This window comes from Ochotona princeps, chromosome 6, assembly GCF_030435755.1.
Source record: "Ochotona princeps isolate mOchPri1 chromosome 6, mOchPri1.hap1, whole genome shotgun sequence".
Lineage (NCBI taxonomy): Eukaryota > Metazoa > Chordata > Mammalia > Lagomorpha > Ochotonidae > Ochotona > Ochotona princeps.
The window spans coordinates 47241397-47374360 of record NC_080837.1 but is presented as its reverse complement, the minus strand read 5'-3'; the positions used below and the strand labels follow the sequence as shown (position 1 = coordinate 47374360).

The 132964-nt window shown below is 52.9% G+C and overlaps 6 protein-coding genes across 9 annotated transcripts; 3 read left to right on the top strand and 3 right to left on the bottom strand.

The window, feature by feature from the left end:
* Positions 1 to 35306: 35306 nt before the first annotated feature.
* NGDN (neuroguidin) lies at positions 35307 to 42332 on the bottom strand. Its single transcript, XM_058666233.1, has 11 exons — positions 42249 to 42332; positions 41926 to 41985; positions 41274 to 41345; positions 38683 to 38820; positions 38307 to 38391; positions 38172 to 38224; positions 37832 to 37949; positions 37574 to 37742; positions 36052 to 36205; positions 35897 to 35954; positions 35307 to 35485 (listed from the first exon to the last, which is right to left on the bottom strand). The coding sequence occupies exons 1-11, from the start codon at positions 42258 to 42260 to the stop codon at positions 35466 to 35468; spliced, it is 939 nt and encodes a 312-aa protein (XP_058522216.1). The 5' UTR covers positions 42261 to 42332; the 3' UTR covers positions 35307 to 35465.
* Positions 42333 to 59571: 17239 nt separating this feature from the next.
* On the top strand, positions 59572 to 78567 carry LOC101534957 (myosin-7). Its single transcript, XM_058666232.1, has 39 exons — positions 59572 to 59625; positions 60047 to 60249; positions 60555 to 60698; positions 60940 to 61096; positions 61211 to 61238; positions 61791 to 61899; positions 61983 to 62075; positions 62162 to 62225; positions 62560 to 62658; positions 62897 to 63000; positions 63843 to 63981; positions 64094 to 64212; positions 64331 to 64480; positions 64708 to 64878; positions 65398 to 65707; positions 65837 to 65904; positions 66193 to 66280; positions 66859 to 66976; positions 67111 to 67234; positions 67407 to 67543; positions 67719 to 67974; positions 68588 to 68830; positions 68971 to 69147; positions 69965 to 70110; positions 70780 to 70870; positions 71611 to 72000; positions 72199 to 72325; positions 72511 to 72629; positions 73587 to 73783; positions 74229 to 74412; positions 74659 to 74824; positions 74946 to 75070; positions 75485 to 75793; positions 75981 to 76184; positions 76279 to 76404; positions 76500 to 76775; positions 77594 to 77689; positions 77792 to 77926; positions 78412 to 78567. Exons 2-39 carry the CDS (start codon positions 60049 to 60051, stop codon positions 78427 to 78429), a joined length of 5808 nt encoding a protein of 1935 aa, XP_058522215.1. The 5' UTR covers positions 59572 to 59625; positions 60047 to 60048; the 3' UTR covers positions 78430 to 78567.
* A 4483-nt stretch (positions 78568 to 83050) lies between these two features.
* On the top strand, positions 83051 to 105992 carry MYH6 (myosin heavy chain 6). 2 transcript variants are annotated; one of them, XM_058666231.1, is made up of 38 exons: positions 83051 to 83195; positions 83542 to 83754; positions 84849 to 84992; positions 85234 to 85390; positions 85497 to 85524; positions 85714 to 85825; positions 86060 to 86152; positions 86703 to 86766; positions 86988 to 87086; positions 87530 to 87633; positions 87754 to 87892; positions 88482 to 88750; positions 88976 to 89146; positions 90238 to 90547; positions 91033 to 91103; positions 91403 to 91490; positions 91581 to 91698; positions 91833 to 91956; positions 92131 to 92267; positions 93308 to 93563; positions 93728 to 93970; positions 94111 to 94287; positions 94551 to 94696; positions 94915 to 95005; positions 96868 to 97257; positions 97483 to 97609; positions 97715 to 97833; positions 98095 to 98291; positions 98806 to 98989; positions 99235 to 99400; positions 99522 to 99646; positions 101313 to 101621; positions 101962 to 102165; positions 103253 to 103378; positions 103474 to 103749; positions 104802 to 104897; positions 105428 to 105562; positions 105916 to 105992. In XM_058666231.1, exons 1-38 carry the CDS (start codon positions 83130 to 83132, stop codon positions 105937 to 105939), a joined length of 5898 nt encoding a protein of 1965 aa, XP_058522214.1. In that variant the 5' UTR covers positions 83051 to 83129; the 3' UTR covers positions 105940 to 105992. The 2 variants fall into 2 exon arrangements, with proteins under 2 accessions (XP_058522214.1, XP_058522213.1); XM_058666230.1 differs by having other exon boundaries at positions 83063 to 83195; positions 83547 to 83754.
* Positions 105993 to 108887: 2895 nt separating this feature from the next.
* CMTM5 (CKLF like MARVEL transmembrane domain containing 5) lies at positions 108888 to 111306 on the bottom strand. Of its 2 annotated transcripts, XM_004584912.2 has the most exons (5): positions 110994 to 111306; positions 110029 to 110181; positions 109482 to 109574; positions 109234 to 109318; positions 108888 to 109141 (listed from the first exon to the last, which is right to left on the bottom strand). In XM_004584912.2, the coding sequence occupies exons 1-5, from the start codon at positions 111117 to 111119 to the stop codon at positions 109128 to 109130; spliced, it is 471 nt and encodes a 156-aa protein (XP_004584969.1). In that variant the 5' UTR covers positions 111120 to 111306; the 3' UTR covers positions 108888 to 109127. The 2 variants fall into 2 exon arrangements, with proteins under 2 accessions (XP_004584969.1, XP_058522222.1); XM_058666239.1 differs by lacking the exon at positions 110029 to 110181.
* A 1139-nt stretch (positions 111307 to 112445) lies between these two features.
* IL25 (interleukin 25) lies at positions 112446 to 122249 on the bottom strand. Its single transcript, XM_058665402.1, has 5 exons — positions 121811 to 122249; positions 121382 to 121500; positions 116527 to 116562; positions 114147 to 114379; positions 112446 to 112701 (listed from the first exon to the last, which is right to left on the bottom strand). The coding sequence occupies exons 1-5, from the start codon at positions 122247 to 122249 to the stop codon at positions 112446 to 112448; spliced, it is 1083 nt and encodes a 360-aa protein (XP_058521385.1).
* Positions 120754 to 128822, top strand: EFS (embryonal Fyn-associated substrate). 2 transcript variants are annotated; one of them, XM_058665363.1, is made up of 6 exons: positions 120754 to 122449; positions 125451 to 125699; positions 125860 to 126003; positions 126108 to 126830; positions 127042 to 127113; positions 128157 to 128822. In XM_058665363.1, the coding sequence occupies exons 1-6, from the start codon at positions 122432 to 122434 to the stop codon at positions 128592 to 128594; spliced, it is 1644 nt and encodes a 547-aa protein (XP_058521346.1). In that variant the 5' UTR covers positions 120754 to 122431; the 3' UTR covers positions 128595 to 128822. The 2 variants fall into 2 exon arrangements, with proteins under 2 accessions (XP_058521346.1, XP_058521347.1); XM_058665364.1 differs by lacking the exon at positions 127042 to 127113 and having other exon boundaries at positions 120755 to 122449; positions 128160 to 128822.
* Positions 128823 to 132964: the final 4142 nt, after the last annotated feature.

Sequence of the window (132964 nt, the reverse complement as noted above, 5' to 3'; positions counted from 1 at the left end):
AAAGATAAGAAGAAAAAGCCCAAGACAAAGAAGGGGCAAGAAAAACTTTGCCACTGCCCGTCTGCTCAATACCCCTTTGTCTAAAGCGTCACACTGCTCACAGACTTTCCAAATACCCAGCTAACTCCCAGGGCTCTAGCCTCGGGATGGGCAGGGAACCCATGAGACTCAAACCAAACTGGAGGTTGGCTATGGGGGGGGAGACAAGAGGGATAGTACTCCCACTTCATTCTCCCCGGCCCTCTCCTTATAGCCAGAGGGAACCCCTGCAAGCCCGGACTCTGGGGGAAGCCACCGCTGCCAGAAAACCCTCTTCCAGCCCCCACCCTGCACCCTGGGAACTGCAGTAATTTATTCTCAAAGGCTTTAAACACAGAGATCCTCCCAGCAGCCGTGGGCCTGCTCCTGTGCTACCCCTGTCACATGGTGGGGGGTGGGGCCCAGCCTCGGGGCACCAGTGCTGCCCACCAACGGCAAATCCAAAGTTCTTAAGAAAAAAAAAAAAAAAACTGAAACATACATACACAACCAAAAAAAAAAGAGAGAGAGAGAGAGAGTGCATGTGCACGAAGGAGAGATGGAGAGACCAGAGGATTGAACTAAAAAAAGTGAAAATACAGAGGAAAAAAAAAAACTCTCCCACCAAACAAGTGATTCTTCCTGTTTGTGTCACTCACCCCCAGCTCAAGGGTTTCTTTAAAGCCGCCTCGCTTTTGGAAGACCAGTGGTTTTATCCTGGCTGTGGGGCGGGGAGGGGTCTTCACAGGAGTGTAAGCAAGATGCGGGAGGGCACTGGATCCGGGGAGACTTCCCTAGAATGGATGCTTTTCAGGTCAGGAGACATGCTCCGTTCCCAGCCATAAGTTAGTCAAGGCAGCATCCCCAAAAGAATCATGGCAGTCTGATGGAGAGAGGGCTGTGTGGGGCCACTTGGTTTCTCAACCCCAGCTCTGCTTCCCTTCTGCCCACCACCATTCCTTCTCCTCCACTTCTATCACACCTGTCCCTCTGGAGTCTTCTTTGCTTTTGTAAGGTCCTTTGCTCCCCCTCTTGCTTTTCCTCCCCTCTCAGCTTCAGCCCTTCTTCCTTATCCTCCAGCCCAGCCCAGTTCCTATGAGAGGCAGGATGCATCGAAGCTCTCTAGAGGGGCAGGGGTGGATGGACAAGCACAGGGTGAACCACTACTGGATGATGTTATCAAGGGATCCCCACCCAACAGGACTGACCCAAAGGAGGGGCCCCACTGGAAATTTGGCAACCCCAAAGGCCAACAACCATGGCAAAGGATCAAGAAGTGTTTTGTCTTGGCAGAAAGAAGTCTGAACATTTTCCCCATGTCCTGCAGCCCCAGATGTCTCCCCCTTGAAGGCATTCACCTTCCATCCTCTCCCCTGGCGTCCAGGTCATAGCCCCCCCTCCCGTGTGTGTGCGCACAGCCAGCCAGCCCTGGGACACTGGCTTTCTGGTCTTAGTCACTCTGTTCTGTAAACAGGGTGATACTGGAGGAATGAATTAGGTGCAGGAAAGATGAAAACGGAGAGAATTCAGCTCAGCCCATGGTCCCCACATACTCCAAATCTTCTTTCCTGTCCCTGTTCACTCTGAAAATGAAAAACTCCAGCTCTGACATCTTGAGGGTGGGGTGAAATTCGTTGTCTGTATGATACCAAAAAAATGCAGGCAAGAGGAGGGAAACTGGTACCCTGGACATGAGCTTGCTGCCACCTTCTCCCCTGCCTCTTGGTATCTCGTTCCCCTCCATCCCTGTCTCTTTCTCTTTCCTGCTGAAAGTTCTGTGTATAAAACTATTTTCTTAGCAGCATGTGTATGAGGGGAAGAAGCTTTTTCACTCTGTGCTTTCTGGGAATGTGACTTGTGTATAAAAATTAAAGAAAAAAAAGATAAAAAGGAAACGTTTTAAAGAAAACCCTGATGAATCCCTAGTGTGGGATGCTTACAGGGGTGCTGTTGTGCCGTCTAAGGGTTTGCTACCAGGGTAGGTCAGCTTTAGTCTGAGCTGTGTTATTCTTACCAGGAGTGCATATGGTCAGCTGTTGCCCTCTAGAACATTCCTCCACATCCTAACCCGGCAGACTCTGTGCACATTCATGACAGTAGGCAAACGCTGACCCACAGCAGCTATACTTACCGGCAACCCTGCACAGCAGGGAGCTGATTGCTGACTTGAGCTGACCTCACACTTCTAGAAGGCGTGCCACTCTTTGCTCCTGGCATGGCCAGAGGACTTGCTCCAGAGCCACCGCCTCAGCCCAGAGGTCCGGAGCAGCACTCCTGTTCTAGTGGTGGTTCCGCTGGACAGCAGACTACGTCAGCATACCACCACACAGAGTGTTGGAGGTGCCCGCCGAGGCACCAGGATGAAATCACGTTGCCTCTCCTGTGGGGTGACAGGCACAGCTCAAGTGCTTAACTCGGTAACACCTAATTTACAGACCCTCCCTAAAGGGAGCCTGGTTTGTAAGTGTTGTCTCCCATGGCTCGGGCAAAGTCAGAGCTTCTAACCTACGAGATCCTACAGAAGCAACCAAAGTTGGGTTTACCCTCTTACCCCCAGGGTAATGCTAGGAAGTAGGAAGTGGCAATGATGTTGGCTGGTATGTTTGTTCTAAACCAGGGTCTGTGAGGATGGTTTGAGGTGTCCAATCCTTGAGCAGGAATAAATATCAAAGTCTGTTGGAAGGGGCTAAGAAAATATGAAGATGCTTTAGCAGACAGGGTCTGCAACCAGATCACAAACTAAAACCTGTTATACCTTGTCCTCAAGCCCTGTGTTCTATGTAAGAACTAAGAAAGCCAATTATTCTAGGCTTTCAGGGCTTGTAGGCCAACTCACTGATTCCTCAAACCTACATCACCTTGTTTTAAGATACATTCATTCACCCAATCACCCAGCCTTGTGAGATAGTCACAGTAGAAATACAGAGCCTTTTGCATACAACTCCACCAAAGAAACGGCAGGTGTGCTCTCACAAGTGGGAGGCAACAGAGATCCCACATGTGCCAGTGGGATGGGGCTCGGTGAACTTGAAGGTAGGCACGTGAGCCCAGGACCTGCACTCTTGTGAGCACAGGCACTCCCTGATCCATGCTGGGTTTCCTCATCCAATAGGAGGCAGGGAAAACTTATCAACAGAGAAAGTCAGAGGAAGACCGGCACCAGGAAGAGCAGCCCGATGTTCCATATTACCCCCATGGGGCAAGGGAGAGAGAAGTTAGAGGGAAACTGTTAGGAAAGTTCAAATGCCATCACTCTGGGCTGAGGTCCTGTGAGACAAGAGGCTGGTGTCGGGGCAGCAGTGCTCACAGAATCCACTAATCAGGAACTTGTAAGCCTGTTGGTGTCATTTCTAAAACATTGCTGGGGAGAAATGTCCCAATACCAAGAAGGCTCTTGCTACAAGAAAGGCCATGGATGCAGCCCCAAAATTTATGGGATTACAGCTTGGACACCTGGTGATAGAAAACCAGAGAGATGAATTAAAGAAAGGAAAAAGAAAGAAAAACAGAGAGATGGCACTGGTCGCATACCCAGGCTGTGGCCATCCAGGGGAGGGAAAGATGGTGCAAACCCCAGGGGAAGCCATTATTCTTGGGCAGAACATCAACCTGGGTAACTCTCCCAGAAGAGCAGGACTCACACTGAGCCCAGGCAAATGGTCCAGACTTGCTGCTGCTTGCAACCTGCAGTTGCCCAGTCTGACTTACATTCATTCTCAGTACATTCTTAGAGTTACAAACACTGGCTAAAACACCAAATCAAGCAAACAGCAGGGGCCTGCCCCACAGCTTCAGTCCCTCCCAGATATCAACACCTATACCATGTCTTCTCAACTGGACTTGAAGAGTGGCCCACACTGGCTACTCTCCTGCCCCTCCTCCTCTCCTGCAGCATCTGCAGTTGTTCACTGGGCAGTGGACTAGGCCCTGCACCCTGCCGATCCCCTGCTCCCACCAGTGGGGACCCTGGCCTGCCTCCAGGGAGCTGTGTGACTAGGACCCATTCTGTCCGTCATCACAAAATCCATACAGATCTGACTAGATCACCCCGAACAATCTTTTGGCCATGCTCCTAACCTGTGGGTCTCAGTAGTGAGGTATCAGAAACACACAGGCAGCATCAAGATCTAGGGGTGAGGGAAAGAGTGACTCTTCCAAGAAGTTCCCAAAGGGATTCACCTGTGCTAACTACTGCCGAGAAGAGCAACTATCTGCACCTGATTTGGCCTCAAAGTCCCTCCTTTTCCTCTTTCTGCCCCACCCATACCACACACAGGCATGGTCCATGACACCGTCTCCCAGGTATGGCAGCCTACATATATACCTCTTGCTGGCTAAGAAGATGCAAAAATCCAGGAAAATCCAGACTGGACCAACTGTCCTACAAGGTGACTGCCACCTCTGAGAAAGATCTCCAAGTTTTGTCAACAGTCAGCTGAGGTCTGATTGGAAATGCATATTCTTACCCCAGACTAAGTGAACCAGAAACTTCCCCCAGGGATGCTATGCTCACTAGAGTCAGGGAGACACTGCCCTAGAGAGTTCCGCCGCCATGCACACCTGCAACCTGCTGCCCCACTTTCCAGTACCTTGGACCAAAGCCTGCTACACCAGGACTGACCGTACAGGGGCCTCTCATAACCTCATCTGGTATCATGCCCCCACCCTCCCACATGCTAGAAACCTGACAGTGTCTTCTGCCTACATCAGCTGTTTCTGACCAGGAGAAAGGACAAACACCTTGTCCACTCACCCCTTTGGCAGGCTGCCTTTTTTCTCTGTTGCATGCAATCTCTTGCCTCTTCCAAGGCTGCCAGGTGCTTTCCAGAGATGCTGCAGTCAGAACCCCCAGCCCTGAGCTGCTCCACTCAGCATGGGCAAGGAATGGCCTCACTTCCCTCCCAGCAACCTCTATCTGCCAGAACCTCTCCATCTTCCCCCTCTCCATCACCCAGATCAAGATTTCCCAGCAGACAATGTTTCCCAGGCACTGACACACAGCTTCTGGCTGCCAGGAAGAAGCAGAACCTGCTAGAATTTCTTGTAGAGGGGTGCTCCACGTCCAGCTTTGGAGGAGGTAGTCTGTGTTACCACACAAGTTGCTGATTCTCTGGCTAGGGGCCTTCGCCTCCCCCCAGGGCTCAGGGCTAATCCTCAAGCTCCCTTACAGGGGTAGATGTTAAAGCCAGCGAAATGTACCCAACTCCAATTGGGTGCCTCTAGCAAATTGCCAATACAACTTTGTGAACTGTCTTCCACAGGTGCCTGGGTCTGAGCACTAGCCTACTTTTCTGGTCCTCTTTCCGAGACTGTTTGTGAATATGGGCCTTTTCATTAAGGAGAAGGAACCCGTTCATCTCAGCCACAAAGCACACGGAATGAAACAAACAACTACAGATCTGCCCTGCCCCCAATCCGGCAGCAAGGCCAGAGGGCCTCTCCTCCTTGTTCTCCCTGTTAGCCTCTACTCGCACCATCTTGGTGACACCTTGTCCCTTCCTGTAATTTGTTTCTGTCCTCACTGCCCAGAGAGGTGGACAGTCCATTGATCTGGGAGGATGGCCATAGCCCGTGTCTTTATCTCTCTGTGCTACTTACTTTTGCCTAGCTGCTCAAACATGGAATACACCCCAACTAAATCCCTTTCTCAAAGGCAGTCAGGGTAAAAGGGAAGTGGGGTGTCCAATGGGGATAAAGGCAGAGTAGGAGTTGTCCCGAGTGTACCAACTCAGCCCAGCTGTTAGGGGCATCATCATGCCATTTCCCAGCACAGAGCTCCACCCAATGCCTGGCACTTGTATATGTACATGGCCCCTCTCTCTGCCGCCAAGTGGCGTTGTGAGCATGTTTGGCGACTTTAGGTTTGCCGCAGCGCCAGGATAAGAGATACTATTCATATGCCAGTGCAGCACCGCCAAGCGTGGCGGCATGCACTTGGTTGGGTGCCAAGCGGTAGGACCCAGGTGGTGATGGAGAGATGAAAGAGAGGTTAGATGAAGGGAGGAGCAAGAGAGGGAGACAAAGCAGAAACCTCACTTGTTAGAGTGCAGAGTCTGAGTGGGATCCATGGGAATGTGCCCTGCCCATCCTGGAGCCCAGCTCAGCAAGCAACCCTCTCCTCCCCCACACCCACAACAGTGTCACACACAGACCAGGCAAGAGGAGCTGGCCATCTTCCGCAGGGAACTGGCTGGGGGCCAGGCAGGACTGCCAGCCGCTCTCCATCCTTCTTCCTTGGGGTCTTGGCAATGGCGCGCTTCCTCCTTTGTGTCCTCACACCGCTCCCCAGCTGTTTCTCCACTCCCCAAGCCTGAGAGGGATGGGGAGGAGGTCCTAGCAGAAAAAAAAAATCTGTGCTCCCCAACAGCTCCCCCCGCCCTGTCCACTTCTTACCTCCTCCCCTCCTATTGCTGGCACAACCACCCTCTCCACCAGATTGGCAGGACCCACTGATACCCTCCTGTATTCCACACAATGCCAGAGCCTATGCCGGGCTCCATGGGCAGTGCCAGTGCCTTCCACCTCCCGCTCCAGTCCCCCTTGCTGTCTCCTGCGGTGCTTGGGCAAAGGGTCAGACCCTACCCCAAACCAGTCCTTCCTGGGGAGCGAGAGGTGACAGTGGTGGTGGTGGGGTACCACCCTTGACTCTGCAACTCTGGGCACTTCCCTGGCTACTATCTCCACCACATTACTTCCTCGGGCTGGCAGAGAACTCATTACCTCCTTGTCCAACCATCACTCAGAGCCAAGTGTCCAGAGGGACAGTATCATTAACACCCCACTCCTGACCCCTCCTCCCTGCCTCCTGGGTCCTCTACTCCCCAACTGCCCCAGCACTGGGCACCAGCCTGACAGATGTGATGCCAACAGCTCCATGTCTGCACCTTGCTTCCAGAACATGAGGACTCCTGCCGCTGGCACCCTCCATGCGCCTCCCTCCCACCTCTGTAGGCACAAGGGTGGCAGCTGCTATGCCAAAACCTACAAGCAGGCAGCATGAAGCAACTCACGCACCTTCTTCTCCCCTCCCAGGCCCCATACTGCCCCCCTCCATCTTCCACTCCAGCTTCAGTCCTGCTTTTCGGACACTAGATTGGCAACCGCCATGCCAACCCCCACCCATGCCCAAGAGGCTCACATACAGCACATGCTAACTTGTACATGTACATGCGCGCGCGCACACACACACACACACACATACACACTGCCCCATGAGTGCCAGGCAGCGGTGGCAGACACACAGCAATGCACAGGGACTGGTACCCGAGAAGGCAGCCAGATTCGGCACCTGATTCAGCACCCATTTGGGATTGGGCGGGTAGGCGGGCGGGCGGAAGGGTGATGGAGGCAGACGATGGCCCTAGGTTGGCAGCCGATGGAGCCGGGAGAATGGAGGGAACAGATGCTCTTTGCCCAGCCTCCCTCCCTCTCTCTCCCCGAGATCAGTGCCAAGCTGGGGGGATGGGGAGGGGGAGGATGGGGGAAGGGTGGCATTTGGAGAGCTGGCAGGCGGAGGAAGCTGGGTCCGCCCAGGCTGGGCAGTGCCGGCACTGGCTGCCGCCTCTCCACTCTGCCATCTGTCTCGCTTCTCTCCCCACCCCCTTTCTCTCTCTCTCTCTCTCTCTCTCTCTTTCTCTCTCTCTCTCTCTCCTTCATCCACAGCAAAACGAAAAGAGGAAAACAGGGTCCTCATTCCACCCACCCCCCAACATCAGCAGAGCCCCTCTCCTCCCCCCCAGAACTCACCACACCACACCACCACCAAGCCAGCTGCGTTCTCTCCTCCTGGCTCGGTCACCTTCTTTCACTCGCCTTCGCCCTCGAACCAGAACGGGTGCGATTTAAAAATATATGTATATATCTACATGTGTATATATATATATATTTTTTAAAGCAACTTAAAAGAACAACTATTTTCTTTGGAATGCCCCGTCCTTCTGATTCTGGGTGCTCAATGCCAATATTTATGGCCAGCAGAGGGAGGGGACCCTGTCCTCAGCTGGTGCCCATGACTCCCATGCCAGGGAGGAGGGGTGACTGGGGTGGGGTGGAGGTGGGGTGGGGTGTCGGGAGAGCTCTCCTCTCTGCGCCTGTGGTTGTTTCTTTTTCCCCCTCCTCTTCCACTTCCGGAGCAGATTCAAATACATCTAGAGCCTTCCCCACCCCCAGCCCCACAACCCCAGTTCCCAGGGCCCTTGTGCCCTTCTCTCCTGCTTGTGATTTTACTCCTCGATCACCCCTTCCTTTTTGTGTGTGTGTGTACGTGTACGTGTGCGTGCGCGCGAATGTGCTTGCATCTATGGCGGTGGGCACGGTGCCAGCCACCGCACAGCCATCTGCGATGCCTTCTGCAGCCTCCGCTATTTCTCCCTGCCACCTCCAGTCCCCAACCCCCCTACACCCCAGCTCCCACCCACCCCCAGTCCCCAATCATTAATTAGCTACTGAATTAATTAAATCATGAATGCTAATTAACATTCCTACAAGGCAGACTGCCAGGTTGGGGGGTGCAGTTTGCAGAGGGCATGTGAACAGAAGTAGAGATTGGGGTGGGGAGGAGGAAGGAGAGCCTACAGAACTGGGGAGCCCAGGCAACAGAGAGAACCTAAAATGAGCCTGAGGGCAGAGTGAGGAGAATGGGCGTGGAAGATGGGGTACAACCTAGCCTTTCCTGTCCACAGGCTCATTGCCCTCCTGGCCTAGCTTAGCCTACCTAGAGTAGGGGCCCCCAAGAGCCCACAGCTGCCACCTGTCAGTTCAGCCACCTTGACCCTGGGACTAGGTTACTAGGAAAGGCTGCGTCCTTGTGGGGCCCCATGCTGAGCTGCCCTCTCTACCTCTCTGAGATTTGGGGAGGGGGTCCTGTGAGAAACCCTTTGGGAGGGGTGGGTGGTAGAGAGCCAGAGCTGTGAGGGGCACCAGCACAGCATGGCTGGCACTGCCCACAAGGCTGCCTTGAGGAGACCAGCAGGAAATACTGCCAACCCATAGAGCTTCAGAGGAGCAGTGCTGGGCAGACACATCCCCTCAGCCCAACAGTCAGAAACTAGGGGAAAGGGCCATATGTAATGGCTCAATGACTAAACCTTTCTTGCAAGCAACGGGATCCCATATGGGTACTAGTTCAGGTCCCAGCTGCTCCCCTTTCCGTCCAGCTCCCTGCTTGTGGCCTAGGAAAACAATGGAGCATGACGAAGGCCTTAGGGCCATCCTCCACTGCTTTCCCAGGCCACAAGCAGGGAGCTGGATGGGAAGTGGAGCTGCCAGGATTAGAACTGGCGCCCATATGGAATCCCGGTGCATTCAAGGTGAGGACTTTAGCCGCTAGGCCACGCCGCCGGGCCCCACTATAGCATTTTCAAGAGAATGACTTTGAAATAAAATGAAGAGCCCTGCACCTGCATGCCCAGGTGGTGAGGCCCCTTTAAGCTCTAAAGTCTCTGCATGTGCCATCTTCCTTCATCTCCTTCCTTCTCTAATGCCTCCCCCGGAAGCCCCATCCCCCCCTGGCCCTTTGCCAATGGGCTGACAGAGACACTTGAGACGGCAACCCACAGTCCACGTGTTGGAACTCTTCAAGCTGATGAACCAGTTCTACTTCTTTCATCCACTGCATTTATTGCTCTCCAACGCACTGTATAACTCAACTCCTAACACATTGTATTATCCACATAGAGACAGCAAGAGGCAAAGCCTAGATATCCTGAGGCAGCATTTTTTTTAAAAGCCAGCTTTTATCTTCACTCAGCCATTCCCCTCTTAAATGGATAGTGAGAGAGGCCAAAGCCCAGCTTTCCAGGATCTTGGATTCTAAGCTGTTTCCCATTCCTTCCCAGTGCCTGTTTTCTGTCTCCGACACCTAGGGACTCAGCTGTTGTCAGAAGCAGACTCCAGAGCTGTGATATAAATGATGATCATTATATTATCAAATAACATTGCCAAGCCTGGCCAGCTCTCAACAACAGTGGCAGTGGAGGCAAGCTACAAAATTCAATATTGATAAACCGTATATTGTCTTCTGGAACCATCACTCTGCCTGACAGCTACTCTCCAAGCCTCCCACCATTAGCACACTGAATGGGGACAGGCTGATTAGTAATGACCCCTGCAGGGCAGGGAGATGAGGCAGAGGGATAAGAAGTCCTTAGCATCCACCACTTCCACAGCATCCAACGAGAACCTGCCTCCCTGGCCGGTATTTTCCCACCTTGGAGCCTTTGGCTGAATTTTCCCCAGACAACTGCGTGGCCCACTCCCTGTCTCCCTGCTTTTTGTTCAGTGACACCAATCTTACTGAATGTTTCAGTGTATCCTCCACATATCCCCATCACTCTGTTCTGCTGTTCCTTCTTCCCATTGCATTTATTATCATCTGAGATGTTGTGTACTTTACTGATCCACCAACAATTAGTCTTAATTTTCTGACTTCAAAGCTCCACATAGGCCAGTATCTTTGTTCATGGATGTATCCTGAGCTCCAGTAAAATAGTGTCTGACATGGAGCTGGGTCCTGTAGCATGAGGGGATGTCACTTGTGATGCCAGGATCCCCACATCAGAGCGGTGCCTGGTTTGAGTCCCAGCCACTCTGCTTCTGATCCAGCTTCCTGAGAATGTACTTCCTGGGAAGCAGCAGATGATGGCTCTAGCACCTGAGTTCAGGCCATTCATGTGGGAGGCCTGGATGAAGTTCCAGGATCCTAGCTTCGACTGGCCTAGTCCTGGCAGTTACAGGCATTGGGGAATCAGCAGTTCAAAGTCTCTTTCTCTCTCTAGCTCTTTCAAATACATAAACAAATAAACAATAGTGTACTAAAAAAAGAAAGTATTCAATAAGTGTCTGCTAAATGAAGGAAGGAGAGGTTCAGAGAGTATGTTTTGATCAGATCATATGGTTAATGCCATTATTGGGGACTGGGGACAGAGAGGGATGGGTCTCTATTTCAACGACCTCTACTTTGCAGCAAAATGCTGAGGAACGGGCCCAACGTAGTAGCCTAGCAGCTGGAGTCCTCCTCACCTTGCACGCGCTGGGATCCCATAAGGGTATGAGTTCTAATCCTGGTGGCCTCGCTTCCCTTCCAACTCCCTGCCTGTGGCCTGGGAAAGCAGTTGAGGATGATCCAAAGCCTTGGAACCCTGCACCCATGAGGGAGACCTGAAAGAAGCTCCAGGCTCCTGGCTTCAGATTGGCACAGCTCTGGCCATTGCAGCTATTTGGGGAGTGAATCAGTGAACTGAAGATCTTCCTCTCTGTCATTCCTCCTCTCTGTATATCTAACTTGCCAATAAAAAAAGAAAAATGGAATAAATCTTTAAAAAAAAAAAAACGCTGGGGCCCGGCGGCGTGGCCTAGCGGCTAAAGTCCTCGCCTTGAACGCCCCGGGATCCCATATGGGCGCTGGTTCTAATCCCGGCAGCTCCACTTCCCATCCAGCTCCCTGCTTGTGGCCTGGGAAAGCAGTGGAGGATGGCCCAAGGCTTTGGGGCCCTGCACCCACGTGGGAGACCCGGAAGAGGTTCCAGGTTCCTGGCATCGGATCGGCGCGCACCAGCCCATTGTGGTTCAATTGGGGAGTGAATCATCGGATGGAAGATCTTCCTCTCTGTCTCTCCTCTCTGTATATCTGACTTTGTAATAAAATGAATAAATCTTTAAAAAAAATTGCTGAGAATCACCCCACAGGTTCCCCTTCACTAAGAGCATCCCAGTGTCTGAAGCGGGAAGTTTTTACTGAACTCCAAGCACCTTCTCAAGCTGCACGCAGAGAGGCTGTCTAGTTCCAGTGCCCCACTCCAATACAGGCCAAACTGAAGAGCCAACCTCCAGAGTCATAGCTTTCCAGCCTACAGAAGTACAGGAGTTGCAGAAGCAGGTTTGTGGGCAATGCTTATTCCCAGGCCACATTTTGGAGACTGACTCGGGAGGACACATGAAAGCCTGCATTTTTTTTTTTTTTTAAAAAGATTTGTATATTTTTATTGGAAAGGAAAATTTTACAGAAAGAGGACAGAGACAGAAGGTCTTTCATTCACTGGTTTACTCATTAAATGGCTACAACAGCCAGAGCTGAGCTGACCCAAAGCCAGGAGCCACTAGTCTCTTCTAGGTGTGCCACACGAGTGCAGGATCCCAAGGCTTTGGGCCATCCTCCACTGCTTTCCCAGGCCACAGACAGGGAGCTGGATGGAAAGTGGAAGAGCCAGAACACAAACCAGTGCTCATCTGGTATGCCAGCACCAGAGGGCAGAAGCCTAGCCTAAAGAGTCATCGCACTGGCCTCCAAGGACCTGCGTTCTAAAGGAGTGTTCTCTGCCTCCTTGATGTTTGTAATAACAAGTCCTGTTGGAGCCACACCCCGCAGCCTGTGGCTGTAGGTAGCTATCCATGAAGGGAGCCCGCCTGCTCTGAGTATGTCTTTTCTGAATCCACCTGACTCAGCATGTGGCTCTGCCCAGGATCAGGACATGATGTGAGGACATTCCATTTTCTTCGCCATGAGAGATAAAGAAAATTACAAAATTGCTGGAGAAACACAAGAAGAAGCAGAGAGCGTGGAGGAGGGCATTGTCATGGAGTGAAGGTGAAATGTGGGTCAGGCCGTGTCCTGGGGGTGTCCTGACGCCAGACCTTCCTTTGGCAATTAAATGCCACGTTTAAATAGCTTACCTCATAAACCAAGCATATAGGAATGAACGTGTCCGGAATGCCTAGGAAGAGCCTCTGTGCATTCTGTTTGAGGATATCTGGCAGGAAGCAGGGTGGTAGCCCACACCTGGACTGCCCCAGAGGCTCCTCAGGGCTGGCCAGTGGCACAGAGAGCCTTGTCCCAACAGGCCCTCATGGGCAAAGGAGATTCTTTGGCTCCTTCATGCTTTAGTAACTGGCTAGAGCTAAGCGTCATCCTGCCCATTCCTCTGCCTCTGTTAGGGTACACTCATAGCTGTCTGTCACCTGTAGGTGGCCAATGGGTTAGTGTCTTTCAGTGATACTAGCAAGTAACTTTTTCTTTAAAGATTTATTTATTTTTATTGGAAAGTCAGATATACAGAGAGAAGGAGAGACAGAGAGAAAGATCTTCTGTCCACGGGGTTCACTCCCCAAGTTGCTGCAACGGCCGGAGCTGAGCCAATCTGAAGCCAGATGCCAGGAATTTCTTCCAGGTCTCCCATGTGGGTGCAGGGCTTTGGGCCATCCTCAACTGCTTTCCCAGGCCACAAACAGGGAGCTGGAAGGGAAGTGGAGCAGCTGGGATACGAATTGGCATCCATATGGGATCCCAATGCTTACAAGGGGAGGATTAGCTAATTGAGCCATTGGGCCAGGTCCATTTTTTTTTTTTTTAAAGAAACTTAATAGTATTAGAAAACAAAATCCAACTTCATTTTCAGAGAGGCGCACACAAAGATAGGCAGGGGACAGGTCATAAAAGGTCTTCCGTGTGTGCCAAATTCAGAAAACTCAGTGCTGCTGGCGAAGTGAACAACTACAGCACTGCAGGCAGGGGTATGACAGTAGCATTTATGCTTTACACCAATGACTCTGGCAGTTAATTGGAGGCCAGTTTTGAACAGGGTCAAACCAGCAGCAGGGACAACAGGAGGTTATGTCTGGTTAAAGTTTGAGATAATTAGGAACTAAACAAAAACAGTGGTAATAGGCAATAGGAAGTCATAATATCAGTTACCCTTAAGCTGCTGGAATACAGGAGTAAGTGGGAGTGGAGAGATCCAGAATGACTCTCAGTTTCTGTGCTTGGGTCTTCAGGAAGATAACCAAACCACCTGCTGGGAAAATGACCGAGTTGTCTTTATAAATGTTAACCTGAAGTTTGTTTAGATCAGGCAGGTATCAGTATCCACAAAGCAGACCAATATAGGAGTTGGAGTTCAAGAAAGAATTCTGCGCTGATGCTAGCTAGGGCAGATTCGGAAGTTATAGGAAGTTGATGTAGTTGGAACCACAGAGGTGAATGACATGACCCAGCGAGAAAAATGTGGAGTGATATGTGCAGACAAGAGACTCTTACTATACGCAAGGGGTATGTGAACCAAAAAAAAAAAATTCAGACTAAACAGAGAGGGCATGCCACAGAGGCCAAGGGGGAGGAGGTTCCAGAAAGAGGAGAGGTCATAGGTAAGGGGCTGAGATCTGCTGGGTCTGGATAAGGCCCAAGATGTCCTGAGTATCCTCCTTACCCCTGCTCAGGGTTGCTATGTCTGACGATCTGTGCTTTAATGAATTTGCTCAGGTGGATGCTTAGCAACTGGCACTGGGTCCCTGAGATCCTGAGGAAGGAGCTCACACAACACACCTGGGGTCCTGGAAGAGTGAGGACTCTGATGACAAACCTCACTGAACTTCGGTTCCCTCATCAATAACCCAGTCCCGTTGATTGTAAGGATGAAGCAAGCTCCTCCGGAGGAAAACATCTAATGCCATGGCTGACACTTCGCAGTGAGCCTGAACATGCTAATCCCTCCTTAGGCCCTCTCTCCCTATATAAGCTTCAGCTCTTTTTTAAACTTATGGCTTCAGAGAAGTTAAACACTTCATCAAAACCCACACAGAGAGGTTAGTGTCATGGTATAGCACGTTAAACCCCGCCTATGGCGCTGACATTCCAAGTAATGCAACATCATTTCACCAAGGTCATTAGAAATGGCTCACTATCGGGGTCTTCCGTTCCGCAGAAGAATTCACCCGATACTCCAGGCTCTATATCAAGAGGCACTTTATTCTTTCAACCAGTCCGTTTCCCAGCCGGTCGACTTAACTTCTACTACCTCCCGTTTTTCTTCCGTTTCTCTCTTCTTCATTTCCCAGTCTCCTCGTCGCCCCTAGTCTTCTTCTGTCCGTCCATCCGTCCATCCCAGTCGTACCCTGCCCTCTGTCTCAGTCCGTCCATCCGTGTCCGTCTCCGTCTCCCTGTCCTGTCCCGTTCTCCCTCTTCCTGGAACCCCTACCGCTAAATACAATCCTAGTCCAATCAGCTTAAAGGTCACTGATGCACGCGGCATCATAGCTCTAATCAAGCGTAGCACACGCGCTAAGCATGCAGCTACGGGCCAGTCAGAAGGCACTTCCTGAAACCTGTGTACCGCCAAGCTCCAAGAGGAGGAGAGGCCTCAGCGCCATCTTAGGGCACACACGTGCAGTGCTCCCGACTGCTCACCTTTCTTTGACACATCTTAATCAACTAATATTTATTTAGGGCTTTGTTAAGTACCTAGATCCAAGCAGGTACAGTACTCATTTTAAGAGACAGAGTTGTAAGTATCTCAATTCCTGCCAGTAAGGTCCCTAAAAAGCAGTGCTCAGAAAGAACCAGTGGGTGCCTAGCCAGGCTTCCTGCTCTGACACCATGATGTCCAAGTCACCCATGCTCACAGCCAATCCCTCAGAGCCTTTTGTGCTGTAAGTCACCTGAGAAGGGTGCCAGGGCAATCAAAATGCATTAGCAGTGAGTGATTGTCTGTGTCATGTGTTCACTCTCGGTTAACATAAAATACATAGAATGAGGCTCTTTGGGAATAAGAGGAGAAAAAGATGAGATATGATCCAGTAAGTACTCTGGATGCCACAGAGAGGAAGATCTGGAGCCAAAGTGGAGAACGAACACAGCCATCCAGGACAAGAGCTCTGAAAGGAGAATGGTAAGTATGGCCAACTTCGTCCAGTCCATCCCTGAACAGAACTTAGCAATAGGGAGCCCACGGGTCTGAGAGGCATTTGCGGGTGGCCAGACTCTGAGTCTGGACCTTCCGGCTTTCCTTTTTCCTCCCTCTTTTCCTCCACAGACTGTGAGGAAAACACTTAAAGGCCAACTCAGCAGCTCCTGGCCAGGATGAAACAGGAGCTGGCCAGCAGGGCTGCTGGCTCTGATCAGTCTCGCCCGTTTAGAAGTCCCTGCCAACCGTGAGAGCATGTGAGCACAGTGGGAACCTCACTGCTTTCCCATGAACTGCCAGCCTAGCAAGATGTGCTGATAAGCTGGCCAATGACGACTCCCAAGCCGACCGCTTCCCTGCTTCCCTCTGTCATGTACCTCTGTAGGGTCCTGCACCTGTATACCCGCCCTATGCACATGGAAAGACAAGAAGCGTATGTGTGTGTGTGTGTGTGTGTGTGTGTTTATGTTGGAGTCAGAGATAGTGGTGGTACTGGTATGTTTTTCTGTTTCAAATAACACCCTAATAAAAGAAGGACTGCATTGTGGTATAGCAAAAGGAATTCTGGATTGAAAGTTGTGAACTCTAGATCCCAGGCAGCTGGTCATTTGACTTCCCCAAGTCAGCTTCTTCTAGCAAATGAAGGTGCCTGCCCTAGGCTAAGCCCCTGTGCAGAGTAGGGAGGGGCTCTGCTCTTCTCTCCCTTCCTGGTAAAAACTTGGTGATGTAGTCACTATCTTCATTCCGCTGAGGCAGAAACAGGCCCAGGGAAGCTAAGTGACTTGCCAAAAGCTATGCAGCCACAGCCAGGAAGCGGTTAAGTTTCAAGGTCAGTTTTTCATATCCTCAAACCCATTAAGCCACATGCCATTGTAAATGACCTCCAAACTCCCTTTCAGCTCGAATGCTTTGAAATTTCTTGTATGATCTCTCAATGTCAGTTTTTCTTCGCTAATCTGCTCATAGCATCAAGATGGAAAAGCTAAATTGCTCAACTTGCGCTTTTCACAATTACAGAGGCAGGCACTCCCAGTTCATCCAGGGCCTCATATCCTAGGGGCTGGAAGAAGTCTCTTCCCCATCTCCTCCACAGACTCTTCCCTCAGGGGGGAAAGAAACAATGAAGTAAGGAATAGAAGTTTTCTGAATTCACCCAGCTGTTTTAATATTATTATCAGCAGTATTAGTATTAGTATTAGTATTTTCTGTGATAACTGCTAAGGCACTGAACTTCACAGTGCACACAGAGTGTTAATTCCTTACTCATTTCAGTGTGGTATATTTATTCCTGTGTGTATCCCCAAAGTCAGGAGGGCTTGAGTCACCTGCCCGCGACCCCCACCGCTGGACAGGTCCATTCTGGCTCTGTACCTGCTCAGGATGCCTTTGCTGAGCAGAGCAGCACGCTCGTGCCCTCTGATGACTCCGTTGGCAGACTCTCACTCCTGACTCCCACATTCTAAGCAGGTCACACAAGGGGGCAAAGCGACAGTTGGGTAAGAGAAAACAGGCGGTGTGTTGGAACTGAGTATTGTATAAGTCTTCACCTTGCCTCGCCAAGCCTACAGGTAGTTGGGAGAAGTCATTCTGACGCTAAGCAGAATTACACTGGAATCATCTCAGGTGTGTTAGCACCCAGAGGGGGGCAGATGCAGACAGGCACAGGAATTGTGCTGGAAAGAAAAAATAAAGACTCTTAGGCTCATTTAAAAAAAGTCTGTTTCAGGCTTGGCGGCGTGGCCTAGTGGCTGAGGTCCTCGCCTTGATCCCATATGGCCGCTGGTTCTAATCCCGGCAGCTCCACTTCCTCTCTGTCTCTCCTCCTCTCAGTATATCTGACTTTGTAATAAAAATAAAATAAATCTTAAAAAAAAAAAAAAAAAGAGACTGACAACAAAATTTCTAAAAAAAAAAAAAAAGTCTGTTTCTCAGAGAGTACAGAAAAAAAAAAAATACAGAAGAAATAGCAAAATACAATACAATAATAAAAACGACTCCCCCTTAAAAAAAGGGGGGCCCGGCGGCGTGGCCTAGAGGCTAAAGTCCTCGCCTTGAACGCCCCGGGATCCCATATGGGCGCCGGTTCTAATCCCGGCAGCTCCACTTCCCATCCAGCTCCCTGCTTGTGGCCTGGGAAAGCAGCAGAGGACGGCCCAATGCTTTGGGACACTGCAACCCTGGGTTCGGATTGGCGCAGCAGCGGCTGTTGCAGTCACTTGGGGAGTGAATCATCGGACAGAAGATCTTCCTCTCTGTATCTCCTTCTCTCTGTATATCTGACTTTCCAATACAAATAAATAAATCTTAAAAAAAACTGACCGATCATGACTGTATAATTATATGTAATTGGCCTGAAATGTATAAGAACCATGTGCTGTTGAACCTCAGCCCTTTTTCCCCTTTTTTTCCCCCTTTGGGCGTTCTTTTGCCCCTTCTGCTGCAGTTTTTTTTGCTTTGGCCACCTTGGTGGCAGCATGGCCACTGCCAGGGCAGCTGCTAATGCTCCCCCATCCTGCTAGGCTGGGAGCCTAGGTTAGTTTTGAATAATCTGTCTTAATGTGTTTGCATTGACTTCAGACTCCTGATGATTTTCTGGGGATCGCAAAATCCCGGCACAACAAAATCTACTCATGTATAGAGAATTACCACAAATGAGATTGAAAAAGGAACTAAAATTTAAGAGACACCTCTGTATATCAAATGAAAGATGTTCCTACTTAGTTACCAAGTGCCAGGTAAACTAAGACCTCTAGGCCAGGGCAGGGGAAGGGCAGTGTAGGCCTCAGCCTGAACTGAGGGCCCAACTTCAGTTTCTCTCCAGGCCACTTCCTGTGGCCCCAGACCAAGGGCAAACTGCTTCACCTCCCCAGAGCACTGGGCTAATCTAGTGAGGTCTACCTGGCCCACACGTAGGGGATGTGAGGTGAGGTGAGAAGGTATAATACAGTTCATTTTTTAAAAAAAGATTTACTTTATTTTTATTGGAAAGGCAGATATACAAAGAGGAGGAGAGACACAGAAGATCTTCCATCCGATGATTCACTCCCCAGGTGACTGTGATGGCTGGAGCTGAGCCAGTCTGAAGCCAGGATCCAGGTAGTTCTTCCAGGTCTTCCACACGGGTGCAGGGTCCCAAAGCATTGGGCCATCCTTGACTGCTTTCCCAGGCCACAGGCAGGGAGTTGGATGGGAAGTGGAGCTGCCAGGATTAGAACTGGTGCCCATAAGAGATCCCAGTGTGTTCAAGATAAGGATTTTAGCTTCTAGACTATGGCGCTGGGCCCTACAGTTCATTTTTTTTTTTTAAAGATTTATTTATTTTCACTGGAAAGGCAGATTTACAGAAAGATCTCCCATCCACTGGTTCACTCCCCAAATGGCCACAACAGCCAGAACTGAGCCAATCCAAAGCCTATCCAAAGGTTCTTCTAGGTCTCCCAAACAGGTGCATGGGCCCAAAAACTTGGGCCATCCTCCACTGACCACAAGTAGGGAGCTGGATTGGAAGTGGAATAGCTGGTACATGAACTGGTGCCCATATGGGATCCTGGCACTTGGAGGTGGAGGATTAGCCTGCTGAATCATTGCATTGGGCCTGCAGTGTACTTTTTAAAATTAAGTTATTTAATTAATTATTTATTAAACATCAAGTTGTTTACATAGTTGGCAAGGATACACGCCTTGAGGATCACTGATTAGGGTGGGGTATGCACTTCCATAGAGCCCACTGTGGCCAAGCACTCAGTAAATGGTAGTCATTCATTGTATTAATAATACTGAATACATTCAGTATCAAACATTAGATTCCTGAAATCCTTTCAAAGAGAATCTACAACATTTGACTATAATTCAGTTTTTATGGCCATCATGATTCTTTTTTTTTTTAAAGATTTATTTATTTTATTACAAAGCCAGATTTACACAGAGGAGGAGAGGCAGAGAGGAAGATCTTCCGTCCGATGTTTCACTCCCCAAGTGAGCCACAACGGGCCGATGCGCGCCGATCCGAAGCCGGGAACCAGGAACCTCCTCCAGGTCTCCCACGCGGGTGCAGTGTCCCAATGCATTGGGCCGTCCTTGACTGCTTTCCCAGGCCACAAGCAGGGAGCTGGATGGGAAGTGGAACTTCCGGGATTAGAACCGGTGCCCATATGGGATCCCGGGGCTTTCAAGGAGAGGATTTTAGCCGCTAGGCCACGCCGCCGGGTCCCATCATGATTCTTTTTAAAATGACTTATTCTGTGAATTTAAGTCATTTAATTTTAGAGCTGAAAAGGTTTCTAAAAGTTCATCTAACCTAGTGGTTCCCAACCGTGGCCACAGAGAATCAGTTAGAAAGACTGTGGTGAGGAAGGCACCACCTCAGACAGGAATAGAATTTCTGGAAGGTGGGATCACATGACCTCTATTTGCACCCCCACCCCCATTTTCCATTTGCCCAGAACGCCTTGACAGAGGACACACGAAGGTAGCAGGCATAAGGAATTTGTACTGCAGTCCCTTGGATAGAGCTAAAATTTTCTATCTGTTTGAAAAAGAAATCCTTAACAAAAAACCAACCAATCAACCAACCAACCAAAAACCCCTAGTAATAGTAAGATTCTCTGGAGGAATCTAATGCAGCCACCAGAAACTAATTCCACACACCAGAGTGGGGAGCTTTATGCTTTGCCACAGGAGTCCCAAAACAGAAAATTGCCAAATTTTATGCAAAAGGAAGTGTGTGTCCGTCACAGAAGGAAAAAATAAAGCCCCAGGGTCCAGCAATATAGTGTTGCGATTAAGGTCCTTGCCTTGAAAGTGCCAGGATCCCATATGGGTGCCAGTTCTAATTCCAGTGGCCCCACTTACCATCCAGCTCCCTTCCTGTGGCCTGGGAAAGCAGTCAAGGATGGCCCAAAACTTTGGGACCCTACACCCATGTGGGAGACCTGGAAGAGGCTCCAAGCTCCTGGCTTCAGATCAGCTCAGCTCCAGCCATTGTGGCCGCCTGGGGAGTGAATCATCGGATGGAAGATCTTCCTTTGTCTCTCCTCCTCTCTGTATATCTGCCTTTCCAATAAATAAATAAATAAATAAATATTTTAAAAAAAGAAAGAAAAAGAAGCCCCAAACAACAGAGAACGTGGACTCATTTTAAATGTCTAACAAGTAATGCATGATTTGATAAATTATGTTATATAGCATTAATATTAAATACAAAATATTAAGGCTATTTTTTTTTAAAGATTTATTTTATTTTTATTACAAAGTCAGATACAATGAGAGGAGGAGAGATAGAGAGGAAGTAGAGCTGCCGGGATTAGAACCAGAGGCCATATGGGATCAAGGCGAGGACCTTAGCCGCGAGGACCTTAGCCACTAGGCCACGCTGCCGAGCCCAAGGCTATTTTTTAATATGTTTTTTAAGAGCACAAGAAACTGACCCAATGTTAAATAAACAGAACAGGATATAAGTGTGCATATGTGGTCTAATCACAATTTTGGAATAGGAAGATAATGGGAAATGTTTATTAAAAGTGAAAGGGCTGACATTGTGACATAGTGTGTAAAGCTGCCTCGTGCCGGTTCATGTCCCTGCTGCTCTGCTTCCAATCTAGCACTCTGCTAATGGCCTAGGTACCTGAGCTCCTGCTACTCATGTGGGAGACCCAGATGAAGCTCGTGGCTTCAGTCTGGTCCAGCCCTGGCCACTGTGGCCACCTGGGGCTTGAACCAGCAGATGAAAGATCTTTTTGTGTTTCTCAGTCTCTGTAACTCTACATTTCTTTTATTTTCTTTAGTCTCATTTTTTTTCAAACTTTTATTTATTTTAGGCAAAGTTAGAGAGACAGATCATTCCATCCCAAATGGATGGAATCTTCCATTCCATCCCAACTGGCCATAATGGCTGGGGCTGCGTCAGGCCAAGCCAGGAGGCAGGAGCTTCTTCTAGGTCTCCCATGTGGATGCAGAGGCTCAGGAACTTGGGTCATCCCCTGCTGCTTTCTCAAGCAAATCAGCAGGAAGCTGGATCAGAAGTGGAGTAGTCAGGACTTGACATGACACATTCACATGTGATGCCATCATTGTGGACAGCAGTTCAACTCGCTGTGCCACAATGCCACCCCATAATTGCCTTTTAAATATATAAATAAATAAATATATTTTTTAAAAGGTGAAAGGAAATACAGACCACAGTTAGAAGCCTCTCCCTGGGTCTGCCTCTTTTAGGAACTGGCTTCAAATCCCATTTATTAACCTAAGCAATATTATCCTTTTTTTTTTAAGATTTACTTTATTTTTATTGGAAAGTCAGATATACAGAGAGAAGGAGAGACAGAGAGGAAGATCTTCTGTCCGATGATTCATTAATCCAAGTGACTGCAATGGCTAGTGCTGCACAGATCAGAAGGCAGGAGCCAGAACTTCCTCCAGGTCTGCCACATGGGTGCAGGGTCCCAAGGCTTTGGGCCGTCCTCTGCTGCTTTCCCAGGCCACAAGCAGGGAGCTGGATGGGAAGTGGAGCTGCCGGGATTAGAACTGGTGCCATATGGGATCCCGGGGCTTTCAAGGCGAGGACTTTAGCCACTAGACCACGGTGCTGGGCCCATATCCTTTTTCTTTTTTAAAAATTAATTTACCTACCTATCTATCATCTACCCATCTAAAAGAGTGACAGAGACAGATTTCCCATCTACTCTTTCACTCTATATCTGATTTACCACATGATTATAACATACTCATCATTATAGTTTTTGCAACTTTTGAAACGTAAGAGCTCCTTTCAGAGGATGGTGATTTACCACAACTAGGAATGTCACAGACTAAAGCAAGATTCCACCTTGATGTACGGTTGTATGCAAATCAACAAGTTTTCTAAATTGGTTTTACTGTGTAAAGCTCTGGGTTAGTGTTATTTTTTAAAATACTTTTTAATTTCATTTTTTTTTTTTTGGAAAGTCAGATTCACAGAGAGAAGGAGAGACAGAGAGAAAGATCTTCCATCCACTGGTTCACTCCCCAAGCAGCTGTTAATGGCCAGAGCTGAGCTGACCCGAAACCAGGAGCCAGGAGCTTCCTCCCAGCCTCCCACGTGGGTGCAGGGTCCCAAGGTTTTGACCCTCTACTGCTTTCCCAGGTCACAAGCAGGGAGCTAGATGGGAAGTGGAACAGCCAGGACACGAACTGGCCCCTATGGAATCCCGGCGGTTGCAAGGAAAGGACTTTTGCCACTAGGCTACCGTGCTGGACTCCCCACGTTAGTGCTATTTAAAAGCTTCCCAAAGACTTGAGTCTTTGCTTTCAAGGAGCTAGCTAGGGGCGCAGCATGGTAGAGTAGCTATTAAAGTCCTCTCCTTGAGCGCGCCAGGATCCCATATAGGCACCAGTTCTAATCTCGGCTGCTCCACTTCCCATCCAGCTACCTGCTTGTGGCCTAGGAAAGCAGTCGAAGATGGTCCAAAGCTTTGGGACCCTGCACCCGTGTGGGAGACCTGGAAGAGGCTCCTGGCTTCTGATTGGCTCAGCTCCAGCCGTTGTGGCTGCTTGAGGGGTGAATCATCAGACAGAAGATCTTGCTCTCTGTCTCTCCTCCTCTCTGTATATCTGCCTTTCCAATAAAAATAAAAAAAATTTTTTTAAAAGGAGCTAGCTGGCTCCAGGGAGAGATAAGACATATGTATGCATACTATATATATGAAATATATATACACATATGAAAAACATGGATAGACAGATAGATAGATGAAAAGTAATAGTGTAAGACGATAGAAAAGACATACAGGCAGCAAATGCTGCAGAGTTCACAGGTATGTGTGTATATTTACAGAGCGAGTCACTGTATCTCATTGTAGTCATCTTTTTCTCCCTGAGTCAGAATAGAAATCTTTTAGCTGGAACGATTTTACTTCATTCACCTAACCTGTGAGGCAGACAGTAGATACTTAACAAACCCACAGTAGTCTAAATTCCAGAGTGAGGTGCCTCCCACAGCAGGCTAATGGTGGCAAGGGGAGGAACTAAGATGGAACTTGCCCTTCGCATTCATCAGACTGCCAAAGGTTGGCACTGCTGCCAGTAAGAGGCTCTGCTAACCCACAACCCCTCTCCAGGTCCTCAGTTCTTGGGGTGGGGTAACCAGGCAGTGATGGGTTCAGGCTTTTACTGGGAATTTTTTTTTTTTCAGAGGAGAAAAACAATGACAAGCAAGCCATTCCAATGTTTTGTGTTTTTTTTTTCCAGGTTGGGCCACAGTAGTGACAAGTGGAATCCTCCGCACCAGCCATGCCCTGAATCGGTCGATACCCCCATCACCTCTACTTCTGGTCCCCTGCAATACTCCAGCTGTCCTCCTGGCTCTCCATCCCAGTCAAGGTCAGAAGTCACACCAGCCGTGACATAGCCTGGTTCCTGAATCCATGCTAGCAGCCTACGCCCTCATCATCCTGGGTAAGCAAACATCTGATCTACAGGTTCTCCCCTCAAAAGAAGATAGAACAGAGAGTAACAAATGCCAAGTTCACCCTGGATGCAGTAAGGAGCGACAGCCAAGACTGAATCCTAAGTTTTCCAGCCTGGATTTTCTTGGTTCTCTGGGCCACAGTATACACACACGACAGGATTAATATTGGTCTATCTAGAAAAACACTTTGAAGTTCATCACCTCCTTTGACTCTGAGTGAACTGTAACCATTCCAAACAGGTAGAAATGCACCTGCTCAAGCTGGTCTCCCTCAGTAGAACACTGCACTGCTCTGGAAGGAGAGCCTAAAGTATTCGATTGACATTGGAAGGTATTTCTTCAGAAGATGCTCAAGACAGCAAGTGAGCATCCTGCTCTTCAGGCTCTTGGTTCATGCTAATGTTTGAGACACACAGCTCTACCCCAGACAATCTCATTTTTCCAGGGTTAACAATTCTAATTAGTTTCTCTTCCAGTAGGTTCCAAGATTTCCTTTCTTTTCTCTTCATGTCTCACCCAGATTAAGAGTGGAAATCCACTCTTAGATTCCCTTTTGCTCATCATCCCTGTATTTCCCATCTCCCCATCTTCCATCCCTAAATCTCCCCTCCTAAATGGATTGAATTCTTGCTTTGCCTACCCGCCCCCACCCTACCATTTTCTGACCTGGCATTCTTCCCTGTAGGAATGTTAATTAGGATGTAGGATTTAATTAATTCAGCAGCTAATTAGAAATGGGAGAGGAAGAGTGGGAGAGGAGGAGGGCGGGAGAGACAGAGCCTGCTTCAGTGCAGAAGGCACCGCAGATGGCTCTGGGTTGGCTGGCACCATGCCACCGCCCTCCAAACCCCCACCTCATCGCACGTACAGCGAGGGGGGAGGGGCGAAAGTGTGGGGCACAAGCTGGCAGAGTCTCCAGACACACTCATTCAGTCCTGCCGCTGCTTTGTGCTGGGGTGAGACAGAGAAAACCCAGGAAGAGAGGCAACATGAACAGACCCAAACTCAGGAAGATGGGCATCCAACTGAAAACTCTCCACTTCCACACCAGAAGAAGTCAAGAGAGTTTGTTCACCCCAAGAAATGGCCAGCATCTTGGGGTTCCTTGGTTCTTGAGGACCACTGACAACAAGATGGGAAGACACAGCCCCTGAGCCTCGGCTGCAAAGGGGACAGCTTCCCCTGACCATCAGGGAGTCACTCTGCTGCCGTTCACCCCATGCCAGCCGGTTCTCAGAAGGAGCAGGTGAAGAGGAAGATGGCTACCGAAAATGCAGGAGGGTGGGGGATGGGCACTGATGGGCACTGATGGGCACCGGTGAACAAACAGACAAGGAAGAAGCATGAAGGGGGTACACGAAAGGAAGGAAGGGGTGGGAGGAATGCAAGGAAGAAATAAATAACGCAAGAGGAGAATATTGGGGGGCAGAGGCATGTTTGTTTGCCAATATGCACAAAGAGGCAAGGAATGCCTGGGCAGAACACATAGTGCAGCCTAGGCCAGGCGGGGGCTGGGGATGGGAGGGGTGGCGGCCCGGCAGAGAGGGACAGCAGCAGGTCCTTCTAGGGGTCAACTGGGGAACCTGTCCTACGGCATCTCTCTGCATCCCGGATCTCTCTGCCAAACCAGAGATTTATTAAAGACAACGGAGAAAAGCTCCCAGGAGAACAGAAAAAGAGGCTAGAAGGACAGGAGGCTGCAGGATCCGGCTCCAGGAGTTCCAGCAGGGAGGTGGGTGAGGAACGGGGTTAACAGCAATACGCAGCTGTCTTTCTAGGGTGCCACCTGACCCTCAGAGGGAGAACATTGATGTGGAAAATGAGAATGAGAGAAGGGGCTTTGGGTCTCAGAGAGCACCCCTTTAGTGGGGAGTGTTTAGGAAGCTTTGGGCTTAGAAGCTCTGGGAGGGGACTACTTCAGGAGGGCCAGGAGGTAGTCTTCTGTCAGCGACAGATTGCCCAAGACTCAACTAAAGGGAACTGAAAAGGAGTGTGTGAAGGTAGATGAAGGTTTTCTGGTGTGAACTGCCATAAAGCTAAACGCAGTGGCAGGAAAGGGTCACTGGAGCTAAGAGACGGGGTTTTCTTGGCTAGGAATTCCAATTTGATCTCTTTACCACCTAGGGCTTCCTGTAAGAGCCAGAAGGGAGTGAATCAAAACTATGAGAGGGGAATTAGAAACTCTGGGGCTTTCTATTGTCCAGAGCACACCCACGGGGCTAAACCTAAGGCTGGCGCATGAAATGAGATAGTTGTCAGAGCAAGTTGCTGAAAACTCCAAGTGAGAACACATGCGTGCTTTCTAAGCCGATTTTTGAGCCTAGGTTTTAATTAACAATAAAAATGACAAAACCATCTATTAACATGGTCACAGCGATAGGTCTACATCAAAGAGAAAATTCTTTAAAACAGGGTTATCCAGTGCAGGGAGGAGAAGGTGGTCCATGGATCTTTTGTCATTGAAATGGCCCTGAGATGAACAGTTTGCCACAAATGAACAGGTAGGACAGAATTTCCACTACCAAGGGCCGTTGAGCACCAAGGGAACGGGGAAGAAGGCAAAGCACAAAGCGTGTGCTAGTGGACAGTATGGTCAAATTAAACCTGCGAAAGAATTCACTCCCTGCCTGGGCATTTGCCGTCCCTCCACTAGGCTGCACCAAGTAAGGCCTGGGGGATGCCAGTCAACCACCTGGCCTAGCCCAACCCACTCAGCTCTCTCCCTGCTGTCTCCCTCCCTGATCAAGGCTTCCTTAGATATGACACCACACCAGACTTCTGGCTTCATGGCTGCCACAAACTTGGCATGAAATTGTGACTTTACTTTCCAATGGGGAGTAAAAGGCAAAGTCTGATGAGCTGTCAGAGGATATAGGTCCCAAGGCCAGATCTGCTGCTGATTTATCTGTGTCATCTTCGACAAATCACTTCCCCTTACAGGACCTCAGAGTGGCAGAAAACAAAAAATGAGCTCAGTTTAGCTACAGCACTTTAAACCTCCTAAAGAATGCCATTTCCTGCAACACATATATAAATATTTACTGAACTTTGGCTTAAGGGATGGATGTCTGTGTTACATGCGAGCAGAACCTTCAACAAAGTACTCTGAATGGGAGAGAGATCTCTAAAAAGGGAAGCAGGAAAGTCAGTCAAGGAAACAAAAGAGGCCACTGGCCAGTCCACCTGCACAAATACACACATTCTGGCAAGGCAGGAGAGACAGATGTCCACGGGTATGTCCATGGCTCTGACATCAAAGTAAAGCATGTGATGTCCACCGTGGTGCTAACTAGGGATCAGGTTAACTCTGCCTTTTTCCACAGGCCAGGAGTCAGCCTTGGCTCATACCCCACAACCACAGGAGACAGATATTCTAGGACCACCCTGAAAGCTAAGGAGGCCCTGCTTGAGAGGCCATGCCAACCACAGTGTAGGCATTTCCTAGCACATATCCACTTGGGACAACTGGGGAGTTATTGGGATGATTCATTCATGAGAAATAATTCAGTACAAAGAAAAATAAGCCATCCTAGAAACTGGGCATCTTTATAACCAACACTACTGCTGAATGAGCTGGCAGGTCTGAGGTACCAGTCACACAATGAAAGGCCTCTGTATCAACTTAAGAAACAAGGGGAGGGGGCTCGGCAGTGTGGCCTAGTGGCTAAGGTCCTCGCCTTGATCCCATATGGCTGCTGGTTCTAATCCCGGCAGCTCCACTTCCTCTCTATCTCTCCTCCTCTCAGTATATCTGACTTTGTAATAAAAACAAAAAAATAAATCTAAAAAAAAAAAAAAGAAAGAAAGAAACAAGGGGAGGCAAGAGTTGGGATAATGGCTCATGAGCTTGTGTTACATTTTGGAAAGGTTATACAATCCAGGGAGCTATAGGCTGAGTGGGACAAACCACACACATTCATCTAAGACAAAGGACAGACATGAAGTGATGGAAATAGGACCTAGACTAGAGTGAGCTGAGGACCAGCAGCCAGAAATGTGTGCAGCAACTACCAGCCAGCTAGTGTGCCCAGCATGCAGGTATTACAGCTGCCAGGCAAGAGCCTTCGGAGGACTTGAAAGACCAATTACAGCACATCACCTGTAGGGCCGGAACAGGTTTTACAGCATGGTTTTCCCTCAGTTTCCAAAATACAGGATTAAAAAAAAGAAATTGTAGCTATCCCTGGCAACCTAAAGCGAAAGTTCTTGGATGAGGCTGTTAACATTTGGATTCTTGTTCTCCCCTATCTCCCATTCTCTCGGCAGGTGGAACACAGCTCCATAGCCTCAGATAACGTGTGCCAGCTAGACTCTCCATCCAAATCCAGAAGCTGATTTAGACAGCAAAGGGTCCCTTTTGCTTCCCACCCTAGCCACTGCCTTACAGAGCACCTCATTCTGCCAGCCTGGGCTTCAATACTCTGACCCCTTACCTCCCCTCACCACATTCAATTTTAAACCACTCTCATCTGCAGCCCCCTTTTATTAGGAGTCATCTGTAAAATGCCAAGGGTGGAAGAGATAACAAGAAGAGAAAGGGGGTAAGGGCCAGTGTAGATTTTAGATAGGGGAGTGGGATGAAGATCCTGGAAGGGGCGAGGGGTTGGAGGGCAGGCAGGGGACAGGGAGAGAGAGAATAAGAGAGCTGGAGCGGGGGGGGAGGGGAAGAAGATGGCACTGCGGAAAGAAGAGAGCCACAAAATTAATTTGAGGAAGGGAACAGTAGAAGAGACGTTGGTGGAATACCAATCAGGCAGCCCAGGGCTGGGGAAGGGGCGGGCAGGGAGGAGGGCAGTTCTGCAAGCCGCGGCAGCGCCACCTACAGGTACAGGAAGGGTTACAGATGGCAACAAAAGAGGATCCCCCTCCCACCTCCACCTCCTGGGCACAGGAGTGCCGAAACCAGGGTTTCTTGTGTCCTACAAACCGCCCAGTCCCACACCCCCACAGGGTAGAAGAATACGTGGTTAGGTGGCTCTCCTGGGAAGACAGGGACTTAATAAGGTAAGGGAGGAAGAGCCGCCAACTCCTGGCTTTTTCCATTCCAAGGGGGTGGTTTCCACCCTCAGAACTCAAGCCAGCAGAAATGCGTGAGAGGGGAGGCATGCCAGGGTCTCAAAGAAAAGCCAGAGCCGGCTTCTTTCCTTAGCTGCTTTACAAAGGATTTCATCCTTATTTCCCAGTGATTTCCTTCCGCCACTGGAGGTTGGCAACTATGCCCCTCCCCCCTCCCAGGGCGATAGATGCCCCCTCACTCCCAGCCCTGCCTAGAAATTCCCAGCCACCATTAGGAACCCCTAGGGAGCCCCGCTCCTAGAGGAAAGGGGAGAAGAGTCCCCAACCAGTTAAAAAAAAAAAAAAAAAAGAAGAAGCTGGAGTGGCATTAAGAAGGAAAGGATAAGAGAGAACGCCAAAGCCCCACGGAGGGAGGGGAGAGCGAAATGTGACCAGTAGTATTTGTTGTGCTTTCAGGGAGGAAGGATCCGTCACATTTTTAATAATAATAAATATATGAAGACAGATTTGCCAGCACTGCTCCGGCTCCTTGGGAAGGATGGGGGAGGGGAGCTGTTGCAGCTGGCAGACCAGTGTCCCCTCCCCTCCCCCATCAGGCAGACTCCGTGTTGCAGCAGCCACCCCCTCCCCCTCTAACCGCAGTCCTCCTTTCACAGCCCACCCTTCCATGGTCCCTTCACACGGCTCTGCCTCTCGCTCCTCTACCTCTCTCCCCCCTCCCCCCTACCCCACCCCATCCCTACTCTTCCTTTCAGCTCTGGTCCTCATTTACCACAGGCTTACACTCCAGCTCCAAGAAGCCCTAGTACTCACATCTTAGATCTACTCCTGCAAGCTTGAGGCCCTGCTGTTTCTTACCTAAGCCTCTCGCTAGCTAACAATCTCCCTCCACACAAGGGACCCAGCACACTTCAGTATTTCCTGAATTCCACCCAAGGGTCTGCTTTTCTGCCCATTTTTCTCTCATTGTGACCTCCTTTCTCAGCACCTTAAATGCAATGACCATCAAATGTGCTCATGGGGGCGGGGGTGTATGTCAGGGCCTCAGGACTCAGTGACTACTGCCACCTATTGACCCAAATTTGTTCAAGATAGACCTTTAATACACTTCTTACACGGCAACGCTCTGTTATTTCAAAAGCATCAATAGCTTAAACATGCAAAGGCATGGCTCTTGGGGCTTCTCTGAGACCCTCTGAACAATGAGATCAAAGAAATACAAAAGCAAGCCTGGGCAGAGAGCCAGGGCAATGATGCCTTTCTCTAGGCCGAGGCAGAAAAAGAGGCCCAAGGAATAAAAAGGCAACTTTAAGTCTCCTCAAGAGTATATAAGCAAAAAGAGAATCGGGGCAGTGCTTTTCTCAAGTGCTGGTAGAAATCTCACGCATCACAATATGATGTATAAAGCACAAGGTTCGCCTAAATGTCTTCCAAGCTGGAGAAACCCTGGGGTTTACAGAGCTAGCAGATTCCACCAAAGATGGAGGACAGTCAGTCCTTCACCCAATGTACCAATCAGGCCTAGACTGAACAGGCATAGTGGGCTCCAGAAAAGGGCAGGCCCACATTCTACAAGCTCTGCTTATTGGCTTGGCTACCCTTCCTTCCACCAACTCAAGGCCAAGAAATGAGTGTGAACTCTCCATGGTGCTGAAAATGGTAACCTAGTCCTAAGAACAGGTTACTCCTTTCACATGGGGACCCTAATTTTCTTCTTCTTCTTTAAAAGATTTATTTATTTTTATTGCAAAGTCAGATATACAGAAAGAGAGACAGAAAGGAAGATCTTCCGTCCGAGGATTCACTCCCCAAGTGGCCACAATGGCTGGAGCTGAGCCAATCTGAAGCCAGGCACCAAGAGTTTCTTCCAGGTCTCCCATGTGGGTGCAGGAGCCCAAGGCTCTGGGCCATCCTCCACTGCTTTCCCAGGCCTCAAGCAGGGAACTGGATGGGAAGTTTACCTGCTGGGATTAGAACCTGCATCCATATGGGATCCTGGCGTGTTCAAGGCAGGGACTTTAGCCACTAGGCTACCGCGCTGGGCCCGACCCTATTTTTCTGATAAAGGTATCCATGAAGATTGTTGTGAATTCACAACATTTCTGCGAGTCTTTATAAAACCCTCTCAAAACAAAGCTTGTGATATCCTCTAAGGTGAGAAAACTAAGGATAAATGACTTGTTCAGAATAAAGTCAGTTGTTTCTTACTGTAATCACAAGCTGAAATTGAACAGCGTTCATGTGCTCTTAGACTACTTATGAACAGCAGAACTGATGCACTGTCAGCACTACACTGGGGAACTCTGACAGGCACATGGTCAAAGGATGACAGGACTGAATCTGGGAGCAGGAAGAAAGGAAAGAAGAAAAGTGAATGACAACAGATGTAAAGAAACTGACATTTCAATTCTCAGATCCCTCCTAACAGCCTCTCGGGGTTCTCAAACTGGGTTCTGTGGCATCCTATGGGTTCCTTAGAGTTCCTCAGGAATCAGGGAAAAGGGAAATCATGAAAACAAGGAATTCCAAAATCCCGCTCCGCTCCGACCCAAGTAACTTGTTTTGCCTGTTTACAGATTGCAAATCCCTATAAAATCCTGCCAAATATACCCTAAAGCTTGTTTGGTAACTCTAGTAGATATTCTCAGAAAGAGTTCTCTGTCAAGTAATGCTCAAGGGTCGAGGAAAACATGTGAAAACTGAGATGTAAGACTTCACTGCACACAAGGTCCGTGGAAGCGGGAATTTTTGTTTACTGCTCTACCAGCAAGAGGCAAGAATAGTGTCTGATGCCCGTGATTTCTTTGAAGGAAAATACTGGAAAGAAATGGAGCAGTAATAGAAGCTAGCACTGTGGTATAGCCATTATGACCATTTGGAGAGTGAACCAGTGCATGGAAGACATCTCTCTCCCTCTCTCTGTAACCATGCCTTTCAAATAAACAAAATAAATCTCTGTGTGTGGGTGGGCAGGGGAGAATTAAATTAAACCCATCATTTAACAAAACAAAACAAAACAAAAAAAAGGATAGTTGCTGAGAGGCAGTGGGTTACAGGTTAGAATCTACCTACAGTTTTTTTAAGGATTTATTTTTATTGGAAAGTCAGAGAGTCAAAGATCCTTCATCTATTGGTTCACTCCTCAAATGGCCGCAACAGCTGGAGTTGAGTTGATCCAAAGCTGGGATCCAGTAATTTCTTCTGGGTCTCCCACGTGGGTGCAGAATCCCAAGGCTTTGGCTGTCCTTGACTGCTTTCCCAGGCCACAAGCAGGGAGCTGGATGGGAAGTGGAGCCGCTGGGACATGACCAATGCTCATACGGGATGCCAGTACTTAAGTGGAGGATTAGCCAGTTGAGCAAACATACTGGCTCCCCAGCAATTTTTTTTTTTTTTTTTTAAAAAAAAGGTCCTGAAGACTTCGCAGAACTGCAGGACACTTGAGTCCTCCCCCTTCTAAACTCCCTGAGCGCTAGTACTCCAATTTACCAGCCATGTGATGTTGGACAAATTCTTTGAGATTCTCAATTTCCTTGCTAGTAAAATGGAGGCATCATATGTTTCATTCAGCATGAAAATAGGAAACACAATGAAGATCTTAAAAAAAAAAGCACATCCTATAATAATCCAAAAACTGGAAGTGAGCATGGTGGTACTAATCAAAACATTTTTGAGCTAAACTACTTACCCAGGAAGGTTCGCTAAGCCATGGAAAAAAATCCGATTTTGTCCTCATGGTTTTTTGTTTAGAATCAGCTGGGCAGGGCCCGGCGGTGTGGCCTAGCGGCTAAAAGTCCTGGCCCTGAACGCGCCGGGATCCCATATGGGCGCCGGTTCTAATCCCGGCAGCTCCACTTCCCATCCAGTTCCCTGCTTGTGGCCTGGGAAAGCAGTTGAGGATAGCCCAAAGCCTTGGGTTCCTGCACCCGTGTGGGAGACCTGGAGGAGGTTCCAGGTTCCTGGCTTCGGATCGGCGCAGCACCGGCCGTTGTGCTCACTTGGAGAGTGAATCATCGAATGGAAGATCTTCCTCTCTGTCTCTCCTCCTCTATGTATATCCGCCTTTCCAATACAAATAAATAAATCTTAAAAAAGAAAAAAAAGAATCACCTGGGCAAACAGTCTCAGGGTCTGGGGACTGTCAGGATCCCTCAGATCTGCCAGGGGGCTTGAAAGTCAAGAGGCTGTTAAAGTTTAAAGCCCATGGGGCCAGCACTATGGTGTAGCAGGTAAAGTTACTGCCTGCGGTTATGGCATCACAGGGGCGCTGTTTCCAGTTCTGGTTGCTCCACTTCTGATCCAGACCCCTGCTAGTGACCTAGAAAAACAGCAGAGGGTGCCCCAAGTCCTTGAGATGTGGATAAAGCTTAGACTGGCTCAGCTCTGGCCTCTGCCACTGAGTGAGCCAGCGGATGAAGACTCTCCCTTCCACCCCCAACTACTCTGTAATCCTGACTTTCAAAAAAACGAAAGAAAGTAAGCCCACCTTGGTGTCATCCACAAAAGCTCTTGGTTCTTTTACCCAGAGACAATCTGAAAGATATGTTTCTCATCTGAGAACTCAAGGCCAGAGACAGGAAGTGGTTTGGCCAGGATAAGAGTCAGAAGGGAAAAACCAGCCTCAAGTCCAGTGTCAGAACAGCTTTCTGCTAGGCTGCAGCTGGCTGGCTAAGGTCAGTTCCTGCCCCAGTTATGCAGACCAGTATACACCCAAGTTCATGGGATTGAGAATCAGCAAGGTTTTAATGATATTATATTGCAGCGTGACACTGCCCTGGAGAGGCAGACACTGAAATCCATTCTCCCACAGGCTCCACCCACCCAGCTACACAGCCTTCTGCTCACTTTCTGCGTCACGCATGGCCTGTGGGATCGCGCACCAGATTACACTGTCTGGATACAGCGTGCAAGATCAGAATAATGCCCGTCAGTCTCCTGAGTCCTGTGAGATTTTTCAATCTTTTGATTGTCGAGCTAGGAATATTTGCTTGCTGGTATTCTTCTGCAAGTCCTTTAAATAAGGACTGGCCTTCCCGGACTCTGGTAATCCTTAATGGAAGAGGACCAGAGAGGCTGAAATACACAAATCCATACACTTTGCTCTCCTTCCTGTTCTCTAGAAGCTGAATAACTGCCCAAGTCAGCTCCATGTTCAGGCTATTTCAGAAACAAAAGAAAAACAGAGAAGTGGCTACAAGGAGAACCATGCTGATGTGGGAAGCTTCTATCTTGCTTCCTAGTAAGGGAAACACCAAAGGTTTCCCAGACCACTAACGCCACCTGGTGGCCAGGCGAGATACATGACTAGAATTTAAAATCAACCTATTTCAGTTATCTGTACTGAGTTAAAACGAATCTTAACGGAAGTTGGGACAAACTGAATTTAAAGAGTTGTTTGGAGCCCAGCACTGTGGTATAGTGGGTAAAGCTGCCACCTGGGAGGCCAGTAGTCCATTGCGGCGCTGGTTCCTGTCAGGTTGTTCTACTTCTGATCTGGCTCCCCAATGTCTGGGGAAAGCAACAGCAGATAATCCAAGTGCTAGGGCCCCTGCCCCCACATGGGAGAGCCAGAAGCAGCTCCCATCTCCTGGCCTCCCAGCTGTTCTGGAGAATACACCAATGGATGGAAGACCTGTCTCTCCCTGTGCAGCTCTTTCAAGTAAACACGTCAATCTATATTTTTATTGAAAAGGCAGATTTACAGAGCAAGGGGAGAGAAAGAGCTTCCATCTGCTGGTTTACCTCCTCACCACTTCCTCCCCCCCCAAATGGCAGTAATGGCCAGAGCTGAGCTGATCTGAAGCCAGGAGCCAAGTCCCCTCCAGGTCTCCTACATGGGTGCAGGATCCCAAGGCTTCGGGCCGTCCTCTACGGTATTCCCAGGCCACAAACAGGGAGCTGGAAGGGAAGTGGAGCAGCCAGGACACAAGCCATCGCCCACACAGGATATCAGTGCTTGCAGGTGGAGGATTACCCAGTTGAGCCATCATGCTCACCCCATGAATCTTTAAAGAGTTCATTACTGAGGCTGGCACCAGATTTTTCATTAAAAAACAAAAAACAAAACACAATTCCACCTTTCCCTTTTCACCACACTCTCACCAAAAATACCCCCTGACCCAGTGAGTCCAGTCATAAAACACATGTGCAAAAGGGGCTTTAAATTCATAAGAAAAAACAATTTTATTAGGAAAGAACTTCTCACATGGCCAAAGCAATTAATGAATTCCAAGGAGGGGAGGAAACAAACAGCTCCACAGAGTTGAAACCAAAAGTATTCCAGGATGACAATACCACCTAAGTATATACATTCACAATCACCGCCGCCTCCGAAACCCTGGAAAGAAGGGAACAAGAATGAGGCAGAGGCCAGCAGGCAATGCCACAGGAGTCAGAGAGAAGGGTTTCCTGGGAGGGACTCCTGGGCAGAATGTTCCAGATCTTTCCAGGACACAAAACTGCGAGTAGCGGCAAAACTAAAACCAGATACTCGCTCCTTCACCTAACCCTGACTGTCCCATCTCAGGAAGCCTGACCAGAGGCTGTGGAAACTTAAAGAGATGGAGCCCAGGGGTTCCTGACTTCCAAAAGCAAAGAGAACAAAAAGTTCCCCTAGAGATGAACAGACAATATGGAAGACGTGCTTTAGGGGCTGGTGGGACACGGGGCAGCCAATGCTGAGGACGGATGCCCCAGGTCATACTCCTCACTGGCACTTTGTCCCCCCAAATCCTAGCATTCCACTGACCTTTCTTCTTCCGCCCCTTCTTGGGCATCCTCTTCTGCTTCTTAACAGGATTGGGATCCTGGAGACAGAGAGGGGAAGCGAAGGCATGGCGGTGCACTGCCCCAGCCGGTGGGTTGGCCGGACAGGCTCCCACCTCCTCCTGGGGCTCACCTCACCTCATCGAGAGCGGCTCCTCCCGTGAGAGCGCTGATGTCACTGAAGTGCGTGAGGGAATGCAGCTGGGAGCTCATGATGTTCGCTCGCTTTCGCCGTCCCTTCTCGCGCTTACTGACGCTGAGGCGCACCATCATGCTCTCCTCGTAGTTAATCCTGCCCGAGGAGACAGTGGGCGGCAGCTGCAGACCGCGGTGACCACTGCAGCCCAGCCCCAGCCTGCACCTGCACTCCTCTCTGCTCGGCGTGTTTGCCGGAACCCTCACCACAGCTGAACACAGCACTTGCTAAGGACCCACTGAATGGTTCCTACTGCAGCATCTTCCTCAAAGAAATGATCTTTGTTAAAAAAAAAAAAAAAAAAAAAAAAGGGAAGAAAAGAAAGAAAAGGAAGAAAGAAAAGAAAGAAAGAAAAAAAAAAAAAGAAAGAAATGCTCTTTGTGCTCAAACTTTCCTCACCTTTAGAGATAAATCCAGAGCCTACACACTGGACAATTTAAAATGTATGAGAAAATTCCTGCATTTTGGCTTCATAAACAGGATTTCCTGTATAGTATCTTAAAAAAAAAAATCAGATTCATTTTATTCTTGTTGCAAAGCCAGATATACAGAGAGAAGGAGAAACAGAAAGATCTTCCATCTGCTGGTTCACTTCCCTCCCCAAGTAACCACAGTGGCTGGGGCTGAGCTGATCTGAAGCCAGGAGTCAAGAGCTTCTTCTAGGTCTCCCATGTGGATGCAGGGACCCAAGGCTTTGGATTGTCTTTTACTGCTTTCCCAGGCCACAAGCAGGGAGCTGCATGGGAAGCGGAACAGCTGGGACACGAACCGGTGCCCATATGGGATCCCGGCAAGGATTTAGTCACTAAGCTATTGCACCAGGCCCTCCTGTGTAGCATCTTTCACATAAATCCATCAACTACAGAGACTGCACCTAAGTAAATCCACTCTTCTTTAAATAAAGGACTTAACTTTGCTTTCCTGAACTTAGCTGCCACTTCCAACATCAACGTCATCAGAAAACCTTGCTTATATGGGGCCAGCTTCAGTCCCAACTGTGCCACTTCTGCTCCAGCTCCCTGCGGATGAGCCTGGGACAGCAGCAGAGGACGCTTCCAGGGCTTGGTTCCTGCCACAGTGCAAAGACCCGGATGAAGTTCCAGGCTCTTGGCTTCAGCCTGGCCCTGGCCATCACGGCCACTGGAGAGTCCACCACCTGTTTCTCTCCCTCTGTCAGGGATATCTGTCTTTCAAATAAATGAATACAGACAGAAAATCATCTGTCTATATTGCCTTCAGCACAAGAGAGTCCGGAAATACAATGTGAAACTGCGTACACCATACTGCACATAGCAACTGATTTGGCTTAAACAGACAAAATCATTTCTTCTTGTTCTTATCCTGTACTCTCCAAACCTAAGAACTTCCACCCCATTTCATTCCACCCTGCATCACACCGGCTGTCTCGGTCCCAGGTGTGACTGCACCGTGGGGGGGTTGTTTTCTGAGCACCAGGGCCCCCACCTGTGCTGGTCCTCCTGACTCTGGCGAGTCACGTGGGGATGGCGAGCATCACGGATCTCCTCCGGGGCGTCCGAGTACTGCTCCTTCAGTTCCCGGATGACAGAGCTGCTCAGCGCCCGCCTCTTGGCCCGTTCCAGCCGCTTTTTCTCCCGCTCGGCCTCTGTCTCATCTGTGAGTGGCAGCAGCACGGGTTACTGCCGAGCAGAGCCAAGCAGGACGGGGACATAGTGCCTGCGGGGGTGGCAGCAGCCATCCTACCATAGTGCACCGGAACCAAGCGTGGCGGAACATATTTCTTGGATGCTCCTTTCACAGACTTCTTCCCCGATGACTGGCCATCCTCTGCTGCATCTTCCTCTTCATCCTCGGAGCTCAACTGCAAAAGGAACATGCCTGCACACCCGGGAAGCACCAGGCCACAAGGGAGGAGAAAATCCAAGGCCAGAAGATCCCAGTGGGAGAATCTAACCTAAGGACACACGAGGGCATCTCCTGCCAACACTGCCCTAGCCCAGAGTCCAATCACTGAGCACCCCAGGGCATCCAGGGACACACACAGAACCTTCGCGAACACCAGCAGAGCAACGAGATTCCTCACCTTGCTCACCATACTGCTGGGCTGAGGCTTAAAACAAAGTGGGTCATTCTCACCTGAAATACAAAACCCAAGAGTTTTCCCGGGATGTGGGATTGCAGGATAGTCCCCACCAACGGAGGATGGTCCCCTACTTACTGAGGCTCCCAGTCACCGCTGTTTTGACCAGTTTGTCAATCTGATATTTCAGTTTCTGGTCCAAAGGACGAAGCTTTTCCAAAACCTGTAACACAGCAGTTGAACATGACTGCGTTCCCTTCCCGTATTGCGTACACACCAGCATTACACACGATAAACTGCCAAGTAAGGCACATGAAGCACAAAGCAGAGGAAATGAAGATGATAAAAAAAAAAAAAAAAAAAAAAACCCATATACATACACAGCACCAAGTCTGCTTCTAATTTGAGTTCTTTACCTAGATATCAAGATACCTACTTAAAATAAATAAGAGTTACTGCACTGGAGTTCAGGATTTAGGAAACTACAAGTTCAAAGATGCCAACTGCTCCATACCGTGCGAATCTCCACCAGTCTCAAAACCGCAGCGTGTCCCTGAAGAGATGCTCCCGAGGCTTTGTCCAGGATGAGGTGGCTCAGATCCATAAGGTACATGAGCAGGAGCTGGTCTTTCACCTCCAAGAAGCTGAGGCCCTAGGTTGAACCAAATGGGAAGAGATGCAAATTCGGTTTACCCAGGGAATGGGTAGCGCTTTTCCAAGTTCAACTTCTTCCCACCCAGCTGGTAGAGGGCACCTAGAGTTCAGAAGTGCCCTCCTCATGTACAGTCTCACTTTCCAGGGTTTTGGGTGCCTACAGCCAACAACTGCAGTCCAAAAAAGATTACATGGAAAGTTCATTTAATGACTAACCAATAAATCCTGTAAATGGTGCACTGTTCTGAGCAGCGCGAGGCAGGCTTGCACTGCCCTGGTCCATTCTCCTCCACAGCGAGCCATCCCCTGGTCCAGGGGACCCACGCTGTATATGCGCCCCACCTGTCAGTCACTTAACAACATCTCTGTTATGAGACTGCTGGGGTCTTCTTGGAAGGTCCCCGTAACAACACAGCAGGGCAAATAGGAGAAATGGTGGGCAAAGTTGAGTACCCTCTCAGGTTTCAAGCATCCACTGAACATCCTGGGATGTACTCCCCACTCAGCTAAGAGGGGAAACTGCTCTAGAGCAGTTTCAAGAAATAGCTAAACCTGGGCCTGGCACTGCAGCCTAGCAGCTGAATTCCTCACCTTGCATGCATCGGGATCCCATATGGGCGCCAATTCTAATCCTGGCAGCCCCACTTCCCATCCAGCTCCTTTCCCATCCAGCCCCACTTCCCATCCGGCTCCCTTCCATCCAGCTCTCCATGTAGGAGACCCAGAAGAAGTTCCTGGCTCCTGGCTTTGGATGGGCTCAGCTGCTCAGCTCCAGTGGATGCAAGATTTTCCTCTGTGTCTCCTCCTCTCTATATCTGACTTTGCAATAGAACAGAAGGAAGGAAGGAAGCAAGCAAAGAAAGAAATAGCTAAATCTAAGATGAGCAATGGAGAAGTGGATGCTAACAACAAGGACGCAGAGCTCAGAAAATCACTGGGAGACACCAAGACCAGGGGAATCAACAAAGGGTTCTTCCAACAGCCCGCGACAAGATTTGTCAATCATGGGGCTATAGACACGTGGGGCTGGCACACTCTGGCTATGGAGTGTTGTCATAGCAACCAAGGGGTCTGTGGCAGCAATCCACCAAATCCCCCCAAACTGAAACAATCCAAAGTATCTCCACACAAGCCCAGCTCTTCAATTAACTTGGGGTCAGAGTTGTGATACAGTGGATAAAACCGTTGCCTGTCACACCAGCATCCCATATGAATCCTGGTTCAAGTCCTGGCTGCTCCACTTGCGATCCAATTCCCTGTAAATGTGCCTGGGAAATGATGGACAAATGCCCAAATACTCAGGCTGCAGTCACCCACATGGAATGGAGTTTTGGGCTCCTAGCTGTGGACTGGTCCAGTCAGGCCATTGCAGCCACTTAGGGAATGAACCAGCAGATGGAAGATCGGACTCTCTCCTCTCCTCCCAGTTGCTCTCTAACTGTGCCCTTCAAATAATAAATAAATGAATCTCTCTCTCTTTTTTAAAGTATATGATAGAGGCAGGCACAATGGCTCAACAGGTTAACACTCTTCCTGCAAAAGCCAGCATCCCATATAGGCACCAGTTCATGTCCTGGCTGTTCCACTTCCACTTCAGCTCCCTGCTTATGGCCTGGGAAAGCAGTGGAGCACAGCCCAAGTCCTGGGACCCTGTATCCATGTGGTAGACCAGAAGAGGCTCCTGGCTCCTAGTTTTGGCTTAGTTCAGCTCTGGTATGTGGCCACTTGAGGAGTGAACCAGTGAATGAAAATCTTTCTCTGTCTCTCCTTCTTTCTGCAAATAAGCCTTTCCAATAAAAATAAATCTTAAAAAGCATATGATGACAAAGATAAAAACATATTATACATTCTATACGTATATTTTAAAAAGTTATCACATCACAATCCCAGCTCCGAGAAGAGAATATACTAAAGTGCTCCTAGACACTTTTCTAAAGGCACAAATTCTCTATTACTCTCACACTTAAAAACACTTCAGTGATTGTTATTAACCTATCACAACTGACTTTTGTGCTTCTAACCTAGTTCAAGCACAGGTTGGATACATAACGCAGAGACTACAGTTTCCCAGTTTAGACCTGGTTGAGAGCTTCACAGTCATCCTTCCACACTGACCCCACCAAGAGGCTCTTTTCTGAAAGTTGCACTAGCTCAGTGAGATGGACCTGGCTCTCGTGTTTCAGCCTCTCAGCATCGCGCCTTCATAGGCGGCATCTTAACATACAGAATAAGCAGTGGATGCAACCACACAGCTACCCAGCCTGCCTCCTCCAGGGCTAACATCCCTCGTGGTCCTCATCCTGCTGTCACTGGCTTCTACGGGGACTCCAGCAGCTGGATCCAAACTCGTCCTTGGCGCTGTGGCACTCAGCTCAGAAGCATGAGAAACCTGTGCTGACTCAACTCTGGGGAACAGCAGGTTGGGGCCGCTGGCCAGGACATTGTATGTACCTTCTCTGTCGGATAGGTTCCAGCTCGAACTTTCTTCGTCAGTGCTTGCACCTGCGCGGTTACAGCCATCACCTGGAATTAGCCCAAAAAGAAGAGCAAAGTCGACCCCGTCTGTGAACCATGAGGTACGATGTACAATGAGATGCTGGTATCTTCTCAGCTATGGGCAGGACCAAGAGGCACTCCCAACAGTTCTTCAAAATAGAAAAACCAAAATCTCCATTGCTTCTTAAAGCTACAGAGACTCTCTCTACCCAATCAGGGGCAGGCTGGAGCAGCGGTGAAGGGAGTACTGTAATTTCTCCGGGGGGACAGGCTGAACTTAATGCACAGAACCATGTCAAGGCCTATGGGCTGAGCACCCACCAGGCACACCGGGATCCCTGTCCCAGCACCGCCTTCCTTTGCTACAAGTCGAAGAAGTGGACTCTGACAGCCTTTCTCTGGAGCTGGCAGCGTCCCTTCAGGGGCAGGAAACACAAATGACTTTCTGTTCTGGAGTTCATCAAACCTTTCACTCTCCTGGTAGTTGGCAGCAATGACACCCGCCACCCCCTCCCCGTCCCGAGTCACCGACAGACTGGGGTGGAGGCACAAGCAGTCGGGGCCAGCGGTGACCACCTCTGCCCCAGGGACGACGCCGACCACGCACCTGCTCCTGGAGGGTCTTCAGCAGCGTCACGGCACTCGGCAGGTCCGCCTCGAGCACCCCCTGCGGAAGGCAGAGAAGGAAGTCACTGTCCTCGGGACGCCGGCTCCTCGCAGCCCCCAGACCCCAGGGTCTGCTCCCGCTGCCCAGCAGGCCAGTCCCCGGCTCAGCGGGGCTCCCTGTGCCCTGCTATGCCAGGGAGGCCTGCCCCGGAAGCAAGTTTTCAACACCCCTTTCCCTGGGGCCGATAAACTGCCTCGCACTAGGGAAGGGAGTAGGAAACGTCCACAAACGCTACACGAGGAAAACTTGGCATTACAACTCACCGGCGCCGCCATCTTTGCAAGCCCTCACACCCTTTCCGGAACCATACTTCCGGCGCGCCAACATCGTCATGACCGGCTTGTGAGACGGCCACGGCCTGTAAACATAAACCAATTGCATTAGGGACTGTCTCACTTCCGCCCCGAAAAGGATGAACAAGAGGAAGAGCTTGTTCTGGCCAATGGAAAAAAAGATTCACGGAGGATAGAATGACGTAAGATGCTCTCGGAGAGAAGCATGTGATTGGTAGGTTGGGTAGAATGATGGACATTAAACAAATAAAAGCCGAGAAAATGGTTGATTGAAAGGTAAAGGATCCAATGGAAAAAAGGAGAGAGCCGAGCGACCTGAGAGCCTATTGGCTCTGGGATGCCGCAGTACCCGAGTCTTTTTCATGGAGTTTTCCTTGTGGTGCCGACACCGGCCGCTCGGAGGCGCCCTCGGCTTCGCTCTGGAAGCGCCGCGTTGCGGGAGAGCCATGGCTGTCCTGCTTCCCTGTGGCCACCGCGCCTTCCGTTCCCGGCTTCCGATTACTCACTACGTTCGATACGTGACAGTACTTTTGGGGTGACAGTGAACCAATTACGCCGTCTCTAAGTCTTTTTTCATCCGTAAATAAGAGACTTGGACCAAAGAAGCCCACTTTAGAACCCGGTGGTCCTCTGCGCCCCCGCAGCGCAGCGGGGAGGCCCCGGTGTCACCCGGACCCTGCTGCCTCCTCACCGCTTGGGAACACAAGGATGGTTACGGTCTACAGAGAAGGGAGGCGCTGGCTGTTTCCACGACTCGCCCTTGGTCACGACAGGTGCAGAGCCAGACTGTGCGCAGTCCACCTTGTGCTTTCAGGTGGCTCAGCTCCTCCGAAGGCTGGTGGAGTCCGAGGGGAATGAGTCGTTCTTAACGTTTGCATTAGAAAATGAAGTACTGAGAGAGCAAGTGACAGTCTTGCGTGGATCCGATCTCTGGAATTGGGGTTGTCTTCAGGGATGGCTGGGTAGCCAGGGAGGGAAATCCAGGCTTCTAAGAACTGCGGGGCCAGGAGGCAGCAGGTTATCTGGTCCTCACAGCCTCTGCCCCTCAGCCGAGTTGCTGATAGCCTCTGTGCCTGGTTTGCATTCTGAACGGGTTCCTCTTGCAACGTACATTCTCAGACCTGTCCCGTTAGGTCATGAACTCTTCTTTCCCCAGAACTTGAGGTTGAGTATGTTCTGTGCACTATGATATCAATGAGGAAACAAAAGACATAACCTCATTTTGTTTCTGATTATTTAGGTACTTGTCAACCATTCCTCTTATTACAAGAAAATATTGGCAATAACTGCACAATAAATCTTTGTAAGTGTCTTCTATATTCAACCACCAAGCATTAGCAAAGAACACAAGATCATTAAATTTATTGTCTGCTATTTCTCTCAACAGTTGCATAAACTGGCCATCATTCATAATGATTGCAAGTGTATGTTGAGATCATTTATTAAGAGCAGTTTTATTGAGGTTTAATTCAGTACTAAACAATCCAGTGCTTGCTAGTATCTTCACAGAGTTGTTCAGCTACCCTTAGAATCTTTTTGAGGTTCACTTCTTTATCTAAATGGAGAGTTGCACAGAGAGATGAAGAAATCAAGACAGGTGTTCTTTTGTTTTTTAAAGATTAATTTATTTTTATAGGAAAGACAGATGTGCAGAGAGAAGGAGGGACAGAAAGATCTTCCATCCTCTGTTTCAATCCCCAAATGGCCACAATAGATGAAGCTAAGCAGATCCAACACCAGGAGCCAGGAGCTGCTACCAGATTTCCTATGAGGGTACAAAAGCCTAAGAACTTGAATCATCCTCTACTACCTTTCCAGGCCATAAGCAGGAAGCTGGATTGGTAGTATAACAACTGGGAACTGAACCAGTGTCCATACAGGATGCCGGTACTGAAGGTGGAGCTTTAGCTTACTACACCATGACTACAGCTTATTTCTTATATTTTCAAATAAATGTGTTTGAATAATTCATTTGAAAGAATTACAGAGAGCGACAGAAAAAGAAAGAGAGAATCATCTGTCTTCTGGCTCACTCCCCAAAAGGACACTGTGCCCATCTGAAGCTAAGAGCCAGGAGCTTCATCTGTATCTCCCACGTGGGTACAGGGGCCCAAGAACTGCACCCACGTTACTCTGGTTTCCCAGGCACTTTAGCAGGATTGGAAATGGAGTAGCTGGGATTTGAACCACAGGCCATATGGGATGCTGGTGCAACACATAGCAGATTTACTCACTATGCCACAGTGCCAGCTGCTTTGAAGAATGTAGCTCTTACATTCATTATTTGATTGTGAGCTAATTTTTAGGTGTGGTGTGATGTAGAGATCTACTTTCTTTTTTTTATTTTTAAAAGTCTTTGTTTTACATTTAGCATGCTTGAAACATTTATGTTTTTTTAAAAGATTTATTTGTTTTTATTACAAAGTCAGATATACAGAGAGAAGGAGACAGAGAGGAAGATCTTCCCTCCGAAGATTCACTCCCCAAGTGACCACAATGGCTGGTGCTGCGCCAATCCGAAGCTAGGAGCCAGGAACTTCCTCCGGTTCTCCCACATGGGTGCAGGGTCCCAAGGCTTTGGGCCTTCCTCTGCTGCTTTCCCAGGCCACAAGCAGGGAGCTGGATGGGAAATGGAGCTGCCGGAACCAGCGCCCATATGAGATCCTGGCGTATTCAAGGTGAGGACTTTAGCTGCTAGGCCACTGCGCCGGGCCTGTCACTGGTTTTTAATCAGTGTAAATCTGACAGCTTTGTTCTTCTTCAGGATTATTTGGCTCTCCTGAGTCCTTCTTTGCTTTTCCAAACAGAATATGGGATTACCTTATCAATTACCAACAAAAGAGCCCAGCCAAAAAGCTAAAAGCAAGTGGTGGCAATTTGGGAAAAAATTTTTTTTTCAATTTGGGAAAATTTAAATCAATTTATCTTCAACAGTGTTAGATATATCTTGATATCTATGGACAACTGCTTGACAGCTTAAATTTAAGATATTTCTCTTTTAGAGATTTATTTTTATTTAACTGAAAGGCAGAGTTAGAATTATGGAGAAAGTGGGCATATGGATAGAGTGAGAGAGAGAGAAGAAAGAGAATCTTCTACTCCCCAAATGGCTGCAGTGGCCTGGGCTGGACTTGGCTGAAGCCAGGAAGTTCTTCTCATGTGAGTACAGGAGCACAGGTACTTTGGCCATCTTCCACTGCCTTCCCAGGAGCATTAGAAGTGGAATAGTGGGACTTGAACTGGAAACTATATGGGATGCCAGCACAACAGATGGCAACTTAATTTGCTATACTGCAACACCTAGCCAAAGAAGACAATTTGAAGCCAGGAGCCAGGAGCCACAGCCTCCTCTAGGTCTCTCACATGGACGCAGGCTTCCAAGGCCTTGGGCCATCCTTGGCTACTTTCCCAGGTCACAAGCAGGGAGCTGGATGGGAAGCGGGGTGCCGGGATTAGAACCAGTGTCCATATGGGATCCTGGCATGTGCAAGACGAGGACTTTAGCCACTAGGCCATGGCACTGGGCCCGAAGAGACTTCTTAAAAAAAGAAAGATCTAGTGGCTAAAATTCTAACCTTGCATGTGCTGGGATCCCATATGGGTGCCAGTTCATGTCCCAACTGCTCCACTTCCTTTTCAACTTCCTGCTTGTGGTCTGGGAAAGCAGTAGAAGATGGCCCAGAAAAACACTTGGAACCTTGCACCTGCATGGGAGATCCAGAAGCTCCTGATTCCTGGCTTTGGTTGGGCTCAGCTCCAGCTGTTGGCAGTCACTGGGGAGTGAATCATTGGATGGAAGATCTTTGTCTCTCCTCTGTAAATCTGACTTAACAACAAAAGTAAAAATAAATCTTAAAAAAAAAGAAAAGAAAGCTCTTTGGGGCCAGTCCTGGTGCAGCCAGGAAAGCCAGCACCTGTCATGTCAGCATCCCAGATGGTGCTGGGGAGCTCTGGGTTTTCAACTCTGACTGCTGCAGCCATCTGGGGAGTAAGCCAGGGGGTGGAAAATGTCTCTGTGTATCACTTTATCTCTGGAACTCTGCATTTATTTATTTATTTATTTATTTATTTATTTATTTATTTAAAAGGCAGATTTACAGAGAGAAGAGTCAGAGAGAAAGATCTTTCATCTGCTGATCCATTCCCCAAGTGACCTCAACGGCCAGAGCTGAATTGACCCAAAGCCAGGAGCCAGGAGCTTCTTCCAGGTCTACCACATGAATACAGGGGCCCAAGAACTTGAACCATCCTCCACTGCTTTTCCAGGCCATAAATAGGGAGCTGGACTGGAAGTGGAGCAGCCAGGACATGAATCGGTGCCCATATGGGATGCCAGTGCTAAAAGATAGAGCATTGACCTGTTGAACCTCTTTCCTTCTCTCTGTTAAATCTGCCTTTCAAATAAAAATAGATAAATGTATTTTTAAATTCTTTTGCAACTCTTGTTCCTCATTTAATTTTGCTTTTGCTGTTGCCATTGGTGACTCTGACCACACATGTTTTTCCTTACTATTCCTGAAAAGAATATACTAACTCCCGAATCTGCTTAATTCCATGTTTCCTGGTAAGCTGTATTTTCGTGTGTGTGTGTGTGCATGTGTGCGTGCGCGTGTGTGTCTGTGTGTGTTAGGGAGCAATGGAGAGAAAGAGAGAGACCTTTCCTTGGCTGTTTCATGCTTGCCACACTGGGTTCCAGGCCAGGGGCGGTGTTGGGGAGGCAACATTAAGCCAAAAGCCAACAGCCTGGATTTCAACATGGATTGTTGACCCTTGTATTCCCTCAGTGAGGCTCCTGATCCACTTCTGGCTTGCAGCTACCTTGTTCGGAAATTGCTCTAAAAATTGGATTATGCCTCAGTTTACCTGTGAGTTCCTGAAGTCAAAAAGGCAGTGCTTGATTCTGTTGGCAGAATGACTTCCTGGGCTGTGGTGAGGCACACCTTTGGTGACTGTAGTCTGCCTCCTGGTGGGAAGGAGCTGGGCTCTGCCAGGAGACAGGGCAGACCCTGAAGGACCTCTGATGGCAGTGTACAGATGGCTGTAGATGAGGTGAGCAGTCTGCTGAGATGGCGTGAATCAGGAAGGTGCTTGTACCAGCAGCACCAAAAACGGATGGGGCAAGCCAGCAGGCCAGCAGTGATGACACAGAGTGTGAGTCTTAGCATTCACCAAGAGGGTTACCAGAACAGGGCCCCTGGCAGAGGGGCCAGGACCAGGGCATGTTAGCAGATAGCTGTGCAGGGTGGAGCCCCAAACCTTCAGGACAAGACAGGTATGAACTTTCTAGAATCAGGACACAGTACCAGGGTAACTCGAGGCTGGGACTCCAGGGGTGCACCAACAGCCTCTTGGACACCTACCTGGAACCTAAAATGGGGCTGGTCACTGGGGCAGGACTGGCCTTGAGGGTACTATGAGGTGCAGGGAAGGAGAAGGACACAGGGGCTGGGTGGCAGGCCATCCCTGCCCTCCACCCCGTCCCCCTGGCCCAGAGGGGTGAGGCCTAGTGAGGCATCCCTCTCACCCCTGCCCAGTCCCCCACATGGGAGCTCCTTGTAGGCCTGGTTTCTTCTCTCAAACCTTCATCAAGCTCTGTCAAGCCCCACGATGCCTCATACATTCTTTTCTCTCCCTTTTTTCCTGTCCTGGGCCCTGGCCACACCAAGGGAGCATGGGTCCATGGGAAGTGGCAAAGCAGAGAAGCTGGCACTGGCCGAGAGTAGAGAGCCCCAGTGTTCAGTGGACACTTTCCCATCAGGCTGTCCCATTCATTGCCAACTGTCAGCTCCAGGGCTGCACCACTGTCATCAACTATATTAGGACATTAGGGAGGACCTTGGTGGACTTTCTACCAAAGGCCACTTGAGAACTTCTACCACAAAGCACAGGTGCAGCCATGACCTTCAGGATGTTAGAGTCCAAAACAGAGAAACAATGGAATAAAAGACCTGAACGAGAGAACCAGGAGCTGGAGGGACAATGTTACATCAGCATTGCTGTCACCAACAAAACCATCTTTCCCATAAGTAGAAATGGGTAATGACCTCCTCACCCAGGGAGCCCAGGGCGCTCCCTTGACCTTGTGCCACTTCTGCCCCCAGCAGAGGTCTCTAACCAAGTGGCCCCATCTCCCACGAGGAATAAACTATAGAGGCAGAAACGGGCTGAGGCCAGGAGGGATTGCTCACCTAAATCCTCTCACTTAGCCTTCCTTGGCCTCTTGGATTCACTTTTAAATGCGTTTGATTTATTTTTGACAGCTTGTTAGCCTCTGGAGACTCTAGCAACTGCCCAAATGTAAGTCACTCCAAGGCGGGGTGGGCAACCGTGGACGCATCCAGGACATGAGGCTTTCGAAAACTACCAGTGTGCTGTTCTTGGATGGCCCAGATTTTTTTTTCTTTTTAAAATTTATTTATTTTTATTGGAAAAGAAAGAGAAGGAAAGACAAGAAGAATAACATCTCTGTCGTCACTCCCCAAGTGACCACAATAGCCAGGGCTGAGCAGATCCAAAACCAGGAGCCAGAAGCTTCCTCTAGGTTTCCCAAATCTTTGGGCCATTCCTCTAGGTTTCCCAAATCTTTGGGCCATCCTCCATTGCTTTCCCAGGCCACAAGCAGGGACCCGGATGGGAACTCAAGCATCCGGGATACAAACCAGTGCCTGGATGGGATGCCGGCACTTGCAAGCAGATTAGCCAATTGAGAAATGGCACCAGCCCCCTGTATCTCCCAGCTTCAAGCACCCCAACATGTGTTATGCTCATCCATAAAAGGCCCTAGTCTGGAGTACCTCAACTGTTAGCCGCGCTTGCCTTGGGGATGGCAGTCTAGACTGAGCATCATGTCTCATGCTTGCTGAAAGATCTGTTACTTGAGTGTTTAGGTAACAAACCTGACTCTGGTAATTTGGGAGGAAGGAAAGTAAGAGGAAGGATAAAGAGAAGAAAAAGACAGGAAAGAGAGAGAGAGAGAGAATGAGTGCTACCGCCACCTTCTGCCCCCCTCCCCTTCCCCCGTGAACACAATCCAGGAAATCTCATCCATGTCCCCTCCCCTGCAGGAGCTGTTGGAACCCTCGCGGGAACAGGGGACGGCAGCTGTTCCTCCTCTTCGGCACATCATTCATCATCTCCTTATTTTATTTAGATTTGTCAGAGTCAGAAGAGCTCCTGATAAAAATACACCCGACTTGCGGCACTTTGAAAATCAGTGGTGCGAGCCACACTTAGCGGGAGACTGGGAGGCAAGAAGGGCTCAGGGGAAAACAGAAAAGGAACAAATCAGGCAAGACCGACAACAATGGTTGCTTGGCAACAGCAACAAGCTCCATGTGCTCGAAGACCCACTCTGTGTTTAAGCTTGGGGCAACCTCGTGTCTTAAGGCCGTTTGGACCAGAAGGATAGACTGCATTTCCTGGCATTCCTGCCTTCCTCCTGTGGACCCGCGGCCTCTGGCCCTCAAATGTGATGTGATTACAAGCTTTCACCTGTGCCTGCAAGTGCACCTCCTCCTCTCCCCAATCCCACCATGACTCTGTCCACTCTGCCTTCCTCCTCTGTGCCCAGGTGTGCTGTTACCCTGCACACATTAGCCATCGTCCCTCTGGACCAGCGATGGTGGCAGTGGCCATTGTGTTTGTTGCAGTGATTGGGAAACTCTTGGAACACAAAGGCCTTTGGCGGGAGTTCATGTGTGCTGTAACCTTCCCGCCCCTCCCCACCACCTCTCCATGCTCTACCCCCGGTGACATTGCCCAGAAGCCTCAAGGACCCTGTTTAGCAGATGACCACGGAGGCACGTTTGTCTAATTCTAGCTAAGGGCATGGGGGAAGGACAGCGCCTGGGGACCTGTGGCCTCTTCTAGGGGACAGGGGACTCAGGGCTAATAATAGGAGAGGAGATTAGGGAGGGATTTGTATGACATTGTTATCTCACTGGAATGGCCTGCAAGAACCTTTTTTCCATGCTCTCCCAAGAGCTTCCCCCCTTCCAGCCAAGGGGACCTACCATCTCTCTCTCTCTCTCGTCCTTCTCTGTCACCCCTCTCTCGTCGTTCTGTTTCCTCACCCTCCTCTCATTCCTCCTCTCTCCATGGTCCTCCTCCTTCTCTGCCTCCATTCAGTTCCCTCCACCACTGCTTACAAGTCCTCCTGCATAGCCCCTCATCTCTGCCTCTGGCCCCCCAACCTATCTCCACTGTCCCATTTCCTCTTTCTTCCCAGGGCCCTCGTTGTTTTCGGTACCAGGCCCCTGTGGCCCCTGTGGCCACCTGCTCTAAGACATGTTTGGACCAGGCTGCTATATGCTCCTCCTGGGCCCCAAGAACTAGGCTGCATCACACGATGGGGACAGAGGTAGAGGTGGGCTAGTGGCCTCCATTCCTTCGGCTGCTGGCAGTCCCCATCCCTGACACCCCCAGAATAAGACCCAGACAGGAGGGCCCCGCCCTGCTCCTTTTGTGTGGAACTCAACACCAGAGCTCTGGCTTTCATCCCATCTTTGGCGCCTGAGGCTGCCATCTCAGACAGCAGGGGCCCAGGCTTGGTGGGGGGGGGGGGGGGAGCCTCTCCTGGTTTCTCAGTGCCCCAGGCGCTGCCCTTGAGCAAGGACATAGAGACCCACCACTTTACTGCCTCTCTGCAGTCTCCACCTCTTCTCACCACACCTGTGTCCCCTGGACTGGGCCTCACCAGCACACTGGTACCTGCCTCTGGCATCCTGTGGCCCCCTTGCCACCCTCTGCCTTTCTCCCAAGAGACCAGCATTTGCATCCCTGTGCAACCTTGCCCTTCCTGCTGCTCAGAATGGATCAGCTCTGTCACGCTAGGAAATTCAAAGCCCCTTGAAGAATATCCCTACCCTGCTCCCTTCAGATGTCCAAGAGCCTGGCCAGAGTGGTCACCTGTCACATCTGAAGAGCATCCTGGCATGGGAAAACAGCAGCCAGCCCTCCAGGGTCCTCCTATCCAGAAGGCTTGGCATAACAAGTGCAGCTGTCCGCTCTGAGCATCTGTGGAGAACTCTGGGGCAAGAGCAGCCAAGGGCTGGACTTGAGGTTCCACCCAGAGACTGAGATCCTGCACCCAGGAGCAGAAGGTTCTGCTCAGAAACATAGATCCCTGTACTCTCAGATCTCCAGCAAGAGCCAAGCCCCAAAAGTCAATGGGAGCACCTGCACCTTCAGACTAGTGGGAAAAAAAATCCACATCTATGAGCTGATGTGCTGTATCACCAGCTAAGCTGCCAGCCATGTGGGCACTGGTTCATGTCCCGCCTGCTGCACTTCCCATGCAACTCCCTGTTAATGGACCTGAGAAAGCACCAAGAAAATGGCCCAAGTTCTTGGGCCCCTGCAACCTGTGTGGGAGATCCAGAAGAAGCTCCTGGCTCCTCATTTCTGCCTGGCCCAGCCATGGCTGTTGTGGCTGTTTGGGGAGTGAACCAGTAAATGGAAAGATTCTCTCTCTCTCCTCATAACTTTACCTTTCAAGTAAATAAATTAATCCTAAAAGAGAGAGAGAGAGAGAGAGAGAGAGAGAGAGAGAGAGAGAGAGAGAGAGGAGGAGAAGTGGGGGGTGGGGGAAGAAGACCAACAATGTAACAATAAACAAGTCAAAGGCACTGAGTTCCCAGCCACCACCACCATCTTGAGGTCCCAGGGAGGGCTTGCTTCCTGCCAACCAGTGCAACTTTAGTTAGTATACCAAAGAACTCAGAGGCTGAGGCCCTCCTCAGGCCAGCTGGTCAAGGACAGGAGGATGAGAACTGTGGCTGCAGGGAGTCTGCCTAGAGCTCCCTGCGTGCATATCTAGAGAGGAGCTGGAGTCAGGGAAGCTTCATGTTTGCATACCGAAATTATGGTGGTGGACACCCCAACCCTATTGGTGATCCCAAACCACCCCCTGGCTTCCAGACCAAGAGATGGGCACAGGACAACAGAACCAGAAGCTGTAAGGGGGGTGGGCACAAAGCAAGGGCACTTTCCATCAGCTCCTCTTCACACGTTCAGGACTGCCCTATTTAAAAACAAAACAAACCGTGTTGCTTGGCCGTCTTCCCTCCTCGCTGCCGCCTAATCTCATTCATTCCGCTGCCAGGCTCCTCACGTGTGGAGTGCACAACCACCACCTTCCCTTCCTGTCCATGCATCCTTTCCTTGCTTCACTCGCTGCCACATGGCTCTGCCGTGTCACTCTGCAGGAGTTGCTTGCTCCAGGAGCATCCAAGTTCTCATCTCAGTCTTCCTGGCGCTTGGCCTTTCTTTGGCATCTGACACGCCAGCACCTGCTCCTCTTGAAATACCTCTTAGGACTTCTAGGAAACTGCCCCTTTCTCTGTCTCCGTGGCTGTCCCGGACTTGCCATCTCTGTGGGCTTACCCGCTGTCTCCCATCTGCCCACGGTGAGCCTCTCCTCTTCTCCCTGACCTCCCAGGTCCTACCACCACCTCCTGAGGCCATCATGCTTCCTTTCCCAGCCCTTCCCATCCTATAATTTCAGTTTCCCATGGGGGTGCACAGTAGCTTCTGTCGGGGTTGCCCCTACTGTTCCTTCCAACTCTCCCGAACCAAGCACTTCATCTCTCTCCCTCCCGCCTGGCTAGGAGCTTGCTCTTTCATCCCTCTTCCATCCTCAGCAGCACCAAAGCCCTCCTGTGCTGTCCCCAGTCTTGTCTACAATGCATGTGATTCCTGCCCCTGAAATGCCTTTGTGGCTTGCTCTTTGGGTCTGCTGGTCCCACTCTCCCTCAATCTTGTTGGCTAGAGTAGCCTCTAGAGCCTCCCTGCCTCCAGCTTCTTCTCCCCCAAAAGGATCCAGCACTACCCATGCCCATTCCATGCCAGACCCTTCAAGCTGTGCTTCTAGGACATCACAATGACTGCCAAGTTCAGAGCTTTCTTTGTTTTCTTTGTTTGTTTTACTGCTTCCAGGATGTTTTATCTTGCCTTGTCTCTGAAACATGACAGAGTCAATAGAAAGCACTTCGAAGTAAGACAAGCCTGGGTTTGGATATGTGAGGGTCATGTTTAAACTGCTGAACCTTGAGCAGACAGCTTAGCCTCTCTGAACCCTGCTGCTCCCCTCCTAAAAATGTACCTTACCTGATGAGCAATGATGAGTATCCGGTGAGCTCGTGCATAGGTAACACTGTGAATGGTACCTGAAGCAGGTAGGCATTTGGTACATACATAGCCTGCCTTCTTGCCACTTTCTGTCTCCAGACCCCCACAGTATGTTCTGGCCAGGCAGGGATCCTTTCAGTTCTTGCTATCCCACCATGCATGCCTGTTTCAGGCCTTTGGTCTCGCTGCTTGGAAGTCGCCGTAGGCTCCCCAAAACCCTATTCTCCCTCAGATCCTGGTCCCATGTCTCCACCTTGACATGGGACAGCAGTGGGTCACACTGTGGTTCCCACTCTCCCTTGGTCTCCAGGATGTTGTCTTTGGCATCCCCAGACGATGGACAAGCTTGTGAGTCAAAGGTTGTGAGTTTCCACCGTGGCTCCCCTAGAGCCTGGCACACAGCAGGGGTCTGTAGGCATCAGATGGGCTGGTCAGTGGGAACTCACTGGAGGGAAGGAGCAAGGAGGATGAGACAGTCTGGGCTGGGAGCACTCCTAGCAAGTACCTCAAATGCCCTTGCTCTGTCTCAGAGCTGGCTATGGCAGGTAGCTCAGACTTGGCCATCTGTGCATATGTGTACAGGTGTATTTGTGTATACAAGGGCAGACATGTACACTTATATGCATCCAACTGCACTTAAGGTGGAGACTGAAATGAGGGGACAGGCAATGGCTTCAGTGAGGCCTGCTTGAGGAATTGGGGGTCTCATCCCAAAGAAATGAATCCCTTCCCCAGGGAAAAAACACCACTGATTCCTCAGCATCTCAGCTCTTTCTCTATAACCTTTTCTCTGAGCAAAACCCACAGTTTCCATACCCTATACTGGTTGAGATGTGGAGGCCACAGGATGCTACCCCAAGAATACCTGTGAGCACAGGTCCTCAGGAGAAGCAGAAGGGAGCAGGTATCTGGACCCCGACACAGAGAGGGAGTGTACAGGCCTAGACTTGGAGGTGGCTGGCCAGTGGCCCAAGGTTGCTGTTTTTCCATTTGCCTGATGATTTCATATCACAATACCCTAGCCATTCTCCACACAGAGGTTGCCAGACTCCCTGCATCCTATGATGGGTCTGGCCCCAGGCCAGCTGAAGCTAGGGCTGCTGAAGGAGCATGGTCATAGTCCAGGGCCCAGCCCAGCTCTCGCGGCTACTGTACCCAGGGGACCAAGACCTTTGAGCAGGACAGAAAACCCAGTTGCCCTCATCTAGTATCCTAGTGAATGTCACCATTTGGCCTGGGCCAGCTTCTGGTGGGTTTCAGGACAGCACTGGCCTGTCAGGAGAGGAGCTCAGTGGGCATCCATCTGGCAGGGTGGCCCTGCTGGCTCAGGACTAGGGTGTGGGACTGGGTCTAGGGAGGCCTGAGCATATTGGCCTTCTGCCCTGACACTCCCATGGGCAGCCATAAGGCTGCAGGATGCCTGATTGACCTTGGCCCAAACCAGCCCCTGAGCCAGGTGCACTTGGTGAGGCTGGGGGACAAGGGTCTGCCAGCTGCAGTCTGGCTTGCATGGGTCCATGTTCCTGAGGGTGAGAGGTGCCATTTGGTGGGTGCCCACCATGTGTATCACAGGTATACTACACCCTCCACCCATGTACTCTCCAATGGTCACAAGAGCCCTGGGAAGTAAATGGACCATGGCCATGTTTGCAGATGCCAACACCAGCTCAGAGAGGCTCTGTGAATCACTTAAAACACACAGCTGGATACTAAAGGGGCTGGCTTTCAAGATCACTGACTCTAGAGCCCCCAGACATCCCCCCACCAGGTCTCCCAAGGCCTCAGGCCCTCAGCTGGCCATTCCCCAGAGAGTGGTGCCCCCTTTGGACTTCTTGGTGAGTGGTGCCCCTTTGGACACTCAGAGGAAAGCTCTACCTACCCAAACTGTCCCCCAACTGCACAGAGCCATCCTTCTAGCTGTCCATTGTCTGCAGGAAAGGAACAGCCGCAGAGCAGGGAGACAAGGTGGGGGCTGGGGGGGAAGTGGGGGGAGGCCGAGGGAGGCAGGGGACAAAAGACTAAGTGGCAGCGGGAAGACAAAAGCCTGACCAGGAGCAGCAGCTGTTTGTAAAGGGAAACCTGACCCGGGCATGAAGCCCAGCTCCTAATCCCAGGCTCCTGCACAGCCAGGCCAGGGGCCCCCAAGGTCAGAGATTCTAGGGGCAAGACAAGTGGGAGAGTCAGCCTCCAGGCTCCGGTGGAACTCTACTCCCATGGGCACTGGCACCTGTGGCCTCCATTACCTCTCTAGGCTAGGTCTCTTTTTCCTTAGTGTTCGGAGGGACTCCTTTCCAACTTCCCCCTTTTCAAGCTCGGGTCACTTTTTAATTGGCCCTGGAACTACTACACCCCACCCCACCCTGATTCCTGGGAGTAATTTTAGCAACTTCCCCTCTGTATGGCTGCTGGCATGGCCATGGCACATGGCCTCGGCTGGGGCCTGACACTCAATCAGGGTGGTGACAGAGCCCAGACAAAGCAGGCACTAAGCCGAAGGGGGGGGCGGGTAACAGGGGACAGATCACCTTCCTTCCACTCCAGGCCTTATTTGGTCTACCTTGGTGAAGCTTCCCGTCCTCCAGCCCCCTTTTATTTATAGCCTTTCACTCTGTTCTCCTTTGTCTGGTGGGCTATCACTCCGCCAAACCCTCTGCAAAATCCCCACCCTCCCTACCCCCTGCATCGCACTGTAGCACCTGGCCCCTCCCCCTCCCCCGGGTATGTGCGTATGTGCACACAGACACTGGCTCTCAGTGTAGGCCTGAACCCCACTTTTCTCCATGGCTCAACAGAATTCCTCATAGGAGGCCTTTGGCTTTCACTCGCTCTCAAGTTCTCATTGACTAGCACAAGGCTCAGCACATAGTAGGCACTCCCTCAGCATTTGCTGATTGGAGAAGTTAGTAGATGGCTCTGTCTCCAGCTGACAGAGGGCAGAAGCCAAAAGGACCACCATGGAGTCAAAGGCAGGTGCTGGAGGGGCTGGGATATAAGATCCCACCTCCTACTACCCCTCTAGAGCCTGAGGTGTCCAGGGAACCGATCTCAGTTTTGCAAGGGGGCATGGAGTCTTTTGAACATTGAAACACTAATAGACCAGAGCACCCCAGACCTAAAAGGCAGCAACACAGAGTGCGATTGATTTGCCAGATGGAAAGAAAAAGCCCTTTCAAAGTGCTCAAGCTCATCTCAAGTAGTCCTCTGTGCGTTTTCACTGCCTGCACCTGCGCCTGGGCCCTGGGAACCCAGAGAAGAGGGATCCCCTCTTATGTTAGGTAACTGGAAGGGATGATGCAAGGGGTTTGCCCTCCAGCACCAGTTTTTAAGGTCCGTTAGCCCTCAGCATCTTCAAGGGACCTGGTTGGGACCCCGTAATGTTTGTGCCACTCCGGGTGTTCACCAACAGGGCCCATGCACAGGGCAACCTCAGGAGCCAGGCACTCAGAAAATGAAAAGCTGTGGCGGATGCCACTAAACAGTTCACTCCCCTGCCCGTCCTGTTTGCATCCCCAGCATGTAGGTGCTTTGATCCTCAGACTGTGCCTTGGTCACCAAGAAGCCCTCACAGAGGCAGGCCTCCTCCTGGAGTTTCCCGCCCACATTGTGCCCACCCCACCTTCAGCACGTACCTGCTCTGTACCCCATTCATCAACCAGCTAGCCTCTCTCCTTCCCAGCTGTCAGTTAATCAGATAGATTAATCTGCATGTGATGAACAGGCATGCCTGGGAAAGAGGGAGAGGGGAAGGAGGGGGATTTCAAACTAAAGCATGCAGCAGTTGCCTGGACACGAAGCCAATGAAGCTCGCACAAGACACAATCCGGCATTGGCCATGCTCTGCTCAGAGACTGCGCTAGCCCCTTTCTTTTCCTTTCCCTCATGGGTGCTCCCCAGGCCTACGGAAAAGGGGACAACCGCCTTCCCCTGCCCCCTGCTTCACTGGATGGAACATCAGCCACATCCAGGCCCGGACAGTGGTCACTGTTCCAAGGCGGTAGCTGCCTTGGTTCAGGGTCTCCTCCCTGCTCCGGGCTGCCATGTGCTCTCCTATTCCTCTGAGAGCACTTAGCATCTGCAGGTGCAGAGCTGGGAAAAAGAAGGCAGGCATACCCTTCACTGTCCCCTGCCCGCTTAACTGTGTGACCTTAAAGACTTCTCTTTTCCATAAAATGAAAGACTTGGATAAAGACCTGCCCTGGCTCCAGGGTGCAGTGACCTCAACACACCACCTGCTGAGTCCAAGGAAATCAGTGCCCCAGCTGGGCATTCTCCTGGTCATTGTCCTCTCACGGAGCTAGGCACCCTCCTTTCTCTTGCCCTCCCCTCTCTGGAGTTGACACTCAGCCCCTTTTCCATCCCACAGTTGGATGCCAGGCCCCAGGCCAGGAAAGCAGGGAAATTTCCCCGCTGTGGAAATGGGGCCAGGTCAGCTTTGGAGGCTGGGGGCTTGTGGGGGCGGGGGAGGGAGGATGGGTAATGGCAGCAGTAGGGAACCTCAGAGAGCTGCGGAGGGGTAGGGAGTGGGGGCAGCTGTCTGCCTGAGGCCACGCTAGTGGTGGTCGTCGCCAGTTCCCTCTCCTGCCAGCTGTGGAATGTGAGGCCTGGCCTGGGAGATATTTTTTGCTGCACATGTTGAGCCACCCCGCCCCCTGGAACTCAGACCCTGTGCACCCCATGCCATAACAATGACGACCACTTCCAATTGTTTCCTGACCCAAGGGGAGGGGGAGGGGAGTAATTCGGGGAGGGAGAAGGGGGGGATGGGGGGAATGCTAGCAGTGACAACAGCCCTTTCTAAATCTGGCTAGGGACTGGGTGCAGGTGGGGGTGGGGGCGCCCAGCTGCCTCATATATACAACCCCTGAGGCCAGGTCTGGCTCTCAGCTCTCTCCTGCTCTCTGTGTCCTGCCTGACCCCTCGCAGGTAGGAGCAGGGCAGGGGAGTGGGCACAGGTCTTCCTCTGGGATAAAGGGGTTCCAGGTCAGGAAGGGGCTCCCCCCGATGAGCAACCTTCATTCAGGGTTTCATGCAGAATCCCAGGTCCCGTCATTGTACGCATGTGCGCAGGTCAGAACACACCCAGATGTGCTGCTGCTGAGTTAGAGCTCCCCTGTATTCCCTGGGGAAGGTGGCTGTGTCTGAGTGTGAGAGCCAAAAGAGTGAGAAGGGTGTGTGTGTGTGTGTGTGTGTAATTTGCATGTGGGGGAGGGAGTGTGCCTCACTGTATCAGATGCAGAGATCTCCAGTGGCAGATGTGTTTATGATTGTGGCTGAAGGCATTTAGGGGCATGGAGTTTAAGGATGGTGGAGAATGACTTACAGGAAGTGTGGAATCCTACAAGAGTTCTGAAACATACAGCTAGCTGGCCTGTCCTTGCACGTGGAGGTATTGGTTTGGGCATCAGGAGTCAGGACTGCTGTTGGTGTAGGGGTGTGCCCCCTGCAGAAGGGGTTTGCAGCCACGTGGTTGCGGAACTTCAGGGCCTCATCCACTGAACCCATGAGCCTGTTCCTGCTGGCACGTAAGTGTGAGGCTCTCATGAGGCATGTTAGAGGGTGGGCTCTGAGGGACAGGAAGGAGGCTTGCGTGTGTGTGTGTGTGTGTGTGTGTGTGTGTGGCATGTGTGGGCATTGGGTATATGGAGAGTGCCCAGCTGCATGATGGCTGAGAAAGAATGCCCACAGTGTCCCTGCCAGGAAAGGAAGGAAAACAACTGACTTTGGAGTGGGGAAAGCTGGGTTTGAGGTCCAGCCCTACCACTGGTTGGTCTTGCCCTTGAACAAGCAACTCCCTACACCTTGATGTTCCCACCTGATGCAGAGGGTGGGAACTGAGTGGGAAAGTGTGCACACAAGAGCTGTGTGGACTGCACAGCAAGAAGTGTCCCAAATAGTTGAAAGAAAGAGCATCTCACTAGACAAGTATGGGTGTCCCATAGGAGTGCAAGGGATTCATGGAATCCCGTTAGAACGGGTGTTCGGGGTAGAAGGGAATAGCATCTGGGAAAGCAAGATGGCAGCAGAGGAGCCGAGTGCCCCTTCTGGATGGGTTCCAGGTATGGGGGAAGGCAGATGCTGAGGATGGAGTTGGCCAAGCCAGACACTGGCACGGGTGGTGAAGGGCCAGTACACCTGCTCTGACACAGCCTCTTGTTTCTCTCCAGGGTCCCCACAGGTCTGAGTCCCATTTCTCATCTGTAGACACATCTTGGAAGGCCAGGTAAGAAAAGCTAGAGCAAAGAAGGGGTGTGTGAGCCCCAAGGCCAGGCTGTGGAAACCTGGTTCCCATCCTGCCTCAGGGCAGAATGAGAGGATATCTTAGCCACCAGGAACTCCTCCCTATGACTAGGGAGGGATGTAGGGACAGATGAGGGGCAGAGATGGGTATGTCCAGACACCTGCTCCCACCAGAAGCCCATGAGGCTCTTTCCTGCCCTCGGAGACCCCAGTTTTTCCACCTGGTGAGTTCGCTAAGCTATTCTGGTTAAGGGCAAGCTCAAACCACCGGGACTTGCTGGGGACACTTGATGTAGAGCTAGGTCAGGGGATATGGGTCTCCCACTGGAGGGAAGAGCTCAGGGAGGCAGAGAGAGGGTGGTCAGATTTGCAGGGGGACATCCAGCTGCTATTGTCCATTGCAGCCATGGGGGATGCGGAGATGGCTGCTTTTGGCGCTGCCGCCCCCTTTCTGCGCAAGTCGGAGAAGGAGCGACTAGAAGCCCAGACCAGGCCTTTCGACCTCAAGAAGGATGTCTTTGTGCCTGATGACAAGGAGGAATTCGTCAAGGCCAAGATCGTGTCTCGAGAGGGTGGCAAAGTCACTGCTGAGACCGAGAATGGCAAGGTGGGTAGCCGAACTGCTATGGGATTCCCCCCAGACACCCAGAGCGTTCACCCCAGGGGACGCACTCAAAAGCCACCCCATGTAGCCCTGAGGATGGCTGGGTTCCTCTGGAGTTTTGGAGGATAATCAAGCCCTTCAAGGAGCCTCCCAGTTCTCAACATGCCATCTCCCCTGTGAGACGCTGGCCGGCTCGCTCTCTGTTTTCTCTCTTCATTACCCTGCAATTTGCACAATTCCTCTCCGTGCTGAGGGAGGAAGGAACACACAGGCTGACAGTAGGGCGCTGCGGGGGGCGGCTGTTGCAGACCGTGACCGTGAAGGAGGATCAGGTGATGCAGCAGAACCCGCCCAAGTTCGACAAGATCGAAGACATGGCCATGCTGACCTTCCTGCACGAGCCAGCGGTGCTCTACAACCTCAAGGAGCGCTATGGCTCCTGGATGATCTACGTGAGTGCTCCCACACCCACACCCAGGGTCCCCCTTCTCTCTGCATCTAGCCACTCCCAGCCGGCCTGAGGCATTACCCAGTTTCAACACTGAGGGGGCTGGCCAAACCCCCGCTGAAGGGGATTCAGTTTCCCATTCTCTTCTTTTCCCCCTGGCATCTTTCTCCAACTCTAACATTGCAACCTCCCTCCCCCCCTCCACCTTCATCCCTCACCACTCTCCATCCCTTTGTCACCTGCAGACCTACTCAGGCCTCTTCTGTGTCACCGTCAACCCCTACAAGTGGCTGCCGGTGTACAATGCTGAGGTGGTGGCCGCCTACCGGGGCAAGAAGAGGAGTGAAGCTCCTCCCCACATCTTCTCCATCTCCGACAACGCCTATCAGTACATGCTGACGGGTGAGCCCAACCCCATGAACCCATGAACCCATGACCCCTGACCTGGGCCCTGATCCTGACACCTAGTTGGGCCCTCTGCCATGACTCCATTGTCTCATCTCCTTTCTCTTCCAGATCGGGAGAACCAGTCCATCCTCATCACGTGAGTGCAGCTCCAGCCCTGCTCCTTTCCAGAGCCCATCCCCTCCACCTGTCCTCCCACCCTGAGCCTGCAGCAGGACCCAAGGCCACTACACTCCACAGCCCTCTACCTCCTCGCCTGTCTCTTCTCTGACCTTTGCCCCGCCCTACTCTTTGCTCTTTCCCTTTCTTCCTGCTTCCTATCTGTCCTCTCTTATTTCTCCTCTCCCCTCTTCTTCATTCATGTTCTTCTGCCACCACTCACTCAACCATAAGCCCACATCTCTATGTGTTCTTCCAGCCCCCACCTGTTCTTTACCAAAACACTGTGGCCCCATCTCCTCCAGCTAACCTTGCCCAGTCAAGCCCAAGCTCCATTTGCCCCAAATCAGCACCTTCCCATGACTGCCTTCCTGGAGTTATCCCTGGGTGCACCACACCAGGCAGCCACATCTTTGGGGTATAGGGTACCTGGCAGCTCTTTGCTCCGGGCTCCTGTTGTCCACTGGGAACCAGGCATTCTCAAGCCTGGTGTTGTTCACTGCTTTACATGAGCCTATGGCTGTCCTCACAGCGGAGAATCCGGTGCAGGGAAGACAGTCAACACCAAGAGGGTCATTCAATACTTCGCTGTCATCGCCGCCATTGGGGACCGCAGCAAGAAGGACCAGACCCCAGGCAAGGTAGGCCGGCTATCCTCCAAGGGCCTGGGCCTGCAGAAAGACAGGGAAGCCCTTTCAATTGCCATCCTTCTGAACCCTTGCAGGGCACCCTGGAGGACCAGATCATCCAGGCCAACCCCGCCCTGGAGGCCTTCGGCAACGCCAAGACCGTCCGCAATGACAACTCCTCGCGCTTTGTGAGTGGTCCCTGTGGGATCAGGGCTGGCTGATGGGTGACCTCCTGGCTTCCCTCCACTCATCCCTTCCCTATCCATCTCTCCAGGGCAAGTTCATTCGAATCCACTTTGGGGCCACCGGGAAGTTGGCATCCGCTGACATCGAGACCTGTGAGTGCTAGGACCCTTCAGGGGCCTGAGTTCCCCCTGCCACTGCCCAGCCTCTCCCTCCTTCCATTTTGCTCCCCTGTCTCCTGTCCAGTATGCATTTCTTCTGAGCTCCCACCTCAGTCTTTCCCCGCCTCTGTCATGCACGGCTGTGTCTCCCTCTGCAATGTCTCCTCCCTTTGCAGGTCTCTCTTTGTGGGATCTCTTGCTGCTCTCTGAGTCTCCTTCTCTCCCTCTGCCTTTGATGGCTACATTGGTTATTCACTTTCCTCTATTTCCTTAGGCTTGAATCCTAACCTTGGCTTTCTCCCCTTCTTTTTTTGCCACCTGCTCCTAGACCTTCTGGAAAAATCCAGAGTTATTTTCCAGCTGAAAGCAGAGAGAGATTATCATATTTTCTACCAAATCCTGTCGAACAAAAAGCCAGAGCTGCTGGGTGAGTCAGACCTACCAACTGAGACTGGCTTGTCTCCATGGCAACCTAGCCCCTACGCTTGCTGCTACAGGATGTTAGTACAAGCTCAGGGTTTATGGCCCTACAGCACTCAGCCCCATGGGATGTGTGGCCAAGTCCAGCCCTGCCCTGTTCTTTGCCCTGGGCCAGAGATTGTGGCAGGCAGCCCCCATGCTCTGGGCTATATCAAATCCAAACCATGCTTCCCCTTCCCCCACAGATATGCTACTGATCACCAACAACCCCTATGATTACGCGTTCATCTCCCAAGGAGAGACCACTGTGGCTTCCATTGATGACTCTGAAGAGCTCATGGCCACGGATGTGAGTGTGGACTAGAAGGGCACACGGAGTCAGTTCACCTCTCCACAAGTACTGCTAAGGCCCAGGCTGTCTGTTAGCATTAATATGGCCTCCCTACAGGCCAGTGTATGCCCCATGATCAGTGTGCTGGGACATGGGGAAGACAAGACAGGCTTGGGCAGCATTCCAAGTTCAATCAGATTCAAGAAATTTGAGTCACCCGATAGAGATGTAGAGCAGGTACCATAGAGAGAGGTGAGGGCTGGGGGCACACAGGTGTCACAAAGCTGGGGCACACACTGAGGTGAAGACCAGCCATGGGGGCTGGCCTTGTGGTATAAAAGGTTAAGCTGCAGCCTGCAATGCCACCATCCCATATGAATGCCCGTCCAAGTTCCGGCTTCTCCATTTCCAACCCAGCTTCCCGCTAGCACGTTGGGAAAGCGGCAGAGAGTGTCCCAAGTACTTGAGGCCCTGTACCCACATGGAAAACTCAGAAAAACTTCTGGCTCTTGGCTTCAGCCTGGGCATTGCAGTCATTTGGGGAATGAACCAGTGGATGGAAGATCTGTCTCTTGTTCCCTCTCTAACTCTGCCTTTCCAATAAATGAATAAATCTTAAGAAAACAAAACAAAAGGCTAGACACAGGTGGGTGTGGGAGGCCAGGCAGGGATGCAGGTGCAGGGTCTGGGAAGGCAAGCAGGTCAGCTGGAGCAGCCACAGGGGGCTCCCATCTTGGCTTCAGATTGCCTAATGGGAACTGGGGTCTTGGGAGCCAAGTTCTCTTTCCAGCTTACAAGGGATCTCACTCACCAGTCATTCTTCTCTTTTTGGGATCCTGCAACTTGGGGTCTGCACACAGAATGCCTTTGACGTGCTAGGCTTCACTCCCGAGGAGAAGAATTCCATCTACAAGCTGACAGGTGCCATCATGCACTTCGGAAACATGAAGTTCAAGCAGAAACAGCGAGAGGAGCAGGCGGAGCCTGATGGCACTGAAGGTAGGGCATGGGGATGCCAGTGAGGGGTGGGCAACTGTGAATCCCCGAGGGCCACAGCTGCTGCAGAGAGGCCATCTCCATACCAACTGTGCCATCTGTCCTTTGCTTCCAGAGGCTGACAAGTCTGCCTACCTCATGGGGCTAAACTCGGCTGACCTGCTCAAGGGGTTGTGCCACCCCAGGGTGAAAGTGGGCAATGAGTACGTCACCAAGGGGCAGAATGTCCAGCAGGTGGGTTACCTCCAGAAAAGTAACTGGGCTAGATGGGGAGTCTGGCATGGCAAGATAGGCAGCTTTCCTGGCTATTCTCCATGGTCCCACCCCTTTGGTTGTCTACCTTATCTCACAGGTGGCGTATGCCACTGGGGCGCTGGCCAAGGCAGTGTACGAGAAGATGTTCAACTGGATGGTGACACGCATCAATGCCACCCTGGAAACCAAGCAGCCGCGCCAATACTTCATAGGGGTCCTGGACATCGCTGGCTTCGAGATCTTCGATGTGAGTTGGGGGAGCTCCCAAAATAGAGAAAATGATCCCTCACTCTCTGGCACACTCAGCTGTGGCTCAGGGAAGGCAGTGGGGACAGAACCATGGCAGAGGCAGTAATTGTTCCTGTCTCCTGCCATGAGCAGGAAGGGCACTGATCACACCTGTGCTGTCCCCTGTGGCCACTGGGTTGCCTGCCTCCTGACCTGCTCCCCATTCATCTCTCCCTCCCTCTGCAGTTCAACAGCTTTGAGCAGCTGTGCATCAACTTCACCAATGAGAAGCTGCAGCAGTTCTTCAACCACCACATGTTCGTGCTGGAGCAGGAGGAGTACAAGAAGGAGGGCATCGAGTGGACCTTCATTGACTTTGGCATGGACCTGCAGGCCTGCATTGACCTCATTGAAAAGGTACCCCCTGGGTCCTACCACTCAAACTCCCCATCCACACTCTGTATGGACACCCCAGACTCAACATTCCCTTTGCCTTCCAGATAGCATGACTTGGTTAAGAGAGGAAGAATGAAAGCATCCCCAGCCCTTGTTTACAGAGCTCTGTGTGTCCCCGGGCAGCCCGGATGTGACAAGCTGTGGGACAGCTGGGTTTCCAGGGACTTGAGAGGGAACATGTGGACGATGGGCACCTGTGGGATAACTCCTGCAGCAGCAGCACTGCTGGCCCTGGCTTAAGCATCCAAGGAGCAGGTGTGAGGAGTGATGTAGAGGGTCAGGTGCTAAGCCTCAGAACCCCACCTCAGTCCCATGCCCAGGGTGACAAAGTCCTCTACCTTGGGATGGGTCAAACAGGTGCCCGTGCAGGTAACTGCCCTCAGGGTTAGGCTTCAGGCTTTTAAGCCCAAAATGTGTCTCAGACCCTTCTATGTCCACCTGTGGGAAGCACACTGGTGATACATGCCTCTCCACCCTCAGCCCATGGGCATCATGTCCATCCTGGAGGAGGAGTGCATGTTCCCCAAGGCCACCGACATGACCTTCAAGGCCAAGCTCTATGACAACCACCTGGGCAAATCCGCCAACTTCCAGAAGCCACGCAACATCAAGGGCAAGCAGGAGGCCCACTTCTCCCTGATCCACTACGCTGGCACCGTGGACTACAACATCCTGGGCTGGTTGCAGAAGAACAAGGACCCCCTCAATGAGACAGTGGTGGGCCTGTACCAGAAGTCCTCCCTCAAGCTGCTCAGTAACCTGTTTGCCAACTACGCTGGGGCCGATGCCCGTAAGTTATAACAGGGCACCTTGAAGGTTCCCTGCTAGAGGCTGAGTGCTGGCAAAGGGTGAGGACAGACCCTGAGCCTCCACCCCTGGCCCCACTGATGCCTCTTTTCTTGCCTCCCCTCCCCTGCAGCTGTGGATAAGGGCAAAGGCAAGGCCAAGAAGGGCTCCTCCTTTCAGACTGTTTCTGCTCTGCACAGGGTGAGCATGTGCTGCCAGCCACAGCCCAGCACGGACGCCCAGCTGTGGCCTCGCTCACCCCGACTCTTCCCTCTCCAAGTCTGGCTCCGGGTCCATTCTGTCTTCTCCTCACTTTGTTCTTGCTCGCTGCCCTCCTCACTTCTCCTTTTTTCCTGCCCACTGCTTTCTGTCCTCCATCCTTACTCCCGTCGTCCTTCATACCCGTAGCCACCTTCAGGCTCCCATCTCCTTCTGCTTCCCTTTCCTTCCTTTGCTTTCCTAAATTTTCTCTTGCATTTCTGGCCACAGGAAAACCTGAACAAACTAATGACCAACCTGCGCTCCACTCACCCCCACTTTGTGCGCTGCATCATCCCCAATGAGACCAAGTCCCCAGGTGAGCCCAGAGCTGGGGCCCATCACCACTCCACATGCACTTTTCCAGGGACACAGCCTTGCAATTCTTCTCCTAACCCACCCCTAATAGATGACATCATTCTTCTTTTTCTCTCCTCCATCCCCACCCTGAGACCTCTCCAAGACCAGCTCCTTCCCCAGGCTACCTTAAACTGGCATATAGCACTCACAACACCATGTAAGGCACACTGCTGGCATTGCTTCAACAGTGACTTACAGTCCCTGTAGAGACACACAAGGATTGTCTCCACATTCTGAATGGATGAGGCAGAGGCTCAGGGACTGGGTCCAAGGCTCAGTTTTGTTCTTGGTCAGCCTCGTGGCCTTGAGCAAGTCCCTGTCCTGGCTACCACTCACAAAGTTAGGTATAAACCATAGAAGATGAGGCATGTGAAAGCCTTTTGGCTACTCTTGTGGTTAGGGGAAAAGAAACAAAATCCACCAAGGGTGACTCTCCCTCATTTGTTGAGGTTATAGGCAAGTGGGCAGCAGAGCCTGAATCAGAACCCAGAGCCTTGGCTTTCTTCACTCACCCCTCCCTCTCCCCTCCCACCACAGGGGTGATGGACAACCCCCTGGTTATGCACCAGCTGCGCTGCAACGGTGTGCTGGAGGGCATCCGCATCTGCAGGAAAGGCTTCCCCAACCGCATCCTCTATGGAGACTTCCGTCAGAGGTGGGTCCAGGGGTGCCCAGGGGCTCCAGGGTACAGGGCCAACCTGAGCCAGCCCAAGCTGTCCTGGTGGGGGAAAGAGGAGTCCATTCGAGGGCAGAGAGATGTGTGACCCTGAGCATGCGCATCCCTGGCAGGTATCGCATCCTGAACCCAGCGGCCATCCCCGAGGGCCAGTTCATTGACAGCAGGAAAGGGGCAGAGAAGCTGCTGGGCTCCCTGGACATTGACCACAACCAGTACAAATTCGGCCACACCAAGGTGCGGAAAGGCAGGCAACAAAGGAGCAGTTCATGAACTGTTCATGGAACAGGCAGCACCATGTCCCCATCCCACCCACTCCCTGCTGCACTGACTGCCCCCCTCCCGCTGTCACCCTCTCTGTCATTTTATGTTCCTTCATGCTCACACTCAGTGAACACCTTGTCCCCAGGTGTTCTTCAAGGCTGGGCTGCTGGGGCTGCTGGAGGAGATGCGAGATGAGAGGCTGAGCCGCATCATTACGCGCATCCAGGCCCAGTCCCGGGGCGTACTCTCCAGAATGGAGTACAAGAAGATGGTGGAACGGAGGTGAGTGATCATCTCACCGGGAGGTGCCCAACCTCCGGGGAAGGAACCCCCAGTGCTTCACACAGACAGACAGACCCAGGGTGGAGCTGGAGGATGGGGATGGGGAAGAACCAGATGGGAAAGAGGCGAGCAAGCCCTCTCAGCACCCCTCCTCCTCCTCTACCTCCTCCTGCAGAGACTCACTGCTGATAATCCAGTGGAACATCCGGGCCTTCATGGGTGTCAAGAACTGGCCCTGGATGAAGCTCTACTTCAAGATCAAGCCGCTGCTGAAGAGTGCTGAGACAGAGAAGGAGATGGCCACCATGAAGGAGGAGTTCGGGCGTGTCAAGGAGGCACTGGAGAAGTCGGAGGCTCGGCGCAAGGAGCTGGAGGAGAAGATGGTGTCATTGCTGCAGGAGAAGAATGACCTGCAGCTGCAAGTGCAGGCGGTGAGGCCCCCGCGCCTGCCCTACCCCTAGGCCGCACCAGATGTCCCCTCAGAAGCAGACAGCTGTGGCAGCCTACCTCAAAGCCCTCTAATGAGGTCCCTCCAGAGGAGGAAAGAGAAAGAACTGATGTTTTTAAGTACAAGCTTTCCACCTGGGTTCAATCTGGTGCCACAGTTCAACCATCAGGCCTTGTGCAAGCCATGCATCATCTTGAAGCCTCCATCTCCTCATCTCTAAGCAGGAGTTGAACCTTTCCCTTTCAGTGGGACAAGTGTTTGGGTACCTGTCAGCACACGGACAATTTCCCCTTGTCTCTGTGTTAAATATATGCTTTTTAAAAAAAGCTGTCCATCTAACTAGGTTGAAAATATGCAAAGTGTAGGCACTATCAAATGCATTTCCCTTTCTTTAATTGAGGAAAGGACCCAAATAGAGACATCTTGTTCTCTTCTTTGTCCCTGTCCTTAATTCTCCACCCCCATCCTTTTAGGGGTTCTTCTCCCCTGGGGGTATTCTGGAGCTCCCATGCTGTTGGAGAGGATGCCCTTCTCCCTTGCTCCACCTGTAAGGATGAGGACCTGGTCCCTTGAACACTGCCTCCCTCCCCGTTCAGGAACAAGACAATCTGGCTGATGCTGAGGAGCGCTGTGACCAGCTGATCAAGAACAAGATCCAGTTGGAGGCCAAGGTGAAGGAGATGAATGAGAGGCTGGAGGATGAGGAAGAGATGAACGCCGAGCTCACTGCCAAGAAGCGCAAGCTGGAGGACGAGTGCTCTGAGCTCAAGAGGGACATTGATGACCTGGAGCTGACGCTGGCCAAGGTGGAGAAGGAGAAGCACGCCACAGAGAACAAGGTGAGGGCAGCTCCCTCTGCCTCCAGCCCTGGCTCACTTGAGCAGGCCCACAGCAGCATACAACCCTGACCCTTGATATGGACAGCTGCCCCCAAGGTGGGGACCTTGGGTCCTAAGGGGCTGGGGTTCTTGGCTGGCAGGTGAAGAACCTGACAGAGGAGATGGCTGGGCTGGATGAGATCATCGCCAAGCTCACCAAGGAGAAGAAAGCACTGCAGGAGGCCCACCAGCAGGCCCTAGATGACCTTCAGGCTGAAGAGGACAAGGTCAACACACTGACCAAGGCCAAAGTCAAACTGGAGCAGCAAGTGGATGATGTGAGTAGATGAGAGTTATGGAGCCCAGCTGTCTTGTGTCCTTATGTCTTGCTGTTCTCAGAGGATGTGTGTATGCACATACGTGTGTGTGCATTTGAAGGTGGGTATGGTAAAAGATGTTCATGTTCCTGATAGCTCCCTATAAGCAAGTTGAGGAACAGTATGCGGGGGATGAATGGTCCATTCTGCGCAAAGTGTCTAACGCCTGGATGCAATGATAGCAGAGAACGGCTTGCTTGTTTCAATTTAGGTTCAAGCCAGTGTGTATCTGCTTTTGACCACAGGAATTAGAGGGTCTCCCCTAAGAACAGGAAGCATTGCTGTCAGCACTGGGTGGGGATGCTTAATGAAGACCTTTGAACCTTGAGGGTTTTAGACAGGACCTCATCCTGCATGATCCTTGTTCCTTCAGATGCAGTCACCTTCACATACCCACTTAGCATTCTGTGTTCTCATAAGTTAGTAACCATCTCAGCCCTAAGACTGGGCACTCCCTTCACACAGAGACATGGATTTATTCCATTTTGTGTCTGTGGTGCTTTAGTGTGGAGCTTGGTATCAGTAGGTGCTTAGAGGATGCAGAATGAATGAATGAATGAATGAATGAATGAATGAATACAGCCTTGGGGTTCCATCCCCCCCTCATTCATTCATGTATCAGATATTTACCAAGGTGGTGACCTTTGGTCCACTAGAGTAGATTTTGCTTTGGTGAAGACTCTCCTGGGATTCCTCAGCCCTGGAGGCACCGAGTATAAAATCAGCAAGTCAGACACTTGGCCCCACTTGGCATGACTGGTCCTTCTCTCTGCAACAGCTCGAGGGATCCCTGGAACAGGAGAAGAAGGTGCGCATGGACCTGGAGCGCGCTAAGCGGAAGCTGGAGGGCGACCTGAAGCTGACCCAGGAGAGCATCATGGACCTGGAAAATGACAAGCAGCAGCTGGATGAGCGACTGAAAAAGTATTGTAGTCCCTCCCCAAGGACCTTCCCCTCCCTAGCCAGCAGCCTGTTCTGCCCACAACAGCAAAGCTGACCTAAAACAAGCAGCCCACAGCGGGTGACTCATGCAGTCGCCATTAGTGAAGGCTTGAAGGGCGGATGTGGTCCATCAGGAAGAGAGCCTTTTGGGTTTCTCTCAGAGAGCCCGTAGGACCACAGAGAAGCAGGTGTGCCCTTGTGCTCCCCAAGTGGAGGGATCAGGCCAGTTCTTGGTTCTGATTCACCTGAATCAGTTGCCTTTCATAACACCCTTCCTCTACATGGCTAGACCCATTCCCAGACTCAATGGAGAGTGAGCTTGCAGCACATGATATGGTCATGGAGGATCTTTCAGATCTCTGAAATAGCCTAGTCCAGCCCCCTCATCTTCCAGACGAGAAAACAGACGAGAGAGGGATCAGGCCTACAGAGCCCAGGTCCTGCCACTCTGCCTCCATGGCTCTTCCCTTTATCTTCTCGTTGGACTGCAGCCTAGGGCAGGGACTACACCTCAGGAATCCTGTTTGACCCTCAGAAGCTCTTTTCCTGGTGAAATCCTACTTTTAATTTTATTACCGTCTCTAGTTGCTGGTGGACCCTCTGGGCCAGCCCAGCCTCCTCTTTCCCCTCAGCCTCCCTCCTTCCCTACAGGAAAGACTTCGAACTGAATGCCCTGAACGCAAGGATTGAGGATGAGCAAGCCCTGGGAAGCCAGCTGCAGAAGAAGCTCAAAGAGCTTCAGGTAGGGTTTGGGCGGCCCAGGCTGGGTCCTGGAGCCCCTGGGTGGTCCTCTGCTCCTCTGCAGGGCATTTGTCCCCCAGCATCCAGGGAGCTTGCTGTGTGTACCAATGGGAGGTACAGAACTATCACAGTATCTAACCTGAGCCCCCAAGAGGACCAGGTGAACTAACAAAGATGTAGAAAGAGACCTGGGAGAGGTTTACAGATCTAGAGGGCACAAATCCTAGGTTCCTGTCTAGAGGCTGTTTGGCTTCAGAAGAGGAGCCCGCTGCAGATCTTGGGGTCTTCATTCCTTCTCTATTACCAGTAACTTATAAGGGATGGTCAGCAATTCAGTTGGTCTTTTCTCTGGTCATTGTGGTAGGTTCCAGTCTTCCATTGTCTGATTAGATGAACATGAACTTCACGTTTTGTATGGCTAGCTTTTTTGATCCTCACCATTACACTGCTTGAAATATGCCTAGAACACATCTTTTGGTCTCTCTTCAAAAGCAAGTTGCAAACACTCTTCTGCCAAGAAAGATAAAGATAATGACGTGACCTACAGGAAGGCCACTTTGGCTGCCCAACCCACCATCCCCAAGGCTTTCCTTTGCCCCCTTACACTGGCAGAAGGATATGGACTTGTGCTCAGACAGGCAGGAACTCTGAAGCACCCTGGGGTGGGGGCTCTAGGGAGGAGCATGGGCAGGCAGTGGTGGGCTCTGAGTGCTCTGAGTGCTCTGCTGCCCGGGACCCCAGGCTCGCATTGAGGAGCTGGAGGAGGAGCTGGAAGCCGAGCGCACCGCCAGGGCCAAGGTGGAGAAGCTGCGCTCTGACCTGTCCCGGGAGCTGGAGGAGATCAGCGAGCGGCTGGAGGAGGCCGGCGGCGCCACGTCCGTGCAGATCGAGATGAACAAGAAGCGTGAGGCTGAGTTCCAGAAGATGCGGCGGGACCTGGAGGAGGCCACGCTGCAGCACGAGGCCACGGCCGCTGCCCTGCGCAAGAAGCACGCAGACAGCGTGGCTGAGCTGGGTGAGCAGATCGACAACCTGCAGCGCGTGAAGCAGAAGCTGGAGAAGGAGAAGAGCGAGTTCAAGCTGGAGCTGGACGATGTCACCTCCAACATGGAGCAGATCATCAAGGCCAAGGTGGGCCCTGCCCAGCCTCACCCCTGCTTCCACCCCCTCCACCCCACTACCTACACTGGCAGTTCACATCTTGTCAATTTCCCACTTCCCTGTATCTACCGGATCATGCACCCCCTACTTCCCTCCTGCTTTCATTGCTCCCTTTGCCCTCCTTCCAGCCCCTCTTGTCCCACAGTATCACCCTCCCTCCTCCCTCAGGCCAACCTGGAGAAGATGTGCCGGACGCTTGAGGACCAGATGAATGAGCACAGGAGTAAGGCTGAGGAAACCCAGCGTTCGGTCAATGACCTCACCAGCCAGCGGGCCAAGTTACAAACAGAGAATGGTGAGCCTAGAGTCAGGGCCACCCCACTCCAGTCTTCCTTACCTCCCAGGCCACCACCCCAGCCTTGAGTGCTGGCATGTCTCTGCACACACACACACGGGCTTTCTCTCCAGAGGTGTTGGGAGATAAAGAGGAGGGTCTGATCGCCAAGAATTAACTGTTCCTTGGTGCCCTCCCCCCCCCAGGTGAGCTGTCACGACAGCTGGATGAAAAGGAAGCGCTCATCTCCCAGCTAACCCGAGGCAAGCTCACCTACACACAGCAGCTGGAAGATCTCAAGAGGCAGCTGGAGGAGGAGGTGAAGGTGAGGCCTGCACTGGGGACAGCTGCCCCTTGCAAGAAGACCACCACCTGGCCTTGTGTCTTCATCGCTTCCTTTCCTAAGACCGAGTCTTACTGTCTGGCCATGGTTCTTCAAGAATCACAGAGAGAAATAAGAGCACAAACCCAGGCACAGGCCTCCAAAATCTATTCTGTACCCCATGAGCCCTCTGCCTTCCTGCTGTCATCCTGGGTGGGAGATGGAGAGTGAGGAGCAAGAAGAGAGGAAATGTTCTAAGGAGGCACAATGTGGCCTTTTCCAGGCACTGTAGGAGCTGCAGAGACTGCACACACGGATCCTGGGAGTAGCAGGTGCACCTGAAAACTGGAGAAAGAGACAGGAATCTAGTCCATTATGTTGCTAGACTTCTCAAACAAGAGGGAAAACACATGAATTTCAAATAACAATGCTGGAGCAGGTGTTTAACATAGACGTGAGACATATTCATCCCATATCAGAGTACATGGGCCTGCTCCCTGGCTCAGGCTCTTGACTCCAGCTTCCTGCTAATCCATCCTTTGGGAGATCACAGGGTTCCTGCCCCTCCCATTGGAGACCTGGATGGAGTTCCCAGCTCCAAGGTCCTCCCAGCCTAGTCCTGACCCCTGCAGGCATTTGGTGGCAGTAAACCAGCAAATGAGATCTCTCTGTCTCTCCCTCAAGTAAACAAACACTAAATGCCAGGACTCAACACTAACCTGCCTCTTGTAGACTATGACTTTGGGGACTATTAACCACCATTGTAAATGGGTGGTGATGGTGGCCAGTGGACTGCATCCAGGGGCATTCTTGGTGCTTAGTCGGCAGCTCTCCCACTGGAGACATAGACATAGGTCAGGCCAAAGGAGGATGTGGTGATCCATGGCCAGGAAACAGGCAAGGCCTAGGACTGCCTCTGCAAAGATCTAAGCCCGGCTCCCGGTGTCCACCTCTCCCCAGGCTAAGAATGCCCTGGCGCACGCACTGCAGTCAGCCCGGCACGACTGTGACCTGCTGCGGGAGCAGTACGAGGAGGAGACAGAGGCCAAGGCGGAGCTGCAGCGGGTCCTGTCCAAGGCCAACTCAGAGGTGGCGCAGTGGAGGACCAAATATGAGACGGATGCCATCCAGCGGACAGAGGAGCTGGAGGAGGCCAAGTAAGTCCCGGGCACTGTCTCTAGCTGAGGTGCTGGGTGCAGGAGTGAGCCCAGCCGCATCTTGGTGGATCCCCCACCAGGGGTGCTTAGTTAGGCTAACCAAGGCAGGAGGTCTCCCGTCCTGGCCCCACTTCCTTCTCCCCTCAGGGAAGCTTTTTGCTCGCATTATGTTTCTCATCCAAATATAAGACGAACAAAAGGTTTGTCTGAGAGCAGAGAGCGCCCACCAGGGGCAGGGCACTGCAGCAGAGGGAGGGTCAGCACGGAAGGCCACGCCTCTTTCAAACCATAGCCTTCCTGGTGTCCCCAAAGATGCTGCTTGAGCCTCCCAACCTTGTTTTCTGCAATGCTCACAGGGTCTCCTGTCCAAATCCACACCCTCCCTCCACCTCACCCCTCCCACACTCCAACACCCCACTTCACCCCCACCCTACGCCCTGGGCAGAAAGAAGCTGGCCCAGCGGCTCCAGGATGCTGAGGAGGCCGTGGAGGCTGTCAATGCCAAGTGCTCATCATTAGAAAAGACCAAGCATCGGCTGCAGAACGAGATCGAGGACCTCATGGTGGACGTGGAGCGCTCCAACGCTGCCGCTGCCGCCCTGGACAAGAAGCAGAGGAACTTTGACAAGGTGTGGGCTGCTGGCCAGCAGGACTGGGCCCTGGGGTTGGTTGTAGGGGGCACCTGCCTGCAGGCATGGCAGTGGTAGGACTGGGTCCTGGGGTTGTAGGGGGCACCTCCCTGCAGGAAGGGCAGTGGTGGAACTGGGTCTTGGGGTTGTGGGGAGCATTTCCCTGCAGATAGGGCAGTGGCAGGGCTGGGCCCTGTGCTGGGGGACAAGGTGGGGCCTGCCCAGTGAGCCCAGCTTCTCGGGCAGATCCTGGCCGAGTGGAAGCAGAAGTATGAGGAGTCACAGTCAGAGCTGGAGTCATCACAGAAGGAGGCACGCTCGCTCAGCACTGAGCTCTTCAAGCTCAAGAATGCCTACGAGGAGTCCCTGGAGCACCTGGAGACCTTCAAGCGGGAGAACAAGAACCTCCAGGGTGTGTGGCCGGGTTGGCTCCCCACCTCCCGCTCTGTGGGCCAGGGAGGCTGTGGTGACTGGGAGGACCAGGCAGGTCAGTGGCAGCCAGGCTGTGAGCTTCCTGTCCCTCTGACCCCCAGAGGAGATCTCGGACCTGACAGAGCAGCTGGGGTCCAGCGGGAAGAGCATCCATGAGCTGGAGAAGGTCCGTAAACAGCTGGAGGCCGAGAAGATGGAGCTGCAATCCGCACTGGAGGAGGCTGAGGTGTGTGCCGATCACTGCCTGTCATTGCCACCGATCTTTCCCCAGAACCTAGCACACCATGCCAGCGACATTGGAGGCGCTTAGCAACACTTGTGCAGTCAACGAATGAACTCCCTTCCTCCAAAGGTTCCCCCTACCCCCCCCCCATGGCTCCTGCAAGAGTGCTGCTTTCTGCTCCCCTGCTCTGCCTGCCCCTTGTTCCCTTGGCAACACCTCTCCCTGCATTTTTCTCTTTGTCCTCCTAGCCTGCTCTCCCTCAATCACATTCTCATGCACCTGTGTTTATTTTCCTTCTCAATATTCCCCTTCTCCCACACCCTAAACATTACGCTCCACACTTATGGCCCCTGGACAGACAGACCCCCGCCCCGTGTCCCAGGTTAACCTCCACCCTCCTCTCCCCACCTCTTGCAGGCCTCCCTGGAGCATGAGGAGGGCAAGATCCTCCGGGCCCAGCTGGAGTTCAACCAGATCAAGGCCGAGATTGAACGGAAGCTGGCGGAGAAGGATGAGGAGATGGAGCAGGCCAAGCGCAACCACCTGCGGGTGGTGGACTCACTGCAGACCTCCCTGGACGCGGAGACGCGCAGCCGCAATGAGGCCCTGCGGGTGAAGAAGAAGATGGAGGGCGACCTCAACGAGATGGAGATCCAGCTCAGCCACGCCAACCGCATGGCTGCTGAGGCCCAGAAGCAAGTCAAGAGCCTGCAGAGCCTGCTGAAGGTACACGAGGAACCCTGAAGTCAGACCCCTTCACCCAGAGTGTAAGCTGATGATGAGTCTTAGGTGACATTTCTGGCCAACCCCTTCCTGAGCCACCATAATCAGCTTGCCACCCACATCCACACAACAGTCTTAGGAGGGCACCACAGCCAGCTCTCTAGCTCATACCCTTCCTCCTGGGCCTCAGGACACCCAGATCCAGTTGGACGATGCAGTCCGGGTTAACGATGACCTGAAGGAGAACATCGCCATTGTGGAGCGGCGCAACAACCTACTGCAGGCTGAGCTGGAGGAGCTGAGGGCCGTGGTGGAGCAGACCGAGCGGTCCCGGAAGCTGGCTGAGCAGGAGTTGATTGAGACCAGTGAGCGGGTGCAGCTGCTGCACTCCCAGGTGAGCAGTTCTTCCTGTACCTTCCCAGGGGGCTCAGCAGGTGAAGTATGGGAGCTCCTCATGCAATCTCATGCTTCTGCCCCTCCCACCCCAGAACACCAGCCTCATCAACCAGAAGAAAAAGATGGAAGCAGACCTGTCCCAGCTCCAGACAGAGGTGGAAGAGGCAGTCCAGGAGTGCAGGAACGCTGAGGAGAAGGCCAAGAAGGCCATCACGGATGTGAGACCTCTCCCCATCCTCCCAACCCAAGCCCCAGGCAGCAAACCTGGCAAGACCTGACCAGTCCGGGTGCCACCTGTCTCTCGCCCATGCAGGCCGCCATGATGGCAGAGGAGCTGAAGAAGGAACAGGACACCAGCGCCCACCTGGAACGCATGAAGAAGAACATGGAGCAGACCATCAAGGACCTGCAGCACCGGCTGGACGAGGCTGAGCAGATCGCCCTCAAGGGCGGCAAGAAGCAGCTGCAGAAGCTGGAGGCCCGTGTGCGAGAGCTGGAGAATGAGCTGGAGGCCGAGCAGAAGCGCAACGCTGAATCAATCAAGGGCATGCGCAAGAGTGAACGACGCATCAAGGAGCTCACCTACCAGGTGCGGGCAGGGCCGTGACTCGCCCTGGCCAGAGCTCTTGGCCCATGATGAAACCAGAAAGGCGACCCACCCCAGCAAGGAGAACACAGGGTCTGCTCATAGTATCTTCCAGGACATACTGTGAGAGTGGCTGCTGACTCTTGGAGCCTCTCTTTCAGGTTCCAACCTCAACATCCACCTGCAACCCATCCCTTGGGGACATTCACCCAGAACTCCATCATGGCTCCCCCAGCGCAGGTCACTAGCAGACAAATTTGTGGCCAGGCTCAAAAGATGCCAGAGCCCTGCCGATGCAGTGTAGATTGTAGCTCTCCATGGCATTTTCTAGAATCAGACTCTGTGTGAGAACCTGTTTCTGTTCCAATCCAGGATGTCATTGTCCCTCTCAGTACACTTTGTCCTCTGCTTAGATCAGGTTCATGTCATCTCCCATTGCAGCCCAGGAAATTCCATCACTCTCATAGCCCCAGAGCCACCCCCAGCACGTGCTGGGCTCCAGAGCAGTGGACTTCATCCTCTCTGCGGGTGCCAGGATTCTCTAGGGCTACTCCCTGGCAAGGTGCACACATATACACATATACACACACCATTTTGTGCATAATTGCAAGAACCCTCATCAGTTTCTGCTACACATTATTTAAAATATTATACTTTGAGGGCCTAGAACTATAAGAAGAGGTCAAGAATTTGGTGAGGACTATAAAGTAGAATTGGGTTGGGATATTGGATTCAGTGGAGGGAGGGAAGATGCCGAGGAGCAGGGGGCTGCCTCTTCTGACTGGACCATGCTTAGTCTTACCCACCCCTGACCGCCCTAGACGGAGGAGGACAGGAAGAACCTGCTGCGGCTACAGGACCTGGTGGATAAATTACAGCTGAAGGTCAAGGCCTACAAGCGCCAGGCTGAGGAGGCGGTGAGTGACCCTGCTGAGCACGAGGCCTGGGGGAGGGAGGCACAGAGAAGAGTCAGGGGTGACCTGTGCCCCTCTTACCTCACATTCTCCCATCCCCTCCAGGAGGAGCAGGCCAACACCAACCTGTCCAAGTTCCGCAAGGTGCAACATGAGCTGGATGAGGCAGAGGAGCGGGCCGACATCGCTGAGTCCCAGGTCAACAAGCTGCGGGCAAAGAGCCGCGACATTGGCACCAAGGTGGGCTCCGCCCCTCACTCCCATAGCAGGTGCACCCCCTCCATGGACCTCAGGCACAGCACCCAGCACTGGGGTGGTCTCCTCACTTATATCCCACCAAGGGATCCACCAAGCCCCTCCAGGTACTTGGCCGGTTGCTGAGACTCCTGCAGCTCTTCCTCTCTGCCTGAGTCCTAGCAACCCTGAAGGATCTCGGTTCATCTCCATCCAGGGCATTGCAGGGGTTCCCCAACTGCTAATGTCCAGTCTCCTCCCCAGTTATGGCCTGCAACCTTGTAGCTCACTCCCAGAGTGAACCTTGTTCTCATGCAATTTCCCTCTGGATGGCCCCCAGATTGTGCATCCCCCACCCCAGTTCAGACCCTGCCACGACCAGGGAGCTCTTGTCAGGCCCTGCAGCTGGGTTCCACCCTATCTCAACTCTGTCTTCTTTATCTTAGTGCTTTGCTGTCTGAGTCTAACTGGACCCTGTTTCCTTCCCAAAGGGCTTGAATGAGGAGTAACCTGGCCACACCTGGAGGGGCCCAACACTGAGGTCAGGGTCAGCGAAGACCTTGTCTGGGAGCCCAGGAGAGCAGCCACCCCTTGGGAGGAAACAGAATAAAGCAATTTTCCTCCAAACCTTCAGATGCTGCCTTCAGAGTCTTCTTCACCACCTGCTAGCCCAGGGGTGGACCCTTGGGGTAGAGAAGTTGGGAGAGGTTGGGAAGAAGGTGTGTCTCAGGAGAAGAGGGACACCTTCTAAGGGCAGATCTAAGAGCCCCCACGTTGGGGGTTTGGGGATTCTGTAGGCCGGGAGCCCCCTGGGGTTCAGGACTGACCTATTGAACCCCTCCACCCCTCTCCAGCACCAGACAGCAAAAAGGTGATGCCTCTCCTCCCAGCTCTCTCCCTGAGTTTAAGGAGACTGAGGCGCACCCAGTTCTCCCTACCCTGGACTTCTACCCTAACCCCTCACTGATAACACCAAAGGGCTGGACCCTGGGGAATAGGTTGGTTGTGGCAGGGCTGAGCAGTGCCCTTTCTAAGACCTTGGAGATGTGACCCACGAGGGCAGGTGAGGCCCAAGTCCCAGGAGGCCTCAGAAAACACAAACCCTTCCAAATACAGCCTCCACTACCTCCCCCAACCATCCCTGGAGGCCAACACCCCACCACCACCACTACAACCAGAAGCAATACACAGCCGCTACCCACCTTCCTGTGCCCCGGGGCACCTGCACCCCTCTGGGCAGGGTGTCCATTTCTGCTCCCTCATTACATCCATTCCCAAGACCTTCATCCTCCAGGCTTGTAGAGAGCTGGAGTTCTGTGGTTCCTGCATGACACACAGGCAGCAGAGAGATTGGAGAGGGTCGATGTGTGAGCAGGAACTAGGGCAGGAGAGGAAAGGACAGGTCCCTAGAGGCTGTGGCAGGGATGGAGAGGGGAAGGGGACAGAAGAAAGGGCAAACCATCCCCCAACACAAACTCTGTGTGCCAATTCATCCTCTTGGAGTGGCTGCCACAGCTAGGTTGTTAAATATGGGTCAGGGGTTGTGGGCTACAGAGGGCAGCGGCTTAGGAGGTCAGGGGACTGTCTTACCCCACTGAGAACCTGGGGGACTTTGGATGAACCCTTATGTGATTGCCCCTCAATCCCACCGCACACATCCAGGCAAAGCCCAGCTCCCGCTTCATACCCCACTCTGAGCCCTAAGTACCAAACGCAGCAACCAGTGCAAGGGCCTATGCTGGTGGCAGAAAGTAGCAAGAGAGGTGACAGAAAGAAAGGAAACAGGGGGAACAGGAAGGAGAGACCCAGCGCAGGTGCAGTGAGGAGAGGTATGTAGAAATAGGCATGGAGTGACAGAAGAGAGCAAGGAAGAAGGAAGCTGCTGGGAGGGAGGAGGCCTCAGAAGCCTGCCCCTGGCCTCCCACCTCCCTGCGTGTCTCCTCCAACTCCCTCCCCACACCACTCCTCTTCCAGGACCAGGCTCAGTAGGTTAAGGAGAGATGGAGGTCAGAGAGGACACACAAGCAAAAGGAACTGTGTAGGGACAGCCCAGGAATCTAAGCAACCATGGCATATGGCATACACATGCAGGAACAGCAAGAGGTAGGGGACTGCAGGGTTTGGGGAGGCCTGGAGAGCTGGTCCCTGGGGAAGCAGGGATGCTGAGAGGCCAGAGAGCCCGGGGGAGAGAGGCCGGGACTGAGGCACCCAGGGGGTCAGAGGGAGGTGACACTGGGCGGAGGAAGAGATGCTGTGGCACGTTCACAGGCAAGGACAGTCAGGAGCGTGGAGGAAGCAGGAGGTGGAAGAGGGAGTTGGGTGGCCAAGGAGCCCAGAACAAAACTAGACAGGGAGCTCGGAGCCTCAAGTCAGGCCCGAGGACAGGCACAATAAGCAGAGCAGGGGAAGTTAAAGGGCAAGACTACCTCCGGGAATCAGGCAGAGTTGAAAAGGAAACTGACCCAACAACAGACTGGGGGAAGCTAGGCACCAGAGGGGCGGCTAGCACCACCTCCCTGTACCCCTACCTGTGGCTGGAGCCTCTTTTCCAAGCCCTCACGCTTCAGGGCCTCCTGCAGAATGTGGAGCTGATTTGGAAGGCAGTGGAAAAAGTGTGGCTAGCAGAGGGGTGTGTGCGTGCCAGGATAGGGGAGGGGGCCCAGGGAAGGAAGAAGGCAAATGGAGCCACACCTGGCCAGAGCCCAGAGCCATGCTCACCTCTGCCTTTCTGCCCCCTTCTCTACTAGCATGCAATGGGAGCTGCCTGCCCACCCCTCTGCCCCGCCCCCTACCATTTTGCCCAAGTTTGGTCTGCTGGGGGGCACAGGGTTTTCTGAGGACGAAGCCTGGTCTTTGTCACCTGGACCTTACCCAGACTGACCCAGTGTTCCCAGCCCCTTATCAGGTCCCCAGGGGGGTGGGAACCAGGCAGACAGTGACGCATGGGGACACCAAGCCATGGGCTATCTCCCCTCACCATACACACACACACACACACACACACACATACACACACACAAACACACACACACTTACATACTGGGACCTCAAGTGACCTGGAGTTGGAGACAGGTGGCCTGCATCCCCCAGGGCCATGATTTGGCACATGTACGTGCAGGACAGGGAGGTGCAGGTCAGCTCGAGCCTTTCCAAGGTCACTGAGTCCCTTAGAGAGCTGTGTCGCCGAGACCACTCTCACAAGGCAGCCAGTGTCCTTGAGGGCCTGCTGACCTTGGATGGGAGCACTACATCTCTGTGGAAAGTGCTCCTCCCCCACCCCAGAAGCTGACCCCTGCCTGTCCTAGCCACCTCCACACCCGCCCTGGAGCTATATTGAGAGGTGTCAGTAGATGGGGTGGGAAGGGAGCTGGGGGAATGTTCCTGGGTGTGAGGGTGTGGGGGGAAGCCAGAGCAGGCTTTGTCTCCTGAACACAATGTCCACTTAGTCAGAACAGGCACGGCCTGCTGCAGACCCAACACCTACCGCCTCTGAGAGGTAGTAGACTGTGGGATGGAGTGTTGGGTGGTGGAGCCTCCAAGGCCTTGGGGTGCTTGAAGACACCCACAAAGATGGGCTTGTGAGTGTAGATCCAGGAGGGCCAGAAGAGCATTACCAGGATTCCACAAGGGAGAGGGGAGGCAGAGTCCAGACTACAGAGCCCAGCCCCCCACCCCACCCCTGCTCCCCACAGCCTCATGGAAGACAGAGCCGGAGTCCAATTGGTGTAAATCCCCAGCTCCTGCCAGCGGCCCCAGCCAACCATTCTCAGCAGCACCTGCACCCTCTGGCACCCTGGAGAGGCGGAAGGGAGCTGCTCCCCCCTCCACCACCCCCACCCCTGCTCCCTCAGGCCCGGGAGGATTAGAGCAGAGGGTGACAGCAGGTGGCTTTTGTGTGCAGATGTGAGCAGGGGCAAGCCAGCAGCTGCAGCAGAGCAAGCAGGGACCTTTCTGTCACTGAAGTGTGAATGATGTGTGTGGCTGAACATGGGCATGGATGTGTCTGCACATGAGGGTGCTGGCCACAGGGTCTATGTGCACCTCCACCCTCCGGGGTTTGTGTGCATATCCACCCAAGGTGGCGTGGAGAATTCAGGCAAGGGATTGATTAGATGAATGTCACTGGAAAGTAGTGGGGTCCTAGCTGTGACCCCAAAACAAAGCAACAACCTTGGGTCCTCAGGGAGACACCTGTTTGGACACGGTGTGTGTGCACACAGGGAAACTGAGTCATGGAGCTAGCCATCATGCTCCAACTGGCAAGGCCCTGGCACTGGGGGAGGGGGGCTCTGGGCTTGAGTGTGCCAGGAGAAGCTTGCAGCCTGGCTTGTGTGATGCCAGGCTGGAGTACAGAGCAGAGGGAAAAGGGACAAGTATTTGTCCCACATGAAAAGGTGACCCTCACCCAATGTGCTCAGTTCACCCTTCAGGTTAAAAATAACCAAGGTAAAGGCCTCCGTGGGGCGGGGGAGGCGGTGAGGAGGCCCTGTCTCCGCACTATCTGTCCATCGACTGTTCTGGAGGGGCGGAATGTGACCAAGGACTAAAAAAAGGTTCTGGAGCCAGAGGGGCTGGGGTAGCAGACCTTTCATGGGCAAATCTGGGGGCCCTGCTGTCCTCTTGTCACCTCCAAAGCCAAGGGATCAAGGGAGGAGGAGCTGGGCAGGCAGAGGGGTGGGAGGGGGTCCCTCCGGAAGGGCTCCAAATTTAGGCAAGGAGGTGGGGGGGTGAGCTATAAAGGAGCTGGAGCCCCAGGCCAGCCAGAGATTCCTGCAGCCCAGGTAAGAGCAGCTTGGACAGGCGTACTGTGTGGCCATCAGCAGGGTCCCTGCCTGCCTAGGAGTAGGCTGCTGCATGACCATCCATGGGGCTGGAACTGCCCTTCTTTGGTCCCCATCCCTTGGCCCCTGCCCTGTTCTCGGCATGTTTTTTTCTCCCTCTTTTGGGTGCATTCCTGCCTTTGTCCCTGTGGTCGTTTGTCAGTCCTTGTCCCAGTCCTGGTTCTCTACCTCTCTTTTAGCTCTTCCTTCTTGACTGTGGGTGCGCACCCCCCCATGCCCACCATCTGTTTCTATCCCTTATTCCATACCCATGCCCATCCACACTCACTCATTTATCCTTTCCTTTCTGCCACTCCACCCTGCTGGTGCCTGTATCGCTATATTGGGCATCCTTCTTGCAACACCACATCTCCACGATTCTTCTCTGCATGTCCGTGGCTCTTGCTCCTCCAGCAGTTCAGATTCTCCAGGATTCCCTGTGTGGAGGTAGCCAGGTAAGAAATATCCCCAGCCCCCTCTTCAGTCAGCAGAGCAGTCTTCCTCCAGGGAGACAGTTGCTGGACCTGAGGCTGCCATGTCACCTGCAGGAGCTCAGTGTCTCCCTCTTGGGCACTCCTACCCTGGGCTGACCACTGACTCAGATCCTCTTGACAACCCCAGCCTGAGGATTCAAGGAAACAGAGCTCTGAAGGGGAGTGGGTAGCCCCAGGCAGGTGACTCTTGCTGGCAGAGAGAGCAGCAGATACTAGTGGAGAGAAGGGGAGGCATGAGGCAGGAACAGGAAAGACCCCCTGGAAGCCAGAGCCTACCTCTCAGAGTAACGTAACCTCTTGGCCCCAGAGCAGTGGCAAGATGGATGACTCCCAGATGGCTGAATTCGGGGCAGCGGCACAGTACCTCCGCAAGTCTGAGAGGGAACGTCTGGAGGCCCAGACACGGCCCTTTGACATCCGCACTGAGTGCTTCGTGCCCGACGACAAGGAGGAGTTCGTCAAGGCCAAGATCGTGTCCCGGGAGGGAGGCAAGGTCACTGCTGAAACCGAGAATGGCAAGGTGCGTGGGGCATGGCGCTGAGGTGGGGGAGCCTGGAGGGTGCCAGGGCCCAGGTATAGAGTTAGAATCACTCACAGCAAGAGCGTAGGGGCTGCAGAAGAGCCTGGGCTGGTAGCAGTGCTGGGATGCACTCCCTGGAGGAGCCCCAGCATTGGAACTTTCAGAGAGCTGAGCGGGTGCAGCAGGTGCAGCAGAATGCTGGCCCCACATGCTTTTACCAGAGAGGAAGTCACAGAGGGAAACCTCAGCTGTTTCCCTCCCCTAAAAGGGACCTTAAAGACAAAGGGGGCAGAGACCCAGCCCTAAATGAAGCTCCCCTCCTGCCACTAGCATCTGCCTCACTGTGCCTTAGTTCCCCCCCACGGGTTCACTCCCTTAAGCCTGGGACAAGTACCCAGACCCAGATGAAGGCAAAACAACAGGAACATGTGAGCCTGGGCCTCAAATTCTGGCACTCAGAAGCCCATGGTCCCTGGGTCACTCTTGGCAGTTATACAACTCAACGCTGTGTGCCTAGACTTCTTGCCCGGATGTTGCAACCTGCTGAGGTGTGGGATGGCCAATAATCCACTGTGGGCTTTGACTCTGATCGCAGCTTTGCTACTAGCTGGCCACTGTGGGCAGATCATGATCATTTAGAAGCCACAGCTACCCTCTACTTCCAACTGGCAGGTTCTCATGACATCAGGGCATGGTGACAAGTGCCAATCAAACCACATGCCAGGGACTGGTGAGGAATGCAGGTGGATGAGTAAACTGCTCTTCCAGTAGAGTGCAGATCTGCTCTTAGCCATGGATGTTCTCAAGGCTGGCCCCAGGGGGAGAGCCTGTGGCCTGCCCCTAGATTCAGGCAGAGGAGGGTCATGGGCACAGGGTCTGGGGAAGCAGCAAGAAGAAGGGGCCTGAGCTTATTTTGTAGCATGGGAAACACAGCAGCAGGTAAACTTCCTAGGAAAGTGTCCTGGGGAGTGGGGGCTGGAGCCCAGCTAGGCAAGAGCAAGGCCCAGCTGCTTGGGAGGGGGTCAGTGGGCCAGGCTGACAAAGGCTTGGGGGCAGGCATGGTCAGTGCTCTCCTGTCCCTGCACCCTCTCCAGACCGTGACCGTGAAGGAGGATCAGGTGATGCAGCAGAACCCGCCCAAGTTCGACAAGATCGAGGACATGGCCATGCTGACCTTCCTGCATGAGCCCGCAGTGCTCTTCAACCTCAAGGAGCGCTATGCCGCCTGGATGATCTACGTGAGTGCTCCCACACCCACACCCAGCATCTCCCCACCTGGGAGGGAGGCCAAGGTAGCCCAGAGGAGAAGGACTTTCCCAAGGACAGAACTATCTTCCCAAGAGACCCCTCATCCCATCCCTGATCACCTGCAGGAAGAGAGGTGCCGGCTGCCAGGGAAGCCCCTGCCTGCCCACTGCACTCCCAGGTTCCCCATGCCCCTCACACCTCTCTTACGCCCAGCTCTGTCTTATGCTCCAGACCTACTCAGGCCTCTTCTGTGTCACCGTCAACCCCTACAAGTGGTTGCCAGTGTACGATGCCGAGGTGGTGGCTGCCTACCGGGGCAAGAAGAGGAGTGAAGCTCCTCCCCACATCTTCTCCATCTCCGACAACGCCTATCAGTACATGCTGACAGGTGAGCCCAACACCATGAACCCATGACCCATGACCTGGGCCCTGATCCTGACACCTAGCTGGGCCCTCGGCCATGATCCCATTGTCTCATCTCTTTTCTCTTCCAGATCGGGAGAACCAGTCCATCCTCATCACGTGAGTGACCACTCTCACCCATGATGGGGTGGGGTGCTAGCAGACTCCTGCGGAGGTGTGGGTGGGTAGCACGGTTTTGAGAGTTTGAGGCTGTGATGGTGGGGTGTGGGGTATTGGGAGGCAGTGGGAGCCGGCAGGGGCTGGGTGCCCTGGAGAGCACAGGAATTCTGAGGCCCTGTGGTCCCACAGCGGAGAATCCGGAGCGGGGAAGACTGTGAACACCAAACGTGTCATCCAGTACTTTGCCAGCATCGCTGCCATCGGGGACCGTGGCAAGAAGGACAATGTCAATACTAACAAGGTGCTGTGCAGGCTGCAAGCTTTCTGGAGGGAAGGCCTGGGCAGCATGGTGTTGCGGGGTTCCCCCAGCCCCTCTCCCGGAGCCGTGCTCCCTGAGTCCAGGGCACAGACCCAGCATCTGTTCATCCAGTCTGACTTCTTTGGGTTAGGGCAGCCCTCTGCCTAGCCCCCACCCCATCTCCAGGAAGAGGGAAGCAGGATGACACCCTCACTGCTGTTCTGTTCTCCCCCCCAGGGCACCCTGGAGGACCAGATCATCCAAGCCAATCCTGCCCTGGAGGCCTTCGGCAACGCCAAGACCGTCCGCAATGACAACTCCTCGCGCTTTGTGAGTGCCCTCAACCATTGCCATTACCTGCTGCCGGCCAGCGAAGGGAGTGTTGAGTTGCCCACAGTTGGAACACCTGGATGATTGTTCTCTGACTGACCTTGACTTAGCCACAAGGACACATGCCCCCAAACCCTCCCACCCAGCCCAGCCTGGCTCCCTGAGTTCTGGAAGTGCCCAAGCTGAGCATCGCAGCCGGGTTTGATCCTGTCTTGGGTGTTTCCACACTGGAAGTGGGAAGAGAGCACCTCTAGAAGTGTGACTCGAGCCCCAGTTCCCCAATCTGTAGAGCAGAGCTCTTGAACTTGCCCTGGCAGGCTGTTGGAAGAGGGGCTTGTCCTTCCTAGAGATACAAACTGGGCTTCTACTCTGAGATTCCAGGGTGTATTTGTGTGGGGGGGTGCGGAGTGTCCCCCACTCTCTTTCACCAGTACCAAGTAGGCCCAGGTACACATCTAGAAGCTTCTTGGGCATTCTGGTTTGACTTGAGGCCCTAAACTTCATTCTGTCACTTCAGGCCGTGTGACTCAACTCTTCCCTTCTACCATAGGGGAAATTCATTAGGATCCACTTTGGAGCCACTGGAAAGCTGGCTTCTGCGGACATAGAGACCTGTGAGTGCCACACATTGCCTGCCCTCCCTCGGGGACCTCCTCCCGCCTCCTTCCCCAGTTTCCTTCCCATCCCCTTCCTCGTCTTCTGTCTCCATGCATGCTGGTGTGTCCACCTGAGCACGAGTCCTTGTTGGAATCATCTCTCTGCCTGTGCCCGTGCCGTGGGAGTCTGTCTGCCGGGTCTCCACCCTTCCTTCTGCCTCTCTCCTGTCTGTCCTCAGACCTACTGGAGAAGTCCCGGGTGATCTTCCAGCTAAAGGCTGAGAGGAACTACCACATCTTCTACCAGATCCTGTCCAACAAGAAGCCAGAGCTGTTGGGTGAGAGAGCAGCCCTCCCCAAGCCCACCTGCCTGTCCCCTGCTCAAATCCCAATCCCCTTGGTTCCTGGGACTGCCCACCAGGCTCCTGACCTCTGCTAGGCTCTGTCCCACACCTGATCCCTCCTCCATGTCTCCCAGGAGTTGTCTCTCCCTAACTTTCTCCTGGTCCTCTTTGCTCGCCTCACCTCCCTGCGGGCATCATTCCCCTCACCATTTGCCCATTTCCTTTATCCTTGGGGTGGAGGAGGACCTCGCGTCTTCCCTCCCAGGTGCCCTTCTCCTCTCTCCTTGCCACTAGAGTGTCTCTTTGGTGCTCACAGATTGTCTTCCTCCTCTCCACCTGCTTCCTCTCTGCCTCCTCCACTCCCTGCACCCCTCACCCCCGGGGTCTTTCTCCCTCCCCTCCCCCCACTGTCCTGGCCCTGCTCTTGCCTGACGCAGACATGCTGCTCATCACCAACAACCCCTATGACTACGCCTTCGTGTCCCAGGGAGAGGTGTCTGTGGCCTCCATTGATGACTCCGAGGAGCTCTTGGCCACTGATGTGAGTGAGGAGGCTGGTGCTGGGAAGACAGGGAGGAGTCGGGGGACGAACACTGAGAGACCGTTGTGGGCGGTTCGCTGCCAACTCTGCTGCCCTTCATTGCCTCTCTCCCTGTCCTAGAATGCCTTTGATGTGCTGGGCTTCACCCAGGAGGAGAAAGCCGGCATGTACAAGCTGACAGGCGCCATCATGCACTATGGGAACATGAAGTTCAAGCAGAAGCAGCGGGAGGAACAGGCGGAGCCTGACGGCACCGAAGGTGGGAGGGGAACCCTGAGGATGTGCCCCTCAGTCTACCTTTAGGGAACCTTCCTCCAAGTGTAGGCAGATAAAAAATGACTAGCCTGGGTTTCATGATACTGTATCAATAGTTACCACAAAACTGTTGAAATGATATCCAGCAAACCCCCTTCTAAATAGAGAAATCAGCATATTGGATGGCACATTGGGATGCTGGGTGCCTGGGATGGCTTCCCATCTGATGCTACAGCCTTCATTTCCCTGCCTGCCCCAGAGGTCAACAGGTGTATGGAGGGCAGTCCCTGACTGGGGACTGGGATAAGGGGCAGAAGAGATGAAACACAGCAGACTCCTAGTCTGTCAGCCACACCCCTGCCCAGTAGAGCTTGTGGTGGACTGGCCCAGAGATACCCAGCAGATGGCGAGGCAGATCTGGCCCGCAGCTGGGAGAAGGACCTTGTAGCACAGCCTGGCTCCAGCATGTCCTGGTTGCATGAACACAGACAAGCCTGGTGACCTTCTGGCTTTCAATATCCTCCTCCTTAATGAGAGGAGGTTGGATCAGAGGCTGTTACAAGTGCTCACGTTTTCCTTCCCTTCACACCCAGATGCCGACAAGTCCGCCTACCTCATGGGACTAAATTCGGCTGACCTGCTCAAGGGGCTGTGCCACCCCCGGGTGAAAGTGGGCAATGAGTACGTCACCAAGGGGCAGAATGTCCAGCAGGTGTACTACTCCATTGGGGCGCTGGCCAAGGCGGTGTACGAAAAGATGTTCAACTGGATGGTGACACGCATCAATGCCACCCTGGAGACGAAGCAGCCACGCCAGTACTTCATAGGGGTCCTGGACATCGCTGGCTTTGAGATCTTTGATGTGAGTTGGGGGAGCCCCAGAAATGGAGAAAACGATTGATCCTTCACTCTCTGGCACACTCAGTTGTCACTCAGGGAAGGCAGTGGGGATAGAACCATGGCAGAGGCAGTAATTGTCCCAGTCTTCTGCCCTAACCTGGAAGGCTACACTCTGTGCTGTCCCCTGTGGCCACTGGGACAACCAGCTTCCTGACCTGCTCCCCTACCTGCCTCCCCTCCCTTGCAGTTCAACAGCTTTGAGCAGCTGTGCATCAACTTCACCAATGAGAAGCTGCAGCAGTTCTTCAACCACCACATGTTCGTGCTGGAGCAGGAGGAGTACAAGAAGGAGGGCATCGAGTGGGAGTTCATCGACTTTGGCATGGACCTGCAGGCCTGCATTGACCTCATTGAGAAGGTGCCCCCTGGGCCTCGTGGCCTATGTACACCCTCTTCTGCCAGCCCAGTCACAGAACAACTGCATGCCTTCTCTACTTCAGATACCAGAGTCCCCAGCCTCCCACATCGCTCTCTCACATTGCTCTCCCACATCGCTCTCCAGACCCATCCTCTACTCTGTGAGGTCAAGGGCATTCCCAGCATGAGCTGCTCCCTTCTTTCCCACAGGACTGACACCTTGTCCCCTGTATCATAATCACCTCTGGAGTCTTGGCTCCTCTGAGCTTCTGTAGGAGGTATCATCCATGGAGCGATCCCAGGCTGAAAATAGAGATGTTTGACTTCCCATCCCTTTCCTGTTGGCTGCAAAATAAGCCTGATCCCCACCCATCTTCTCTCCAGGCATTGCTCAGAAGGGTCAGGGACTAGAGGGAGCTCCCCACTGTGCCAGTGTGGCCTTGCCCTTGGCTGACATAGGCCAGCACCCTCAGGATAAACCTTTCCCCAAGTCACACTTGCCTGCAGAAAAATGATAGCTTCCTTATAAATTCTGAGTCATTATCCATAGTACACAAAGCTGTGTGCCCACATGCACCTGTGCTTTTCTAGGGAGTCAGTCTTTGGTATCATCACTTCCAAAAAATCCTGCCTGTCCCCAGACTCTCAAGGGCACAGCATTGCATCAACTCTGAATCCCTCCATGTTTTTAGTTTTAAAGAGCATCTTACAGACAGGGGTCTCGCTTACCCATGTGATCTGATATCCCAGACACACATCTGCCCCTGCCCTGGTGCCTCTGGGGCCATGAGCCATCAGGATTAAGGGGCCTTGTGGCAAGGTGCTGCCAGTCCTAAGGGGTGTTTAGGAGTGACATGGATCTTTGCTGGGTCCACGGGGGCAGAAAGAGGTAAATAGATCAGAAACACCTGCATTTAGAGTAACCTAAGGAATTTGGGTTTCCTGTCCTGGGGCAAGAGAAGCCAGTACAGGATATCTTGGTCACTTCTGTAGTACTGGCCTGCACAGTATTCTCTGTGTCAAGGTCTAGGTCCCTAGAAACCTGCAAGCATGCTCAATAATTCTCTCCCCCATTCCCTGGCCTACCTGCAGCCCATGGGCATCATGTCCATCCTGGAGGAGGAGTGCATGTTCCCCAAGGCCACCGACATGACCTTCAAGGCCAAGCTCTATGACAACCACCTGGGCAAATCCGCCAACTTCCAGAAGCCACGCAACATCAAGGGCAAGCAGGAGGCCCACTTCTCCTTGGTCCACTACGCCGGCACCGTGGACTACAACATCCTGGGCTGGCTGGAGAAGAATAAGGACCCCCTCAATGAGACAGTGGTGGGTCTGTACCAGAAGTCCTCCCTCAAGCTGATGGCCACACTCTTCTCCACCTATGCTTCTGCTGATACTGGTGAGGGGGCCTGCCACACTGAGTGAGGGGTGCAAGGAGTTAGGGTGCACAGGCAGTGCTTCTGTGCTTCTCATGTCCTACCTGCTGGTTTTCCACTTTTTCTGCCTATGCTGGTCTTTCCTTCCTCGAGGCCATGAGTGATTGAAGGTCAATAGGGTGACGCATGCATAGTGTTGCAGACCTCGTTCAGTTGTTAGAGAACATTGAGAGGATTCCCCCAAAAAGTGATAGATCAGTTACGGGAAGGGAGAGAAAGGGTGTGGGTTGGAGAGGACCAAGTCTTAGAAGTGAGGGAGGATTAGAACAGGGTGGGATGAGAACTCTAACTTCAGGGCCTCCAGTGTGGCAAGCAGTGCTGAGCTGCCTGTCATGCCATCCCCAATCCATGCCTTTTACCTGGGCGATGACCCACTCCCAGGCCCCAGTCACTAAGTGATTCCTTTGTCTCTGAGTTTCTACTCACTGTCCCTTCTTCTTGCTGTTAGCGGACACCAGCAAAGGCAAAGGAGGCAAGAAAAAGGGCTCATCCTTCCAGACGGTGTCAGCTCTCCACCGGGTAAGCAGGGCCCCAGCTGCCCTGACCCAGTCTTTAGACTCTGACCTGATGCTCCAAGCTGGCAGAGGGAAGAAGCTAGAGCTTCATGGCCATTTCTTTCTTTCTTCTTTTCTTCCTTTCTTCCTCTCTTCCTTTCTTTCTTTCTTTCCAAGTTCTACCAGCTAGATCTGACCTCATGTCATTCCCTTGCCCTTTGCTGCTTCCAGGGACAGGGCATCTAGGGACCCAGGTCTCAGGGTCTCAGGAACCTACCAAATGGTCCTTGTACCTGCTGATTCCTCTACCTCATCCACACACAGGAAAACCTGAACAAACTGATGACCAACCTGAAGACCACCCACCCTCACTTTGTGCGCTGCATCATCCCCAATGAGCGCAAGGCTCCAGGTGAGCCACGGGGAGGCTTTCATCTGGGGAAGATGCCTGACTTCTGCTTATCCCAAGGCTGACCCTTCTCTCTCTCCCCTCCCACCACAGGGGTGATGGACAACCCCCTGGTTATGCACCAGCTGCGCTGCAACGGTGTGCTGGAGGGCATCCGCATCTGCAGGAAAGGCTTCCCCAACCGCATCCTCTATGGAGACTTCCGTCAGAGGTGGGTCCAGGGGTGCCCAGGGGCTCCAGGGTACAGGGCCAACCTGAGCCAGCCCAAGCTGTCCTGGTGGGGGAAAGAGGAGTCCATTTGAGGGCAGAGAGATGTGTGACGGTGAGTATGCGCATCCCTGGCAGGTATCGCATCCTGAACCCAGCGGCCATCCCCGAGGGCCAGTTCATTGACAGCAGGAAAGGGGCAGAGAAGCTGCTGGGCTCCCTGGACATTGACCACAACCAGTACAAATTCGGCCACACCAAGGTGCGGAAAGGCAGGCAACAAAGGAGCAGTTCATGAACTGTTCATGGAACAGGCAGCACCATGTCCCCATCCCACCCCCACTCCCTGCTGCACTGACTGCCCCCCTCCCGCTGTCACCCTCTCTGTCATTTTATGTTCCTTCATGCTCACACCCAGTGAACACCTTGTCCCCAGGTGTTCTTCAAGGCTGGGCTGCTGGGGCTGCTGGAGGAGATGCGAGATGAGAGGCTGAGCCGCATCATTACGCGCATCCAGGCCCAAACCCGGGGCATGCTCATGCGTGCTGAGTTCAAGAAGATGGTGGAACGGAGGTGAGGTGGGAAGCAAAAGGACAGATGTCCCAGAGATGTGATCCAAGGCAGACAAACAGTGCCAGCGATTGTGGTCCCCCAAAGACATGGTTCATACCCTGATGCTGACCATTCACTAGCCTGACCTGGGCCTCATCTGAATTCTTTCAAATAGTGACTCCAATGAGATACCATTGAAAACACTAGATTGGAGATAGTTAAGAAGTCTGACCCACTGTTTCCAGGGCTATACACCAATACAACCTCCATAGAAAGTGATTCATCGCAAAAGTTGAGCAATGATTTTTCAGCACATTCCCATGGAAAAACTCTTACATATGTGCACAGCAAGATGAGAAGGAATCCTCAGAATAATACCACTTGTCAGAACAAACATATGGAGACAACCCAGATGCCCACTCCCAGGAGAAAGGATAGCTGATGTCATAGTGACAATTTCTATAAAGTTCAGAAATGATCAATTCTTTAAGGATACATACGCGTATGGTTAAAGCTTTTATTTTTTTCCAAAGTAATGTTGTGGATAACCAAATGCAGTGTAGTGGCAGCTTCTGGCAGGTGCCAGTATTAAGGTTCACATAGGCAGATGTGAAATTCCTGTCTCGCACTGGAGCTGTGGGTACATGGCGTGCTGCTTTGTTTCCAAGCTCTATAACTGACATGTATACCGGGCATTCTTCCACCTAAAACACTACATAATATTTTACCTCGCTGAGGTTCTTATGAGGATGGAAACAGGGAATCCAGTCAATAGCTTATCAGTGACAGCTTCCACTACTGCCATAGCCCTAGAAGGGATGATAAAAACTGCCCTTTGGTTGGACTGGTTAATTAAACAGCTCCAGCTTAGCCAAGCAACTCCAAGCTCAGTGTCAAGAGGTGGGGAGTGGACATGTATGTAGTGGGTGTATATAGTAGGCTGTTCTCCATGTCTACAGACTATCTGGGAGGGGAAAACCCAGCCAGGTGCACTATTTGGTTCATGACTGGAAAGGGCTTTTTCAACAGTGTCTCTCCCTGTCTCTACATTTCCCCTCCAGGGATGCCCTGTTGGTGATCCAATGGAACATCCGGGCCTTCATGGGTGTCAAGAACTGGCCCTGGATGAAGCTCTACTTCAAGATCAAGCCACTGCTGAAAAGTGCTGAGACTGAGAAGGAGATGGCCAACATGAAGGAGGAGTTCGGGCGCGTCAAAGATGCATTGGACAAGTCGGAGGCTCGGCGCAAGGAGCTGGAGGAGAAGATGGTGTCATTGCTGCAGGAGAAGAATGACCTGCAGCTGCAAGTGCAGGCGGTGAGGCCTCGTGGTCACCTATTCTATTCTCTGTTCTCCTCCTGCAGAAACCTGCCCAATTCATCTCCTCCAGGGACTGGGAAGCCGGCAATGCCCACTCGGCTTTGGTCCTCAAATTTGTTCTCTCCTCACATGTCAGCTTCCTTCTTGTTCTCTACTTCCAGGAACAAGACAACCTCAATGACGCTGAGGAGCGCTGTGACCAGCTGATCAAGAACAAGATCCAGTTGGAGGCCAAGGTGAAGGAGATGAATGAGAGGCTGGAGGATGAGGAAGAGATGAACGCCGAGCTCACTGCCAAGAAGCGCAAGCTGGAGGACGAGTGCTCTGAGCTCAAGAAGGACATTGATGACCTGGAGCTGACGCTGGCCAAGGTGGAGAAGGAGAAGCATGCCACAGAGAACAAGGTGAGGGCGGCTCCCTCTGCCTCCAGCCCTGGCTCACTTGAGCAGGCCCACAGCAGCATACAACCCTGACCCTTGATATGGACAGCTGCCCCCAAGGTGGGGACCTTGGGTCCTAAGGGGCTGGGGTTCTTGGCTGGCAGGTGAAGAACCTGACAGAGGAGATGGCTGGGCTGGATGAGATCATCGCCAAGCTCACCAAGGAGAAGAAAGCACTGCAGGAGGCCCACCAGCAGGCCCTAGATGACCTTCAGGCTGAAGAGGACAAGGTCAACACACTGACCAAGGCCAAAGTCAAGCTGGAGCAGCAAGTGGATGATGTGAGTGTTGAGAATCCTGCTACATCTCTCCATGGCCTCCGAGAGCTGAGGACCCTGATGCCTGGAATGAACTTCTACTGTCCCTAGGTGCTCTTGGCACTTCCCCACAATAGTCTGGGTCTCTCCATTCTCAGTGCTTTCAGAATTTCCCTGCTGGGTTGACTTCCGATCCCTGCAGACTTCAAGTGAAGAGGGCCAGAGAGCATGCATGCACTGTTGATCTTGGGTTTTCTGCGCTTTGTTCATTCTCTTCTCTGCAACAGCTTGAAGGATCCCTGGAACAGGAGAAGAAGGTGCGCATGGACCTGGAGCGCGCCAAGCGGAAGCTGGAGGGCGACCTGAAGCTGACCCAGGAGAGCATCATGGACCTGGAGAATGACAAGCTGCAGCTGGAGGAAAAGCTTAAGAAGTAGGAGGCTGGTCAGAGCGGGGGCTGGGGAGGTGCCTGGCTTCATAGTTACAGCACAGGGTCACAGTTGCCCTGGACAGGCTGAAAATGAGGTTCCTGGTACCCCTTTCCCTTCCCTCCTTGGGAGCTGCAGAAGGGTGTTGGTTCTGGCAGAGGCAAGGGAAGAGGCTGAGCCCAGAGGAAGGATGACCACTGTGTCCCCCTGCCCTGTTCTCCAGGAAGGAGTTTGATATTAATCAGCTGAACAGCAAGATAGAGGATGAGCAGGCGCTGGCCCTGCAGCTGCAGAAGAAGCTGAAGGAGAACCAGGTGAGACTCTGCCCAGGCAGATGGGGAAGTAGGAGTCCACTGACCTACGCAGCTCTGACACCCAGACAAGCTCTGCGACTCCTAGGTACACGTGAGCACCAACCTTCCCCTGCTGCCACCACAGCAGAGTGAGAATGTATTATCTCAGCAAAATGACTGTAGATGGGGAGATCAAGCCTACCAAAGGGACTTGTCTTTCTGACATCGTGCCCTGCCTCATGGGCTGTCTGATCTAGGACAAAGGGATGGGGCGCCCTAACTCAAACACTTCTGTTCTTGGCATGGGGAGGATGGTAAAAAGACCCTTCACTAATTGTCTTCCTAGGGGCTACTCTGCTCATGCTTTTCCTGGCTTGGACCCCAGGCTTCAGCCCCACAGGGCATCTTATGAGCATGTAGCCCCACTGTGGCTGAGCAGTGAAAATGTCCAGTTAAACAGATGCTTACTCTTTCTGAATCTCAGGTTCTTACCTGTAAAATGGAAGCGGCAGAAACAGAGGACATTACACACACACACACACACACACACATTCATTCCTTGTAAGGCAGAGACAGAGAACAAGAGATCTTCCATCCACTGATTTGCTCCCCAAATGGCCACAAGGAAGCCAGCTGCTTCCATGGCATGGGCCCAGGCTCCTAGATCATCTTCCGCTGCTTTCCCAGGTGCATTAACAGGGAGTTGGATCAGAAGCAAGGCAGATAGGGTTCGAACTAGCACCTATATGGGATGCCTGCATCATAGGCAGAAGTATAACCAGCTGTGCCACAATCCTGGTGCCTGTATCCCAGACTATAATGTGCTTTTAGTCTTGGGTTTGTCCAAATAGCCCAGAAGCCCTAAGGCAAGTGATGTCATCCCCATTTCATATCTGTGCAGGTGCATAGCCAGGTCTGGATGTAGTGACCCCAAGGGCAATGTACCTAGGCTATTGGGAGCAGAAACTCTCACTTTCTAGGCAGACCATAGATGGCAAGAACTAGGCTCCCCTCCACCATGGCCCAGGCTGCCAGTAACCTTCAACAAGATTCCCCTGCCCAGGGGCTGGCCTGCCTCCTGTGATAAATTACCCTCACATCTTCTTGGATTCCTCTTTTTGGTTCTGCAGGCTATGGAGCCATTCTGATTCTCCTACCTCTTGGCCCCAGAACAGTATGGCTGTTAACCTCCCCAGATTTTGGCAGTGGGCCATGGCTCCTGCTTATTCCAGCCCCAAACCTTGCAAGCAAGTCCCACCTCCTCTGCCCTGGCAGGCAACAGAGGCAAGGAGGGGTCCTCTCGTGCTTACAGCTCCCACCAGGCAGAGCACAGGAAAGTTGGCCCTGAGCCTGGACGGAGGAGACCCCATGGAGCCTTTCCGTTGCTCCTGGCTGAATAGGCAACAGCTCAAAATGGCAGACAGAAATTCCCCACAGTGTGGTCCAATGTGCAGCTAATGCTGCAGTGATGACGATGAAGGGGAGGGCTTAGAGAACCTGTACTCTAAGGTTTGTGTTCTCGCGGGTCACAGGATCCAGAGCTGTGGATGCTCAGACAATCTGTGCTGTCCTGGCCAAACACCTCAAAGGTCTGGTTCCAAGCAAACTCACAAAGGGCAGCCTATATATTAGGAAATGTTGAGGAGGCAACCCTGGGCTCTACCCACAAGATACACATAGCAAGTCCCTCAACAAGTTACAGTTCTCAAAATAGTCTCCGGACTTTGCCAACCATCCCCCAGGGCTTGTGCCTGTCCAAGAAGAACCTGAGTGGCAGGAAGTCACCAGTGCCCTGGTTGAGGGGTTGTGGGACAGGGAGCTCTGGCAGAAAGATGGGTGCAGGCAGTGGTGGGCTCTGAGTGCTCTGCTGCCCGGGACCCCAGGCTCGCATTGAGGAGCTGGAGGAGGAGCTGGAAGCCGAGCGCACCGCCAGGGCCAAGGTGGAGAAGCTGCGCTCTGACCTGTCCCGGGAGCTGGAGGAGATCAGCGAGCGGCTGGAGGAGGCCGGCGGCGCCACGTCCGTGCAGATCGAGATGAACAAGAAGCGTGAGGCTGAGTTCCAGAAGATGCGGCGGGACCTGGAGGAGGCCACGCTGCAGCACGAGGCCACGGCCGCTGCCCTGCGCAAGAAGCACGCAGACAGCGTGGCTGAGCTGGGCGAGCAGATCGACAACCTGCAGCGCGTGAAGCAGAAGCTGGAGAAGGAGAAGAGCGAGTTCAAGCTGGAGCTGGACGATGTCACCTCCAACATGGAGCAGATCATCAAGGCCAAGGTGGGCCCTGCCCAGCCTCAGCTTTGCCCTCAGCTCCCTCCCTCACAACCACCTTCTTTCTCTTCCTTATCATCACCCCCTGGCCCTTGTCCTCATCTGATTTCCCTCTTCCCCTCCTCCATCAAACTCTGTCCCTCCTGCACTCCCCATGCCACTCCCTACCTTCACCTTCTAACCCAAGCCCCTCCCACTCTTATGTTCCCTGTGTCCCTTTGCCAACTAAAGGCAAACCTGGAGAAGGTGTCCCGCACGCTGGAGGACCAAGCCAATGAGTACCGCATGAAGCTGGAGGAGGCCCAGCGTTCCCTCAATGACTTCACCACTCAGCGGGCCAAGCTGCAGACTGAGAATGGTGGGTGTCTCTGGCCAGCCCGTGATCCTGCCCAGAGCAGGGCGTTGGTCTCCTCTGTAGAAGGGGACATGGAGGCCCACATAACACCTGATTTCCTACTTGCAGGTGAGCTGTCGCGGCAGCTAGAAGAGAAGGAGGCTTTCATCTCCCAGCTGACCCGAGGCAAAATGTCCTACACACAGCAGCTGGAGGACCTCAAGAGACAACTAGAAGAAGAAGGCAAAGTGAGGCTGGGCAGGTTCACAGAGGGGTGATGGGCAAGGCTGGAGAGATGCCACACGAAAGCAGAGACCCTCACAGCTGAACTTGCTACCCTTCAGCTCAGTAGCATCCCAAAGCCAGTTAATGCATCTGTCCCTCCTTTGTAAGAGCTTTACAAACCAGGCAGCTACCCAAGCATCCAGGCTGGAACAGATAGGTGAAGGGAGCAGGAAGAACTGGAGTCAATGATTCTCCATGACTTCCTGGCGCCCACCTCTCCCTAGGCTAAGAACGCCCTGGCGCACGCACTGCAGTCAGCCCGGCACGACTGTGACCTGCTGCGGGAGCAGTATGAGGAGGAGATGGAGGCCAAGGCGGAGCTGCAGCGGGTCCTGTCCAAGGCCAACTCAGAGGTGGCGCAGTGGAGGACCAAGTATGAGACAGATGCCATCCAGCGGACAGAGGAGCTGGAGGAGGCCAAGTGAGTCCCATCAGCCTGACTCTCAGAGGATGAGGCATAGGGATTCAGCAGAGTGGCTGCAGGAAGGCAACTTGGGAGGCGAGAAGAGAGGAGGGTCCAAGAGCCTGTAGAGACGGTTGGAGGAAAGTCTGGTTCCTGATCTCTTGGAATCCCGCCTGGTCCTGACTCAATTCCTGTGACAGGCGAGCTTTTGGCCCGGGTTATACCTAACGCTCACGTATAAGACGAGCAAAAAGCTTGTCGGTCGGAGGAGCTACCGTCGACCAGCCTGGTGTAGGGGAAGGGTGCCACGGCTGCCTGTAATGAAAATGCCTGGGCAGCCTGGGTGGGGTCTCTGCCCCAGACGACCCCACCCCGCCCCAAAGCCTGGCTCCCTTCAGGTTGGGAATTCAGTACACCCCCTACGTTGAGAGCAAGGGGAGGCAGCAAGTCCCAGCAGGAGAAAGAGGGGTCCTCTTTGCCACATCATTCCCAAGTGGAGTCACGCCCATCCTCCTCCCTACGCCCTGGGCAGGAAAAAGCTGGCCCAGCGGCTCCAGGATGCTGAGGAGGCCGTGGAGGCTGTCAATGCCAAGTGTTCATCACTGGAAAAGACCAAGCACCGGCTGCAGAACGAGATCGAGGACCTCATGGTGGACGTGGAGCGCTCCAACGCTGCCGCTGCCGCCCTGGACAAGAAGCAGAGGAACTTTGACAAGGTGAGGGCTGCTGGTCAGCAGGACTGGGCCCTGGGGTTGGTTGTAGGGGGCACCTGCCTGCAGGCATGGCAGTGGTAGGACTGGGTCCTGGGGTTCTGGGGGCACCTCCCTGCAGGAAGGGCAGTGGTGGAACTGGGTCTTGGGGTTGTGGGGAGCATCTCCCTGCAGACAGGTCAGTGGCAGGGCTGGGCCCTGTGCTGGGGGACAAGGTGGGGCCTGCCCAGTGAGCCCAGCTTCTCGGGCAGATCCTGGCCGAGTGGAAGCAGAAGTATGAGGAGTCACAGTCAGAGCTGGAGTCATCACAGAAGGAGGCACGCTCGCTCAGCACTGAGCTCTTCAAGCTCAAGAATGCCTACGAGGAGTCCCTGGAGCACCTGGAGACCTTCAAGCGGGAGAACAAGAACCTCCAGGGTGTGTGGCCGGGTTGGCTCCCCACCTCCCGCTCTGTGGGCCAGGGAGGCTGTGGTGACTAGGAGGACCAGGCAGGTCAGTGGCAGCCAGGCTGTGAGCTTCCTGTCCCTCTGACCCCCAGAGGAGATCTCGGACCTGACAGAGCAGCTGGGAGAAGGAGGTAAGAACCTGCATGAGCTGGAGAAGGTCCGCAAGCAGCTGGAGGCCGAGAAGATGGAGCTGCAGTCGGCCCTGGAGGAGGCTGAGGTGAGGACCCTGCCACCCAAACCTAGATGTACCCACCTGGCTCACCTGGGATTGCCCTGCACCTCCCACGCCTAACCTCTGCTCCTTTTTCCTAATTCAAGGTCACCCACACCTTCCCCAAATGCCAAGGTTGGCACAGTGAGAAATGTCATGTCTTCGAAGTCGGAACCTGGCTTCCTAGCACTGCTCTAACAGTAGACAGTCGCATCAGCCTTGAGCCCACAGCCCCAAGTGTGATTGAACACAGTTGTTTAGCTCTCCAGGTCTCAGTATTCTCATTTGTATGATGGAATGAACTCAATATACCCAGAAAGAGTTCATGAAAGCTCATTATTTTTCACTTTTTTAAAAAAGATCTGTTCATCTTTATTGAAAAGGCAGATTTACAGAAAAGAGAGACATGGAGAAAGATCTTCCGTCCACTAGTTCACTCCCTAAATAGCCACAATGGCCAAAACTGAGCCGATCTGAAGCCAAGAGCTTATTCTGAGTCTCCCATGCAGGTATAGGGTTTCAAGGCCTTGGGCTGTCCTCAACTGCTTTCCCAGGCCACAAGCAGGGAGCTGTATGGGTAGTTCTGCAGCTAAAACATGAACTGGTGGCTATATGGGATCCTGGGATTGCAAGGCAGAGGCTTGGCCAATTGAGCCATTGCACCAGACCCCTTTTCTTTACTTGTAAGGATCTAGAAATAGGGCCCAATGTAGTGGCCTAGAGGCTAAAATCCTCGCCTTGAATCCCATACAGGTGTCGTTTCCAATCCCAGCAGCGCCCGCTTCCCATCCAGCTCCCTGATTGTGGCCTGGGAAAGCAGTCGAGGATGACCCAAAGCTTTGGGACCCTGCACCCAGGTGGGAGACCTGGAAGAAGTTCCTGGCTCCTGGCTTCGGATCAGCACAGCAGCAGCCGTTGTGGCCGCATGGGGAGTGAATCATCAGACAGAAGATCTTCCTCTCTGTCTCTAAAAAGAATCTAGAACTAGTCCTGCATTTGGGGGCTACTACGTTTTCTCAAGAAGGGGTGAAGACTTGAGGACCACAGATGTAGCTGCCTTTGTGGCCATGGCAATCCTTCCTTTTTTCCATGAGATTTTATGTTTATGATTTATTTATCAGAGAGAAAGAGATTTCCCCATATGCTGGTTCACTCCCCAGATTGCCACAGTGGCCAGAGCTGAGTCTATCAGAAGCCAGGAGCCAAGAGCTTCTTGCAGGTCTTCCATGTAGGTACAGGGATCCAACGACTTGGGCCATCTTCCACTGCTTCTCCATGCAGAAAGCTGGATTGGAAGTGAAGCAGCCAGTACTCATACTGGTACCCAAATGGGATGCAGGCACTGCAGACAGTGGCTTTACCCGCTACACAATGTTGGCCTCACCCATGTGATTTTACATGGGCCAGAAATAGGCACAGTTTCAGTGCTGGAGGGTCTGGCAGGTGTGTGAGGCCCCTCTGTTGGATACGGAGAGCCAAGGGATTCCTGTCACCCAGAGCACCAAGTAGTCTGGGGGCCTGGAGTGCATTTCCACCTCACCCCCTCTTCTTGGCTCTTCTCCCAGCCACAGCCCTGGCTCATCCCTTGCATCCTCTGGGCCTCTCTGCTCCATCCTTCCTTGGGTCCTGACTGTCTAGCCCCACCCTCCTCTCCTCTCTTCTCCTTTCACAGGCCTCTCTGGAACATGAGGAGGGCAAGATCCTCCGGGCCCAGCTGGAATTCAACCAGATCAAGGCCGACATTGAGCGGAAGCTGGCAGAGAAGGACGAGGAGATGGAGCAGGCCAAGCGCAACCACCTGCGGGTGGTGGACTCACTGCAGACCTCCCTGGACGCGGAGACGCGCAGCCGCAATGAGGCCCTGCGGGTGAAGAAGAAGATGGAGGGCGACCTCAACGAGATGGAGATCCAGCTCAGCCAAGCCAACCGCATGGCCTCTGAGGCCCAGAAGCACCTGAAGAACGCGCAAGCCCATCTGAAGGTAACACACGGAGGCTCTTTGGGGTGAGACGAGTCTGAGGATGAGTGGGGTTGCTCAGAGGAAGGAAGAAAGCCAGGCCATGGGTCATTGGGTTAATACATATGAAAGAGTGGGGTTCACCTGTTTCTTGGGTTGGAGGCCAGAGGCGTGGAGAATTGGCCAGGCCCTGAAGTATTTGTTTGTCTGAACCAGCCCAGCTTCCAGCCTAAGGCATTAATGGAGGTGTGCCTCTTTGCCCTCCAGTCGACAAGGGTGGCTGAGACATGCACACGGTGCATGTGTCAGACCCCAGACAAAAGGTCACAGTGGTCTAGTGTCAGCATCAGCCCTTCTCCGGCAGGATACCCAGCTCCAGCTGGATGACGCAGTCCGGGCCAATGATGACCTGAAGGAGAACATCGCCATCGTGGAGCGGCGGAACACGCTGCTGCAGGCTGAGCTGGAAGAGCTGAGGGTTGTGGTGGAGCAGACCGAGCGGTCCCGGAAGCTGGCTGAGCAGGAGTTGATTGAGACCAGTGAGCGGGTGCAGCTGCTGCACTCCCAGGTGAGGGGGGACAGGGCCCTCCACAGAGAAGTGTCCAAGCCCAGGATAGCCATGGAAACCAGATGTTCTGGGGGAGCAGGTCCAGTCAGCACTGCTTCATCTCATATCTGCCAGAACCACTTCCTTGCTAAGGAAGTCTAGACTTACAGCAGAATTGTGAATGATGGGTGATGCCTGCCAAATGGGAATGTGCTGGTACTTGATATTCTTGATCTTGAATTCAGCCTGCAGTTTGCTGTGTGAGCATGGGAGCTGGGGAGGTTAAAGCAATACAGCCACATCTGCTTGTGAGCCAACCTCTGGCCAGAGCACCATTCATTTTGAAATCACATCCAGACTGTTTGCGGCTACGCTCTGCAGCGAGATCTTGTGCCCATCGGTTGCCATGCCATGGGGGCTTTGTTCTGCAGTCTAGGATGCATGAGTGTGACATCAGCCTCTGACCTCGCCCCCTTTCTCTCTTACTCCACAATCTTCTTCCTACCACCATAATCATTTCCAGAACACTGCTCTCTGGCAAGCAAGTTGTTTCCACTTTCATGTGTCCACGTAAAACTGCGACTAAAGAGCCCAGGAACTCAGGCCACTTGAAGACTTTCTTCAGGGCTGAGTCGTTGCAATAGAACATCCAGAACATGGCATTTTCTTAGCAGAGCACAACACAGGTGTAAAAGAAGGACTCTCCTAAATACAGGGCTTGAAACTTAAACAATATAGGACCACTTTTTAAGAGATTATTTATTTGAAAGAGTTACAGAGAAAGGAGATCTTGGTTCACTTCCCAAATGTCTATAACAACCAGGACTGCACCAGGCCAAAGCCAGGAGCCAGGAGCTTCTTCAAGGTCACCCACATGGGTACAGAGGCCCAGGAACTTGGGCCATTCCCCACTGCTAGCTGGGTGGGAAGGCAGCAACCAAGACACAAACAAGTGCCCATATGGGATGCTGGCACGGCAGATGGCAGCTCTACCTGCTATGTTAGGATGCCAGCCTCAAATGACCCCTTTTAATTCTCCTTGAATAAGGGAATAGAATAAGTTGACAACATACATAAGTGAGTGTGACTGTAGTCTCTCCTTGCGTAGAACACCAGCCTCATCAACCAGAAGAAAAAGATGGAGGCAGACCTGACCCAGCTCCAGACAGAGGTGGAAGAGGCAGTCCAGGAGTGCAGGAACGCTGAGGAGAAGGCCAAGAAGGCCATCACGGATGTGAGACCTCTCCCCATCCTCCCAACCCAAGCCCCAGGCAGCAAACCTGGCAAGACCTGACCAGTCCGGGTGCCACCTGTCTCTCGCCCATGCAGGCCGCCATGATGGCAGAGGAGCTGAAGAAGGAGCAGGACACCAGCGCCCACCTGGAACGCATGAAGAAGAACATGGAGCAGACCATCAAGGACCTGCAGCACCGGCTGGACGAGGCTGAGCAGATCGCCCTCAAGGGCGGCAAGAAGCAGCTGCAGAAGCTGGAGGCCCGTGTGCGAGAGCTGGAGAATGAGCTGGAGGCCGAGCAGAAGCGCAACGCTGAATCAATCAAGGGCATGCGCAAGAGTGAACGACGCATCAAGGAGCTCACCTACCAGGTGCGGGCAGGGTGGGCTGAGAGGCGCCTCCCCCAGCCCCTCCTCCTGGCCCACAGAGAGCCCCTGCCCACCCAGCCTCTAAGAATCCCAGGCCCTGGCACCTGGAGATAACTGTCTGTAGATAAGTTTTCCTTCTCAGGAGTCAGTGTGGCTTGATTCAATGGATTTTTCTAGCAAATGGAGAATCTACTTCTTTTTCCTGAAAGCTCTTCTGCAATAACTCCAAGTGCCACCGTGATGGTGTGAGAATAGTCCAAAGGTTCTGCTCCCTCTGTGTGGCACATTAGGGATGAGAAGCAGGTGGCAGGAAACGAGTTGGAGAACTTGCGCACAACCAAGAGAGAGGCTTATGGAAACAAGACCTTAGAATGTTCCAACATCTCTGCCTGCTTAGCTCAGAGCTTTTGCCCTTGGCCTATAATGATCATAGGGTCCCCGGAAAAGAAACACCAAGGACCTGGGGAGACTGGTGCCTTTGACAGGTGGACACTAGAGAGCAGAAAGAAGACAGTTGTAGATTAGATGTGTCATGGACAAAGTAGAATAGAGCATCCTAGCACAAACAGTAATGCGGAGACAGGAATGATCATGGTATTGAAGCCAGTGGTCCTGGTCCCTAGCTTCTGCCTCTCTATGACACTAGTGTGTTAGAATACTGAGCTGTGATAGATGCTAGATGAGAATAATGTGAACTATGAAAGACAGTACCCTTCTTTTGCATTCCTCGTTACTCCTCTTCTGACCATTCCAGAACCACAGGCCAGAAACAGCTATCCACATAGGGTGGAGCTGGAGCCCTCCCCAACACACAGGCTTACACACACAACACTTTCAGCTCAAGACCACGACCCTCAAATGCTGCACGGAGCCTCTACTGAGACCCTTGACCTTTAAGGAGAGTCAGAGATGGACTGTCCTTCACCACTCTTTACCGTTGAAAGGCAGGCAGCTGGGGCATAGCCAGATGACACAGTGATGGGAAATAGAAACGAGACAGCACTCACCCCGTGAAAACCTGCTTCTCCCTGTCCCCCCAACCACCACCCCACCAGACAGAAGAGGACAAGAAGAACTTGCTGAGGCTACAGGACCTGGTGGACAAGCTACAGCTAAAGGTCAAGGCTTACAAGCGCCAGGCCGAGGAGGCGGTGAGTTCATGGTTTCCGTGATTTTTTCCTCCATGCATCTTCTGTATGTAAACATTCACGTGTGTCCAGCATGCTTGACAGGGATAGGATAAAGGATGGCTCTCAATGTGAACTTTGATTGTAATCAGGCAGTTGAACTCCACAGAAATGAAGTGACTGCCCACTATTGCTTGTAAGCGATGTACCATGAGTCCCTGTAAAGGTACACAGAGATAGTTCCTTAGGCCAGGGGGCAGTCGGTGCATTAGACAGTCATGTGGCCATGGAATCAGGTCCAGCAGACACCGTCCTCCTCAAGGTAGAAGACATGGGGCTGGTAGAAAACTTAATGGGGCTAATGGAGCTGCCCATGCGGGAATCGGGTCTCAGGGAACCTCCCTCTGAGGCATACTGGGACAGATGCCATGAGGCTGCCTCCTGTGGCCACCTCCCAACCAGGCAGAGTAGGATTCAGTTTGGCCAGTGAATAGTGGCCATGAAGGTCACTGGGTGCTGGCAAAGTATGAGAAGAGTCTACTCACCCCCTCCAGGAGGAGCAGGCCAACACCAACCTGTCCAAGTTCCGCAAGGTGCAACATGAGCTGGATGAGGCAGAGGAGCGGGCCGACATCGCTGAGTCCCAGGTCAACAAGCTGCGGGCAAAGAGCCGTGACATCGGCGCCAAGGTAGGTCCCTCACCCATTCTCCAGTCTTCACCCCCACAGCAAGTGCGCCCCCTGATGTGAGCACACTTCATGCTGCATATCCACAAGCCCTGAGGGTTCCAAAACATCTTTAACATGAAACTCCACCCTCCCACCCAAAGCAGTCCCACCCTCACCACACCCCGCGCTGACAGCCTGGAACCTTTGCAGATAGCCCTCATCATTCCTCTAAATCACAACACCTCATTAGGGGACCCCAAGGTCCTGCCAGCCCAGCCTGTCCCTTGCTATGGGTATCTCCCTTCAGCCTCTGGGAACCCTCAGGACCCCTCCCTCTGGCCAGCTGTCACTCAAACCTCTCCTTCCTTTTGCAGCAAAAAATGCACGATGAGGAGTAATGCGGCCTCCAGCAGCTGGCTCTTGTTAACCCGTAATAAACACGCGTGCCTGACTCTGCCTACTCCCATCTGTCCTTCCCACACCAGCCGGCCATCCCCAAACAGGAGGGGTGTGGGTGGTCCCAGCCCCTGGAGACGAAGCTCCCACATCTATAGGAGGGGAAGTGGGAGGGGAAATGAAAGCCCAGAGAAGTGAAACACCCCCGCCTGGGGCAGCACAGCCATCAAGCTCAGTTCTGCTAGGTCACCACCAGAGGGTGGGGAGGGAAACATTTCTTTTTTGTTTTAGATGATGTTTACATAGTTGATCAGAGTTAGAAGGATTCAGGCTTAGGCAAAAGTGAGCGTGATCATTGTTTCTGAACTTTCTATTTCTTCTTCCTGTTTCTGGGAGTAGGGAGGAGTTAAGGGGAGAAGGCACACACAGCCTCCCAACCACCCCATTACCTGGGGATGGGGAACAGCCACCCAAAATCAACTTGGGGTCCCAATGTGGTGCACATGCCAAGGGTTCTGCTCAGGTGCTTGTGATAGTTCTGAAATGCTGTCGATCTTGCTGATCTATGGATGAGGAAACCCTTCCAATGTCCGTGGGCCAGCACAGTCCACCTTGGAATCTCCATTCACCCATGTATTTGCTGTCATCGTTTGGCTGGGGTGGTTGTCCAATTTATTCTGTTCTCCTTTCTCTGCTATGGCACCAGATGTCCTCTGTAGGCCCCAGTAGGCTGCCATATCCGCTATGTGCACCAAGGCCTGCCATCCAGCACTCAGTCCTTTACACTGAGGAGGACCAATTCTCATAGGTGGGCCCATGTACCTGTGCCAAGCGATCCAGGCCCCATCACACTCCCCACCCCCAGAGCTCACAGACCCGGCTCCCACCACTCAGGCAGGCTCAAGGACCTGAACTAAGTGACCTGGGCCCCTCCAGACCCAAGGAAGGAGACATTTCAAAAGCAGAGAACAACAGGACATCACTGCTAGAATTTGGGTGTCGAGGCCGCCCTCCACCTGCCCCACTTGAGGCTGTAAGGGTTCCAAGTATCTGAGGACCTCCAGTCACCCGGAGAGGTTTGATTCATGAGGACAGAGGTGCAAGGACATGGGGACAGGTTCCAGCCTGACTGCTCCACAGGGAGTCCCTGGCTCTTGGTTCATGTCATGATGGCTTCCTAAGACTGGGGAACTGGAACCAATGTGCAGTGGGCAGCAAGCCGGGCTGCGCTCCTCTCGTTCGGGCTCTCAACCAGACATACAGGCCCAGGAACGTGCGCAGATTCACACGGCTGGTCATATTCTGCTCTCTCTTGAGCTCCTGTTGGGACAGGCCAGCCCCAGGGACCAGGGCTGGATTTTGTATAATCTGATCCCTTCACCTGACACCCCCCTCATGAACTCCCTCTTCTATCCCTCCTCTGAGGTCTTGCCCACCATGTCCCACTCACCAAGGCCAGTCTGTTAACCTGCAGATAGGCGGGGTACAGAGCCCAGAGGGCTTGAGTAGACACCTGGGAAACACAAACTCCAGGAGGGCTGCTGACCCAGGGCATGAGAGCAGGAAAGCAGAGGCAGGATATGGGCACTGTGGTGGGAAGCAGAGGATGGGTGGGGGAAGCCACTGATTAGAACACCCACATGCTGCTATATGAGGGTGTCTGGTTCAAGACCCAGACTCCACCACACTTCCGACCCACCTTTCAGCTTGTGTGCCTTGAAAGCATCGAATGATGATGGCTCTAAAGTACGTGGGACCCTGACACTCCACGGGAAACCCAGGTGGAGTTCTAGGCTCCTGGATCCACCCTGGCCCAGCTCCAGCTCCAGCTCATATGGGGATTTGGGAGTGAAGCCCCCAAGCCCCAGATGAAACATCTCTTCTGGAAGATCTCTCACTCTCTCTTTTCTGTTGCTCTGTCTTTCAAGTAAATAAACTTTTTTTTTTTTTTTTTTTTTTTTTTTTGCCTTGTGGGGGCTCAGGCTGCACCTGGTAGGAGCTCTCCAGAAGAAGAGGAAGAAGGCATTTCTGAGCAAGAGTAAACAGCACTGTGGGGAGGGGGTAGCAAGTCAGCTTGATGCTGCTGCTGGTTGAGGCTGGGCCAGCACAGTACCCAGAACACCTCTCCAGGTGTCGGGAGAACTGGGTCACCAGGAGGAGGGTCACGTCCCATGACCCCCCAAGAGGGTTGTGGGCATGGGGGCAGTTGATATCTAAGAGTTCCCTTTCTGGCACCAACACATTGGAAATTTCTTCTTCTGATAGCTCAGGCTGTCCCTCCCCCTAACTCAGCCCCACCTCCTGCCTTGGACCTGCACGCCAAGTTCTCCCCCACAACACCAGGGGGAGCTCTGCCCATGCCCCAGACAGGCATCTCAGCTCAAGTTCATAGACAAAGCTGTGTGCCCAGGTGCTGGATGGGACCCTAACACTGGGAAACTTCAAATTGTCTCAGGGGCACACCACTCCAGCCCTCGACCACTACAACATGACATAATGGCCAAGATCTTAACTTTTGATGTGTTTTTTAAAGCTGGGTTTTTGCTTATATGAAAGAGAGAGAGAGAGAGAAATCTTCCATCTGCTGGTTCACTCCCCAGATGGCTACAACAGCTGGGACTGGGCCAGGTGGAAGCCAGAAGCCAGGAAGTTTATATTACTCTCCCACACTGTTGGCAAGGACTGGATCAGAAGTGGAACAGCCGAGATTGAAGCAGTGGTGATTTGGGATGCCCGTGTCACAGGCAGCAGCTTAGCTTGCTGCAAATGGCCAAGTTTTGCGTTGTAAGGAAGGACATCTTTCTCTTCCCTGCTCAGACCTGGCCCCAGAGAGGGACAGGGACCTGAACTGGGCATTTTTGCTAAGAACACTTCTTGGCATCCCTGGTCCACCTGCTTTCTAGGCAAGACAAGACTCAGCAGTAGTCTTGCAAATCTTTTAATTTGGGGCTGACTTGGAGGACCAGCTCCCGTTGCTCTTTCTCCCTCCTTCTCTAGGTCGCCCTCTGTTCTGTCCAGGGCTTCATCGAGAGCCAGAGCCCAGAGCATCAGGCTCCACAGATGCATGTCCAGGGATGTCTCAGGCAGGCACCTCTGTAGGCCTGAGCAGGGGGCTAGAACTCCAAGAGAGATATGCCTAGACTCCACCATCCTGGGCCTCACTGCAGCAGGGGGCCACTTAATCCCAGAGTCACTGCGGATCCCCTGTGAAGAAGGAACAGGGTGGGAGAAACCATATCAGAACCAAGTGGCTAGGACAGGGGAGAGGACACAGCTACTTGGAGCACAGCACTTACCTTGGGTGGCACCGGGTGCCAACTCAGTCCGGTAGGTCTTAAAAGCATCATAGGCAAAGACAGAAACTAGAATGATGCCAAAAACCTGCAAGACAACACAACAGGGGCTACTACTGGGCCACTGGGTTAGGAGACAGGGAGGTAGGTGACCCAAGAGGGCAAGGGACGAGTCAGGACCTGCGCGAGGTGTACACACACCAGCCAGAGCCCTGGGGCTGGGTGGCAGAGCCCCACAGGGCCAGACTCACAAAAGCAGCTATGGCAGCTCCATCCCGGGACGTCACAGCAGCAAAGGACACCACCAAGAAGATGATGATGGCGCTGATGCAACGGAGGAAGTCCTAGGGGGACAGTTTGGGAGTTGAGGATCACAGAGGTACCATGAGGCAAGGGTAATGCCCTGTGTTCTCCAAGCATTCTGAATCCCTATGTGGAGACACCACTGGACATGCCATAGAACACTCATGAGAGCACGAGCCCACACTGCTACCCAAGGTATGCAAGCAGACAGATCCAAGAGCCACCAGGGGGAGGAACTGGGGACAGATCCACGCACAGCAGCTTGAGGGAGGTAGCAGGGCAGGACTGGCTGGGGGTGGGTGGACCCTGGTGAGTGGACCCAAGGGAGTACCTCTTTCCCCCAGCAGCTGAGAAACCAGTGTGGACCCCAGCACAGTTCTGAGTGCAAGGTACAGTGGCATGGGGCAAAGCCAACACACATAGGTGTGGAACAGGAGGGCTGGGGGAGGAGGAGGCAGTCTCTGAGTCCAGAGGGAGGTGGGCCTGGTTCCTCACCAAGCAGGGCCAGTTGAGCCGGTCGAAGCGCTGGTAGTACTGGGTGGCGTAGAGGAAGAGGAAGGCAAGTGTAATGAAGAATTCCAGCAACGCTGCAGCCATATAGGCAGAGATGGAGGCCGTGAAGCAGATGAAGATGATGAAAGTCAGAGCCTGCAAAAACAAACATGGTTTGGCAGGAGGGTGACGCCAGGAAGGAGACATGGGTACCAGTCAGCCCAGGCCTCGCCCATCATGGGGGCTGCCCTGCCCCCTGCCTGGCCTCCACCACCACCCATTCTTGGAAAGAGGGAAGAGCCTGGCAGGTGTCCCCAGCCCACTGGCATCAAAAGCCACCATGTAGGCTGTCGCTCAGCAGAGGTCCCAACAGGAGCTGCAGTTTGAGCCAAGCTGCCTGGCTCCAGGAGTCTATTCCAGAAGGATTCCCAGAAGCAAGAAACACCATGTGCTCACCTGCCACAGGACTTGCACCCATAGCTGCTCTATACTCCAGTCCTCTATAAGGACTATTCCCAGAAGCCCCCAAACTTTCTGCTGTCAAGGCCAGAGAGGGCTTAAAAGGCAGGCTCCTCCCAGTGGGTTCTTGGGGAGTCCTCAGCCCTGGGGATGTGGAGTGTCTGACTTCACGGTGTCTCCCCAGGGATTGACAGGCATGGGCAGCAGACACCAGATAAGCTGCGGCTACAGGAAAACTGTTCACTCTGATAGCCAGACCCCAAGGCCATGGTAAGAAGCCCCCATGTTAGAGGTCAGGGGAGGGCTGGCCAGCACCATCACCTCCCATCCTCCATCTCCCACTTACTCAGTGTCCCCAAAGGCTGTCCTCAGTCTAACTTCAATCCTTCCTGCTGCAACTGAAACCTGGAGGTGAGGGCTGAGCAGCCAGGGCAGAGGGAATGTTCAAAGAGACTACCACGAGGGAGAGGAGGGATAAAGGCATGGAGGGTCAGGGAGGCAGCTGTTACCAGCTCGATCTCCAGGAGGATGCCTTTGAAGGAGGACAGGAAGGTCTTGTCCACGGCGAAGCCCTGTAAGGCGGCAGCTGCCCCCTCTTCAGGGGGCCGGTCTCTTCGATCCCAGGCACCTAGCATCTCTCCACGGGGGCGGCCACAGGGTACACTTTCCCCCTCTCCCCGCCGCCAGCAGCAGCTCAGGAACCCCTAGCTGGCTAGCTAAGGAAGCAGACAGGAGTGAAAAGGTACTTGGAGAAACCTGCAAGTGAAACAGGGAGCCTCCCCTAGCGGCCTTCACCCCACTGTTCCAGATCTTCAGTGTGGCCACACCCAGCCCAGGGGGAAGGGGAGAGATAGGAGAAGGAAGGGAGGATGGGGGAGTGGCCAATCCCTCCCCTTACTCAGAGCCCAACCCAGTCTGGAGAAGGGCAGAAGGAACTGGGAGAGGGTAGAACCTGGAGGTAAGCCAGAAATGCAGGTGAGGGGGGCATGACCAGGAGCCGCCTAGAGACCTAAGTTCGAAGATGTTTATGTCCCCTTCCTCTAACCTTAGCCCCCTTCCTTGGCCAATCCTGTCCCTGTTTTCCTTTTAGAGAGGGTGGGACTAGAGCCCAGCTCAGGCCCAAGTCAAGCCATAGCCAGGACCAGAGACAAAGGCGGATTGTTGGGGGGACAAGGGGGTGCTGTGTGCCTACTGTGGTGCCTCAATGGGCCTCTGTCTGCAACACCCTGGGAGCGCAGCCTGATCCCCACCCTGGGCCTGGAAGGGATGCAGCAGGAACTCTGGAGGGCCAGAGAGTGGGTGATCAGGAAACCCTGGGGATGGGTACATAGAAGGGACCCAAGTAGGAGACCATTGATGCTTGCCAGAGACAAACCAGACCCTTTTTAAATACAGCTGTTTATTGGGAGGGATCTGCCTATGTGCAGCGCTTGGAGTCGACAGCAGTAACTATACTGGGAGTGTGGGAAGTGGGTCTCACGGGATGTCTGATGGCTGCATGAGTGAGGGCGTGAATAAACAGATGAAATGAGGGGCTCTCTCCTGGCCAAGGAGGAGAATATCAAAAAAGTGCCTGTGCTGGGCCAGGGCAGCTGGAGTGGGGAGGGAGGGTTATGGGGGTACAGGGACAGGAGCATGTTGGCCTCCAGCAATGGGCTGAGCAGTGACAGGCAGGGCCAGGACAAGGCTTTCCACAGCAACAGCAGCAGCCGCCACCATCAGCAGCAGCTGCCTCCTTCACAAAGTGCTTCCAAAAAGTGCAAAAGTGTATGTGTTTCTGCAACCACGCCCCCAACCCCAGCCTTGGCATGCTGAGTCAAGGTCCCTGTTGGTCCAGGGGATGCTTTGGAGCCACATGGCCAAGCGTTCAGGTGTCCTGGCCACCACCATCACCGTGGCAGGTGATCAGAAACCTGGCTCCAGTTCTTTGTATAAGGATGGGCCTCGCTCAGACAGAGGAACTAGGCCATCACCCGGGGCCTAACGCACACACAGGCCAAGGAAACTCGGTAGAGCCGGCGCTCCAGGCAATAGCCCCGGGGGGCACCGTGCTCCCGGGGGCAAGGCCTTCGATAGAAGACGGTCTGGTTGTGATAGAGCAGCTCCGAGTTGCCCAGGGGGTCCATGTCGCTACCCGTCTGGAGGCTGACACAGTGCGGGCACAGGCAGCGGGCGTGGTACAGGTCCTGGGGCAGCCGGTTCAGGTCTCTGTCCAACCTGCATGGGAGGCACTGGTCAGGCCCTGCAGAGACCCCGAGAGCCTGGTTTCCTGTCTTAGTCCTGATACCTGCTTGCTATGTGACTTGGAGCCAATCACCCTCCCCCCAGCTCCTCCCTGGGACCCCCACTGGAAATGGGGTAAGAGATGAAAGGACAGTATCCCAAATGGTCCCTTAAAGATGGGGAAAGCAATAGATGCCTGCCTGGGCTCAGTTCCCATAGGCTACATACTCTGGGCTATGGCCTGAGAGTTAGTGTAATGACTACACTCCTTATTTGCCATTACTACAGAAGTAAAAATTGCTCCCACAGGCAAGTATAGCTATCCCAAATCCCCAGAGGGTGTCATCCTCAGACACTGCCCAGGTGTAAGTTGAGAGTGCATGAGGCCAGGATTTATTTAAATAAATAAATAAACAAACAAACTTGAAAGCCACTGAAAAGTAGATGCTCCAGAAATCTGCAGAGCATGTACCCCACAGACCCTGGCAGGGTGTGGTTTGGCTAGCAGAGCAGTTCTCACATACATACTCTGCAAGAAAAGGGCTCTGTGGTCCAATGAGCTTGGACCACAGAATTCAACATACTGAGGGCACTGGGAATCGTCAGTGGGTAGGAGCTGGAGCAGCCTCTCCTAAACCTACCAGGCATCATCACATTTTTCTGAGTGTTCCATGGGACACATTTTGGGGAAGGCCAGTTGAATGAGTTAGCTGGGGAGTCACAACCTCTCAGTAAAGGAGTCTGGACACAACTGGGTCAGCCATCTGGTACCCAGCCAGTCTTCTGGAACTGGGACTTCCCAAGCTTTGGGACCTGGCGTGTCCACCCTGGGTCTCACCTCCTCTAAAGCGGACTCCTTCCCTACCCCAGTAAAATCCATCCCTCCCCAAAGCCGAAGCTAAGTAGAACTGGATTTACAGAGTGTGGGCAGCCGGGAAGCTGGGGACAGAGATACTGAACGGGATTCAGAGCGCTCCATTCACAAAGTTGCCCCCAAGAGCTAAGACCTTCACTGTCTTCGTGCACCTGTAACTCTTTGTCGCTCAGGCCGGGAGCATCTGATATGTGGCTGCTCCGTGCCCATGTCACATCAGCACTCCCCAGCATTTTAGTGAGAAGAGGTGGGTTGTTGTGGGGATGAATAGAGGAGAGAACTGACTTGTATCTATCTTCCTCCCTTTGAGCTGCCCAGTAGCCTACTCGATTGTATCTCATTCTACAGATGGAACCAAACCAACCAACCAACACTGAGTTTGGAAAACTTGAGGCATTGAACTACACTCACACAATAAGAGTCAGAGCTGGGATTCCAAGGCAGGCCTTGAGGAGGTCCCAAACCTTGGGCTGTCCCAGATGGGAAGGGGCAGTTGTGCTTGAATTGGATGGGCCTCATACATGCCATGGGGACATAGACACCAGGGAAGGGGCAGCAGACTCACTCGTATCTCCAGGGGGAAATGGCCCTGCTGTTGAGGGGTCCATCTTCACTGGCCCTGCAGGATTCTTCAGAGAAGGGGGTGCTGGCCGATGCTGGCTCTAGCACAGGCAGGGGCACCGGGGACCACTGCAGCCACTCCTTAGGGAGTTGTCCTTGACTGGAGCAGCAGGTTGGCCAATGGTGTGCCTGACTGAGGGTGTGGGTCCCCATGGCCATTGCCAAGAATGCCACCACCTGTGGGAAAAGACCAACGACAGGACAGCAGTTAGTTCACCACAGCCTCTGCTCCCAACAGCTCCACCCAGCTGCAGCCTCACACCTGTGGCAGCTTCGGCTAGGTCTGTGCTCCACCCCGCTCACAGGGGCCCGTCTGGCACACTCACCTGGTACATGCTGGATGCTGTGCCCTCTCCGCAGCTGCTGTGCTGATGAGCGGGGCCTTCCAAGCAGTCTGGCAGGAGCAGGTTTGGAGTCCTGGTTTTATTCTCAGCAAACCTGTTTTGTATATTCAAATTTATTTCCACTATCTCTTGTAGGGAGGGACTAGAGATTAAAAATACCAAACCCAAAAAACCTGACCGCTTTTCCAAACGCTATCCAGGGAGGTGTTGATCTCAGGACAGTTGGAATGACAGCATCATAGGCCTAGTGGCTGATTGGATACATTCTGCTCTTTCCTCTTCCGCTCCTCTCATCCACCCACTCTTTGGGAGCAGGAGGTGGAGGTCAAAATAATTAAGCTCTATTATTTTTTTTACATCTGGATGAACTGGCATTATGGAGATTTCTCCAGTGGCGTAGGCTACTCCAAATTAGAACTCTGGCCTCTTTGTAAGAGATGTTCTTTCCAACCCAAGTATGACCTCTCCGATGTCCCACCCATCCATCTGTGATGCCCTTGACTCCTGTGATGCATAATATCTTGTGATACTGTGATTCCACTCACTGTATACACTTCTGGCACCCATCCTGGATGATTTTTCCTCCTGTTATCCCTTCACTATCCATGGCCCTCTCCACACTTTCCCTGACCTTCTCCTTGCAATAGGATTGCTGGTCCAATGCCACACAGCAGCCAGGCAAGCTCTGATTCTAAGAATGTGATAGTAGATGGACCAGGTTGGATGGGAACAGCTGGGTGGACCCAGCACGACGGCTCAATTGGCTACTTCTCCATTTATGAGTGCTGGGATCCCATATGGCCGCTGATTCATGTCTCAGCTGCTCCACTTTCCATCCAGCTCCCCGCTTGTGGCTGGGAAAGCAGTACAAGATGGCCCAAAGCCTGGGACCATGCACCCACGTGGGAGACTCAGAAGAAGCTCCTGGCTCCTGGTTTCTGATCAGCTTAGCTCTGGCCATTGCAAGATCTTTGTTTCTTTCTGTTTCTTTCTCTGTAAATCTGCCTTTCCAATAAAAATAAACCTATCAGTAAAAATAGATCTCTCTGTCTTCTAAAGAAAATGGTGAAGTGAGGACCAAGAGGAGCAAGACAGCACCTAAAACCCAACCAGAAGGACTAACCTGCCACACCCCACACACAGGACCGTGAGGCTAAGCTCCAGGACAGGGACCACAGCATTTTCAGTGTCATGGGCCACTGTCAGCCCCAGAAAGACCCAGAGCTGAGTCTAATCCCAAAGACACGGGCCAACCGGGGCCAGTTCACTTGGGAGGTACTGGCTGGCAACAGGCCAGAGCCCATTTCCCTCTGGGTCTTTCTCTTCGTCCTGGCCCCCAGGGGTGCTCCTCTCCCTCCACCCTCAGCCTCACCCACAGACATTGTTTAAAATGTGGCTTCCTGCTTTGCATGTGCTTTCCCTCAGAAAATACTGTTCTAGTAACCAGGGACTCAGGAAATAAACAGAAGGAGCCAGGAACAACCCAAACAGCAGCAGGAAGGGGGAATCCTCAAGGCTCCAGGGGCCAAGCAGCCCCAAAGGAGAGAAGCAATGGAGGGGCTGCTCTAGTGGGTCCCTGGATGCCTGGGGCCATGGGATTAGGTGGGAAAGGGGAGGCTGGCAGGGCACTCTAGGAGAATGGGCAGTGGCTAGAACAGAGACGCTTAAGCAGCAACAAAGCCATGGAACTGGCATGGTGGCAAAGATGGTTTAAGTCCTGGCTGCTCTGCTTCCAATCCAGCTCCCTGCTAATATTCTTGGAAAAGCAATGGAAGATGGCCTAAGTGCTTGGGCCCCTGCCACCCATGTAGAAGACTTGCATGGAGTTCTGCCTCCCAGCTTCCATCTGGCCTAGCCACTATAGTCATTTGGGGAGTGAACTAGTAGATTCAAGATATTCTCTCTCTCTCTCTCTCTCTCTCTATCTCTCTCCCTCCCCCTCTTTCTTCCTCTCTACCACTCTCTCTCTTTCGAAGAAACAAACAAAGCAATGAGGCTGGGAGTATCATCACCCAACTCCCACTGCCCATCTCTGCCCCAGAGCCTCTGAACTTCCATTCACTGTATATACTTCCGGCACCCACTGGAGCCAAATGTGGTAATGAGCTCTGGACCAGCCTCATCTTTACTCTTACAACAAACCAGATATGGAGCCATTATCCCAATCCTATAGATGAGAAAACTGAGTGCCAACAACATGTAGAAACCCACCCCAGGTCACACAGTTAGAACAAAGCTGAGCCCTAACCAACACCAAATCTGAGTTCCAGGCCTGAAGATGTCACACTTTGCTGACTGCAAATGGAAAGGGAACCCCCACAATGTACACTTCTCCCATTCACCTGGGCTGGGGCTGGATCAGTCTTGGCTATACCTGCTTGAGGCATTCACCTGGGCTGGGCCTGGATCAGTCTTGGCTATACCTGCTTGAGGTCACATGGCATTCCTTCCCACTTAGACATCAGCCCTGCTGACTGGGATTCACCTTTCTGGCTTTCTGTTCTCTAGCCCTGGGCCTTGTGCATGACCTCCAGCTGGCTTCCGGTGCTCTTTGGCAACCTCCAACCCCAGAACAGGCTCTTAAGCAGCACTGGTTCAGGAGAACTAAAATCCTACGGATCTCCCTCCTAAACCAATGCCAAGGTAGTAGAGCTGGAGCCTGACCTTGGCCTGATCTGCTGATCTCCTGTCTTAGGTAAAAGGTAGTTACCAAAGGAGCTAGAAGTGATACCAACTTCTTGTTTCCTTTGATGATGCTGCAGAATGGACCCTGGCCTGTGTTGTGGGAGACATTGCCATTCCAGAGTGGCCTTTGGTGAACCTCCCTGCCTTGGCAGCCCAAGGCAGAGGAAACCTGTGACAGGCTCAGGGAGGGCCCATCCAAGCATACCATCTCTCCACCACCACCCTATTTGCTGACGTGTCTTGACCTGGGATCCCGGGCTCTGGGCCACATGCTCCACCTGCATCCCTGGCGGCCCCGCCTCTGCCCTTATCTCTGCAGCGGTTTTGTGGGACTCCCTTCCATGAGAAACATTTTCCAGAGGGTTTTCCTCCTGAGGTAATTAGTTTTGGAATCCCTGACTCATTGCAGCTTCCAGGGAATCCCTGGGGGTGTGAGACATGGGGGTGGCCATGAGGAGAACCCCTGAGGCTGGGAGCAAAGGAAAGTCTGCCCAGCACCTGACATCAAGGCTACTCTGCCAATACATCCCTGCCTGGCTGGGCCTGAGCTGGCAGAAAAAGAGGATTGCTGGGATTTCAACTCCTGGAAACCCCAGAAAAAGAAGTCGGTAGGAGAGACAGGGAAGTTGTCATGGAACATTCCTCCTTTCCTTTAATGTGGACCTGTTCCTGGGACTTGCAGGTTATCAAGCCATTGCTGCCCTTCCCCTCCTCAGAAAGATCTGCAAGTTCTTGCCTGCTGCTTCTAGGCTCAACTTCCAGCCAACTCTTGACGTAGGGCCTTCTCTCTACTCTTCCTCCACATGGAAGTGTGTGTGTGTGTGTGTGTGTGTGTGCTCATCTGGGCAGGTGGGAGTGGCAAGGATTGTATAGCCAAAGGGTGCCAAAGGGCTTGGGGCTCTGGATCTCAGCTTCTACCACCATCTTGGGACCACAGGACTCAGTAGGGTCTGCCACAGCTTGTCTGTACCATCCTCATCTGAGGCAAGGATGTGGGATGCTACAAAGATGTTCCAGGGCTTCTGCACCTGCTGCCAAATAGATGCTGCTCAGTTTAGCACGCCCTGTAAATTGGATACACTCCCTGTATCCAGTTACTGGATGATCACTGCCTGGCCCAGCTGCGAGCCTCCAAAACCTTGCTCTTATGTTCTGACTAGGAGCCACCATGGGACTGGCTATTCACTGTTTTGTTATGTTTTGTTTTGTTTTGTTTTGTTTTGTTTTGTTTTGTTTTGTTTTAAATCACATTTATTTCATTTTATGACACAGTTTCATAGGCTCTGGGATTCCCCAAGCCCTCCCCCCACATTGAGTTCCTCCACATTGTTACAGTAGTACAGATCATAACGAGTCATGATTCCTTCATTGCAGACATGGACCATGCAGAGAGTTCAGCATCTTATTGTCCAGATAAATTCAACAGTTTCATTGGGAAACCATCCCGGTCTGAAAGTAGGGCTGGCAGAATATTATCCCCTCCAAAGAAAAGCCCCTACTGGTCACTGTTTTTTTTAGCATCACCTTTAATGACAAAAGTACTCTAGGTCAGGATCGGCACCATAGCATGGTAGGTTAAGCTTCCCTTTGTGGCTCCAGCATCCCATATGGGCACCAGTTGGTATCCCAGCTGCTCCACTTCTGATCCAGCGCTCTCTACTTAGGGCCTGAGAAAGTAGCAGAGGTTAGCCTAAGTCCTAGACTCCTGTAGCCACCTGACAGACCCAAAAGAAGCTCCTGGCTTCAGATGGGTTCAACTCTAGCTGTTACAGCTATTTGGGGAGTAAACCAGAAGATGAAAGGTCTCTCTCCATTTCTTTCCCCTTCTCTTTGTAACTCTGTCTTTCAAATAAAAATAAATATTGAGCCTGACTTTAAGAATCCAGTCTGGGTTGAGAGACACAGAGGAAAAATCAAAGTTAGCAGAATAAAGGACTCAACCACCCCCTACCCGAGCCCAAAGTTGAGGCCTCCCCAGCGGGGTGAGACAGTCCTCAGCCTACCCAGCTTTGCCCTACAGTCATGGCTGCCCTTGTTCATTCACCCACTTACCGAATATTTATTGAATACCTGTTGCTAGCAAGCTACGAATGCAGAAGCATTTGCCCATGAAGTTTAGGTGTTAGCAAGAGGCATGATCAATGAGGAAACAAGATCATTCATGATCACCATCATTGCTAAGAAATAGGGAATTATGGTGGACGCTGGGTGAGTAGGGAGAATGGGAGGGCCACTGGAATGTGGAAAGCCAGGAGAGGTCTTTCTGTGGATTCAGCATCTGACTTGATGCTGTAAAGCGTCTGGGGGGAAGAGTGTGGCAAACATGAGTACCAGGACATGCAGAACCCCCAAGCTAAGAAGCAGGAAGGAGCAGACCAAGGATAACAGGAGAGAAGGCTGAGATCAGGTGGAAGAGGGTGCCAGGGACCAGGTCACTCAGGATCTAACAGGCTCTGATGCAGCCTTTGGATTTCATCCAAGGTCATTTGGAAGGATCAATCGGATTCCATGATAAAATAGAACTGGCATTATGGGAGTTTCTCAAGGGCGAATACTGTGTCCATGACTTTCTGGCATCCCCACAGGGATGGTGCCAAATCACAACATCGTTAGTTGCTTTGGTCCAACACTTGACAAGGTCATGAGCCAGACCCTGTTCTTAGGATTCTATTAACCCTTACAACAGCTCAGACAAGGAACCTGAGGGCTCCAAGAGGTCCTGTGGCTGACCAAGGTCATGAGCTAGTGTCAGAACCCTGACACCCAGGGTGCTATGAGTCCTAAGAGAACCAGAAAAACTTAGCGCTTGAAACATTTGGGAAGAGGCCCAAGAAGTCTCGGCTGGAAGGAAGAGAAGAGTTGGTTGGATCATGCTGGAAAGGGCTTGGCTGCCACCTGCTCGCCCTGGGTCTCTCTCCAAGCACGCTACAGCCCAGAATTCTCCCGGAACAAAACAGAATTAGGAATATTGAAGGAGGGGAAGGGGCGAAAGAGGGAGGAGTGGTACCTGTCCAAAGCCTCAAGCTAAGTTAGCTGGGCCTGCTGTCACCTCCAAGTGAATGAAGTTGTGCATAGTTATCTTCCAGCTTACATACTCGAAATTTCCATCTGCTCAATATAAACACTAAGAATCTACTACAGCTTTTCAACCCTGTCTGGCATCCTGCTTTTCGAAGAGCAGCAATCCCCGAAGTAGAAGGACACGGGAGTCCCTCCTATCTCTGACAAGCTCTGCTCTCAGTCCCAAAAAGAACGAGAGGAGGGGTGACTGGCGCGAAGTAGGTACACCAAGGAGTCATCCTAGGGAGAGCAGGGAATGGGAGGCCCAGCGCTGAAACCAAGGTGGCGAGAGCTACATGCCATGTCTTCCCCCTTGGTGCCCACGGTCTCAACCCTGCACCTTGCAGTAGGGCTGACCCAGGCTGGGTGCAGGGGAGAGGAGCAGGCCGGGGCTGGCAGAGGCAAGCAGGAGGCTGCCCCGCCCGCCACTCCGGAGCCAAGCGCTCCACACTTCACGTTGCTTCCCCAGGGCCAGAAGTCCGATCCAGCGCGCCTGGCCCAGGCCAACCTGCCCGCCCCAAGAACGGCTGGGCCGGCCCTACCACCCCTGCCGCGGCTGCACCAAGCCACAGAGAAGCTAGCTCGGCGTTGGACCCCGCACGGAGGAAGAAGGCGTGTGCTCCCTCCTGCCCAGACAGGGACAGAAGTGGGGCCGCTGAAGGGGAGGCTGAGAGCCGCGCGGAGCCGCGGCCGGAGCGGACTACGCCACGCCACCCGGGAAAAGTGGGGGGTGGCCGCCAAGTCCCGAGGAAGAACGCGCCGGGCGGAGCCGAGTGGCGGGGCTAGAAGGGTCCGGGGCTGAAACCCAACACCGGCCGCGGGAAGGCTCGGCCCCCTTTCTCCTCCTCCCCCTCCCCTCCCTCCTTTCTCTTAATCCCCGGGACGGAGCCCCGCGCCGGAGAGGAGAGGGCCCGAGGGGAGGAGAAAGGAGCTGCACCGCTGGGCGGTGGGACCCCGGGAAGGGGAGCAGCGATCGCCGGGAAACCTGGTGACCTGGCCAGCGCGCGCGCTCTGCGCCCCCATCCCGAGCGAGCCCAGCGGCCCCGGGCCCCTACGCCCCCTGCGCCTAATCGCTGCTCTTTGCCTTGACGCGTGGCCTTTCTCTTCTTCCCAGAGGCACCTGCAGCTCCCCCGAGGGGCCCTGCCAAGGGTGCATGTGAGCGGCGACGGCGGAGCCGAGGGTGGGCGCCAGCTCGGGGCTCTGCGCTCCTGGGCCGAGGGCTACAAAGGGGCTGGGTTCCCCTGCCACCTTTGGAGTGGGCGGCCCGGGGAAGGTCGAGGGCCTCTTTCAGGGGTGCCTGCAGGACACTTGGGGTCCGTCCGCGGCCCCCCACGAGGCGCCCAGGCGCTACCCGCAGGCCGCGGGAACACGCTGCAAGCCCCGCGGGCGGGAGCGCGAAACTGCCTCGCCGCCCGGAGGACAAGCGCCTGGACAGAGGGCAGCCTCTGCGGCCATCCCCACCTCAAGGGACCACGCTTTCTGAGGCCCCCGGAGCCAGCCTGGCCCCCTGTCGCCCACTTGGACCAATCTGAAGAGAAACGCGCGTCATTCCTCCCCAGGTGGGCCGGCTGCTGTGTGCCCGGCCACCGCGATCACAGTCCCGGGAGCACCGCTCTCCCGGCGTGTCCTGCGGGCGGACGGGCGGGCTGGGCCGCCAAACTCGCTCGGCCGGCCCAACCGCCTCGGCGGCTTCTGCCAGTCCTCGCGGCTGCCCTGAGCGGCCTGGAGAGACGTCGAGCACAGCCCAGCTCCTGCCTCCGCGCCGCCCCTGGGAGGGAGCTTGCGGGCCCAGGGAGTCTGGGAAGTCTAGGTCGACCAGCTGCGGGGGTCCTGGCGGTGGCCATAGGTCCCGGGAGGCCACCGGGCCAGCACAGATCGCGCGCCGTTGGATGCGCTCCCGCAGCGACGCCCCAGCCCGCCTCGCTCCTCCTTCCTGCCTAGGCAAGCTGTCTCCCATTTGGGGAGCTTTTGGGGCTTTCTTTCTCCTCCTCCAACCTCGGCGGAGGCCACTGATCAAGAGCCACGACCTAGGGCGGCCTCGTCGCGTGGAGGCCGCGGACCATGGTGCGAGGCAGCCACCGCTGAAGTCAGCAAAACCCAGCCTCGCCTGAAGCGGGCTGCGCGCGGGAGGCCAAAGCCATGGCCATTGCCACGTCGGTGAGTCCACCAGCGAAAGCAGGGTGCGCGGCGGAGACCTCCTGCCCTGCCCTGCCCTGCCCTGCCCTCCTGTCGCTTTTATTTCTGCTTTCTCTTTGTCCCTGGCCCAGCTCCTTTCGTCAGGAGCCTGCGTCCCCCTCCTCTCACTTTTGTTCCCTTTCTCCCTCTCACTCTTTACCCTTGCTCCTCCAGATGCTGATTCGCTCCTCCCCGCCCCCCCCCTTGCTCCTTTTTTTTTTCTTTCTAAAGACTGCCTGGCTGCAGGGGAGGGGGTGAGTGTTGTGCGGGTCCTGTCCGCACCCTCTGGGCCAGAACAGATGGCCACTGGAGGCTGACGGGCTTGTGAAGAGGGCAAGCAAAAGATTGGGCCCAAGTGGCTCCAGGGACCTTCAGAGGCGAGTCTGGGAGGAGTCCATCTTCCCCTTCCCCAGTCCCCAGTCCACAGAGACTGGTGGAGGAAAGGGAGGAGCAGAGAGGAGGAGGAGGGTGACCTGGCAGGGAGAAATAAAAAATAGGAGAAGGAGGGGATGGTGATGTCAGCCAGCCTCAGGCCACTTTCCGGGGACTGGGGACAAAGGGAGGAGACAGCTGGCATGATGGGACAGTGGGAGGAGGTCTCCCAGGGTGGTTGGGCCCACTGCCACCCACATGAAGCCAGCCAACACTCCCCTCCTAAGTCAGCTGAGGCCTCTAGGGTGGGGGGTGGGGTGGAGCAAGCATGGCCACACCCATCATCAATCACTCTATCATCAACTCTGGCCCCTGCAAGACCTAGAGGTGTGGCCCCATTGGACAAAATTCAAACCTAGCACAGGGAGGAGCTCTCCACAGCCACACCTCTGTCTTCTGTGCTGCCCAGCTGCAGCAGCCTGAGCTGGGCCTCCTGCCTGCCTTCCCTAGGCCTCCTGCTGGGGATTCCCAAGGATGGGGAGGCAACCACCTGCTCTGTGCTGTTTCCCTGTAGGAGAACTAGGGAACATAGAGGCAGACTGGTGGCCTCCCTGTAGTTCCTGCACTTTGTGATGGCTCAGGGCCCGGGAGGGGGAGGCCCTGGCGGGAGAGTGGAGGGCAATGCCTCTGACCTGGAGATGCTGGCTCAGGAGTCAACTGGTCCACCTTATGTCCCAGGAGGTAGCTTTTCTTTCCTTCAGAGGAAGGGAGCTTTTGTTAATCCAGCTTGCAGAATCCTAACAGCATGAAGTATTTATTAAACATTTACTATGCCTGGCCCTGTGCTAAGCTTTGTTACTTTTTTTTTTTTTTTTGAAAATTTATTTTATTTGACAGGCAGATTTAGAGAAAGAGAGAGACAAAGCACTGGTTCACTTCCCAAATGACCACAGCAGCCAGAGCTGAGCTGCTCAATAACCAGCAGCTTTCTCCAGGTCTCCCACATGGGTGCAGGGGCCTAAGAGCATGGGCCTGACAACCTTGTGAGGATAACACTGTTGCTATCCGAAATATAGATGTTCAGGTATGGATATGGAAATGGAAGTCTACAAAGGAGGACATCGAGGCTCAGAAAGGTTAATCAACACACCCAAAGACACCCAACTTAAACAGGGGTGGCGGGGAGACAGAGCCAGGGTTTGGCACCAGGTCTGCTTGCCTCCAGGATTGAATACTTTTAACCCCTGGCCAGGTCCAAAACCCCAATTTATGATTCGAAAGGCAAGCACAAAGCAAACCAGGGATGTGTGCCCTCCAGTTAGTGTGTTTCCTTTTGGTGGACAATGCCTCTTGGAAGCTGAGTTTTATGGGTGGGGAAGCAGGCAGGAGAGCTCCGTGGCTCATTAGAAGCACCCAGTCATGAAGAGCTGGCATACGAGCCCGCCACCAGAGGGAATCAGCGGTCAGGAGACCCAGGGCATCGTCTGCCCAGGTCTACGAACAGCCTGCCAAGGGATCCCTGGTCTCCTGGCCTGCAACCAAATGAATCCACATGGTTACATGGCCTGCCATGCTGCACTTCAACCCCACCACCAAGGATGCCCCCCAGCAGGCATGGACATCGAGCAGTCACAATTGAAACAGAAGCTAATTTGATGTACGGAGTAGTTTAAGCTTGAGTCTATCCGAAGACCTCTGGGACAAAGCACCATGGAGGGTGACAGCAGAGGGCTGCGGGGTAAAAGGAAGGTCTCCCACGCACACGTGCCTCACTGTCTCTACTCTGGGACGTTCTGTGATTGTTGGGAGGCCCTAGAGCGAGAGACTCAGAGTGCAGGCTCTGAACTGAGCAGCCTGGAGTTCAAATCATGCTTCGCCTACTGCATGGACCAGCTTGTGTATCATTTGCCAGCGTGGGGAAAAATGATGGCTCCTCTCACAGGAGTCTTAGTGAGAGTTAAATGGGATGAGCCAAGACTTGCATGGTAGCCAGAGACATCTTTTGCACTTGCTGTCAGTGACTTTATCACCCACGTGTGGAGCCCTCCAGGGAGAACGCTTAGCTGCTCTGGCCACACTGCAAATAGGTTGATGAGCATTTGATCTCGCTTGCAGTCTGTGGGCACCTGCGCACACACACATGTACACATGCACTAGTGGGCATACACTTCTCTCTATGGCAACCTGGGCCTCCTAGGGTAGAGCCCTATTCACTCAGACTAACAACAGAACAATCTCTTCAGTTTCTGTTTTCTCAATCAGCACTAACTCCTGGATCAGGTGGCCCCCCCACCCTCTGAGAGGGTCTCTTTGTGAGGAATGATGGCTTGGTGGGCGGGGCAAGGGGGAGGCACAGAGTGTAATTGGGGGAAGGAGGAAGAAAGGACCTGTTTGCGAAGGAGATATTGTAAATGGCACAAAAGGACGAATAAAGGACGCAGGGAAGTGTGCTGTAAGTACAGGGAATAGCAAGTGCAAAGGCTCTGTCTGGGTCAGGAAGAAAATCTGTCACAGTGCAGAGTTCCTGTCTTGGACCAGAGGCACCTGGGGGCAGGCAAGGACAGGGGGCAGCATCAGCTTGCACATGGGTGAAGAGCTCTCTCCTCCACAGGCCCAGCTGGCCCGGGCATTGTACGACAACACGGCTGAGTCCCCGCAGGAGCTGTCCTTCCGTCGAGGGGACGTTCTGCGTGTGCTGCAGAGGGAGGGTGCTGGGGGTCTGGATGGCTGGTGCCTGTGTTCCCTGCATGGCCAGCAGGGCATTGTGCCCGCCAATAGAGTGAAGCTCCTCCCCGCCGGACCCACTCCCATGCCCAGCCTCTCCACGGCAGCACCAGGGCACGACCAAGAGGACCAAGAGGTAAGAGCTGCAGCCTCCCCAACCCCCAGCCCCGGCCAGGACACCCCTTCCCCACGGCCCGACCCTGTCTCCCCATTGACCCTGTGTTGCCCCAGGCCCATCCCTAACTTCTCCAAGCTGATGCTGATTTTCTGGCCTACCTACTTATCTCGATCCCTAGGTGTACGTGGTGCCACCCCCAGCCCGACCATGTTCTGTCCCAAGGCCTCCACCTGGAGCTCGCCCGCCCTCCCCTGACCCCATCTACAAGGTGCCTAGAGGCAGTGGGACCCAGCCGGCCGCCCTAGGAAAGAGTGCTTTAGAGGTGAGGCCTGGAGGCCTATGTATTTAGTAACTTGTCCTCGGTGGGCTGGGGGTAGGAGGTAGTGTTGGACAGCCGTAGGACAATGTTCCACCTTCTCCCTGCAGGTCTACGATGTGCCCCCCACTGCCCTCCGGGGGCCCTCCAGTGGCCCCTACGACTCACCCACTTCCTTTGCCCACCTCCTGACCTGGGGCACTCCAGAGCCCTCTAGAGAGGACGAAGCGCCCTATGATGTACCACTGGCCCCCACATCACCCACAGAGTCGGAGCCTGACCTGGAGTGGGAGGGGGGCCGAGAGCCGGGCCCCCCCCTCTATGCTGCCCCCTCCAACCTGAAGCGGGCCTCTGCACTCCTCAATCTGTATGAGGCACCTGAGGAACTGTTGACAGACGGGGACGCCAGGGACACGGATGAGGGCATCTACGACGTGCCCCTACTGGGACCCGAGCCGCCCCCTTCTCCAGAACCCCCGGGCACCTCGGCCTCCAAAGGCCTGGACACCTTGTCCCAGCTTCTGCCCAGAAGCCCCCCACCCCAACCCAGGCCCCGGCTGCCCTCAGCTGAAAGCCTGTCCCGTCGTCCCCTGCCTGCCCTGCCTGTCCCAGAGGCCCCCAATCCCTCTCCAGCTCCCTCTCCTGCCCCTGGTCGCAAGGGCAGCATCCAAGACCGGCCCCTGCCTCCGCCCCCACCCCGCCTGTCTGGCTATGGGGGCTCTAAGGTAGAGGGAGACCCAGAGAGTGGGGAGGCGGAGGACAACCTCACAGGACCCCAAAACGAATATGAGGGCATCCCGATGACTGAGGAATACGACTATGTCCACTTGAAGGTGAGCTGTGAGGCTGCTCCCCCTACCCCCACCTCCTAGCCTTCCATGCTGCAGCCTGGGCCCTTCACCCTCCCAGACTCGGCCTAGGAGTCCACCAGGACTCTCAAATGTGGAGTCAGAAGTCTGAGGGCCTGGAGAGGGGTGGAAGAGACCACGCGGGCCACCGTGCCTGGCTCCCTGCTTCTGCACTGAAGCCTGCTCCCCTCTGCAGGGCATGGAGAAAGCTCAGGGATCCAGACCCCAGGAGAATACCTTCCCCGGGGAGCCCAAGCTGCAGGAGCAGGTAACCCCTGGCGTGTGGGACTGGGCTAGGGGAGGAGGAGCAAGGAGGGAAGTTGACTAGATGAAGGGGAGAGCTGGCCTGGTCCTAGAGAGGAGTTAGAACTAAGCAGGAGAGAGCTGTAACTTGGAAAAGGACGTTAGAAATTCAGAAATACGGGAAAGAATGTGTTGGAAAGGAGTCAGGAAAGCAGGCAGTGAGGGAGCAGAAAGAACCCCTGGGCTGTTGCTCAGAGCAGGGCTGGGTGACTTCTGGGTCTCACTCCAACTGCACATTCTTGGGGCCCTGAAGGACGTGGCTCCTCAGTCCTGCTCCTCCACTAAAAAGCCCATCAGTTAAACTCACTGGGCCTCAGGGAAGTGAGGTGCTTTCCTTGACCCCTTTCTCCAGCAGTTGGGAGACAATAGCTGCTGTTTATCAGCTGTTTACCAAGCACCAGGCCCTGCGCACAGCAGCTCCTACTGCATGTTCTCTCGACTCCCCTGCACTGCAGCCCTCTGGGGCGCACACTGGACACGCACTAATGGTGCACTGGCCGCTCACTGCACCCACCTGCTGAGTACTTGACGCGTGCCTTGCCAACTGCAACAGGCTGCAAATATACTATTCATCACAGCGTTTGCAGGTTTCCTCAGAAGGAAAGCTCCGTAATTTCCCTACTGATTACGAGTGGAAAGCATTGCCTATTCTACATGTTCAGGTAGCTAAAATGTGCCCATTCCTTTTCCCTTGTCTGAATGTGGATAAGTTTTCAATTTGCCCTGTGGTTCACCTTACTTACATTGGGAAAGACGGTACCCGGTTTGGGAGCTAAGGAGAGAAGGAAGTTCAAAGGCTTACCAGAAGTTAAGGTTAAGGTTATTTGAACCCAACTTTCTCTCTTGCTAGCATTGAGTCTAGATTCTGAGAATTGCAGTTTTCTGAGCACTTAGTTATGAGCTAAAGAAGTTACCTTTTGGGAGAAACGAAGGCAGAGCAAAACGAAGGAAGCGAGGGAGGAAGTAGCAGCAGCAAGCACTTCCCCATTGACCCCTCCTTTTGCCCCTCAGGAGACCCTGTGCCCAGGGGAGCCGCTGGTTCTGTCCACTGGAGACCTGCAGCTCCTACAGTTCTACTCAGGACAGTGCCAAAACCACTACACAGCACTGCAGACGGCCATGGCAGCCCTGGTGGCCAGCACCCAGGCCAACCAGCCACCACGCCTCTTCGTGCCCCACGGCAAGCGGGTGGTGGTGGCCGCTCACCGCCTGGTGTTTGTTGGGGACACCCTGGGTAGGCTGGCAGCCTCGGCATCTCTGCGGGGACAAGTTGGGGCTGCAGGTGCAGCGCTGGGCCAGGCCTTGCGGGCCACAGTTCTGGCAGTCAAGGGGGCTGCCCTGGGCTACCCCTCCGGTCCTGCTGTTCAGGAGATGGCACAGTGTGTGACAGAGCTGGCAGGGCAGGCCCTGCGATTCACCACTCTGCTCACCAGCCTGGTGCCCTGAGGCTCTCCCACAGCACAACCCTGCCCCTCCCTGCCTGGGACTGCCCTCCAGGTCTTGGGAGGGGGGGCAGCCAGAGGGCTCTGTTTTAGGGGCCAAGAGAGTGTGTTTGGGGGGTTATCTTTCCAATCCCTTCTGGCCATCTCAGCCTATTCAAGGCGTCTGTCGTTCCCCTCAGCTGCAGCTTTTTGTATGAGCCATTTTGTATAAATTATTTATATTTTGAAAATATTCTTCCCCTGCTTTGTGAGGGGTAGACACCAGGTCTCGCCTCATGTCCCTGGCCGGCGACAGAGGTCACACTGTGCTGCCCTTCCCCAAACCTTGGAAAGTCAGGTGGCTGGAAACATTAGAGAGTGGGGGCCAGGAATGAGGTCCCCAGAATGTGAAAGTCTGGGGGAGACTGGATCACTCCACTGCAGGCAGGAGAGCCGGGCAGAGGGGCACATTCCAATAAACCCTGTTGTCTAGCTCCCCGGCTTTATTTCTTGGGACCGCGCTGGTAGCGAGTAGGCCCAGCACCCTTCCATCGTATCTGTAAGACCCACAGAACTTGAGGCGGGTGGGGCTCTTGCTTCTTTCTTCAACATGATACACCAAGGCCAACTGCACAGGTATGTAGTAAGCAGGCCATTCAAGCAAGAATGGGATAGATGCCGCCAAGGGAGTAACAATAAGCCCCTGAAAAATCAGCCATCCCTAGACTGCAGTGGTGCTGGTGGCTAACAGAAGGAAGCACCTGGATGAGGGCAAAGACTCTTAGCCAGTCAATGGGTCAGTGGAGAAGTAACGTGCATGCCAAAGTCCAGAGCAGCTAAGACCTAAGTTTAACAAAGCAGACCCAGATACCGATAACCAATCTGGGGACCTCCCTCTATGCCACAGGTAGTGCCTGGAAATTCAGGCCCCTTACAGTCCACTCACAGGCTTATTGTTGGTCATCCTTTTGCAAAAGCATCTTTCACAGGGCCTGAGGCCACAGACAGATGCAAAGTATTAGCCTTCCATAGGCCTCAGGAGCCAGGGGGAATTGACGAACCCCTGGCATAACTGGGCAGGGGTCTCACTCAGAGATGGCCAAAGTAAGCTTTAGGCAGGAAGACCGGGGTACCCAAATTTCAATCGTAATCTTAGTCCCTGGCACCCCAGTGCATCTCACCCCTAGTCCCCTAACTATCAGCTCCTTTCTCATTTCCACTCACCCAGGGAAAGTCATTGCCAGACCCCAGGGCCAACAGAGTTCACCCCCTCTGTATGGAAGTCCATGCCCACCTGTTTTCTAGACAATGTCAAGGGCTCAGCCTGGAATCGGGCTGGCAGATTTCATTTCAAGTCTCAGATCTGCAGTGTACTTGTGTGCCTTTGAGTATTCACACCGGTCCCTCCAAGTCCTGGTCTCAGCTTGAGTAATGAAAATAATAGTCATGATTTCGGGCATGGCCTAGTGGCTAAGGTCCTCGCCTTGATCCCATATGGCCGCTGGTTCTAATCCCGGCAGCTCCACTTCCTCTCTGTCTCTCCTCCTCTCAGTATATCTGACTTTGTAATAAAAATAAAATAAATCTTAAAAAAAAAAAAAAAGATAGGATCATTCTATTCAAAAAAAAAAAAAAAAGTCATGGTTTCCAGGTGCTGGTGTTGTGGCTCAGCAGGTTAAGCCCCTGCTTGTGATGCTGACCTATATGAATCCTGGCTCCTCTACTTCCAGTGCAGCACCCTGCCAATGAACCTGGAACAGCAACAGAAGAGGGCCTGAATAGCTGGGCACCTACCCCCAACGTGGGAGACCCAGATAGAGTTCTGAATTCCTGGTTTGACCTGACCTAGGTCTGGCTGTTGCAGCATTTATAGAATGAACCAGTGGATAGCTCTGTTTATCTATCATTCTGCCTTTTAATTTTTAAAAAATGTTTTTAACCTGGCGTGGTAGCTTAATGGCCGAAGTCTTCACCTTGCATGCACCGGGATTCCATATGGGCAACAGTTTATGTCCCATCCGGCTCCCTGCTTGCGGCCTGGGAAGCAATCAAGGATGACCCAAAGCTTTGGGACGTTGCATCCAAAGCTAGGAGACCCAGAAGAAGCTCCAGGCTCCTAGCTTTGGATCAGCTCAGCTCTGGCCATTGCAGCCACTTGGGGAGTGAGTCATTGGACAGAAAGTCTTCTTCTCTATCTCTCCTCCTCTCTATATATCTGACTTTCAAAATAAAATAAAATGGGCCCGGCGGCGTGGCCTAGCGGCTAAAGTCCTCGCCTTGAAAACCCCGGGATCCCATATGGGCGCCGGTTCTAATCCCGGCAGCTCCACTTCCCATCCAGCTCCCTGCTTGTGGCTGGGAAAGCAGTTGAGGACGGCCCAATGCATTGGGACACTGCACCCGTGTGGGAGACCTGGAAGAGGTTCCTGGTTCCCGGCTTCAGATTGATGCGCACTGGCCCGTTGTGGCTCACTTGAGGAGTGAATCATCGGATGGAAGATCTTCCTCTCTGTCTCTCCTCCTCTCTGTATATCTGACTTTGTAATAAAATAAATAAATCTTTAAAAAAAATAAAATAAAATAAAGTGGAGCAGCCAGGACTCAGACCAGTGCCTATATGGGATGCCACTACACCACAGTGCTGGTCCCCAGTAAATGTTTTTACAAAATTGGTACAAAGACCTTAACATGACTGCATATGAATAGCTAAGACCACATAAAAGTAAGGAATTCTATTTCAGTTTAGAATGATAGAAATAAACACTCCCAAGGAATGCTACCTGAGAAAATCCCAAAGAGACGCTGAATGAGTTGGGCAATGGGAAATTCTGGATTGCAGTGTGATGCATTAAAAAAAAAAAAAAAAGGAAGAAGAAATGGGCTTCTCATATTTGGGGATAGTTTTCAAGATTTATTGCTTTATTTGAAAGGCAGAGTTATAGAATCTTCCATCTGCTGGTTCATTCGCCAAAGGGCCAGAGCTGGGCAGATCCAAAGCCAGGAGCTTCTTCTGGGTCTCTCATACGGGTACAGAGGCCCAAGGACTTGAGCTCTTCTCCATTGCTCTCCCAGGCCACAGACAGGGAGCTGGATCAAAAGTGGAGCAGCAAGACATGAACCAGTGCACATTTGGGCTTTACCCACCACAGCACAGTGTCCTAAGAAACTTCTGTACAGAGGAGACAAATTTAATGTGGTTTGGTGGACTTGCCAGCTTAGACTGGCCAGGCACTCCTTACCAACCATCCTTTGACCTTAGAGCAGAAAGTCAGGTGCCAGGTGTATTTCTAACTAAAGCACATACACCTGTAAACATCGGGCACTAGTTAAAATATGGATTCCAATTCAAGCCTCCGGGACACATTGTGCATTTCCAACAGGTGATAAAAGGTGCTGCTGGCATGAGAGACAGCTGAAGGATGAGACTTGCGGTGTAAGAACTAGGTTGGGACTGGCATTTGGCACAGCAGTCAGGCTGTCACTCGGAGTGCCCACGTTCCATATGGGCAATGCCTGAGCTCCAGTTCCAACTCCAGCTTCCTACTGATGCACATCCTGTGAGGCATCAAATACTGCTACCTGCTGTCCCTGTGGAAGACCTACATTGAGTACTGAGCTCCCAGCCCCGGGCTGGCCCAGCACTGGTTGGTGTAGGCACTTGGAGATCCAAGCAATGAATGCAAAATACCTCCTTCAAGTAAAGTGAAAAGAGCTGATTGTTTAAAAAGAGCCAGGTTAAAAACTGGGGGGTTTTACCCCCCCAGACTGACTAGTATAGTGAGAGAATGAGAGGAGTGAGATGGAGCTGCTGATAGCATATGCCGCAGGACTACATATGCAGGGTCTTGAATGTTGCTATTTAGTTTGATGGTGGGAAGAAAGACAGCGCAGACAATGAAGTGGGAAAGGGATGTGATCAGACCCTCATTGTGAAAAGAGTGTTGCATTTGCACTGCGGATACCAGATGAGGGAAAAGGGGAGAAGAAAGTGGATGCAGAACCCCAGGCAGGAGTCAGAAGCCTAACATGGTGTGGCACAAGGCAGCTTGATAAAAGGATCACAACGGAGAGGAACAGAGAGCTTCAGGGAGAGGGAGGTAATAGCATGGACAGTGTACTGTAAGGGCCTCAGCATGGAAGGTGCCTCTGGCCGAAACTGAATGATGGTGGTGCCACACGCTGTCGAAGGAAGCATTAGCAGCAGGCTGCAGCGGGCAAGGGAGTGAGTTTGGTCTGAGGCATATTGAGTTTGTGGTCCCTATGCATCAGCCAAGCTAAGAGACCCAACAAGAGCTTGGTGTTTCCTGGGTCTGGGGAGGGGACAGCTGCAGATGTTCCTCTGGGAGCCTGCTTGGTGCTCTCCGTTCAGGTCGTGGCAGAAGCTGTGGCAGAGGG

Coding starts and splice junctions, on each gene's coding strand:
- NGDN (XM_058666233.1), bottom strand. Junction 36,206..37,573: donor AGTCAGGAGGACCAGCACAG/GTGGGGGCCCTG, acceptor CTCCTCGGGCAG/GATTAACTACGAGGAGAGCA. Junction 35,955..36,051: donor GAGGAGCCGCTCTCGATGAG/GTGAGGTGAGCC, acceptor CTCTGTCTCCAG/GATCCCAATCCTGTTAAGAA.
- LOC101534957 (XM_058666232.1), top strand. CDS start 60,049: ATGGGGGATGCGGAGATGGCTGCTTTTGGCGCTGCCGCCCCCTTTCTG. Junction 67,235..67,406: donor ACAAATTCGGCCACACCAAG/GTGCGGAAAGGC, acceptor CCTTGTCCCCAG/GTGTTCTTCAAGGCTGGGCT. Junction 76,185..76,278: donor TGCAGCTGCTGCACTCCCAG/GTGAGCAGTTCT, acceptor CTCCCACCCCAG/AACACCAGCCTCATCAACCA.
- MYH6 (XM_058666231.1), top strand. CDS start 83,130: ATGTCCGTGGCTCTTGCTCCTCCAGCAGTTCAGATTCTCCAGGATTCC. Junction 85,391..85,496: donor CTATCAGTACATGCTGACAG/GTGAGCCCAACA, acceptor TTTCTCTTCCAG/ATCGGGAGAACCAGTCCATC. Junction 102,166..103,252: donor TGCAGCTGCTGCACTCCCAG/GTGAGGGGGGAC, acceptor CTCCTTGCGTAG/AACACCAGCCTCATCAACCA.
- CMTM5 (XM_004584912.2), bottom strand. CDS start 111,119: ATGCTAGGTGCCTGGGATCGAAGAGACCGGCCCCCTGAAGAGGGGGCA. Junction 110,182..110,993: donor TCCTCCTGGAGATCGAGCTG/GTAACAGCTGCC, acceptor TTGTTTTTGCAG/GCTCTGACTTTCATCATCTT. Junction 109,575..110,028: donor GGCTCAACTGGCCCTGCTTG/GTGAGGAACCAG, acceptor CTGTCCCCCTAG/GACTTCCTCCGTTGCATCAG.
- IL25 (XM_058665402.1), bottom strand. CDS start 122,249: ATGGGAGACAGCTTGCCTAGGCAGGAAGGAGGAGCGAGGCGGGCTGGG. Junction 121,501..121,810: donor TTCTCTTCAGATTGGTCCAA/GTGGGCGACAGG, acceptor CCCTCGGCCCAG/GAGCGCAGAGCCCCGAGCTG. Junction 112,702..114,146: donor ATTTCCCCCTGGAGATACGA/GTGAGTCTGCTG, acceptor CCTCCCATGCAG/GTTGGACAGAGACCTGAACC.
- EFS (XM_058665363.1), top strand. Junction 125,700..125,859: donor ACGACCAAGAGGACCAAGAG/GTAAGAGCTGCA, acceptor CTCGATCCCTAG/GTGTACGTGGTGCCACCCCC. Junction 126,831..127,041: donor ACGACTATGTCCACTTGAAG/GTGAGCTGTGAG, acceptor TCCCCTCTGCAG/GGCATGGAGAAAGCTCAGGG.